General features: G+C 42.0%; 2 protein-coding genes across 6 annotated transcripts; both read right to left on the reverse strand.

The window, feature by feature from the left end:
* Window positions 1-2,581: 2,581 nt before the first annotated feature.
* GPR155 (G protein-coupled receptor 155) lies at window positions 2,582-32,350 on the reverse strand. Of its 3 annotated transcripts, none has more exons than XM_064451630.1 (16): window positions 32,006-32,350; window positions 25,557-26,062; window positions 21,289-21,688; window positions 19,725-19,890; window positions 18,317-18,472; window positions 17,244-17,327; window positions 15,804-15,924; window positions 14,449-14,533; window positions 14,277-14,367; window positions 12,942-13,191; window positions 12,182-12,283; window positions 10,349-10,482; window positions 8,707-8,802; window positions 7,647-7,711; window positions 6,816-6,953; window positions 2,582-4,602 (listed from the first exon to the last, which is right to left on the reverse strand). In XM_064451630.1, exons 2-16 carry the CDS (start codon window positions 26,014-26,016, stop codon window positions 4,380-4,382), a joined length of 2,571 nt encoding a protein of 856 aa, XP_064307700.1. In that variant the 5' UTR covers window positions 26,017-26,062; window positions 32,006-32,350; the 3' UTR covers window positions 2,582-4,379. The 3 variants fall into 3 exon arrangements, with proteins under 3 accessions (XP_064307700.1, XP_064307702.1, XP_064307699.1); XM_064451632.1 differs by having other exon boundaries at window positions 21,289-21,472; window positions 32,002-32,349; XM_064451629.1 differs by having other exon boundaries at window positions 32,002-32,349.
* A 12,404-nt stretch (window positions 32,351-44,754) lies between these two features.
* Window positions 44,755-105,209, reverse strand: WIPF1 (WAS/WASL interacting protein family member 1). Of its 3 annotated transcripts, XM_064451639.1 has the most exons (10): window positions 104,946-105,209; window positions 81,105-81,213; window positions 79,181-79,217; window positions 61,829-61,917; window positions 60,176-60,305; window positions 57,757-57,918; window positions 55,805-56,578; window positions 52,790-53,002; window positions 50,975-51,088; window positions 44,755-49,469 (listed from the first exon to the last, which is right to left on the reverse strand). In XM_064451639.1, the coding sequence occupies exons 4-10, from the start codon at window positions 61,877-61,879 to the stop codon at window positions 49,414-49,416; spliced, it is 1,500 nt and encodes a 499-aa protein (XP_064307709.1). In that variant the 5' UTR covers window positions 61,880-61,917; window positions 79,181-79,217; window positions 81,105-81,213; window positions 104,946-105,209; the 3' UTR covers window positions 44,755-49,413. The 3 variants fall into 3 exon arrangements, with proteins under 3 accessions (XP_064307709.1, XP_064307707.1, XP_064307708.1); XM_064451637.1 differs by lacking the exon at window positions 79,181-79,217 and having other exon boundaries at window positions 104,946-105,208; XM_064451638.1 differs by lacking the exons at window positions 79,181-79,217; window positions 104,946-105,209 and adding an exon at window positions 84,551-84,884.
* Window positions 105,210-105,620: the final 411 nt, after the last annotated feature.

A 105,620-nucleotide genomic window follows, 5' to 3' on the forward strand; every position in this document is an offset into this window, starting at 1 on the left:
TGACTTGTCTTGCCAAAATTACTAGACTATGGAGTTGATTTAATCAAACTTTTTGCCCTGCCAGGAACTCTTCCTCCCTGATACTGTTTAAAGGTAATGATCAGTGCGACACTATTGTCATCTGTGGCAAGGGACGAACTGAGCAAACAACTAAGAAAGAAAATTCTGACTTTACTACATGATCAAGCAGGATAAAAATTATGACTGGAAGGAAAAAAAAGACGCAGCACTTCTGCAAACCTTCAGAAGAGAACACGTAACATGAAATGGAGCATTAGAGCTGCAGCAGTGGTATATGATGTGACACAGTATCCACACAGAAAGACACAGCAGACCACAGAAAGACCATTCTTTGGTGATTTTCCTATATTTAGTCAGTTTTAGAATCGCCTCAGACACTAAAGATGGGGCTACACACATGCAGTTTTCTCATTTTGCAAATTATTCTATCCCCCCCACTTGGAAAAAAAGTAAGTGTAGACAAACAAATACATACACAATGAAGTTTGCAGAATGAGTAAGAAAATTAAGAGCTTAGCAGAATTCGTTCTTCCTGATCATACGATGAAAGTAGAAGTTAATTTGGCATGCCATGTTCAGATCCACAGCGAGAAACTAACAGGTGAGGAAAGGTTCTTGAAGTTCCTAGTTCTAGTGATCCTATGTGTACCAAGTGGCAGCAGCAAGTAAGATTGAGTAGCAGGTAAGACTGAAAGTAAGCTTGAGTTGACTGTGAACCTTTTGTGTCTGCGTTGCCAACAAAACTTCTTAGAAGTTCAACAGGATGGTGGATGTTCGTGAACTGGAAGGTATATTTAATAAAATTTTGCTGTATTTACCCATTTCCCTCATGTGGGACAATCGTGGGTATCTTTATCCTATTTTGGATCATCAGCTGTTCCACGCTAGCTCTTTATTAACTTCAAAGCAGCAATAAATGCCAGGTAAAACTGTGCTGGAAACCAAGGGATGAGTGAAGTTTACAGGTAGCATAGCAAAACAAGAGAAACAGTTTTATGCTACAATGCAAACATGGTGAAGTTACACAGTAATGAAAGCAGTGAACGTGGTGGAGCAGGCCTTTAAGGATCCTCTTGGCCACTTAATCGTGGGTGGCAATTAACCAGGTTAAGTGTATCGGTCTGGTTGTAATATCGGCAGATACCGTCCAACTGTTCTAGTTTCTGTGCTACAGGATACAAAGTAAAAACAATGTGATGTGTGGAGATAGGTCAATGGATGGCCAGAGTACAGGATATTTTGGTACCTTTTTTCCTGGGATTTAATCCTCCTAGAACACATGCAGTGTAAAAACAGAAAATGAAGATGAGGTCAGGAGGAACAAATAACCCCCCCTCCCACAACCATCCATTAAAAAAAAATCAGAATGGCCTCTAGAGGGCAATCTTTGCATGTATTTCAGGTAGGAATACATCGTACAGCTTATTTTAAAAGGCCTAGGGCTCCATGAAGGATCATTTAAAAAAAAAAAAGTACTAAAATTGCTACCTAGAAAACAAAGTTTGATATCCACCCTGTCCATTATCACAATTGTTTGTAGATTAGTGCTACAGAAAGGATCTGGTGTTTCACTGGAGACTCCTCTGGACTTTCTTGTTCAGTGGATGTTTTCATGGAACTATAACTTCCAAATTAACTGAGATTTATCCCAAACTAATCCACCTTCAAAATAAAAGAACTCACTGCACCACTGACCACACCTTTAAAGCAAAGCTACTTCTAACCACCAAAAATTCACATATCAGTAGATCAACTACTGACATAGATCAAATTGTCAACTATTTTGAGACTTGCTTCCACCAAGGAGCACTGGCAAGTATTTGTCATATAAAACAGTTATTTAACTTTCTAAAGCGATTCCAATTCTATTCTTAGCTTCTAGAAGTAACCAGTGACTTGGAAATAGATTATCATAGCCCATATTTAATTCATAGTTTCTTTAGTCTATTTATTAACCATCATAGACTATCATTGGACTAATGGGTATGATATCAGCAGTCACAATGTTGCAACAGTTAATCTAACAGAATTTGGCATCAGTTGTCAATTAAAGGTGTTATCTTCATTAAATTTGTAACAAGGAGCCTTCCCTGAGCAGAAATTTGGAGCAATTTCTTACTTAAAGCGGACATTTGTTCAAATCTAGGGAATAGCAGAGCCATTATAACAAGGGAGGCAAGGACAGGACTTAATTATGAAAATGAGAAAGACAAGAGTGCAAGAACAATGACTATGCATGGAACTGTGAAACTGAACTAAGATTAACTTCTTGAACATTTGAAGAAATAAAAAAAATGCGTTTGGCAAGTAGATGATAATGTGAAACGTTCCTAAAGATCTGCTTAGCTGTTAGATGAAGACTGGCATCTTTTTGTGAACACCCATTAACAAGTGCTCTGCCTACTTAAAAAGCATCAACGGTGGATTTAAGAGAGACCAAATTTGAAACGCAGGAGCCACTTTAACAAATCTCTCAGAAAAATGCATTTCTCATAAACCTTGACTGGCACACATAACCCCTCCCACACCTCACATCACATCACAGCTCAGAACTCTGAAATCAAGTAAACGATTTATTGACAAGTTGCAGTATTTAGAAGCCAGACATACTCACAGCTTCTGCTCTTAAGTCACATGTATCTAATTATTCCAAAATATTTGATGTAGCCGTCTTCAGCAGTTGTAATGGAAATACACTATTGTTTTCCTTTGTGGCCACAGCCTGATACAAATGTCAACTATTTTGTTGCTGGAAAACGTTAAAATATGTCAGTTTGTACAGCATACATATGTAGTAGGATGCAGTTAGGTTTCTGTGCACGCTGCAGATGTGCAATAAGACTGACAGTAAAAGGAATTATTTTTTCAATATAAGTCTTACATGGAGTTATAGCTACCATAAAACAACTGTTTCTTGAACAGTAGTTTATGCTGCTAAGATCACTTTTAATTCTTAATACAAAGTAGATGCATAAGTAGCCATGATAAAAATCTGTATACTAAAAAAGAGAAAAGGGAAAGACTTTTTTAAAAAAAGGATGACAAGAGTTTCATATGCTTGAGCAAATAATTATTTTTTTATACCTAGGTTCCTTTCCCTCACTATATAAAATTTTTATATAGACGTAAGTGCTGTTCCTGCAGTTTTAAGAGGCCAGCATAATGGCTATCATATTACAGTTTGTCTTTAATCTTTTCAAAACAGTGCAGAAGACACACAGATTCTCAGATTCTGCCTTCAGTGCACAGGAATCTGAATGACACTACAGTAACTATTTAAAAATCATAGGGGGATACCTGAGGCTTATTAGGAACCTGTGTTAGGCAAGCAACACTAAAATTTTAGTATCTTTAGCTACTCTAAACCCTAACGTGGATGTTCAGTTAGGTTTCTTTGTATAATAGGTTTAAAAGTTATTGTATTTCATTTAAAAGGTTTTCTGATTTGATAAAATTTTTTTTGTCTTGACTTGCACAGGTATCCAAGGCTTCCATAACATCTTTATTTAAGGCTGGCACTTCTGAATGAAACTGGAAAAGCTAACTTCAGGAGGTAAAAAAAATCTACTCTTGACCAACATAAGGCAAAACTTCAGAACCAATGGTTTATATGAAATTCCACTATATCATTTTCTAATTTGAGGGAGCGGAGGGTATTTTTATGTTTTTAAGATTTGGTAAGTTTGTACAAAATCATTATTTATTCCACTCAATATTTCCTCAGCTTTAATCCTCTGACATTGGAACCATCTTCACAACAATTCTACTCTTACAAATGGAGGATTTTATCTCTAAGGGAGAAACAAACCACCTGATCTGAGGTGTAAACAGCTGGAAAAAATTCCTAGTGTTAGACAAGAGTAGTAAAAACTGGGGTGTGATAAAAGAAATCCTACTTCTGTGAAGTCAGGGGGAAGCCTGACCATAAACATGAATCAATATTTCATCAGACTAAAATACAGAAAACATACAGCAACACGAAAAACACCTCTCATTCTCTTTTTTTTCCTTCCTCCATTGTGGCACCAGTCACTAAAGCTGCTGTTATAATTCCTCTACAATATGACAGTGACACACATCATTTTACTACTTGTTTTGCTTAAAATGGAAAAAATACTCTAAATTCAGAGCATCTTGTTTTGTTCTAATTGCATTCTGGTTGGAACACTCACTAAATGTCAGTCGCTACCATCTCCTTCAGAATACACACAAGTAGAACCACATCTCTTAACTTTACAAAAGAGAATAATACAAGTGTGTGAGAGCCCTGAGAAAGAAATTCTTCCAATTCCAGTGGTAAAGGCAGAGGAGATGGTCACATTCACCCCTAACTGCCTGTCCGCTGCCTTGTGCTCAGGTCAATGGCTCTCAACTGCAACTGATCTCTTAGGAATAAAGCGGTAATACAAATATTCATCCCGAAATTCAAATTCATTTGTAATATGCTGGACGACGCCTCCTTTCATCAGTCTGTCTCCATACATCACAGCTTCACCACAGTCAGAGGCAAGGCCAACTTGCATGAGCCAGTTCACCAGGTCACAGCCAAAGAAGATGCCAGTGGAGATCTTTGCACCACACCTGTATGTCAAAGGAATGATTCACCCACATGTTCTGTAAATCTGGTATCACCACTGCACGATGGGGAAAGGCAAGGAAAAATAGCAGGAAACAAGGAAAGACATCATGATAGTTAAGAGCATGTTAGAAGAGAATTTGCAAGTTTTGTATATTAGGGGCATGCCAATATTCCCTACCTTTTCCTACAGACACATTAACGAGAAGCAAAATGTACGCACAAAGTTATTTTAGGCTTCCGCAAATAAACTTCAGAGAACATAAGTAGCAATTTTCCTAAACACACACACACAATGTAAGTCTATTTCTTGGGTACTTACTTCCCATGTACTCATTAGCATGGCCATTTCTGCAACAAAATATCTGATTTGAGTGCCGCATGCCCACAGCAACAGGATCTCAATCTGCACTTTAATTCCATGTTATAATTTCTCTCAGCTTTAAACAGACACTAAATGCTTACATATATTGTAAACAAAAAACATTTAACTTGCATATCTGGTTAAATATTTACCGCACAGGCAGTACTAAGAAAAAACAAATGCTTTACAACAAGACTAAACTAATTTTATTTTACATATTTATGAGGCAATGCCACTAATATCTACCTAGTTGTAGTAAAAATACCACTCAGAAATTTACCTGCAGCAATGAGTGTTTCTGATTGTCTAAAATCTGTTCTATTGAACCCAAGCACAGGGTTTTCTGAAGATGATTAACAGCTACACAGGAAAAAACAAACTTCTTTCTCTATTTTTCTCTTTTCTCTATTTTTTTAAGTTAAAAGCAGCAGTAGCAGAAAGCAACTGTTAACATCTATTAGCAGAGAAGCAAAAATTAAAATAAATAAAAATGCATGATTACAAGGTCTCAGTTACAGTGTTTAAATCAAAGATAGGATCAAGTTAGAGGAATAAAATGAAAAGATAAATGCTTTCTTTTAACTCACAAGGAGAAATAAGACACAAAACTAGTTCTGCACTAACATAATATTGAAACAATGAAGCAATAAATGTCAGATTTTGATGTAGTCTCAGGTGATATATGATTAAAGAACCAACAAAACCCAACCAAATGAGCAGCCAAAGCCCAGGAAACCACAATAGCAGCAGAGGCACAGGAAACACAGCCGTAAAAACTTTCAAAAAAAACGTTTTCTGAAATCTTTTCCGTCTGGCATGAAAGAAGCAAGTCCTTGAACTGCCATAGTTCATTTTTTTTCTAAATGGATAATTTTATTACTTTATTTCTTATGGAACATTACTATTATCTGAGGAGACTGAACAAAATCATGATGCTGTCAAAACCAGTTCTAGAATGTGGTGTTGGACTACCTGACCATTAAAAGACCAGTCCATCCCACCAAACTAGACCTAGTAAAAAGCTCATATAAGAAGAAAAATAGAAGTTTTTCGTTAGAACAATTCTTCATGTCTCCATTTGATACAGTACATATTTAAATAAAGGCAGAATTTTCCCTTTGTTCCTGCTGTTTCTGTCTGCATTTCTCTTCTCATCCACCTACACATACCTGAATACATAATCCTTGATTTTGGTATCATGATTTGCATCTGAAAGCTTTGCTGATCTCACAAATTGAGGATTAGGCCTCACAAGAGGAATGAGCAAAAGAAATTGTACTAACTCAGAAGGTGTAAAGATCCTAAAAACACTATAATCTCATGTATTGAGTGGCCTCTAGTACGCACTGACATCAGTTGCAATAGTTTCGCCTCCTGTAAAAGCGATTTATTAGTAAACATTCAGTCGTATAAATACTTATACCTTCTTAATCTCAAAACAAACCAAATGAAGGGTCTCAAGTTTGACAAAACTCACACACACTCTATTACAGGCATTACCATATACATTTCTTCAGAAAGATTTTCTCTCCTGAACTCCAGCTAAATGCAAAAACTGGGGCTGTGCTTTAATGATACAAAACGTTTTATAATTTATATAAACCCTATATAATAGATAGGTTTTATAGGATATATAGGATTATATAGGATAATGTGATAACTTGCACCTCAGCGTTTCAGTTTGAGACCAGAAACATTTCTCTGTTACTGCTAAATTCTTAATCCTCACCTTCAGGCTTGCATAAATATGCTACAACAGGAACTGCCCACAGACAGATTAAACTGCATTTCATTATTTCCAAAAGGTGAGCAATGACCTTTGTAACAAGTTTTATGTACAGGCAGAAACCTTACCTTCTGCCTCTGACAATGCTTTTGACACAGTGATCTCTGTGATAACGAACAAACTGTTGACAGGTCATCCTGATCTCCTCAGGTACAGACGAATCTGTATGCCCTGCTGCTTCTCTTCCTCCCCAGAGAAATTCAAGTCTTAAAAAAGAAAAAGAAAAACTGCAAATCAACCAGAGGCATTTTTAAGGAAATTGGAAATAATAGGACAGAACCATAGGAAGCTTATCACAACTGTTTTACTGGGTTTGTGCCCAATACTTTACAATCTTCCTAATAAACTTGTATGGCCTTTGAACACTGAGAGGGTTTATTCTAGGCTCAGGCAGAAGTTGGGAAGAGAGCAGCTGGGAGCCAGCCCCAGCTGCTGGATTCACACCGCAGCCAGCTAGGTCTAAGACAGCTTTGTACAACTCATGCCTCCACAGTGAGGGCAATCGAAGTGTCCATCCACACAAAGCACCTGCATGAGGTTATGAGTACAGGACTTTAAAACAGTGATGATAGATGCGAATGCTGAACCAGATTATAATGTTTTAATTTATTAGCTGAAATTCTTTCTGAAGATCCATCATCTCACTGATCCAATTGCATACTTCAGCATCATTTGCCAAAGATTTTGCCTATAGGCAGCCTGTGGGATTTTTGTCTTTGGGAGTGTCATTCAGACAGCAGTAAAAACTTCTGCACAGTGAACCGCAATTATCTCTCCACAACTGGGAGAGAAAAGAAATTCGGAAGATCGAACAAACAGGCAATGGAATGCAATGGCACTGAACACTCAATATCCTTTAATAATTAGATTTATAGGTGTAATGTAAAGATTCTATTTACCTCCGCTTGAATGGTAGAATGATTAAATGCTTATCTAAGCCAAAAATACCAAAGGAAATGAAGCCCTGCAGGAAAAGATATAGAAAAAGCAACATTAAGATAAAACTTTGGTTTCTAAAGAACAGACAAAATGTTAAAAACTCATTGCCAAAACACACGTGAGAAGTATCCCTCTTCTCTAGAGGTCATTCAAAACGCATTTTGTTTTTGCTTTGATTTTTCATTTGGGCCTTAAAAAGACAGATTAATACTTAACAGTCCATCAAAGAAACTGTTCAAGTACCAGTTCAGTAAACCGAATGCTGGATACCACCTGACACTTAAAACATCAGTATCCTTACAGACCCAGTTACTTAAATCCATCTTTGTTAATGTCAAGGACTGAGTTACTGTGATTTGAATGCTAGAATGCGCACTCACTTTTCTGTTCCGCTTCTGTATCAAAACTACTATCGTTACTTGATACTGCAGTGCATCTTGTAGGCACACCTGTCATTGGATCTCTAAACATTCCTTCAGTATGTGTATTAACACTGCCTTGCTTTCACCTTCATGGATAATAAAGCTATCTTGTGTCAGTTTGCACTGAAAAAAGCTATGTGCAGCTGGAACAATTACACATCTAATTGCCAGCTCTTAGTTAATGGTGCTGTAACTGAAACTGAAGAGATGATATCCTAAAGCCTTACAGTGAAAAGTATCCATGTAGCCATGTTGCACATATGTAGTTACACTGGTGCAGTTCCTCAGAGTAGACACCAATGAAACTTTCTGGTACAAATAAAGCTAAAATCCTACTCAGTTTCCATAGGCATTTGGCACTCAGTTGTCATTTGTACCTTTGAAAGAGTTCATGCACATAGAACACGCTCAGCACATAAGACATGCATTATGATAAGAAAGCTAATAAAGCAAAAGAAAAAGCTTCAGAAAAAAGTGTAAAACAATGTAAGGAGCTGGTGACTTCCGCATTGTTTGAGGACTTCAATTTACAGTGCTTGTAACATGTGCTGCAACACCCACTAACAAAATAATTTTCAGAATAAACATTGATAAGTACCTGACCAAAATTAAACACAGCACAGAAGAACTGCAATTCCACATATAGCCTTCCAGGCTCTTGGTTGAACAGCCACCACAAACAACTGGAAAGATTCTGTTAAGAAAAAAACAAAACAACAAAAACCACAAACATAACCTGAGTGTTAAAAATCACAAGCACTTTCTCACTCTTCACATGCTAACAGATTCTTGCACAATTTTCACTGTCTTTATTTAACAAATGATTCAGATAAAGACAAATAAGAGGGAACAAACACCTTAAACCATCATTTTAGTCAGGCTTAATAGTGGGGGGGGGTATGGGGAGCTTGTTTGTTTTTAAACAGAATAATGCAAAACATACCAGTGTCGAGGTCCTGCCCCTTTATATGCTTACATAAGGAACTTGCCTTAAGCATACTTAGGTATTCAACCTAACACAGACAATATTAGCCCAGACAGACTTGCAGTATTTGTCTTTAGGCCTGTTTAGCTGAGACCAGTGCTTTCTACGTATTTTTTGCATAGTTAAGATTGCGTTAAGCTGAAGCACATACCACTTCAGCTATTTTAGATGCCTGACAGAAGGAAAAAAAAAAAACCTACAAAGTTAACCCCTTTGGGTGTAAAGGCCAATTCTTTAATGTAACTGGCCTCATTTCATAGTATCTATGTAGTAATTCAGATACTGCTAAAACAGAGGCAAACATTTGGGACAGCTCTTAAATACAGAGGATGTAAAAATATATTAGCATGGAATATTTGATACAGGAAGTTTGAGGGGGAAAAAAATCCATTTTGTAATTTAAGGGGACCTGAAAAGCAGCAGTAGTAACTGTTATACTACAGAGTTGTGTCATGCTGTCCTGCTTTGCAGTATTACGTATTTGTGCCATAGCATTCTCCATTTCAAATAAAAATACTTCCCCCTAATTGTCATCCACAAGAAGCTCAACTTTGAGCATGACATTCAAACGGAGAGAGTTGTTTCTCATATTTGTCACAGTTAACAACTCAGATTATATCCCTAATGCATTACATTCTGCTGTTTCACACTTTTACACAGGAGCAGTCACCTTCACAGCTGGGATCTAGTCTGTAACAATGCTTGGCAATACCAGCTTAGCTACGTTGCCTCCAAACCACCACTAAAAGCAACAAAACTGCATTTTGCCATTTCAAATAGTCTTACATTATTCTTAATTACTAAAGCACCTTGAAGAAATCCAAGTTCCAAATATATGCACGATCAGATGGAAACAATTTTTGTACAGTCTCCTTCAGAAGTAGAATTCACTTTGTATTTTTAATTGATTGTTGCCTTGGAAATAAGACTAGCTTTTAAGAAAAATGGGAAGAAGGGTGGTAGTGATGAATTAATTATCAAATTATGTAATTATATTTTTTTTTCCCTTTAGGGTTCTCCAGAATGCCTTGCTCACTAACAACAATCTCAACTTGCCTTTAATTTATGATGTGGCACAGAAAAATTAATTTAATGTTATCCTTCCTTCCAGTAAGAGAACAAAATAAAGCCTCTAAATTACTTAATGAATTGTTGCATCAGGAATTGGAAGATATTTACTGGACTGTCTACATAGCTTTCCTAAAAATCATTCCATCTCAAAGAGTTAAACAACATGAGGAAAAAAAATATTTACAGCAAACAGGCCAACAACAAGAAGTAAGCACAGCAGCACATGTCTGGCCAGCTGTTTGTCCCCGGTCTGTAGCAGCTGTTCTTCCTGAGCCAATACGCAGGTTTGAGTATTGCAATGACTCACACACTGATCAGCTGAAAAACAAACCAGAATTTTTCATTAGGCTTCTAACTTACGAACTCCATGGGCAAACTTGTTAATGTAACTTGCAGTTACATTACCTTGTAAGTATCTGTACTGAAGTCACACTCACAAAATTTAATATTAACTTTGACAATAACCTGTCCAGACATCTAGTCTCAAATGAAACAGTAGTTTACACGTCCTCCTAAAATGAAGGAACTTTTTGCAGTAGAACTCTTATTTCAAAGGTTTAATGCAAACTTAAGTTAGGCTAACATTTAGAAAACACTACTAGAAATAATGAAAAAGTAGCATTTTCTCAGAACAGTTTTTAAACTTAGAATAAATTTCTGTAATAAGGATTTAAAATATACCATCAGCTCTAAAGTTTTTGCTCTGTATCTCAGCGTTGTTGAGCTCTAGATCAGACAATCAACTGTATTTATTTCAGTTCTGTGACTGTATTTTTAACGTGCTATATCAGAACACTGTCATAATTCTATCAGTCAAAAGAGCCAAACACACAGAGAATGGATGCTAATCTTCCAGCTACAGAGTTCTAAGGAATTCTGAAAATCTTCCTCTAGATGGCAGTGAAAAACTTCCTGGCAAGGACAGACCTAAGTATTTGCACCAGATACCTGTCACAGCAGTTCAATGGGATGGTAGAATGATTAGTAACTATTGCGGGCAAAGTTACAATAGTGTATCCATTACAATTTGCTTTTACTGATTTATAATTTTGAAGTGATCACTCAGTAGGTGGAAAAGATTTCTACTCGATCATAAGATGTTTTCTACCTTATCTTTTAAGATAAGGAAGTTAAAGCAGCCTTCCTGCATGATTGGAAGACATTCTTATGATGTTTGTCTGAATTACTTGATAGATAAAATAGTTGGCAATAGGTGGAAAGCTAGCATTTTATGAGAGGAGACATAACTAAGTACATTTCAGTGTGAAATATTTAGATTTGTTGAAAGTCATGCTGCATCTAAACAAAGGATGCAAAAAAAAAAGGAAAAGAAAATAGGAAAAAAAAAAGGCTACACTGCAGCTAGGTTTGATTTTTGAAAGGGATGTATGATGAGAATGGGCTGAGCATGCATTCTTCCATCAGGTGCTGAACAGTCACTTTGATCCATTTTTTCCTATTTCAGTGACTCCTAAAGCCCCCTTAGTCAATTTTCTCCATCTCTCTCCCCTAGACATGGATAATACAGCAGCATGGATAGTTGATCTAATCTGCAGTAAGTGCTTGCTCATCTAGATCAAAAGTTTCTCAACCAAAACATGTGCATGATTACAACAAAGGTTTCAAAGGCCTTTTCAGAAGATGCAAGATGTGAATACGAGAACGTAAAAAAGCATGTTGAAGTTGAAAACTTGAGGCAAAGTAGGGTTATGCATTCAACTTCCCAGTGTCCAAACAAGGCAATGATGGAAAGTCAGAAGGATGTGTTACAGTAGCTTAGTGGTAAAAAAAAAAAAGCCTGAAAACAACTATCTTGAGAACTGAAAGATTACTAATAACTATCAGGCAGAAGAGTACACACACTTAACATATTCCTAATACTTGAACTTAACATGAAATAAGTTATCCAGGTAGAGTTGAGAGGACAACAGCCTGAACAGTTTCTTTGCAAGAACACCCCACATAAATGTTGTGGAAGAGTTTGTAGTATTAGAACAAGGAGACACTACTGCTTTACCTGTTTCAATTGGAGGAACCTTGCTTCCAACAGCATTTGACACTTCTTTGCTCTCTCCGGCACAGGATAATTCACCATTCTTTGTTTGACAAGAACAGCAACCTATTAAGCATGTACAGTGACAGGATAGTTGGCTTCCTTCACTAACATATTCTGTTTTCCAAGTATATCAATATATGCTACACAGCTTTAACTATTATACTCAAAAATAACCCCAAAAGGGAAGGCAGACTTAAATTTTCCCATTTGCTGAGAGGGTAAATGGGTAACACTACTAATATATAGAAATATTTAATATAATACTACCATCATGGAAGCAACACAAGCACTTTTAGCTAGAGGGAAAACATATGGAAGTGATCAAAAAGGCTATGTACAAAGAAGGAGGACTAGGAACACATTTAGTAGCAATGCCGTGGGCATATAATTCATTCTCAGAGAGATGGTTTAGTGAGTAAACAATCTAAGACACCTAGTGGACTGCATTTTTCATATCTTTATCGAGATACCACTGCTTACGTAAAAAACCCATACATACGCTTTTTCTCCTGTCCACTTCCCCTACCCTTACACTGATAACCATCAAACTTTCCTTAGAAACATAAACCTAAATCCTTGGGCAGTTATATCTAGATTTTCTTCTGCCTAGTGTAACACTTGAAGGTGTAAACAACTGTTCTTCTCAGGCCAGAATTAGATTTGGAACATTATTTTATTGTATCCTGAGACATTTATTCTTTTACAAATCTACTTTCCCTACCTCTTTCTGCAGATGGCTGTGCAGAAGATCCTTGAGAAGGTGGTGTAGAAGATATTGCAGAAGGCTGAAGCACAGTGGCTGAAACTTGACTCCCCTCACTCCCTTCCACTTCAGCCTGCTCCACTTGGATACATGGTGAATAAGGGTTCAGTACCTCATAGCTTGACTCTTGCCTATTTCTGTTCATGCACATAAGTGAGATACCCGACATCAATATACTGATGAACAGGATCACTGCTGTGGTAATTATCTGTTAAGAGAGCAAAGAAAATATACTTAAATACAAAATAAAGGAAAATAGTTGCATATATCAGTCTTTCTAACTTCTGTACTTTCCTAACTATGCTAACAAATATTTACTGCTCTTGCATCTTGTGGCATTGGAGGAGTGATCAGTACACAAGACTAATTTTCCTTGCCCGAGTACCTCAGCGCTCTCTCTCCCCCCCTTTTTAAGTGGCGACCCCTACTTCCCATGCAATCCGAAAACATCCCTGATGATCATCATCATCTTTCCCCTCAGGATCATTAGTGCTCCAGTTTAAGTTCTGTTCAGGTACCTTTTAATTCCAAAGAGGAATGTGCTCTTGTCACCCTCTGGCACAGCTCTGATTTCCACACTTTCTCCAGTGGGGAGCATCCCATTAATTAACCTTTCCTTCTAATCATCTGCCACTGATACCTAGAGTCCACTGTGAGGCTATTTTAGTACTTGTGAAAGTGCCACATGAATAACCCTGAGAGACTCATAGCCTCTCTATCCATAAGGCAGGCAGAGGGAAAACATGACAACTATCCATGCTAGTGTACTTCACATCCTCTGATAACAGGAACTATTTCTTGGTAAAAAATGTAGTTCAGGCTCAGGGACTTTCAACTCATGATTGTGCAGAGAAGTCTCCCATAGTGCAAGCAGTTACTGCTACACATGTAATGTAGATCCTATCTATTCCAGACCAAAAGCCATCAATTAGCTATTGGATGGTAACAATTTTAGATAATTATCAAGTGAGACTACAAATTAGTCACCAGGAAAAGGGCTCTGCAATTCATTACCACTCCTAAACCTTTTCTTTGGGAAGCCTACTCCCTCTTTTTCTTAGTCATAGCTGCCTAAAGGTGAAGGTCCTCGTTCAAACAGGTTTTCCTGATGGTTCATTACAGAAATACATTTTTGTATCAATCTATAAGCATTCCATAATGATCCTGTTATTATGGTAGCCTGTACTTTGACTGAAAGCTACTTACATAAGAAGCAAACAGAGAATGCAATTTCTCAATAATGTATTGGACACAACAGAAGTCTGAAGTGATGAGGACAGAACATGTCCATACCTGACATTTTCCATAGAAAAAGGCAGAGTCAATACTAGTGTTGTTACGTTCACCAACAATTAGTAAGATTCCCACCAGAAGTGTTGGGACTCTGAAAGAGCAAAACGCAAACAAAGTAACATATTTAGCATGGTCCCACTGATTCTACAGGGAAACATCTGAATTAACTTACCCCCATCCAGCTATAATAATAAATCCAATGGGAATCTTCACTGTTTCTCTCTTTCTCAACAGAAACAAAGAGAAAGATAGAAAACCTACAAAAAACAGCAAATGCCTTGTTTATTATTATAAAGGGAACTGATAGTCTAGAAATTCAATGTGATCTGCTCAATAACTAAGATATTCTTCTCAGACATTCAAATAGTCCAAAATTGTTTTTCTAGTTGTATTCTGAGAAAGTAAAATGGAAACACCTATTATCTTTTTAAAAATCATATTAATAAAGAAAAACTGAAGAAATTCCAGGACATTTATATTAGACATCTACTTCTAAATGCGCAGAAGGGTTCACAAGCACATAAAAGATGTCATAAAAACATTTAAGACATTTAAGAATTAACTAACTTCTTAAGGTATCAACAGCAGTTGTTCTAGACTGACAAACTGAAGTAACCAACAAATAACGCTGTATTCTGTTACAACATTTCTTTAAAAACTTTTTTGTTAAAGTTTTACGTATTTTTAGATATATAACTATATATTGGAGTCTCTTCTGGAACTGCCTATTCTATTCACAACTCAAAAGCTCAGCACCATTTCCCATGCTGAAGCAAAACTAGTATTTGTTAGGCTATACTAATCATTAGCTACCTATTTCAGCTAAACTAACAAATACAACTTACTCCACAAAAACACCACAAGAATTAAACCCTTATACTTCTGGACTCAAGAGCAGTATAAAAAGTCTCCTGAATACCCAAAGTCTCTTTCTGAATCATACATGTAAGGTTCTCCAAGCTTCTTGATGCATCTTTCAGTTCTGCCTATTTCAAGTAATCCCTTCATTAATCACTTACACCTGCAGAACACACATTGTTTTTAGGAATTACAATTGCCAGAGGAAAGAAATGTTAAAGCTACTTTGGTATTTCCCTTCATTCTGTATTTCCTACTTTTCTGAGGCACAAAGTTTTAAAATCTACTTAATACTGAATAATTAAAATCTTAAACTCTGCATTAATTAAAAATCACCAATAAGTTTTTAACTAGCTGAAGGGCAACCCACCCCATTCACTCTATTTGTAATTGCTTCTGCTTTGAGAGCAGGTTCTTGTCTTTTGTTACAAGCTAGCAAGGCTGCTGTGTCTAGCAAAGACAAAAAAGACCTGCCTCAGGATAAGCTTCCAATAGCAGAACCAGTGAGTCCAGCACTGCTAGTGTTGCAGCTTGGCACAGCTTACAAGATTGTGTATTTGTAGAACATGAACAAGTGAAAGGAACAACTACTCTGAAGAATATAATAAAATTATTTCAGTATAGTAATATTTTATTACAGTACCTAAGTTCTACCTAGAAAAATCATACCTGTCCACAGGTAGGTGCTATAAAGTGAGCTGTAGAGGAATATAAATACTAGGACCTGCACGGTGACGTCCTTCTCTTTAACAATGAAATTCCATACCACCATTCCAATGCAAGCAATAAACTGGAAGAAAGGTAAGATGTCATCATTTAAATTGGGAAAGGATGACAAGAAAAACTGAACACAGCATAATATAGCTATATTAAGCGTCAAAACTCCACCCCCAGATTTACTGGAGTGTGATTTTTATGAATTGCATAGTTCTCACAGCCATAAGGCAGTGCAGCAGTAAACTCAGTATTACATTTATGTTACTGACTATGGTACCCTATTTTCAGGAGGGATTTTTTTGGACAGCAATTATATAGCTCAGATAAACTGGGAGTAAGGTAAGTCCAAAAAAATATATAATCTTTATACATCTCATAATAAGTAAAACGTAAAGCTTCTGTTAAGTACAAACCATTTGTCTGAAATTATTTGGACACGAAGCTGAGGTCAACAGATGTTTGTTCAGCCAAGAATTATACAAGTTTTCACCCAGTAATACTGCATATACGACAGTTTTAGTACTGAAGGAATCTGGAAAGATAGGCTGAAATGTTATGGAAACAGTAATACAGTAGTTCAAGTTTTTTTTTTAAGATGAAAGCTAACTTTGCTGTTATAGACAAGAAGCACCTGCAACTCTCACGCATGACTTTTTTTTCAAATGTGACTCAATGATTAGACCTCAGAGAGTTTACTGTATTTTTCTGAACTACAGACCACTTCAGAAAGCATTACTGCACAGATATATTGCAAGCACAGGCTGCTCTCTCTGAATTTAACAGCAGTTGTGCAATTAGCTTCAAGGGAAGAAGGAACACGTACTCTATAGTTTTGTCTCAGTTTAAATAACAATTAAAACTATTCCAGAACTATTTGGCTCTGCCCTTCCCTAGCCACTAGCCATGCATTCCCACACCCCTTCCTTGCATCAGTACTGGTACCTCTCTGATCCTTCAGTGAGACACTTCAGGGAGCTACACCAGCATGGGGATTAGTTTTCTACTTAGCTCCTTGAATCAGGTCACCGTAGTGTCAAACACACGCTGCTGATGATCCTGGCATTGCTGACTTCAGATTGGCATAAACTGACACAGAAGCACACTCAACAGTATTGGGCAGTAACTTATAATACTAAGAATATATTTCAGAAGCCACTCTCCATTCTGATAGGTTAGAGTTCTGTTTGAAAACCATACTACCAGCAAGAACTATCATTTGCTTCAAGGCTGTATTTTAAGGCACAGAAATTGGACAAGTCACACATCAGATTCCCCTGCCCTCTACAGACGGCTACAAAGATACCATTGTAGAAACCAAACTTGTAAAAATGTTAAAAGTAAGACTAAAAAAAAAACCAAAACTCAGGCAACAGTGCTGTTCTTACTACTGACCTGAGCAACAAGTAGATTTGTTGTAATCATATGAGGAAGCTGTTTGTATTTCTTACTCAGAAGAACAACAATAAGAGACCAGATCTGTAACACACAAGAATAAATTGAATTTAAGAGTAAAACAAAACCCAAAAGAACAAGATGAGTATTCTGGTGCACTATGGTGAAATTAAATATACAACAAATCGTCCTGAAAAGTTTCTTAGCGACCTGACTACTGTAGTCAGCTCCAGACCATCTGCTACCAGACCCTACGCCTCAGCAACTACAGCCAGAAAAAGCAATGTATTTTTGTGTTCTTATGATGGTGAAATATTTGCAGGAAGCATCAAGAGCTTGCCTCTAGTGCACAGACGCCTGGTTGTTCCTCAGGACATAAGTAACCACAGAGAAGCCTGACAACTCAGAATTTAAAATTCCACCCCCTCCCCTGAATCTCCCAAAGTGACCATGACAGCAAGAGGCAATGTTCACTTGTGGCTTCCCTTGATGCACAGTTTCAAGACAAGAGGACTTCAGTAAAAGAACAACTTACGAAAATTCCAACTTCCTCCAACATGGATGTTTTTATTTAAACAAACAAACAAAACAAAGACACTATCCATAGTGCCTATAAAGCCAAAAAACAATTCACCTTGGACTTCTGAATTATCAACCCACTTTTTAAGAACTGTGCAACCAGAATTTCTAGAAAATGGATTTGATAAAGCTAAGTGAAAACTTCCAAGTTAAATGTTTTCATTAATATGCATTAATACTTCATTAAATAAATACTCACTGATGTTTCTGGAGCTGAACAAGACAAAACCAACACAACAAACCCAAAGCCCAAAAAGAACAAACTTTTAAGCCCTGCACTAGTGCTCTAATTCACTTACTCGTCTTTCTCTTCAGTGCAGCTTTCCAGCTCACCCACTGTTAAAGCAAGAAGATTTTTAACTCCTTCCTCATCCTTCTGCAACAGGATACAATGGGGAAATGAGAGTCATCTTATCATGACTCGATTTGCTGCTCATGTACTAATGCTACCCTGACACGAGAGTGCTTTTGTATTTCACTTCATCAACACCTACCAGAGAAATGAGGCTGACAATACTTATGTCAAAGCTAACATTCTGGAGTGCAGATGCCAGTGGGTTGGGGTCCATAGATGGAATGGTCAACAGCCACGCAGAAACATACATAATAGGTGCAGACACAAAAGTGCTTATCACCATGCCTGAGGTAATCTGCAAAAAGAGTCAAACAGAAACAAGAACAGAGTTAATCAGATCTCAAGCTAAATAATCTACTTTCAGGAATACAACCACTGGCAAAATTGTACCTTTGAATTAAACATACATAGACCTTTAACAAATCACTGAGCTGTTTCTGTAACAAACCACTTGGAATTTGAGCCAGAAAGTATCCATTTTATACATACAGTTAGACTGAAAATTTTAACAAGCTTCTGAAACAGTAGGAACAGAGTTCCCTACTGCAAATTCTTACAGAGCTTTTTCATGGGTGTCAATGACTAGTCTAGGCATGGATTTACAATGTCACAATTTACTTTTGGCTGCAAAGATTCATTCTGTAAATAAATAAGAAAATATGTAGTTATGCAAATACTAATACGCACCAATTAATGAGAAGACGCCACATATATTTACATTTAAATGATTTCTGTTTTGGCTTCTCATTGTCTTTCTGCTCTCTAGAATTTGCACAGTGACGGAAGTGTGAATTGTTACTGATACTACAGATACTACAGATCTCTGTTTTAAAGTGGTTTCCTGAGTTTGTTGGGCACAAAATTCTATCTTGTAAGGTTTACTTTCAGTGGCTTTTTTTCTCCTCCTTTTCTTTAAAAACAAAACAAAATCTAAACAAACAAAAAACAGGTAACATTAAAAACAAACGGAATCAACAGGAATGTTTTAATGTCAGTTCAAGTGGAAGAAAGGAAACAGTTACAAAAATTTGTATTTTAAGTTGAAGAGATAATTGATACCATCTACTATAAAAAAAAAGGTAAAACACATTTCTATCACAAGATTTAACTGAAGGGCAACACAACAGAATCAGTTAATGCACAAGTTCTGTAAGTTCTCAGCATTAAGCTAACACTGCTCCTACTGAAGTCAGTAACATAATTTCTGTTTTTCCTACAAAAACAGTAGCTCAAAGATAAGGTCTTTGGTGGGGGAAAAAAAGAAAATAAAAACCCAACAAACCCATAAAGATACAAGTTCTTTGTATTTAAAGTTATCCTAGTTCTTCCCACTAGAGTCACAAATAAGAAAAATATGAGGACTTTTTGATGAACATGTAATATCAAGACACTTGAGACATCAGGAAAAAGTACTTTGCTTAATTAATAATCTGAAATCTAATTTATATTTGAGACCTAGGGAGTACAAATAAATCCAAGAAGTCTATACTATAGAAAAGCAAATTCATCAAAAGTTAGTACATGTTTGGGAAAAGCTAACTACATACAATTCCTACTTCCATATTAAATTGACTTGCAAATATTGCGACACCAGGTGCTGCTGGAAAGACTCCATAAAGAAATGCATAGTTTGATAAACTGGTGTGGTTGACTACGCTGTCACTCTTGTCCAAGAGTTCCACCATTTCTCTACAGAGAAATGGCATCATAAGTCTGAAAAGAGAGGGGGGAAAAAAGTAGTTAAAAAAAAATATTACTCAAGCTATAGCAACAGACTTTCCTTTACTCAGAAAATGAACCAAACGGAAATTTAACACTCGTTTGAATACTATTTATGAAAAGCAAAATACTGACATCACTTTGAATGACTGCCTTGCCTTTGGCAAGGATAACCTTGCCAATGTTACCATGACATTTATCAGGTGCTTAAAAATTTTGTGCCACAAGTTAGACAAAAAAAAACCCCATACACACACACAAAGAAAAGGTAAATTTGACAACAAAGTCTGGGATATAAGCACATTCTCTGATTGTGCAGACACATTCTTTGTATAAACCTCAGATTTAGAAAGGTAAAATATAAAAACCCCCTAATTTTTCAACTGTTAATAGTAGCTAAAGCAGTCAGCAGCTTTGAAACTTAGACCACCTTTCTGCACGCTGTCTGAAATATAACAAGGGCTCCAGCTTAAGTATCCCATTCTGAAAGTTTTGGCCAGCAAAAAGATCCCTGCATCACTGCTATTCTGTTCACCTTTAGCAATAACCCAGATCTCACACAGACTCGCTCTGTAAGCCTTACACAAGCAAATTACATAAAGTCACCAGTAAAGCAAAGTGGTAACATTAAAAATATTTTTTTCTCATGCTCTTACAAAATTTGTCATTGAGCTGGTTTACAGACTAGGTCTTTAAGCCTGGCTAGTTAGTTGTATTGATACTCAAACGCATCTTCAAATTTTACAGGATAAACTTAGCTACCAAACAATTGTTCCATTATGTTAATTGTAGCTCTGTAGCAAATAAAGTATTTAGTTCACCAGTAACTGAGATATATTCAGGGGAAGATAATGATGGCATAAGTTCTAAATACAAGTTGTCTTTTATTCATGCTTAAAAGAAAGTCAGTTTAAGAGTGTAAAGCAACCATTTTTAAGCTTTTCCAACACAGCAGTTTCAATGATTTATAGACAAAGCAAGGAAAACCAACTAATTTAGAGATGCTGTGTGTAATCCAAAGAAAATACAAATACTAATCAAATAATACTTAAATTCACTCTTGTCTAACTATTTAACTAGTAAATTTTAATTGAAGCTACTAATTCCCCAAACACCCAATTCATGACAGATGGCCTCCGGGCAGTCCATGAAGCCACAGCACCCCCAAACTTTTTTCTCTGCAGGGCCTAAAAACAGGTTTGTGACATACAAAATTTCTTTTAAAAGTTAAGTGTTGAATGCTGCCAGAGTTTGGGAAGCACTCACCCAAAATCCTGGAAGTGAAACATACTATCACTATAACGATTTTGAGAGAAAAGTCATCTGACCAGTATATTCAGAGCTTAAAACATCTAGAGAACAAAATTATAAAAGTACATAAATCAGACTTACAGTTTAGCTGTGATGAGAAGGATCAGTGCAACAAACATACCCTTTGTCAGTTTTTTTGTTTGTCCCACCATGGTTAGTCCAAGGTAAAAAAGTGCAGAGCCAGAAAACGAACTGCCCAGTCCATCAAGGAAGTTTTCAAGGTATTCGGGAATTTTCTGGCCCAGAATAAAGTTTGAGGCAATTCCTATGAAGACCATGAATACAATTGGGTTCTGCAAAACTCGAAGGAGTGCTAGGCCCACTATTTTGATTTTGCTGTGTGACACAGTGCGATTATCCCTCCACTTCTGGATTTCACAGAAGATAAACCCAAGAGGGTTTAGCATCATAAGAGATATTGGAGCCACTAGGTAAATGTACTGGAGATATTCTGGGTAAGTGGTTTGATATAAAGCTTCAACTAGAAGACAGGAAATGAAAAGCGATGAGTGATAACATTTCAGCACAAAAATACATTAATATTGAAATTACGTTTTGTTGTCTGAAAACTAGAGAAAAATTATTTCATTATCCTTCAGAAGTAAATGCATTTACAGTCGGTATAAGATGATGTAGTAAGAGAAGTATGCCCAATCACCATTAGGTCACAGTCATCTAATGAACACATTAAAGATCAAAGATTAACTATCCAACACTATTTAATGATTCTATGAATATGGAACTTTTACAAGAAAAAAAAAACAAACAACAATCCCACACGCCCTTTGAGTCATCCCAGATGCTGGAAAAAAATGTGTTTTTTCTGAATTGCTTTTCCTCCCCAGAAACATGACAGCCGTGGAGAATTAGATGTGCCTTTGCAGGTCACAAGTTGCTTCTCATCTTAGGGGAGTCTCACATATCTGGAACTTAACCAGTTTTTCAGTGGATAAATCAGGTGTCATCTTTCTACACTGATGCCATACAACACAGCAAAGCAACAACCAAATAAAAAAATACACTAGCACATAATTATTAATTAATCTTCTGGGACTACTCAGGACCAGAGTTATCACCGTAGTTCTGGTCCCTCAAGGAACTTCAAATCATGAGCATTTGTTTCATTGCTACCACATAATTGTGAGTCAATGTAGAACTGCTTCTTACTTCAAGCTTGTACTAGCAGCACTTCCAAAGTCATGAAAAGACTCTTGAAAGATACACAAGATTCTATCCCAGGGTGAATTAAAAGAAATTATTTTTTTAAAGTAGGATTTTGTTTTCTTTCAATTACAATACCCTACATTAAGGGCAGGAGTCACTTGTAAAGCTGCAAGGTCTTGAATCCTGCCAAATGCAGATGGTTTTGGTCTCCCTATCATAATTTCAAGACTTTGTATTGAAAAATAGAAAAGGAAAAGGAGAAACAATGCATATGAAGCACTTTCTCACATAAGCGGTAAAATAACATTTAAATTGCCATCACTGCTTCGTGTTTGCATTTTAAATGCATTTTATAAACAAAGAGTTCAAATGAAATTATTTTTAAACTACTAGGTCTATACTGTTTTATTTCCTATATGTGTACTAAACAATTAATTCAATCTACCAGAATTGCTGTTTTTCTTGTTAACAACACAGAGCTTAGCTGTGTAAGAATGCCACATTAATTTTCCAGACTTCTTTGGAAAGATAATATTCACCTTTCACCTGCCTTATAGTGTTATTATTTCCAATACTTTTCAGAAATATGCAAAGTGATGCTTCCATTTTAGTTTTTCCTACCCAAGTTAGAAACACATTCTGTCGTAAAATCCTTGATAAACTGCTGAACAGAACTACCAAGTTTGTGGTTAGTTACTGCATTTAACAAGCCAGTTTTAAACACTGAATATATTCTGATAAATAAAACCACAACATGCGGGACACTTTTTATGTAAGTCAAATTTTCTAAAACCCCAAACATTAGAGTGATGCTTTTATGCTGCTTTATACAGAATGCCCATTTAAATCAAATGCAACTCAACAGAAGTCACACGTAAATAATGTCTGAGTGAAAAATGTAATAAATCATTATTTTTTGGCAAAGTGAAACTGTATACTTAATACATTATATTAAGCACTGTAAGTAATTTAACTGATGTATGAAGTCAATGCATTTTCCAGGGTAGCATAAGGTAGCAGTGTAGACTGCTAAGTCAGTGGGGGGGAGTGGGGGGGTGCTAATTAAGGAATCATTCTTAAGGAATCATTAAGACAGTGAAAATAATCCACGACTTCTATCTCTGATGAAAAATTTTCTTTTTATTTTAATCAAGGCACCTGCTTGCTGATCATAACAAAAACCTGAAATTAAAAGATATTTTAATACTTTTTTTAAAAAATCAATTTTCCACATCCCAGCTGCTCAAAATTACATATAAATCACACACTAGTTGTTCATGCTTAATACAGTTAGCACCATTAAAGTCATGGTAAGTGAGCCATCATCCACATAACACTTCTGCTACACCTATGCTTTAACAATACAGCACCAGAATGTAGATGAAGCTGTTTTGTCAGTTATATCATCTCACCTAGTAATAAAAACCAAACAGACAAAGCTTTCTATCATAGTAATTCTATTTATATTGGGGGTCTGCTAGCAAATCTCTGTACCAGTTGTTTTTCATTCCGAACCAACATCAGTTTGCAGTGTAGAACTGTGATTAGAAAAAAACCAGAGAGGTCATCTTTGAAAATTTAGTCTGTATTTTAATTTTCCTACATGCAAATCTTTGCTCAACAGCCAAAACCAGCATAGTGATTATTAAAGAAAAAAAATTACATGGGATGAAAACTCAGGACATTATTTAAGAGTTCAAACTGCCTTTTTAAATAGTGTTATTATAATACACAGATTTGTCAATACTGATTTTTTTCCTTTACAAATTTCAGCTGAAGCAGCCTTTAAAATATATTTCCATTAAAAGATCAGGTTTTGCTCAAAATATTACCTATTATCATACGTAAAAAGAAATAAGTGAGGCATTCTTTGTTGCCTAGTCCTACAAACCCTTCAGAGAAGCCATCACCAGTAAAACATCTGCACACCTGGCAGTATGAACCAAACACTAGTGAAAGTTTGGAGGTGGGAGAAGGGAAAGGACAGGAAAGGAAATAAACAGCTCTGAGAAATTAACAACCTTTAAGTGCCTACAACATTACTGTTGCGTTAAGTATTCCAGTAAAGCTCTTAGTGAACTAAATGTTGTGAATCTGGCTAGACTGTACATAGAAGATATATGAATCATATTTTAGAAATCATTAAATACTTGAAGAAAAATGCAATTTGGCAAGAAAGTCACTCAAAGTAGAAAGAAGGTTTTAACTAGAAGGATACAATGGAAATACGCTCAGACAACCTCAAAATAGGAAAAAACAAAACACCCTAATTGGCATTTTAATCCAATACCAAGAAAAAGAGACATGATCCTCACAGCCTTATTTGTGATACGCTTCTGATTTCTCTCAAGAGGAATAAATCTCAGGAGATGCAACTGAGGGAAACATGGTATTTTCATCCAGGGAAAAAAAAGCTTGCAATCACATTTGTCTATATTTTACACATATCCAGCAAATTTGAAGCAAGTACAGAAGATTCAAGATTCTCCTCAGTATACTGCCCTGGAGTAGGGAGAATAAAACTGCCAACTCCTCAAGTAATCTAAAATATGGAGCTGCCTGTTGCTACATATAATCTGGAATGGCATTTTTAAGCTTCCTTTTTGTAACTGTATTTTTTCAGTTCGGTAATCAAATATCTTGCTTTTTGCTTCACTAGAACAAACTTGTTTTCTTTTTTTCCTTAACCTTGTGATCTGAAGAGAATTTGAGAGGCACAGAATATTTTCTCTTCAGGGAGCAGCAAACAAATAAAACATAGTCCAGGCATCCTTTCCAAATGCCTTCCACTTGAGGTGTATTTTGAAGATTCTGATACCTGCAGTGTGTATTCCCACACCAGCCACACAGGTCAGCGTGGCAGAGGCAGCACTGAAAGCTAGACTGGCACAGAACCACCTCCAAAGGCTGGTAAAGAAGTGCTGCAGTTTTCATCTGATTTACTTTAACATAACAAGATCACATAGACAACAGTAGTTGGATTGTTTTAAATTCTGCCTCATTCATACCAGCTGACAGTTTTCTTCCCTTACATGATCGGAGGTCAAGAAACATGACTTGAGAAATGGCTTAGATAGCTCCTAACTTCAGTTCAGAAGTAAATTTCAAATTATGGAAAAAAACCACAAACATGCCTAGAACACTAGAGAATAGTTTTAAAGAAGAAAGCATAAGGAAATACTTACCTATTGGATATCCCAGTGCAAAGTCATTGCTTTGTGTAGCAAAAATAGGAAACAAACCTGCTTTGCTAAATCTGTTCTCGGGACTGGCTACCAACAATGTTAAAACGCAGACTAAGAAAAACACAGCAGCTTTGGCAACCAAAATACTGTACAGGAAGGACCAATTCACATTAGAAAAGTTAAGTACCACCATGTTTTTGAACAGTAGAGCTGGGAGTGCAAAACGGGACACAAAATTTCCCAGTCCTTTGGCCTGAGTTGTTGTGATAATGTTGGCTCTTCCAGCTATGTAGCCACAAAGAATTATTCCAAAGCATTCTAACAGGGCTGGGAAAAGCCTGCTTATTGACATAGAAGGAGTACCACCAGTGGTATTGAGTCCAACTTGTCCAGGCAAAGAAATAGACATATTAGCTGAAGATGAGAGGTTCTTTGTGTTGAAATCTGAATAGCTATCCATTTCCTTTGACCACCTCTTCCAAAAGAAGAGCTTGAAATGATCTCATCTGTAAAAGAAAAAAAGATATTTATTAACTTCCAAAACTGTGTTTGTGAATATTTATGGTATCAGGCTCGCTGACAGAAGAGTTTACACTTACAATTGCATTACAAATAATAAGACAAATAAGTAGCTACAGAGAAACAACTCTGAGAAAGAAGAATGCTGAAAAATCATTCCATACAGACATCATCTCAACACATATCTTCTTCTCACAAGTCCACACAATTCGACAATTGATAGAGGCTAAAAATTCCCAAAGAAATTTGAGGGTAACACTGAAATACTAAAACTAAATGTAGATTGGGCATTCAGAAAGCAAAAAAACCCATCAGAAGGAAAGGAGATATAACAAGGATTTTTTTTTGTTATTTTTCTATGATCTAAACATCATTTAGAATAAATTACAGCCCTTCAGAACTTTCCAGTCATTGTTTCAGAAAACAGTAATAGCTAAACTCCCAGTGTACATTCCTTGTTTTCGTGGACTACCATGACAAGCCTAATTAACTCTCTAACAGGAAAGCATGAGACTCTTTACACACTTGTTAGCGGCTTGTATCCTTCTTACCTCCTCTGCTCACTGTCAAGTCCCAAGTGCAATTCTCACATACTCTTTGCTTTGGACTATCCAACTGTTAGGTTTATTTTCTAACTCCTTTTGTTTGCCCCAGGACATCTTATCTCAGGTCCTCCCTAAACCATGTCCTACTTGGTTCTTTTTCCTTCACAGTAAAGATACACTTTAAACTCCCAACATTGAAATCCCATCCTTGACCTCCCTTAACTACCTATGTTCACCTCTGCTTCATGCATGGCTGGGAGTCACAAAATCCTGAGAGGTCCCAGAATTGGTATTCCATTTTCATCCTTTGTGACCATCATACACTTTTATCATAATCATCGTCATCTTGAAATTTTGTCCTTCCTGTACCTTTTGTAATTACAGCTCCTCCTAATTCTCCTATCTCTACTTGTTCCTATAACATTTCCTTGGGAGGTTCCCTCTAAACTTCTGTGGGTGCTTATTGGGCTCCTTTCTTGTTCCTCTTTTGTCTCCCTACATCCTCTGCCTGTGTACTTTCATAAGCATTTACTCAATTATAAATAGATGAGTCACAGATCTTTCTAAATTAGACCTATCTTCTTCCCTCAAAACTATCATTTCAGCCTGTCTCCAAGATCTCTTTTGTGAATATCCTGCTGTCAGTTCAAGTCCAATGACCCTGAAGCTGTTCTCCTATTCTCCCAAAAACGTCCCTCAGTTACTCTGTGCCATATATCTATTTTCCTAGAGGTGAGTGACAAAGATTTAAAAAATCCCCTCATTTGAGGGAAATGCAAATTACTGAACTCATTCATCTATAACTCTGTTGCAAGAAAAAAATCTTCATAGCTTATCAGTACCAGGTCTTTTCTTGGATATCCTTCTACAGGCCCATTCTCCACACACCAAAAAACCCCTGCTTTCATATTCTTTTACAGTCTAAGATTATGCCTCTTAATCTATCATGGAATAAGAAGAGGAATAACCCTTAAAAGAACATAGGCACCATGCAAGGAAGATAAATTTGACCAAGAATTGTAGCTTCTCCATCCTGGCATAAAAACACTTGGCAAGGTCCTCTCCACCTTCAAGAAAGACTGAGAGATCAAATCATCATCACCCTTCAAGCTTGTAGCTTGCTTTGCACAACTTTGACCTCTCCCAATGTTTCAATACCATGTGCTAATGATGCACTTTCCAGTTAACAAGGGATCCACACATGACATGGTGGCCAATGATCTAATTCATCATGCTATTGCTTACCCATACTCCTACACACAATTCTTTAGGCCTGTAACATTGACATTTAAGTATGCATTAAATCAAGTATTTATGTACAACTGATATGTCTTGTGACTCCTGATCTTCACTTGTTACCAGCAACCCCCTTTGAAATGCCCGACTATAACACAGCAGGTTCTATATGCGAGTAGACATGTAAAGCCTACAAATCAGATGGAGAGAGAAGACATCAAACACCAATATTCAGTGGTCAATAGCAAGGTCTTGCCAGAAACAGATACGGCTTTGGTGATACAGCTCTGAAACATGTGCAGTCCATCAGCTAACTCTACATATAAAATTTTGACAGAACTATGTCCTAAAGTACTCTGGAAAGGAAGTCAAGATAATTTACCCCATTTTGTAGAGATAGAAACTAAGGCTAAGGCAGACTGATTTGCCATAAGCCATTTAACATACTTGGCAATGCTGAGATTCCCAGTTCCCAAACCAGTGCTTTGTACAGCATGACGGCTAGATCTGTGCAAATTAATTCCCAGCCTCTTTGTATCCTATCCTCGGGGAATAGAGAACTCCTAACAGCCAGGTAAATAAGCAAGTAAATCAAGTCAGAGCAAAGGTGAGATCTTGTATGCTCTATTTCACACACTGGTATCCAGCATACAGGTATTCACATATAGCATAAACTTTTTGACTCATTACTTTTATTTATGCCTGAGGCATTTAGTAAGCAATCCTACAATGCTGTTGTAATTTATCTGGACTGAGCAGCTACACTATCCAAATCTGTCCAGTAGCCTTGACTACCTCTTCTCTCAAGGCAAATGAGTCTCACTCCAAGTAGGGCCTATTTTAAAGTTAGTCTTTTTCTTACATTGTAAATTATATATTTGCCTAGATGTATTCGGCCTAGGAGCCCAAAGCACCATCTGCCACAGAACGATGGAAAAAAACTTGCCGTAAATAAAGCACACAACAAACCATTTCTTCTACCAGCAAAACTGAAGGAAGTTGTTGGGATTTGCAACATGTCCAAAGAGGATCAGAGACAGATTTCCAACACTGAATTTTTGAAAGAAGCCAGGCACATGCTGCACTACCTGCAAGGTGAAAAGCAGGTTTTTGGCACAGCCCCACCTCAAATTCTTCAAGGTTGCAGCCCTGCATAGAGGGAAGGCTCCCAGCAAAGCAACAGGTTCAGCCTACTCCCTGCTCTGTTGAGGTATTTTTTCAGCAATAAGATAAACATGAAGCTTTTTTTGACCAAACGCAACATTTGATCTGTAGTAGAAGCGTACTTTGGCTGTATTTATCCTTAAATTCTGCCATTCCTTCTCATCCCCCATGCCTTCCTACTCAAGACTATCTTTTACCACCATATAAATACTAATGACAAAATAAATTTATTTTCTGATATTCTTACTCACAAAAGCCACAGTCTGCATACAGCAGTATAGACTTTAACCACTATAACATCTCCCTCCTCTCTTTCTCTCCTGAAAAGGGGTTTGAGCTATCCAGGCTTTTTGCTTGCACAGACTAAGCCTTCACAGGCAAGTCTATCAATACAGCTACACAAGCCCATACTTCTAAACCAAAATTGTGCCTAAATTAAACCCGTCTCTTCCGTCTGTATTAAAATCATTATTTCTCCTTATAAAATCACTACAAAATATAGAAGTACTCTTGTCCCCAAAATAAATATGCAGAAGACTGACTCTCTAGTTCTATCAGTCAGTAGCACATGCTTCTTCACTAGATCAAAACTGACATGGATATACACCTACACATCCTACAACCATCTTTTGTACAGTGCCACAAATACTCCTGCAGCCTTCCTTCAGGCTATCTTCACCTTGATCTTCATTACAAGAGGGCTTGTAAAGTCAGTTAGCCCAATTTTTGGTGAACCACATCAGTTTCAAAGACAGAAACTGCATCACAGTAAAGCTGCTACTGGCGCTCCTCAGAGGGCTTTGAGTGTGAATCATCTCTTCAGCTCAAGAGATGCACACATCCCAAAACATTCACATTTAACGCAGATTATTTACTGCAGAGCTGTGGGTATTTTCCGCAAATGCAAGCTCTTGCATAGCATGCTGCTTAACACAGCAAATACATCTCTTGGACCCTTTTGCTCTAGAGGATACATGCATTTACATAACTGTTGTGAGATTATGTAATGACTAATTGCAGATTTAGCATACAGCCTTATCACACCTGGGGCTTAACTCAAACTAGCATCTCACATGAGTGAAAATGTCTTCAATTCACAGTTCTTAATGAAATCAAAGATATAGATCTGATGCAAAACCAAAACTTTATATATTCTGCACAGAAATTCATCTGTTCTTACAGCAGATGTAACAAATTAACTGGTCAAATGACACTAAAATAAGAAAATATAACAGTCCAAGAGGAAAGCACTTAGCTTGGACTCCACAGGACACATGATTTGTGGTTACCCCTTCAGGGTCTGAGGGTTGATTTGAATCCTTGAAAACTCAGGCACAGCTGCATTGTTGGGAACAACAGGCCAATGAAGAACAGAAGCTTTTAGGAATAATGCTGCCTTGTCTGTTGCCAACTGTGTCAAGCGTAGCTGCTTGCAGCCAGACTGTCAGCTTGCGTTCGTAAGGAAGGACAGTGCAGCCAGCATGAGAGGAAGCCTGGTATGAAGACCAATGATAGACAGAGAGCAAGGAACAAGTGCAGTTTACAACTCCCTTGAAACAAACTGGAGTACTGATATTTGCCCAATTCTCTAAGAGGTTGTCAATATTTGCAAAGTGTTAAAATTCACCAGACCAGAAACTGAATTCCCCAACAGCTGTGAGTTAAGCAACATCAGGTTCCTCTCTGAGTACTGAAATAGAGAAGTCATCTCCTTTTCCAGTGAAAATGAAAATCCCTTTCATCTTCTTTTTAAATGAAAGCCAAAGACAGGATGAGAAAATAGAAGAGATACCTCTACGTACATCATCTTCTCTCGGGTCTCTCACTCTCAAGCTTTCAGCTTGATAATCACTCTCAGGATAATTCTGGTGACACCGGCAAGGCTGTGCATGTTGTTCATAAATTATATCCCACAATGTGACCTCATTTCCTACTTTAATGCAATGCAGAAACATCCCAAGGATGACACATTATTTTATTCAGGAGGCTGAAAGTGGAATCGGGGCAGGAAGATCTGCCATTTATGGCAGCTCTCACACCTCATCCTCAACTCAGATAAGAATGTCACCACATGCATGTTCGCACTAAAGTTTCTACAGTAAATCAAAGAGGAAGCAACTTCAGAGAGTTATAATGCTAAAAGTGAGAAGTGATTTCTGCAGTACCTATTGCTGCAAATAAACCGCAATTTTTACTTCTCTCTCTACAGTGCTAAGAAAGCAGATACAGGATAATATTGTAACAGCAATTAATTCCAGAAGTGGGCCACCACTAGCTTGAAATTCAGACAATGTGACAAGAAACATCAGACCTTAACTGCATCTGAGCAGGTGTTCTTGAAGATAACATTTCCTTTTTTTCTTTTTCTTTTCTAAGCTATCATTACAAGAAAGCAGCAGGACAGCAGAGAAGCCACATGCACAGGAAGCCCAGCAAAGCCAAGGCCTGCCCTGAGCACACAACTGGAAGAGTTCACAATAGCAACACTTAAAACTACACTAAAATTTGTCAGTGTGGGTGTTCAGACAAGACCAAATGAAGCAACTGTTGCCAACAGTACTAAATACTATGCCAGAAAAATGAATTAAAACATACCTTCCTTTAATTTTCAGTTAGGCTCATCTTTGGAGTTGTCAAAAGATAGGTATGTATTTTTGAAGCAAATGGTAAAACATTTTTCAAAATACTGGCTACATTTTCTTGCCAGTAGCCCTTAAGAAGTGCCTCACTTACTCACTTGCCAAATAGGGACGCAAAATCCTTTGACTTACAGCGTGGAAGCCACAACAAAACAAATGCCTCCCGCCCGGCCCCGTCCTTGCCCATCGCTGTTCTCCTTTCCACAGTCACCCCAGCTACGAGCACACAGCGTTTTCACTCAGAAACACCCGAGAGTTAAAAAAACAACAGCACCGTCCTGTGTGACAACTGTCTCATTAGAAAGTAAAGCTAGAAGTCGGGGGAAGGAGCGGACAGCTTACCTACTTGGCTTTCGGCAGGCCGCTCCGCACAAGGGTACGTGTAGAGGATTTGCACCCTGCCAAGGTGAGAACCTCTCCGAGGCCGAGGCCGCCGGTACCGAGGCCGAGGAGGGGAGGGCTGGCCCGGCTCGCCCCGCCAGCAGCAGCCCGGCACTCGCAGCCGGCTCAGCACCCACCGGCCCCAGCCCCGGGGCCTCCGCCCCGGGGGGAGCGCCGCCGCCGCGCACCGCCCCCCGCCGCCACTCGCCCAGTGCGCCGGAGGCCAGGCAGGGCTGGCCGTCTGGCGGGCAGGGGCGCTGGGCTGCGCGGCGGCCGCCGGCAGGTGGGAGGGATCAGCCGCAAGATGGCGGCGGCGCGCAGAGGGGCCTCTCCGCCGCCGGGCGAAGACCTTCGCGGCGGCGGGCGGGAAGGCGGTCGGACCTCGACGCGTCCTGTACACCCAGGGCTTCACCCGCTCTTGGGAGCCGCCTCCCCGGGCGAGAGCGGAACAAGTTCCTGCCGCCTCCGGCTTCTACCTGGGGCAGACCGGGCTGTCCGCCGCCACCTGCCCTCAGCCGGGCCCAGGCCCGGCCTGCGGCGAGGCGCTGCCTCCCCGCCGGGCTGAAGAGGCTCGGGGCAGAGCCTCCGCTCACAGATGTGAGGCAAAACACAGTCCCCGGCTTCGGCAGAGGCCACCGTGGGGCTCACCGACACCTATGTGCCCGAGCCAGGGCTTCTCAGCTCAGCATGGGCCGATAGCGGGGCTGGCTCCCCACCTTCTGCTGGTGCGAGGGCAGCCCCGATCCCTGAACTTACTACACTAATCTCCACTTATTTAGCAGTTAGAGTGCTTAGAAACAGAAATAAAGTGCCATGGTTTTCATATGGTGTCAGTTCCTCAAGCCTGGTAAGACAGCAAATGATTTCCCCAGTAAAAACTAATAGCTGGCAATAGCCAAGTATTTTGCTGAAAAAGAGGATCCAGTTTTCTCATGGCTTCCTGTTTTTAATGCAATTGAGGAGGCAGTGGTTCAAGCTGCCCATTTTCTAAGAACTAAGCCAGATATCGCTACCTCAAAAAGAGCAAGTGTGAGATTCTGTCTGTTGTATACTTCCGCAGTTTATTTGACCCAAACCAGCTTATTTTGTGCCAGGCATATGGCAATAGGAGTCCTACCAGGAGGAAGTGAGCTTTCCTGGCAGATGCGATGCCATCCAGAGTCTGTGTGCTCAGGAGCTTTCCCTTCCATCCAAACTGGCAACTTTAAGCAAAGAAAGAGCCGTTCCTTTTCCCCTTCTGTGTAACATCCAGAGGAGACCAAAACAGAGGGGAAGGGAGAACTTTCTCAGCCAAAAAAGGTGTACGTGATTGGCAATTTATGAAGTGCTGTCTCAGCTATGATCTAATAAATTTGCCCATAGTTGGTTCAGTTTACAGGGTCTACTGTCAAAATACTTACAGGAGCCTTACCAGAAACAAATCAGATCTTGTATATTAAGAGCAGCAATCTCAGTAGTAACAAGAAAAATAACACTCAAGGGAACTAAATGAGAGGAAAGAGTTAAGAAAATCCCATGAGGAATTCAGACAGGGATAGAAACTTGGAATAAAAATGACTGTTGGGAACTTTGAGAAGGTACTATATTGTTGATACTGTATGTCTGCTTTCATTTTCATTTAAAGGTACTGATGCTTAATTGGTTAATTTTTGTGTTGCTGCATTAAAAATTTATACACTTAATACAGACCCCAGCTGACGTTTAGCAACAATGCTGACGCAGAAGTCGGCACCTACCTCCTCTCTGCCTCTCATGCCTGCCCCATCCTCTCTCCATTGGGCCAACATGGCCCAACTGAAACATCAGTGAGGGCCTGTACCAAAGCTGTGCCAACAAATGTATGTTTGTCACTTGAAGGTGGTACAGCCTGTTAGGTAACACTCATGTGTTGTAACATTAGGGTGAGACTTTTTTTGGTGCAAACACTAATAAAGAAGGCTCTTTTGTTAATTTATTCAATGTTAAAGTTTTTCTGTTTATCATCTGACAAAGGCCACTTTGAAACTGATTTGGACTAGTTTTCAGAAGTACAGTATAACGGGATCTTTCAGGGTTTTTTTTCTTTCTGCCTTGCACTCTTCACTGTAGAAATGACATGCCTTAGAGGGACAAGCTCTGGGGAGTAGCAAGGGAGGAGTACCAGACTGTGCTAAGAAATCTTGGTAAGAATTTATGTCTTCCCTTCTCTTGAACTCATTTCTTCCTCTTAAAAAGATCACTAGTGATTCAGCATTTAATAAAGAGTTCTAAAATATTATCATCCCTCAGTGCATTATTTTACAAGAGCATACATTTGGCTGGATAGGCTGCTCATTGATCGCTACTGATACCCACCAGCCAACAGCATGTTTTTCCAGGGGATGAGCAGTTACAGGAGCCTCTCTCCTGTATATTTCCATCTCAGCTCTAGCACGCATGTGCTCCTGGATCAGGAAAGTGCACTTGACCTGGGTCTTGTGTTTTCTTTCGGGGAACACCAAGGAACAGAAATACTCAAAAGTATGAAACTGTAGTACCAAAGGCACATGATGGTGTGAAAAATACAGTAAAATTCAATTTGGAATTTAGATTAATTATTTAAATAAAGCTGTGTGAAATATAGCTGCTCTCTAAGAAAAGATAATGGAAAACTATACGCAAGGAAGTAAATAATTAGGACTTAATATAGCATATTTCCTCTGATTAAATTTTTTTAACATATTATAAGCAGCCTAGGAAATATCTGTCATTGACATGCAGCCATTTCTGAGATGAACAAAGAAGAGCACCAGGGTTTGACCCCACAACCTGTTAAGAAACAGGAAATCTTTGTTAACCAGACTGCACCACCAGAACAGCACCATGAGTAACTAAACTACTGGATTACACAACCAGTTCTCCACTTAGTTGGAAACTGTTAGGAACACAGTTTGTTAGCATGTTTTGAACCTGGATAGTTAGCAATGATAACTTCGTTGGAGCCAAGAATTCCTTCTAAAGCAGTACTGAATACACAGGATACTCCTGCGTAATCCCAGAAGTCTGTACAAAGTCCTTCTTCCCAGAACAGCAAAGGACAGTATCTTCTCACTGTTCGACATCTTACCAACTCACCTGATACTTAAGCAAAGCTCTGTAGACTTTTTCCTTTGAGCCATATGTTCTTCTCTGGCCTTGAATGTATCTTTGTTTTGGGTGGAGCCTCTTTGTGTTCCAGCACCTTGAGTTTATAAGAGTTTACTTTCCTTTTAAGTTGTTTGTAAACTAAGGGTGACAGTCATGGACACCAGCTCTCATGGAATTTCACCCAACCCATAGAAATATCAAAACTCCTTCCTGCATTAATGAAAAAAACCCAACATTTGGACTAGTGATGACCATAGCTATAATAGTGTGACTAATGTACAGGAGAGGCAAGATTTTTGTCTACAAACTGCTGATCACAACTACCCTCCACCACTGGCCACTCAACTTCAGCAGTTTAACTGTAGATCACAGAAAGCACCTTCACTGGTGTTGCAAAGCCAAGCTTTCCAATAGCTACTAAATAAATATAAAACTGAAAGTTGTCCTCAAAATCTTAATTTGTTCCTCTTGAGCATTCCCGTCATGTAATAAAAAACTGCTTTCCCCCTTGATTTCTGTTCTATTTTCATTCAAATAGGATGTTTCCATCCATTTACATGCCACTAAATTTGTCAGCCGAGTGTATGGGAGACAGTTCATGCTTTCTGAGCTGGGCAACAGCTCAACCAGTGGAAAGCAGCTGGAGCAACTATTACATGAGTCGTTGTGCTGACTTGTGGCTTTCATCATACTCATTTACCTGTGACAATTACATGTATACAGGCTGGCCCCACACAGGAGCTGCAAGATGCTTAACCCTCTCAATCAGAACAGGCTTCAGAGAGTTTAACTTCTAAGATCTAGAAGTGACCATACACAAACATATTTTTCAAAGGCATACAACTGAGCCAATTTGGACAGATTTTCAGGGGATCACAAATGTATCTTTGTACTTGATGTGAAGGCTACTTTACTGGTAAACTGCAACCACTTGTTACAGAGCCTGAAACGCTGGAGTGTTCTGAAGAAAAGCCCTCAAGAATTTACTGTAACCAACTACATTTTTCCATTTTGTTTCTGAAAATACTGAAAGTAGTGGTGTGGTTTTTTTTTTTCTAGAAAGAGTCAGAGAGCTAGCGTGGAAGTTGTAGCCAAATTGTTAGGGTACAGTGATAACTGAAAGACAGCACTGCCTTATAATAGAAGCGGGGGTAATTGAAAATGTAGCACCAACATCTCTCTAAATAACCTCTCAGTAGCATATTACAAAAAAGTGACTTTTCCAAGAATGGGGGGAAATAAGAATACAGAGATGAGCAGGCAGCAAGAATGTTGGCAAATGCATCAGGAAGAAATCTGTCTGGAAATCTACAGGTATAATCTCAGTGCGATTTCCAGACAGCTATGCACCTAGTTTTCAACAGCATGAAAAAATTCTAAATATCTTACTAACACAATAATTACAACAATGGGTGGGGAGACTAGCACTTCTTAGGTAATCTCCTTAGATTCAATTACAGGAAAAATACTTACTCAATGCTCCTTTGCTATTGACAACAGGCCAAATTTTATATGAAAATTGGAATTATGCCTACAAACAACATGCCATAGCGACTCTAGTACTGGAAGAAGTTCTGTTATCATGCTGCTCACTGCTTACCAGGTAAATGGATGATATAATGCACAAGGTAAGGACCTGTGCTCAACCTCTGTTAAATTTTCTTAGCTGACTCCATCTTAAAACATGTCCAACTTTGATTATCTAAAAATGTAGTTCAGGATTCAGATAGTTTGTTGTCTTCTTATGCCTGTTCTCTTGCAGCTGTGCGTAGGATGTTCAGGAAGAACCTGAAGTGCTTAACACTATCTAGATGTGTCTGATCACTTACATTGACTCACATGGTTACTGGAAAATAAACTATGGCTTACAATACACCTATGTTTGAGGAGGCAGTTAAGCAACAAGGGAAACCTGAGGGAAATTAATCTGTAGACAGGCAGCAGACCCCTGGATTTCTTCTCTGAAGGGGGGTGTCAAAGGGAATGCACCTAACAGTCCCATGAAAAAATTTCCCAAACTTTTGAGGCTTAAATGCCATAAAAATCCAGCATCTGTGTCTCAGAGTAATCTAACCCAGAGGCCGGGAGAATGTCCGGGAGAGGCCAGATGCTGTTTTCTATAAGCTTTAAGCTTGCTAACACAGAAATGATGAAGGATGCACTAGATGTTTACATTCGCTTTGATTACCTTAGAACACTTTTGTAAAACATTTTCCTTCTCAAGAAATCTGCTTATCTGCTCATCTACAGTTTCGCAGTAGTACCCCTCCTTATCTACGTTGGTTATGAGAACTTAATTGGTATTTTTGGTATAGTATCTTTTGTAAGACAATGTGTACGTTCAAGCTGGTTTTGCAAAGTCCATGTTTACTGTACCATACTCACTCACTTCCACTTCGTTCTGTGGCTGAGACAAGGGCGTGTGTTATTGGTACATCACACAGCTCTAGGTGCAATTACAGTCTTCAAAATATTGTATCTGCCAAAAGAAAACGCGTGAAGCTAATATGGTCAGCTTGGAGAAGGTAAATGTAAACCTTCAGCAATAATTAAGTATGTTCAGGTCTGTTGAAATGGACTGCTCTTGTGAGTAAGAGTAGTAAATGTTGTGCATGCAAAATTCACTTCTCTAAAGAAAAAGGTAAAGAAAAAAAGTTCAAACTAGATTGCACTGAATTCAGTAAAGTTCAGAATAGCCCCATGTGATTTCAACAGTGTGAGATTTTTGTGGAAATTGTTTTCAGGGAAGACAAAACAATGTTGCAAATACCTCCTAAGTGTCTAAATTCCGTCACTCAGGCTAGGCTACCAACATGTTACTTGGCTCAGCAAGAAGGTAAGTCTGCTGAAGTCAAATACAAGCATTCAAAGATGGGCTAAGTTACCCAGTCTGACTGGGGGAGCTGGGGGGAACCCAGAAGTATGCAAAAGTCATGCAAATAAATCACTGTTTTAATGTAGCGGTTTCAAATGCTTTATCCGGAAAATGATTATCAGGTCTTGTCCATTTGCCTCATATTATGATTAGAGCTGAATCTTCTGTATGTAGACACTTAAATTTTTTTTTTTTTCACATTTTCACATACCCATGTGACTAACAGTATGTGGTGAAATTATTAAGAACAGGACATAAGAGTTACAGTTCTTTCTTGACCTAAGAAAACCCATTTATTCATTTTGACATAGGCAGCTTGTTACTTTCATGTCCTCAATGCTCTTACTGCTCAGTCACCGTAAGACTACTCAAACGCAGCCTAACTCCTCCAAAACAAAAATGGAAGAGTTCTTAGTATTGCATGGAAGTTCATAAATGCTGTTTTGCTCAGGAAAACTGTGTTAAAGCAAGCTGCACTGATTAACTAAGCTGTCTCTGATGTGTGATCTGTTGCTTATTCAGCAAGCAAATGGTTAGTAAAGAAACCCAAATAAACAACCTCCCCAAACAAACAAATAAACCACAAAAACAATTTTGGCATCACAAATTAAAAGCTTTGGAAATATTTTCAGAATATGACCCAAATCTCTGCAAACTCTCTCCACTTACTAAGTTTTCCATTTGTGATCACATCATATCCCACCATTTTACAAGCCACTATTTACTACTTACACAAACACATGTATTGACTGCAGCATATTGTCTCCTTTGGCAGAAATCCAGTAGATTTTTTTTGATGTATTTCTTCTTTGTTTCACCACTGCTATAGCATTCAGTCCTTTCTGTTACTTTGTCACAGGAGAGTATTAATATCCCATCTTCTTCCTGCATTCTTCTGCATAAAGCTACTGTACCTCTACTTTTTTCATACTTCCCCCTCTGTAACCTACAGATTCTTCCCTGTCATTGTTTCTTCCTCATACCTTTTCCTGATTATGTTCAGCAATTTGGCATTTCATTTAAATTCGTTTTAATCTCATATGGCTTGCCAGACTGATTGTGTTTTCTATTTCTTTGACTCACAATATGAAGGAATTTCTTTGCTCTGTTAAATATTTGAGTAAATATTTGGTTTAAGACTGCAATATTGTCAGAGTGGCTTTCTTACAACTGTCTGTAACTTCCACTTGACATTGTCAATAAAAAAAATATTCTGGTTTAATTCGTACCTTTTTCTCCAGCTGCAAGTAAACTTTATTTGTTATTTCATTTGTTTACATCTAATAGCACACTGCTTTTAGTTGAACTGAGAGTAGCCTCAGATGTGTTATTCTGTTGCATCAGTTTTATGCCAATACCGGAATTTCACTTGCCTGAGTTGTGCAACTGTGTGGACGATCAGGCCGAACACCTCTGGAGTGAGCACGCTGCTGTACCAACAGTGAGACAGCGTGTAGCGTTCCCAAACCGACAAACTATAAATGGCCACATGCTCATCACCAAAACCATACAACCAAAAACATTGGTAGTTAAACACTAGGACCACGGCTTATGAATTGCTTATGACACAAGCAATGAAATAGTAGTGAAACATTTCTAATTGACATAGTCTCTTAAGTTTTGACCTTTAGCATCAAAGACACTCTCCTGGCTGGGAAGCGCAGAATTGAGCAAAGCAGCCAAAAGTGCCACCTAGCGCCCTCCTTGAAACGTGCCAGCCTTGCCGGCCAAGCTGGGGCGCAGCGGCGGCGCCGAGAAAGTCATGCAACGGCCGAAGGAGGCAGAGACTCAAAGCGAGTGGGAAGAGGAAGACGAGGCGATTACCCGGCAGGCGGCTGCCTCACCGAGCTCGCCTTCCCGCTGCCGAGGGGCCGGTGGAGTGAGCAAAGGTGGTTTGGGAATGAGCGTCTGCAGCTGAGTCAGCCTTGCAGCCCTGTGCCCGCACCCGCCGGCTTCATCCCGCTGCAGTCAGTGAGCGGGAAGCCCTCGCTTCACCCACCTGCTTCAGCAGGGCTTGGCAGACTGTGCCATTTGGACTCATAGTTGGCATCTGCTGCGGAAACTAGGGCCTTTCATAAAAATAAATAATTTCCTGCATGAAAATCGGGGGGGGGGGAGGGAAATAGAAGCTAGTTAAAAAAAAGATAATAAAACAAGAGAGCCCTAGAACTAAGTGTTTAAAATAAAATTCCCTGGTGATGGTTGCAGGGAATGTTCTTGCTGTTAATGGACTGTCTAACATGCTCGTCTATAATGTATCGAGCCTCTGATTGCTTAGAATGCAAAGTTCAGACAACTTACAGGACACAAAGCTTCTCTTGCATCAGAGGCAGAGTATTTCTCAGCAGAAAGAGACATTCCTAGGCTGGAGGTGCATCACACCTATTCCTGCCTGCGTAGTTAAAACCAAACACAAACATACAGAGTTTCTCATTTTATGATGCACGCTTGTACTTGGACTTATATTAGCAACGTTTGCAGCTAAAAAATGGATTTACAGTCTCCCCCTCTGCTACACAAGTGGCCAGTATGTATATGAGAGGGAGGAACGAAGGGCCTGGCATGGAGGATATGTGCTGATTCGCTTAAAGCACACAGCAGGATTTTTGGTTTTACATCAACAATACTCTGGAGCAAACGCGCCAACCGAGAGTTGATAGGCGTTTGGATGAAGGCACAGCAGCAGTCCTGCAGGCACTGTTGAGAAGAATAAACTATATATTTAGAGGAAACAAACAGGATATCTATGTTTTCAAACAAAGGTCCCAGAGTTTCACAAGTACCCCGAGCTACTGGCCAAATAACAGAAGTGAAAGTTGCTATTTGAAAAGGGGACACAAAAAAAAGGTGGATTGGAGCAGTCTGCAGCAAGGGCTGGCGTTCAGGCAGCACAGAAAGTACTAATGGGCTCTGCAGTCTTCGACAAGCAGTGCAATGGACATTATTTATGAGGTCCACTAGTTCCAGTATCAACATACATATGACAGAGGCTGGGTTTTAAGCCTAGACTTTAACCCATAGCCTCTACCTTGCTCTCGTCACAAGTGCGCTGAGTGCTTCAGCTGCCTTTTGCTCTCACAGCTTGGGCGTGCTTGCCCTTCAGCTGCGTGGGCTACCCCGTGCCCTCCGCTGCTCAACAGGGCACGTGAGGGCTCACCACTAACTCTGAGTTTCCTAAAATTTCTGCTAGAATGGAGGACTGGAAATGGTAATTTTCACATGTTTACTTTAAGTCAGGTAGGATGTGAGATAAAGAACTACCTGAACGCCCATCTCTGCGTGAACACAAAAATATTTTCAGAAGGGAATTGGTTATGCACCTTATCGGGTACGGTGGTCCCACAAGCTTAGAGCCAAACAATTGTGCACAGAAGTAAATGCAAAATGTAGCCAAAGCAGTCCCCTTTGGGAAAAGAACGGTTTTGAAAAGGGAGTTACACAGTAATAAAGCCCTGACCTGGCTGCAGGGAGGGATAAGCGGTTCCTGTTTGGGTGAGAGGAAGGATCAACAGCAACCAACAGCCCCTCCGCCTGCTTTTACCTTAGAAGTGTTTAGGCAAAGATTTCTGCTGTATTCTAGCAAAAAATTAAATAACAAGAACAGTCCCATATTCAACATGATAAAGGTATTTCTGTAGGCTAAACCCTAGCATTCTTGAAGAAATAACTTATTTGAGGAAGAAAAAACAAATGGTAAAAATGGAGAGGGAAAATTATGAAAATTTAAAAAGTGCCCTCCTGTAGTGCAGCAGAAAGTTTGACAATAACATATGGACAGCATTCATGATAGATTTCTATTTTACATTTTGCATGTAGCTTCTGCAGAAGCTGTATCTTAAGCCATAAATACATGTTTTAAGATTGAATTAGTGATTAGCTGAACTGATGTTTTTGTTCAGTACACAGGCTGATGTTGGGCACAGGTAGCATTAGCAGCAGCCACCCAATTTATTCTCTGTCTTTTGGTCAAAGTATTTTTGTGTCAGTTATCCTTTCCTAAGGATTATTTCCGTACCTGGACTGCTATTGAAATTTTTAGGCAGGTTAAGAGCCTGATTGCCGATGCAGGAAATAAGAAAACTGTGCAGGCTTATAACTGTTTCAAACGACTGTGTCCTAATTCTGTTGAAATGAAGATCCTTGTTATCAAAATTTTAACATATAAGTAGCTGTTTCCATTGCCTATGAAAGAACAGAATAAACCAGTAGGTTTTTTTCTTTTAACAATTGAAAAATCCACTCCAGAAGGAATCCATTATGCAGTCTTGCACCATTGAGACTGAAAATTTAACACAACTGAGACATTGCCTTTTCCATTAAGCTGCCACCTTACAGTCTTTGGGTGCTGTAAGGTAGACAACGAGCGGTTCTGCCTAATTTTGGGGAGTGATAGCAGGGCTGCTTACCATAGGTCTGCTATGTAAGAAGAGTGCGCTTACATTGCTAGGATGCAAATGAATGGACTAACAAAGCTTATACTGGGCGATTTCCTTGGCACAAGAAAGGCAATGGGAGGGAGTTGTTAGATGAGCATCTTCTGAGACTTATGGCAGCATTAATTAATTCTTAGAGGAATGCTTTTAGGAGTTACAGGAAAGACAAGTTATTATTGATGAAGTCAAGTACATAATCCTACAATGTGAAACAATCATTCTGTTCAGAGGTGTCTTTGTAAGACCTGTACATTAGTCAGCAGATGTAATCCCTGTGTTCAGAAGCTTTTACTAGCTCACATTAGAAACAGAAATTATTTGGGCTGCTTTTTATTCCCAGCACTGCTGCAGTATCTGCAGTGTGGAGATGAAGTGCCATCTTGTTTACTTTTATGCTTCACCAAATTTTTTTGTTAGCAGTCTGTATTTGTGTAAACACACATAGACCAAGCAGCACAGATATCCCGGGGCAAAACAACCAGCAGGATACAGAGCCCTCATGTGCTCTGCAAAATTTTTATTGTGATATAAATGAAAGGGGGAGCGGAGCCCAGGCACAGCTCTGTTTGTAGATAGAAGTTAATGTGTATGGGGAGAAACATTTTTGCTTATGAAAAAAAAAATTCATTTTTAAAGTTGGTATGCCACTCTATGCACCAGACCCTCACTGCTTGGATGGGTAAGTATGAATATTTTAGGAGGATTACAGCGACTCCTATTCAACAAGTGAAGATGATGAGCTCTTTTAAAAGTGTAAACCACACAGTTTCATTATGTATAAAATAAAATTTGTAGGACCTCAAAGAGTGTAACAGAAAATGAAACTTGGAATCAAGCTTACGTCACGTTCCATATTTGGGTAATTCTCAGAGAACCGTAAGATAGCAGAAACAGCTGTTAAGAATTGCTCATTATCCTTGCTGTTAGCCAGAGAAAAACATATCCTGAAGGCTCTTGATCTATTTCATTAGTTAACCTAAATAATACGTTAATTGTACAGACATGTATGGGCCAATATTTAGCCCCCAAACTGGTAACTGGCTAGGACAAATATACTCTTTCTCATGTGAAATGGAGTCAGACTAGGTGAGAGGGCGGAAGGGAGCAGACTGTGCATACAAGGCAGGAAGGTCATTGGAAATTGTTGAACCATGATCAAAGGAGTTGGATATTTTTGTGTGTGCTGCGTGCAACACGTGAGCCTTCCTGCAACTGCAGGGAGCAGTCAAAACCGTTTTACAGTCTAGTCTGTGGGTTTATTTTAAAGCAACAGCATTTTTTGTGTTAAATGGAGGAAGGACTATGTTGTGGTTATGACTAGGTCACAGCACGCTCAGTTCAGTTCCCTCTTCCCAAAGTCAAGCAAGTCATTTAATTTGTTGAAAACCAGAAAAAAAACAGGATTCCTTTGGTAAAACATGAGATAGACAGTCCTACTAGCTGATCGTTAGATTCACACCTCAGGTTCTTGTTCAAGTCTACTGCCACTAAGATCTGCAAACAAAGGTCTCTCAGCCTGCTCAGCCAGCTCCTTTACAGCTCACAAACTCCCAGTCTCTGCCCTCCATCGTGGCTCCTCTATTTATATAGTCCAGGCACTGGGTTCGGTGGCCTTCTGGGCGACAAGCCATCTGAGCCATGAGTCTCTGTGGCCTTTTAAGGAAGCTGAGGCCTCTCAGGCCAGTCAGTCTGTAAAATGAAAGCATCAACAAGCAGGAGAAGCTGGAAGTGCAGCCTGAATTTGAGCCTCCTTTGGACTTTTGTCAAAGGGCCTTTCTGTGAGGGACCTGCACCAAATTAACTGCAAAGGTTAACGACTGAGATCAAGAACAGAGCTCCAAAGTCAAAAGGAGGGTTTCATTTATTTTATATATTCTGGCAGCTTTCTGTCTAGAGAGTGGAGATATGAGAAACAAAAACCTGTGCTTAACTAGAGTGATTTCCCATACCATCTCCCTCCTCCGGCAAGTACCTAGGTTGCCTTGCCAAGAGCCAATGCCCATAGCTCACACAACAGCCATCTACAACTACAGCGTCACTGACCACAGATTTTCTATCATTCTTTACCCTAAACTAAACTCATTAGTTCTCCTTATCTGCAGGTGCCTAATCTTCGCTGTATGGAGGCCCAAAGTCCTCTGAGCATTACCGCTGTGCTGCTGCGCAATGGCAGGCAGGAGAGGAGGAGAGGAACCCGCCCCAGCTCCTGACAGGCTCACTGTTATGCTCCTCCTAAAGCCGACACGCTTCTGTCAGGAAAGCAACCCTTGTTGTTCTCAGTGTAACAGTCTGCACCACCAATTAAATAAAAGTAAAATTTATTTGGCATAGGACAGAAAAATAAGGAGAACAAAATCACATACAAAATGTTAAGCAAAAAAAATTCACAGAACTAGATTAATATTTTATAAAAAGCTCAAACTTTAAGCATCTGATAAAAATATGTTACTTTCCGCTCAGCCTATGTTTTAAGTTATGTTTCTCTCTCTTTTACAGTCTTGTGTGTCTTTGGAAGTCAAATTTAGAGGTCTTCCTTTGCATGCATTAGTTTACTCTAAAGAACATTTATCACAGACAAACTGTGTATTTCAAAATGGCAATGTACTGAAGGGTTACTCCTTTTTTTAAGACATGTGGTTTTCATTTTTTTCTTTCAGTCTGCCTACCTACCTGCCGCATACTCACTCACTGAGAACATATATGTGTGCCCTGCTTCTGCTGAGTAACTCCAACACTCCTCTGTTTGCCAATGGTCCAGGTTTACATTTTAACTGAATGGTCCAGACACTTCCACCCTACAGGCTCAAAGATCCTCGTTTTCTCCTAATGTACATGAAGAACCACTCCATGAACTAGCTACACTTAATGTGTTACCAGATATCTTAGGTAAGAGATTCTCCTTATTTTCTGGTGAATACCATTTGAAAGAGTAAAATTCCTACAATATATGTTATACAGAGTCAACGTACCGCCATAAGAGGTTGTTCGCACCTGACTGTGAGGCAACAGTGTTTGCACCACTGCAATGTGGTGTTACATACACACATATTTTATATCGTGATTTATACTGTAGTACTGATAGCAACATTCAGCCAATTGGTTTGTACTTCCTTGAGCGCTCTTCTCCTTTCCAGCGTCCTGTGGCTGAGAGGCCCTCTCTAGGTCTCTTGACATTTGACATTCTGCTTGAAATAATCCCAGTTTGATCATTCAACTCCATTCTTTGCTTCCAAGGCGAAAAGTACCCTTTCTATTTGCATACTTTTGCACAGAAAATTGTTGTGTTAAAATGTATGAGCAAGACAGCAGTTTAGTTCTCTCATCCTCTGCTCCAACAGAGACCTACTTCTACAAGTGACATGTAAGCAGTTGTTGCTGCAAGGAGAAACTACCGTCCAGTTTTTTACATGACAATTCAAGGAACTTCTTTAATAGTTCAGTACTGCAGAAAAAAAAAAATTGTTCTTATGATTCTTTTAGTGTTGGGAAGTGCTGGCTTCTACACAAGAACTTTGCAACCTTATTTAAGATGTAGTTCATTTACAGAAATACATGGTCCCTGAATCACAAGCTGCGTTTCCAATTCTGAATGTTAATCACTGACCTCTTCTCCCAAAGGCTGATGCAGAAGGTCATAACAGACATAATGTGCTTTTCTTCCAAAAACATTGACCAGAAATTATTGCCCATAGTACAGTTATTCCTATTTACTGACTTGAATTAAACAAAAATGAACATCTGTGGCTGTTGTCTCACAATGAGAGTCTTAGTGATGACATAAAAAGATGGTTTGAGGTGTGAAGATTTGTAATACAATGCCATAGAAACAAACCCACTAAATCTTAATAGGCAAGCAATGAATCAGATTTAGTCCTCTAATAACCTATGCAGCCATGCTGAAGTCAGCTGGGCTGTATGGACAGCAGAGTGAGACACTGGTTTTGGGAAAGGGTTAAATCTCCAGAGCAATACCAACAACTGAGCGTGAGGTTAACCACCTACATCTCACCTAAAGACTGTTCCAATAGTCTCCCCATACACTGAGCTCAATCTGAAGTTAGCAGACTGAGCACATTACAACAGCAGGACTTGGCTCGAACACTGCACACATAATGCTACTGTTGGCATTGTACATTAGGACTTCGAGCAACACCTATTAACGTTTCTACTGAGACACAGAAAAGTTGACTAAAAAAGTCATAAGGCACCACTGATTCAATATGTTTTGCATTCTTCTTTTTTAACTCTTCATAGTGAAATAAATACTTTAATACTGATCATACGCTAATTAGCTACTGCTATATGAAACAATATATTGAATGATAAAATGCTGCATTGTTCTGGAATATATCTAGGGACTTTTATAGCAAAAGATATAAATAGTAAAGTTGTTGTTAGGTGAAAAAAATACCTCTTTCTGCATTATTAAGCTATTTTACATATATGCCAAACATCCATTCTGAAGAGGTCTCTATAGTACAAAGAAGTGCTAAAACTGAAGCAGCTTGTTTGCTGAGGGCCTTTTACACAGCATGTTTTAAAACGAGACAAAGCTAGTTCGCCTGGTAGTGGTCCAGAATTTCTGAGAAGAAAACCTTGCTCAAAAGATCAAATATAGGATATTTTGAATGATGCAGAGAATTGGCAGAACAACGTGCAGCATTTTCATTAAGTAAAACAGTCATGCTGGAAGCAGGTAAGTTACAAAAAAGGTATAGTTTCTGGAGGGTTGTTTTTGGTTTTGGTTTTTTTTTTTTTTGGCTGCATAGCTGTTTGGATATTAATAAGGATTTAGCTATTCAAGGTACTGAAAATATTGTATTCTTAAATTCATATGTTGTTTCTTAGAAAGTTATAAGTGCTTCAGTTTATAAACATGGATACAATAATTTATCCTTTAAGTTATTATCCTAAAAATTTTATTTGGACTTCTATTCACATAATAATATCCCAAAGAGACAGGCACTTTGTTTAAGTGGCATCCATAAAATATATATACTAATTCAGTATTGCGCTATTTTTGATCCCAAGGTGCACCTGTCACGTGGAGGTCCTGCTAATATCTGTTTAAGAAACTCTTACAGCCACGATCCTGCAATTAGATGTAGATACATCTCTGCGCCTGCGCATTAATTGCAGGTTCAAGACCATAAATAGTCACTTAAAATAGGTACTTAGATATAAAAATGTAAAAACCAGGTACATAGTCAAATGCTATCACAGCTAACAAGATTTTGTAAACAAAAACTGAAAAGGCCAAATAAAATTTGATCTGGCCAAACCCAGCTCTGTCTTATCCCCTTCACTGGGACTGTCCAGGCTGTTGGGCAGAAAGGGGATCTGCCCGTTCACACCCACTGTCCGAGCAAAAAGTCCTACATACAAACACTTCAGTGGGGTCCAGACTCTCTTCGGCTAAAGGCCCTAGATTTTCAAGGACTGACCTCATTCTAGCCACAGAGCTTACTTAGGATCATGTCTCCCATGCTAGAACAACATTTTCTTAATGTACATGACTGTTTTTTGGGGGTTTTTGGGGTTATTTTTTTGAGCAACACCCTGTGAAGCACGGCTGCTGATACAGGCTTGGTAGGGATCCCAAGGAGTAATGTAAAATGCACTCATACAATGAACTCTTTTCTCACATACAAAATTCAGAAGTCATTAAAGATATTAACCAACTGTCACAATGTTAGAATACTTTGTCTTCTATTAACGTAAGCCTTGCAGCTCTCTGTGGAGACTCCTTTTAGCAAAGTTTGAAAGGACGGTAAACTCTGAAGGCCAAATCTTCTCATTTCTCTTGAACCAGTGCAGACAGCAAATTCTGGAGCTGATGCTCCCACTCGAACACACAAACCTCAGACGTCCTTCACTACATCAAAGAGCTTTCACTTACGCATGTTTTTGACCTCAGCTGCTCTAGTGTAACACAAGTCAAACACAATCTCTCTGAGACTTGTGACGTAAGCCTCAGGAAGCTTTTTAAGTCAAAACTCATTATTTAATTGTACCAGCGAAACAACTGGAAAGCATTCTGTGGGGCACTGCTATTAGTGATGCTTTACAGAAGGAGCCTGCAACTATAATAATTGCTGCATTTGCATCAAGGCTGCTTTCTGAGGTCTCTTCGCATGTAGTCTCAGGTAGAGGGCATTACAATAATCCAGGGCACGGATGACTGTGGGTTGGTCCACATCAGAGTAGGAAACAATTAGCTGACTAAAAGCGTAACACTATTAAAAAACAAGGAAGGAGGGATTTAAAAAAAGAGATATTTTTATGCTGAATTCCTCACTTGTGCTTTTCTTTGGAAGATTCTCTGCAGACAAAAACAAGGCCAGACACACTCCATCCTTGGGGCAGGACGTGCTGTCTATTGTTTAAAATAAGATTTGCTTGTCTAAGCTGAAGTGAAAAGGTATAGGATGAACTCTTGGTCACCATGTAGTAGATCTATGGCTTGCAGAAGGAGATGGGCCAAGTTAGACATGCAAAGAAGGATCCAGGGGGTTCTTGGCTACATGATTTTCCCCAGCAACTGTTTTTTTAAAACAGAAAATAGATTGTACTTCATCATTCAAATAATACGGCCACTGTACCCAAAGTGAATGAAACGGCTTTGTTCCAGCTCTCATTAAATTCAAAGCCAGACCTCCTGTGGAGCTCTCAGAGGGGACAGTGCTGGACACAGTAAGCATGATGCACATATTTTGTGTATGGTCCACAGAATGCCTTTCATGACAGGCTGCAGTATAAGCAAATGAAATTTATAGCTTTGAGCAACTATAGTTCATAAGCTGCATCTATTACTTCCGTAATAGACTGAAGTTTGTTCCAGCTGACAAGCCAAAAGTGGAAATAAAGCAAAACAGACAGCTTTCCAATGATGTAGACAGGAGAGCTGACTCGAAGGAAACTTGAAAACAGACATTGCCCAAAGATGGGCCGGAACCCATTTCACCTCGGTATAGGCGGAAGCGGAGGGGCACCTCTTTCTTTTCGGCCAGAGCCACCTAAAAGAGAAAAAATTTTTTGTGTTACTCCTCCTGGTTTCTTTTAAAGTGGAAGTTTAGGTCCCAGCCGTTAATTCAGTAACTGGTGAAGATCATCTCATTTTCTTGCCTAGCCATTTTACAAAAAAAACTTTGTAGAGTTTTTGGTAAGTTTATTAAACTACATCAGAACTTCAAACACTGTAAAAGAAAGTTTTTCACTAACGCTGTCCCCAGATGTCTGGAAAGCGTATGTATTTTAGTCCTTTGTTCCTTCTCAAAACAGATTGATAGCTCTTGTTAGCCTTATTTTTTTACGCGAACACATACCTTCTCAGTGCTACACACGCAAATTTCAATGAAAGTAGCAAGCTCTAAACACACTAACATTCCAAAGCTCTTCATGTTTTTCCCTACATGAAGATTTTCATTGCAAGCTCATGAAAGGAGACATTAAAAATTGCATATATTACTTTGCCTTTCTTCATAGAATCATAGAATCATTAAGGTTGGAAAAGACCTCCAGGATCACCAAGTCCAACCATCAACCCAACACTACCACGTCTCCTAAACCATGCCCTGAAGTGCCACATCTACATGTCTTTTAAATACCTCCAGGGATGGCGACTCCACCACCTCTCTGGGCAGCCTGTTCCAATGCCTGACCAAAATTATTCTTGGAGTAATACAAATGGGATGAAAGCTAACAGGCAAAGTGACGGGTCAGAGACTAACAGGAATTTCTGCTCCAGCCCAAAACCTCATCTTTGGAAACAGGAGAGGGAGAGAAACATCTGAGTGTACAGATGATTACAGGATAACTATGAGCCACCAATATCACTGGTTGTGAAAGAAGTAAATTGATCCTTGGGTGTATCAGGCAAAATACCACTAATGAAGATAGGATACATTTATGCTGCTGCAGAAGACATGGTTGAGATCTGAACTGGACCAGCATGGAACACTGATTGCAAAAGACAAAATCAAACCGAAATGTATACAGAAGCAACCCTGATGATGAGAGAACACAGCTTGGAAGCAGTGTGTAGTACATCCAGATTTAATCAGCCCATCAAAACAAAAGCTGAGAGGAGAATATATATTACTGTTGTCTTAAAAAAAATATTAGGGATTTAACACACCAAGGAGGGAGGATAACTAAACTCAAGGATAATGTTGGCACAATAATAAATGAGTTGTGCATGGACTTAGATGGGAAATGAGGAGGAAGTCCTAGGGGATTTTGTGGTTCTGGCTGCCTGTAGCAAAAGGGCTGACTATAACGGCAGAGGTGGTCTCTTAGAATACAAATTCCAACTTAAACACCAAACAATTCCCCCTCAAATAAAAGTTTAAGAGGGCTTGTGCCTGTGAATGTGTGTTTAGCTTTTTCCTGTGTGGTGAGGAAGGGTGACCAGACTGTTAGTCTGAAAAATTTGAAACCTCAGCATCCAGTCTCTTCCCCATCCACATTGTTTGTAGGATGATACACTGAAATTCCAACAGCAGAGATGGAACAAACTTACCTCTACTTTCATTTCTTGCTAGTTTACTGGGATAACTCCTGTTCACGGGTACATATGGCTCCGGAGGTGGCAAATCAGATATAGGATGAAAAGAAAATCTGCTTTCCCATTCATCTGAAAAAAATCCCACACAACTTACTCGTTAGTTTTGTGACACAGCTTCAGGAAAGTAAATTGACACCAACATCATGTCTAATACATGTTTTATATTGCAAAATGGTTACATAGATGAGTGTTGAACCAGCATCCTATTGGGAAGTCAGGGAAGAAGATGCTTTAGGTTAGTTTGAGAATGAAAATTCTTATTAACTATAACCGATCACTTAGCCAATTCAACGCAAAATCACAGATCAGGAAAGTGGCCATAGTTCCACTGAAATGAGTGCTATATTCTCTTCCATGTATAACAGATACGGTTTTTTAACAAACACGCATACACATATACGTGTTACTGGAAATGCATAGTGTCTCCTACTTCAGAACAGTATTTTGTTCCTGGGTATAGAATTTTCTGATATTCATACTTTGTTGATATACAGAGCTCAAAAGCATCATTAAAGGCACACTGACCTGTAAGCAGTGTTTTTTCTTTTGTAATTCTTATACGAGAAAAAGGAAATTTCGAGCCGTTATAAAATGTGTGATGTCTGAGAAACTTGTATGTAACTAGTGTCAAAAATGGAAAAATATGTCAGTTGAAACTACATCTCTTGAGAGTACAGGGGCCCTATTGATGTATTTATTGAGTCTGCAGGATTCTAAAGAATAAAGCAAGCTGATCAGTTTCTTCACTGAAATAATAGGAAATGTTTATGCAGCTCTGTTCTGCGCTTGAATTTGGAAGCTCAAGGAAGAAAGTGTGGGCTATCTTAAACTTCGTCATATCTTCATTTGGTTGCTTCAGGACTTTGCAACCATAACTTTCTTGCAATATTGTTATATTTTGTAATAATGTAATGAACAGCTGAGTAAGTTTTGCCTGGTGGTTGTGCATGTGGTTATTTGCCAGGATCCAGTTTTTCTGTGTTTACTCCTAATGGTTGCAACTAGAAACCAGTACGTAAAGGAGCTGCAGCTTATGAACCCTGCAAATGACTCGTGTAGGAAAAAATGTGTCTGTGACCCACCTGCCTTATCTGATGTGTGAAGATGCTTCAAAAGCATGAGTTACAGTTTTATTTTCTGCTTACTTTTTCTAACCTTATAAATACCAGAAATACCAATTTCGGCCTCCCATAATTAGCTGAAAGATTTATCTGTCCTTTGCAAATAGAAACCAATTAAAAAGAAAAGCATGATGAATCCTTAAAACACAGCAATCTTGGACCTCACCTTTTCAATAAACACTAGCAAAAAGAGAGACGCTCGACATTTTCAGCAGCGTTCTGACAATCTCTTCCCTCATCCGCCTTTCAGCTTTCAGCTTTTGATTCATCATCTAACTTGTTCTGACTTTAAAAAAGTCTTAGTGTAGCTACGGTTTGAATTCATAACAGAGTCAGAACTACCCCATTAGGCCTCATTTCTGTAGTGTAGCAAAGCCAAGCACGGTGAATATGTTTATTTTTTCAGGCTATTTTTCCAAGGTTTGTTTTGGAGACTGTATTGATGACTGCAGTTCTGCTCTACGTATAGCATATTTACTCCATTCTTACTTGGCAGGGTTAGTCAAGACCCACATGGCACCTCTGTTGGTCAGAAATCAAAGGTCCCCACTAGAAACAAAGCCTCTGTCCTGCACCTTTTTTTATGTATTAAGGCCAAAAGGCGCCATGTGGTCTCTGTCAAAGGCAAACAACTGGGAGGATGGCTTACCATCACCTGGATCCTGGAAGCCATTTCTGACAGCTGATGAAGGTGGTGGTGGTGGTGGCGGCGCTACTGAGCCTGGCCGGTCGGGGGGAAGCGGCGGTCGTGGTCCACCTCTCTGGTTGTCCAGCCCTGCCCGGGAGGGCAGCTGGGGAGCTGCGGGCAAAGCCCTTGAAGTGCTTCCATTCCTGCTTATGGGAGGAGGTGGTGGGAGGGGGCCTGGAGCAAGACAAGAGTCAAGCACACAAATGTCGTTTGCACCAGGGGTTATTCTGCGGGTGGTAAGCTGACGCCTGCATCCCACAGTCTCCCGCTAACAAACCAGTGAGGGTGGGCTGGCTTGGGACCCTCGGCCCCAAGGGGGAATAGCCCTGTGCTCCCACTTCCCTGCTCTTCAGGGGTCTCTAGGGAGTTGGTGCTGATTTGAAGAGTAGAGATCAGGGGAGCAGGGTATATCTAAACATAAATACACATCAGTGCCCACATTCCTATTTCCCTCAGCTACAGAGGCCTCTGTAGAGGTCCTGGTCCTTGAAGCCACTTTTAAACCACCCTAAATTACATTGGCCACAACGAGCAGAAGTTACAGCTGGAATTCAGAGTACTGTGGACATCTGAACCATAGCCCATTTCCTTTCCATGTTACATTGCAAGGGAAGAGGAAGAGCTTTGCTACCCTCAGAGGCTCTTTGTCCATCGGGGAGGTCTCCTGTGGGCGTCACAGCCAGGGTCTGCAGTGGCACAGAGGGGAACGCAGCCCAGGAGTAGCAGCACTAAGCAGCATGGCATCAACTCACTCATTTATAAACATATGTGCTACATGCCAGGTTTTTTGGTAGCTGGAGCATATCCATCTCCCACTACACTGGAAATAGACCTCACACGTAGACTGGCATTCCCATCTCAGTAACTGGCGTGGTGACATGACAGGTCAAATATGAAGGCACAGCCCATGTAACACAGGACCAGGGCTGTCCTGAGGGCAGGGGAAGGGCGCTTCTGTGAGAGGAGCCAGTAAATAAGGGCAAGAAAGCTGCTGCTGCCAGGGAGAGGGGTACCCATCGTTAGGACACAAGGAGACGAAGCAGAGGGTGTGGAGGGCTAAGCATGTTCAAAGGTCTTGCTACCTCTGTTTGGCACAGTTGGGCAACTGATAATTATGTTCATTTTCATGAAATGCTTCCTTGTCCTGATGAAATCTAGCCACAGATGTGCATTTTGAAAAACAAAGCAGCAGATACTGTGTCTCCAGCAACAACCACTGAAACATGCTTCAAGAAACATGCTGTCCTTTGTGGGTGTTTTTTTTCTTCTTCCCTCTCCCCCCCTTCTTTTTTTACAAGTTACTAAAATTTGCCTTCAGGGAATGGCTTCTAAGAATGAAAAGCATTTAGCAACTTTCAGAATAGTTTTGCTTGCTCTCTCTCTAAACCTACCTAAATCCCATCATGTATATTGAACCACTGCAGAATAGGAGTATTTACATTTAGAATTTATTGCTACAACTTCCTTCTACTTACTAAGCCAGCAGAAAGGTAGTGCAGATTTGCTCGAACCTCACAAAAGAGCCAACCACGAAAGCACTGGTGGAAGCAGAGGCCATCATGGAAGAGGCTCTTGAAAGTATATTAATAATTGCAGATGCTCTCTGCAACTTTGATCCTTGCTCCCAGTCAAATGTGACAAGATCTCTCTGATTTATTTACTGCAGGCTGTGCTGGCCCTGTGCCATCCTTTGGGCTGACAACCAGCTCCACAAAAGCATGGTTTCGGGGCCAGTATTTTCTGTAGCTGCACAGGTGCTGCAGGTGCTATGCTATAGGAGATCCAGGCTGGTTCAAGGAGCTGGAAAGAAAACACGGATAGCTGTTGCCTGTGGGAGCTCCCATGACATTCATCTCTATTGTCCAGGACTGGGCAAGTTTGAGATGATTCCAGATTTTTATTCCAAAGGATGAAATGAAAGGCAACTCTATGGAGCTTCCCTGCATTGCCTTCTGTGCAACACTTCTCCCTTCCCGACATTATGGGGTCTGGCTGCTTGTGCCTAAATTCTCTCATCTCCAAAGGGAGAACCATTGGGTACTAAGAGACCTAAGTTATGATGTGCAGTTCCTAAGTTATGAACCATAGTTGCCACAGAGGACAAAGTATAATATGAAATAACTTAAAGGAGAAAATTCTATTTTTAGTCTCATTTGAAATATGCATATGGTAAGTAACAACAGTTAGTAATGCTGTAACAACTGCCATTATATTTAACAACTGTTGGCTAGGTCTTTTATTAAAATAATTTGTATTTGGCCGTTCGTGTCTCACAACACGTAGAAGGTCGGGTTCTGCAAACCTCCATTCACAAGAACGCCACCATTAAGTTACGCTGGTTGAGTCAGGAAGGCAAATGCTGTCACCTATCATAAGCTAGATAAAACAGCTCCTTTGCATCAAAGAACGTAATGGGGAAACCCCGCTTGCAACCCTTTTTAATTACAGTAATTATAACGAAAGTTGCTGAGATCTGCACAAGTACCCGTGAGCAGGCTGGTGATGCACGGTGACGTTCCTTAAGCCGCCTTGATGCCCGTAAGCACTCATTTCCCGCTGCAGAATCCCTTGCGCCTAACAGCACCATTTGCTGCCCACGCAGAGCATGATGCGCATGGCAGCGGCTCGCTGGGGAAGATGCTCCCCACGCCCCATCGCGCCCCTCCACCAGCGCTTCTGGGCACTGCACGTGGCGAGAAAGCGATGCCCCAGCCAAAGCTGTCTGATGCTGCACCTTCTGGGTGACAGCAGGTGAAGCACCTGCAGGGCTGTATCAGGGCAGGGCGGCTGAAGATTTTGGGTTACGCTCCAAGGGGCAACTCCAACACCACCGTTGGGACAACCGAAAACGTCCCCTTTCCATAAGGAACTGCCACTTCATCCCACCGCGCCCACCTGTTCCCATCTGTCCATCCCACTGCGCCCCCCTGTTCAAGCGCCGCCAGGCTCAGGACTCGCGGCCCCCCGGCTCCCTACCTGACCGGCTGGGGGGCTCTCTGACGGGCGGCGGGGGCCTCTCGGTGGGCGGGGGAGGCAGGGGTCCGGAGCGGCCGCCCCCGACGCCGGGCGCCGAGGAGGACCCCAGCGAGATGTTCCTCTGGGGCAGCCGCGGCATCTCGTCGCTGCCGCCGGGGCCGGGCGGGACGGGGGGCGGCCCCGGCCTGCTGGGGGGCGGCGGCGGGGGCGCCGGGGCGCCGAGGGCGGGCCGGGGGGCGGAGGGCACGGGCGGCTTGCTGTTCTGCGGCGGCGGCGGGGGCAGGGCCGCCTCCCGGGCGGCGGGCGGCCGGTGCCCGGCGGGGGGCGGCGGCGGCGGCGGCGGCTTGTCCTCCGCCGGGCGGCCCGGGGTGGGCGGCAGCGGCGGCCGGCCGGAGAAGGGGGGCGGCGGGCTGGGGCCCGGCTGCCGGAGGGACCCGGCCGACCCCGCGCCCCGACTGCCCGGGAACGGCGGGGGTGACGGCCCCAGGCTGGGCTGGCGGCTCACGGCCGGCGGCGGCTGCGACCCCCTGTTGTGCAGGCTGGAGGCGACGGGCCGCGGGGTGCTGGGCACCGGGGGCGGCGCGGCCTCGGGCTTGGAGACGGCGTCGGGCCTCGGCGGCGGCGGCATGCGGCTCCTCTGCGGCTCGGGAGCGGCGGTCCGCGGCCCCGACGGCGGCCCCGGGAAGCGCGGCGGGCCGCTCGGCGGGGCGAAGGGCTTGGCGGCGGCGGAGCGGCCTCCGGGCGGCAGGGCGGGCGGGCGGCCTCCCCCGGCCTCTGCGGAGACAGGAGAGGGCATCAGCGGCCACCGGGCAGCGGCTGGGCCCGCGGCTCCCGTAACGGGCTGCGTCCCGAGGCGCTGCACAGGCTAAGGGGGTCACAGCCCCGGCGTGGGGCACACAAGTCTCAAGCTTGGTACCCGGCACCAGCAATTCTGATAGCACTGGGGAACTGCTCCAGTGAAGCAGGTTACATCCTCATAACCCTTAGGAGGGGTGACTTGCGAGAGTGTAAAGCGGCTGCAATGTAACACAACTAATGCAGCAGCCATTGCACAGCGAGCAATAACATGGGGAGGGTAGCAATGGTGAATAACAAGTATCTGATACTGTCAACCTGAAAGGAAAGAAATCTTGGCTTTTAAATGATATTTAACAACAACAGTCTGGCATCAGGCTCCTCTCGGTCCTGTCTAGTAGCTGTTACCTAAGGATGTACTTGTGCATGTCAGGAAGAAGGCAGTTAGCCTTGCAGTTGAAGTAGTACTCTTCCGTGATGCCAGGAGCTTTTGTATTAATACAAATTCCCAAAATAGACTGTGTCACAATAGAAAATACCAGCTCCAAGACACTGTTCTGTACACGTGCTGAAAAACTTAGTCTATCAAATACCTACGGTTCACAAGACCCTACAACCCCCATTGTCCAGTCCTCCTCCCTCAATCCTACATCCTTAACCTTAGAAAACTCACTGGCCCCAGATCTCCTTCGTTTCAAGGGGCACAAGGCTTCAGGCAGCTGTTTTGCCAGCCAGAAGAATACAGCAGACGCCCCCAACAAGCCTCCAGCTGCAGTGTGCGTACCAGCCAGCAGGGATGCCTCATGTACTCCCTTAAGTGGTAAATCACGCTGTTGTGGAGCTGATGCAGATGTACTTTCTGTTTGGAACGTCGATCTTTCTTCCTGGTGCACAAGGGAGAATTAACCTGAAATCCTTTTATGCTCCCCTCCAGTCCCGCACACCCACAGCTAAGGCAGGACCTAGACTGCCTGACTCTACTTTGTAGGTAGCAATTCAACATTGCTGAGATCTTTAGTTTTCATCAGTAACTAGGAGGGTGTGTGGAAAGAGGGGTCTCACTTCTCCCTCATAAAACCTAGTATTAAGAATAAAACAAGATCCAAGCTGAAAATTACATTTACTTTTTCACACTAGAACTGCAAGGTCTTTCTTACCAGCATCTCGACTCGCAGCAGATCTGAGCTTTGGCATTCCTGCTTGAAACAGGCCTCCAAGGCCAGGTGGTCCACCACCACCGCCACCACCAAAACCCCCACCGCTGCCACCGCCACCTCCTCCAAAGCCTCCGCCGCCACCTCCACCAGGTCCTTTGGGTTCTGTTGGGAAAAATATCCCCCCACGTTAGGCAGAGAAGTGGGACTGACCCTGCAAAATCATCTCTTTCATTAGAGCAATGCTTGTAGCTGGGGAAAAATGGACAAGCTCTCAAAACACACAAGTCCTTGTTCAGGCTGGATCATCACAGCTACCATCACCACTACTATTGCGCCATGGAAGAGGTGGTGCAATAAACATAGCCACTATGTTTTATTAAGCCAGCACTTTCCTTTAGTCTGCTCTGGACTGGAAAGCAGAGAAACAGTCACTATGGAGAATTTAGAACTGAGCATGGATGGGACCTCTGGAAATATCATGTTGTCTTTGTTAGCATCTTTGTAGCTGCTTCCCATTTCTTCATACCTTTGCTCTCATACTCCCCCACTGCTTCTCCATAAGCAAACTGAGAGACTGGGCAGTCTCATGGGAAATGAGGAAGGAGGGAGGAAGACAGAGGTGTTCTTCCTCTTAGAGGTATCTCTGGTGATCACTTCTGGGAATGCACAGAACTCTGTCACTATTGATGATGTTGCAATATATCTACTTATTTAAAGCCTGGTGGGGAAAGATTTATTTTCTGATCACTTTCCTGTAGGTCCAGAAATGCAGTCCAATAGGCAGGAATTATTTTATCAGCCCCCTGCCTTCATCTCCCATTTCTGCAATGTCGATATTTCTGCTGTGACAACACAGAGATGCTGAAAGTAAAATGAAAGTGTATCCACAACTACAAATACAGGGAATAGCCCTATTCAGAGCTTCACTGCATAATGAGCAGGCCCACAGGCTGGGATATCTGCGGAGATCAGTTCTCAGATGACAGGCTATATGGCTGAGGATCAGTTGCTTAATTTCTTGGCATCTCAATTTCCACAGCTTTGGGTGGGCAAAAATTTCACTGACTTTAAAGTAATTAAAACCTGTGGATGAAAAGCACTTCTTATAATCCCACCCAGAAAAAAGGAGGAAGAATGTATTAATGGAGGAATGTTTCACATCACCCTTCTCTTTTTTAAAGCATGTTAGCTAAGTTCAGCTCTGACTCACATAGGGTGTGAACAAATGCTTCTACTATGGTTTAGTCTTTCATCATGATTTGTTAATTCATGTAAACAAGATAATAGGCCGCATCATTTTAGTCTTACTGTTTACCTCTCCTTTAACCCCCTTAATGCTTTTCTCCAGCCCATTACAATAGCTGGAACACATAACTTTGCTTTCAGAGATAATACTCAAGCGTTTAAAAACTAAGTACCTGTCTGACTGCAGGACTGTGTCCATTTTTTGTTATTGCTCTTATTTGGTCACACTCCTTTGGGCATTTCCTTCTTTCCTCATCACCTTCCTATCACAGTCCAGCCTTTAATTGCATGGCCAGACCTGGACTGAGTTGTATCACATTTGCTGATCAGTCTGTAGAAATGTCCTCTCTCCCTAGGCAATAAACACTGTTCCCTCTTACGTAGCAGGCTTGCTCCTGCTCCTTGCTCTTCTCCTGTTTCTGTTCTGTCTTCCCAATTCTTTTGCTACACAGGCTTTTCCAGCCTCCTCTCAGCACCTGCCAAGATGTACAGTGACACACAGCAGCAGCACAGCTGGATGGAGACCCTGTCTCCATTCAGGTAAGTGGAGCTGCTGCCTTGTGCCAGAGGACTGCCAGGCAGTCTCTCAGACAGCAAGGCTCAGCCAAAAAGGTAACACCCTGAGTCACTCCAGGAGTGGCAAAACTGCGTGCAGCGGAGTGACACACAGGTGGGGCTGTGGCTCCTGGCTCTGGCTCCTGGCTCTGGTTTTGCTTTAAGTGGTACTAGGGCCATTAACAAGTCAATGGTGTCATGCCAGAGGTGCCTTATTTTTATACTGTTTATGCAGAAGTAGAGACTAAAATTCCACTTTATTCTCTGTGCTCTCCTCAGTCCTGATGGCGGTTTTGTTTGCCTGATCTGCTGCAGCTCCTCAGCAGAGCTCCTAGTAGGGTTTGCATAGTTTTCCGATGTAAGCAAATGAGAAAATGAACTGCTTTATGAAAGTAAGCAAACAAATTAACAGTCCCATTTCATAAGCAGTACTTGATTTCTCAGCTGACTTAATCCCTGATGAACAGAATTTAGTTTTATGCATACCAACTTCTGGCATTTTATTTTACCTGCTTCTCTCATGGCAGTTCATTAGATGATATATAAAATAATTTTCAGCATTTAGATATGTAGAACCGTTCACGCATCCAGAAACTCAAACATGCAGAATCATACTTACTGTCTAGAATCGGAGCACTTCTGTCATTAGTAACCGTTTTCTTTAGCTTTTTTCCTTTGGTAATATCAGATAATAGAGCATTTCGCCCTGCTTGTTCTGACCTGCTTAGGGTCGGCTTTTCAGTATTTGCCTGCAAAATAAAATTAAAAATAAGGTGGCAAAATAAACCTCAACTTCTAGCTACAAAGTTCTGCTCAAATATGGCAGTTACCTGAGACCTCAATTTCTGCTTTAACAGCACTGGAGCAGGTAGTGTGCCATGTCTGGCTTTGTGAATGACCTTATAGGTAGCTGACCTTGTTACTGACTCACGGCCCCAAACGCTGCTGCTATTCTAACCCACACTATCCACTGGAAACAATGCTTTTATGTGAATTAATATTTTTTTAACTCAAGATTTAAAGTCTCTGATTTTTTTAAAGCCAAGGCACATCTGTGGCAAATTGCCATTTTTGAGACTGAACAAGAACAGACTACGCGCATAATTTGACTGCACGAAAAGGTGGACATTCTTGAAAGTAGTAGTGAAAACTCCTAATATACAAATTCTGGATAAATCAGAAGAATGATGGAGCTTTATCTACACTTTTAGCTTAGACAGAAAGACTTAAAAATGGCAGTCACAACTTCAACAATATAGACCTCTTCCAATAGACCCAATAAAACCTTTAGATGCATGAGGTTTGTCTCAATGGTCCTCTCTTTTCAGTTTATGTTTTGGTGACACAGTTTTTCAAGGAAAAACCAAAAAACCCACCCATATACATCTATGCATACACACACATATGTATACATGGTTATTTCTTCTAGGAAATGGTGGTTCCTGAAAAGCTTTCTAATTTACCAGGATCAGTGCAACGGAAATTTCCTGAAAGGGGGCGAGAGTTGCCATGGAGGGACCACGCACAGAATCTGTATCTTGCTTGTGGTGGAAAATCCGGAGGAGACTCTTAGCAGCACAGCCCAAGCTATCTGTGTAACCAGCTAGGGTTTTGCTATGAAAATATCTGAGTACTTTACAATGGCATTTCAAGAAGCCTCTTCTTTCTTGTCAGTGAGGTGACTGACTGTTGGAGGGCAAACACAGCACAAGCTGTATATTCCAGTTTAGGCTGACTTAAGTCAGGTCCGATGTAGTCTCACCCACCATGCTGTGCCAGCAGTGGATCCTGTGCTCTGATACCACAGGCTGGCTGAGGGCTAAGAACTATCCTTACCAAATTTAAACAACAGGATTGATATTTTTTTTTCGGCTTGGGTCATGTAAGTACTAGAGTAGAACAAGGGAGAAGGTGGGAGTACGTGGCCGGAGACAGGCAAAGGAAGAGCAAGGCAAGAGCAGTTCCCCTGACTTAGACAAGCTGTTCCTCTCCACCCAGGATTCCTACATCAGATCAAACCACCAGTGTGGGAGAAAGAGGAGGATGGAAAGTCAATGTGGCTAGTGACATCCATATGGGCACTGGAAGGCAGCAGATGCGATAGTCCTTCTTGGAGAATCAATCATCAACTATAAACAAAATGGTGCAGAGCTTTCATCAAATATCATGCATACCCTCATCCACACCTCAATGCCTCTGGACATCCCGTTCAATATGACAAGCAACAACAGAGGACAGTATATATGGTACATTTACCTCCTGTAAAACTTACCAAGGCCAGTGTTGGGGGCGGAGGGGGAGCTGGAGGGGGAGGCACAGGCATGGTGGAAGGCTGAGCTCCTTCAGGTCTTGCTGAGAAACCTGCACACCAAAACACAGAAACACACAAGGCCCAGAGATTAATAAATCATAATAAATAAACTTCTGCTCAGCTAAGAAACATAATTGCAGCTAACATGTTTATCTGCTACATTTTCTAAATCTAAATAATCTGCAAAAAGCACTTCATGTTTCATTGTATGGAAACCAGCTGCATCCTTAAATGCGGGCTCCCTACAGGATCCCCATTGCCATATAAACTCACAGACATACATATCCAGTTTTGCAGACATACACAACCCATGTGTTGCTATGGCAATGCGTAAAATGCAGTAACAAAATTGAACTCTGCGTAATCCAACAGTCTTGTTCCTGTGGAAGTACTCCAGGATAATCCCACACCTATAGAATCAACCCTTACTTCAGGAAGGCATCACCTCTTTAAGATCATGCTCAAAAAGAGATGCTGGCCTTTTAAAGCCCTTAAATTGCTGGAAGACTGCCCCCGCCAAAAAAAAAAAAGGAAAAATTACAGGTAGGGTGGAACAGCGGAAGTCTAGGAAAGACTCATGCTTCTTCCTTTCTCCCTGCTTGCTCTGAAGACTCCAAGCTCCATCATCACCTCTGAATGCACCTTCCTCCTCCTCAGGAGCAGCACACAGAGTCATGCTCTGTGTACTTTCCCAGAGGAGGAAGAGCAAGCAGGCAGCCCAGCCTCTCAGCCACAGGCTGCTGCAGATGGAAAAGCCTGACTGCCAAAACTCAGCCTTCCTCAAGCTTCCCTGCCGGAGACCAGGCTCCTGCTTTTTCCCACCCCAAGCAGAATTTCCAACCTAGGGCAATCCTAGGAGGGTCATGCTTGAGATGTAGAACTTCACTGCAATGAAAATATTAAACAAACAAACAAAAAAATTACAAGTATCAAGGAATTCTTTTCAAGTCACAAGGGCTTTATGTGGCATTTTGACATACTGCTTGCTGGAACCTTGCTTATCGGAGGCTCCAGGGCTTTTCTAAAGGTGCTATGGCATTTCAGCATGTGATTTGCTCTTGCCCATTCACCTGAGCCAGCTTTAGTAACAGTGATTTGCCACCTTTTATATAATATTTGCACAAGGCAGGTAAACACAGTGGGAACAGGAATAAGGGTTATTCTCCAGACAACCCCAGGCTAACAGCTGAGGTCCCCAAGGCAGTTATTTACAAGAATACACAGCGCTCACTTTCTGAAGTCACTTAATAGTTTTTGATAAAACCAAGGACAACTGTAGCAGCACAGTATCTGCCAAATCAACTTCATGCTAGGTACAGTACCCTTTACAGTTTAAATGAGCATTAGGAAAATTTTCTGAATGGAACAAAATGGCATTTGCAGTGAGGATTTGAGGTGAGTCACCACCTACGAAGTCTGTAACGGCTCTGAGATGATCCAGGATATCTGTGTGAGGAAAAAATGGTTTGAAGTACAGATTTATCTTGTGAAATGCTCATGCTTTAGAAGAACTAGGATATCGCTATAAATGCCACACCCTCACCACCCTCACCACCCCCCCCACCCCCCCCACCCCACCCCCCCCCACCCCCCCCCCCCCCGAAAAAACCAACACCAAAACCCCACGAATTGCTGAGCTACCTTCCTTAGAAGAAAGCTCTTCTTAAATAAGACTTTAATGAATTTTGTCTAAAATCTTTAGGGAGGAAAGGGCTTGGAAAGGAGTCAAACACCTCACCCCTAGCTCTGTCTGACTATCTAGAAAAAAACATAGAGTCCAAAGTGGCACTACCACAGTCTCTTGTGTTTGCAGGTTTTCTTCTCCCATACTGCAGAAACTTGTTTCTCTTTCCGGTCACTGTGAAAGAGCAAGCAGAGCAGAGGGGAAGCTGGCAGACAGACAGAGTGACTGACAAAGAGGAAACTGTGTGAAGTCAAGCCTATGCAGCACTGTGCAAACACACGTGTTCATGAAGTCCTGCAAATAGACTGGCATGCTCTTATCAGTCCTCCAGTGCGTTACTGCGCATCTTAGCATCTCCAGGGAAGCACCAGCTTCACATTCAGAGGATCTGCTTGAATTCAGTTCTATTCCTGTCTTCTGTATTTCTAGCTCTCGGTTGTTACATAAAACTCTGCACAAAGCCCTGTCCTTTCCCGATCTGCTTATCCTAAACACAATATTTGAAATTTGAAGCCTATTAAAAGCACCAAGACTAATGCTGCTTTGTTCTTCAGCTTCCTGTTTAAAAAAACAGTCAACAGGAAAATTATTTCTTACAGCAGACCACAACCATCCTGTTTCTTAACACAGTCTTTTCACAGCTGCAGTCGTCTCTAGCATAACAGTGCCATTAGGCTGTTTCACCAAGCTTTTAACTCCTTCAACTGATTAAAAAGAGAAAGAAATTCTGCTCTCTGCACTGCTTTTATAAGAGGCTAAAGCAGTCTGGATAATGCGCTGTGAGTCTCCTCGGCACTCCATGTGCCACGGGAAAGTTTTCGGAGCAGGCAGAATAAAGTTGGGTTTGCTATCAGACTTTTAAATGAATTCCTTAAGGCAGCTCAGACCTGAATGCAGCAAGTGAGCCAGCTGGTCTATGAAACGCTTTCTCTAAAAAGCAGTATTTTTGCAAATGCTATAGCTTGCCTACCTCCCTGTCAGCTGCTTCTGCATGCTTGTACTGGTCCGTTCTACTTTTTTCCCTTTTAACTGGGTTGTTTTAGATCAACTTCTTAAGGAATTGGTGGGGATGGAGCAGAAGCAAGATAATGCTCGAAGCCTTAGTTCTCTGAGGGGACACTACTACCCACGGACGCATCCAGCCTCTCCAAAACCCTCCCTGCACACATTATTTGCAAGGAGGTAAGGGGGAGAAAGGCACTGGGTACCCCCTCCTTCCCTTTCCCATCTTCCAGAGGGATGACATCTTCTGATGTACCTGTAGTCATCAGCTGCACACTACCTAGTACCTCTTCGGTACTGAAGGGTTTTCTCAACGCTACAGAAATGGAAATTAGGTACACAGCTGCATGCTGGTAAGCTTAGCATTTAGCTACTGCTGAACAAGCCCTATATCCCCCAGGGCAATTACTACAGGTGTCTGGAAATGGCATCTTGGAAGCACAGGACAAGCTTCTGTAATAGGCCAAACTCAGGCAGAACTGGCTTGAAGTTTAATGCAGAGTTGTTTACTCATGATGTTCTAGCACACACACTTCCTTTAGGAGCCATCAGAAAAGAGATCATATGGCATGACTAAGAAACCTGACTGCCCCCCCCAAGTATAATGCATACACTTACACAGCTGGTAAAAATCACCCCAGTTTGTCAAATTTTGGCTTAAAAAGTTACAACGCTGCTTCACTCTTACTTTTGTCACTCTGACTCTGCTCCTGCTGCTGGGAAAGAGAATTTCAGAAACTCAAGCTGAAACTTTGCAGCAAGAAACGGCACCTCTGCCTTTGAAGATCTAACTCACCCTTGCTTGTTAGATTTTGTACAACCTATTTCTTTGTCTTTTTGTAAGCAAAAAAAAAAGGTGCTCTCTGGATTCTTAAATTTGATCAATATAATTCTGTAGGAAGAATAATAACGTACTGACGAGACGCAGTGACCTGGGGACTTGCCCACACAGCACAGTGCGGTACTGGGGCTGATCCTTGGGATGAGCAGCACCTCTCGGGCTGCAAAAGCAAAGCAGCTGAGTCAGCACAACGCTGAACTTGAATTTTGCAGCTGCTTCATTCATCACTGATTCACAGGATCGCTGTTTTCCACAGAGCACAGAGATACCCTAAGATGTGAAGCGTAACTCTGCAATTAGAGGAAAGCTTTGGTTACTGTCCTACACTTCAGCAATGGACTCAGTTCGTTATTTGCTCTTTGTCAGTGGGAAAGAGCTAGATTCAAGAAATGGACATTATGTTCAACTGCTAACAGCTGACACTATAAAATACCTGAAATAGTAACCGATCCACCCAGTAATAAATTTTACCTACCAAATCTGTCAACAACCAAGTTGCTTATAACACTTGGTGCTGCAGGGTTGAAAAGGAACCAATTCCGAAAGACCAAGGCTGAAGGCGTATCAGTACTTTGAAACCCAGGATGCATGTCCTTGCATATTTTCTAGGCAGTAGTGTAAATTTTCACAGCATTTAAGAAGCTACACGGAAATGTTGTATCTAGATGAGCATTAGTGGTGCAGCAGAAAGGACTACGGTAACTAACCTGCACACATACACCACAGCGTCGGCCCCTGAGCCCCAAACACAACGGTCTGTATTGTCAGCAAGAAAGAAGGATTTCCACAGCTGGCAGCGGCAGCTGTTCTCCCACTGCGAGGCGGGCGCCAGCAGCGCCATGCACACCGCCATTTCCTCTGGAGGTCCAGCCCCAGTCAGGGCTGCCATCGCCACGAGCAGGCACCCCACCACAGCCCTCACACTCGCTCTGCACCACCTCTGCTACAACGCCAGTGCCAGGGCAGTCTCCCTGCAGACCACAGGCAACCTTCTCAAGATGGGCGTGCACACAGCCTGCATCTCTGCCTTTTAAGAAAGCCACCCCAGCCATTAGCAAATGGGATGCCCCAGAGCTGTCCACCCAATCCCAGGGAACTCATACAATCAGAGCTGCATAAGGAAGTTCTGATTTTTGCAAGCTACCAGGCATGCCCAGCAGTCACTCTCAGAAATGATATTAAAATATTCTGATATGCAACACATCATGATAAAAACTAATTTAATTTAAAAACCAAAACAGAGGAAAGTGTATGTTGCGTTCTGCAAAGAGCCGCTTGCTCTACGAAGTAATCCAACAAAAGGGCAAGAAGCAAAAGTGGCACTAAACTAACTTCAGTGAAATACAAATTCTGGCCATTTCAGATTTAATTCGGTACTTCAGAAATAATTTCAGGAGCAATACAAATGCTAAAAAGAAATGTGACATTTAACATGAGATGGAGAGTGAGAACAACTGGACTGCAAGTGCACTGTTTGGATCTAGTCAGCCATTTTGAGCTGCTTCGCGGCACCCCCTCTTAAACATATTGAGTCAGAGGCAGACAGTCAGCTCACTGTGGTTAATCATTTCCTGCATGATTAATTTCCAAGCAAAAAAAGAGGAAGGAACAAACAACTGTAGAAATAAAATATAATTCATAGAACTTAAAGGGAAAAAAAACTGAAGTCACCAATTAAAATGGTGATTGGCCCTCTATGCAAAAGGCCCTAACTTCTAAACCAGTATTGATTTGGTTTTTTCAAATGCATTACTTCCTGCTACGGAAAGAAGGGAAAATTGTTAAAAAACTGAATTTGAGGAAATTGGGCTAGGTTACCAAGTACTTTAGTAAGGTAGCTCTCAAACCAAACAGGACAACTAACTGTAAACATATTACAAAGTAGTTGGAAAATTTAAAATCAGTTTCATATAGACCACAATATTTTTTTCAGGAGCTGTTTTTTAACAGAGGAAAGAACTATTAAACTGTTTTGATAAAAAAAATGTTACTGTTATGTCATGAAATTTGTTCGAGTCCCCCCGCTCCCTCTTTCCTCGGTGGACCCAAGTCATTAGTAAGTCTACATGTCCCACATTCCACCACCGTATCCTCCAAAGGCCAGAAGGGCTGTCTGCATTAAGAGAGTAGGTGCACGAGTGCAGCAAGGTGTGAATGAGAGCTTTAGAAGATACTCCTCCCACACAACGCCATGCTAGTAAATCCCACCTGAAAAAAATTGGGTATTTTTCTTCTCCTTTTATTAAACTTTCTAAATATGTAGAAACCTATAAATATACATATAGGTAGTTTTAAGCCCCTAAAGAATTCAACAAGGGCACTAAACCAAACTCAGTACAGCATGAAGCTACTTGAATGTACTGAAGAGGAATTCCCCTACAGGGTGACGAAAGACTGTTTAGGAGACTTTCTGGCCTCAGTCACTGACACATAGAGGGGTGAAAAGCCTGACAGGAGCTAAAGTTACCTGATACACGTTTTAACTGGACACAGGGGGGCTGCTGTATAAACACCCTATACTCAGCAGGAGAGCCTGGATTCTCCTCCTCCTAACTGGGATAAACCTTTCGAAGCTGATGAGCTCCAGATGAATAAAGTGACACCTAAAATGCTACTCTTAGTGTTTTGGGCCCTTCAACATCAGTGACTGGTCTTCTAAGGATGGTTTCTGGCTGAAACTATACTCCTTTTGGTGCAGGGATTACAAGACTTTGTGGACTGAGAAAGGACATTACAAGGGTGTGAGAATACAAACTGTCCTATCCTGTCTGGAGGAAGCTATGGTAGCAAAACGAGGCACTAACATTTCACCCTTAAAACCACTTGCAGAGAACCAGACAGCCAAAAGAGAGACCGGCAGAGGAGAAGTTACTTTGGATGCATGAGACCCAGGGAAATTCTGGGGAGCTGCCGCTGCCGGAGAGAGGAAGCCAACTTTATTTGGGACTTCTCGCATTTCAAAGAAACCCTCCACAGTACCTGAAATGAGTGGTATGACTTTCCACCCAGACTGAAAAATGCCACCCCCTACGCAAAATGCCAGAGCAAAGTGGCCAGTATCAGTGATGCTGGAGAGGTCTTGCCCAGACCCCAAGTCAGAGTTTCCTTTTTCTTTCCACAAACAGCCCTTGGAGGGGTGACAGACGATAGGCTTCATTCACAGGTGCATGCGCAAAGTGGATGAGGTCTATGTGGCACCAAAATAGGACTCAGCCCAACCTGAATGACACAGAGGAGCAGGCAATAACAGGAAGATCTACCATGGGGAACCACACCTTTACAAACTTGGCAGTGACCAACTTGAGGGATGCAATGCCATCCCGCTGCAGTCAAGGGCCAAAAAGGAGAGAAGAAGAAAGCAAGAGCCTGGAAGTCTCTGGCAGGAGTACACAGGGCAGTTCTTGGGGAAGAAACACATGTCAAGCCAGTATCACAGTGTGCATTTTTTCAGCCCTACTTAGGCTGCAGAGAGATTATATATTTGTTTTGTTTTAGACATACCATTTTCAATAAATTGCAGAGTTCTAGTCTTCTACCTCTTACAACAGCGTAACTAAGCTACGTGAAAGGTGCAGGTGCTGGGGGGCTAGTGAGGAGCAATAAGATAAATAACCACACTAGCAAACAAAGCACAAGACCAGTTAGATAAAACAATGAGAGGATGCTGTGAGGTGCTTTCACATCTCTGTGCAGGTTAGCCCAGGCACTCACACCCTGCCAACCCTGTAGCACCTCTATCTTCCTCTACCCCTCATGCTCACCTCCTCATCACTGAGCACCCAGCCAAGCACAGTGACCCTGCAGGCAGCACTGGCTAAAGCTCACACCGGGCAATTCCCAGGAGCCTTAAAACCACCTAAACACTTTCAACCTGCTTCTTACCCTCACAGGAAAACAGTAACAAAGCAGGTTACTGGGGGGTGTCAGTGACAGGTGAACTATCAGACCACTGAGCCAGCAAATGAGTGCGGGGTGCCAAAAGCAGTAACAGCCAGATACACTGATGGTCCATGTCAAGTTGCATCCAGCAAACCTCATCTGTCAAAGGCAACTGGGAGTTATATGGCAAAAATCCATCAGTGCTGCATCCATGGAAAATTACAGCTAAGAAATAGGCCACTATGGTGTCAGAATGTTGTTTTAATCCAAGTATTTTAAGAAGTTTTTTTCTTCTCGGTGACATATTTTTCGAGATATGTAGGAGATCATAGGCAATGGCTAGCTTTGGAGAACTGCCCCCAGTCACCAATGGAGTCACTATTTGGAAGCAGCAGCAAAGCTTTTGGTCAGTTTAAGTGTTTGGATGTTGACTTTAAAAAAGCTGATAATGTAAAGGCAAATATGCCATAGCAGAAAGTATCTTTCTGACTCACTGAAAACAGAAATTGCTTCCATCCAATCCATGCTCCTATAATTTCTTTCAGTCAGTGCCTTTAGCGGAGATGTACAGAAACATTTCTGTTTGCTCAGACTCTGAGAGTCGGCTCACACCCGCCACCACAGTGACCCTGCCCTGGGGAGCAGGACCTCAGCCCTGCAAATGGCGCCTGGAGAAAAGCCCCTGCACTGGGCACCACAGGAGGGAGTCTCGCCAGTGTTTTAATACAAGCACGTGTGTGTCATTCCTCAGCAGGAGGTTGGGGCAAATGCAGCCAAAAAATCTACAGTTACTGGGCTGTATCGCAGCCCCTGGGGCAGGAGGACACAACTTGAGACACTGCAACCTCCTACGGCTCCCTCCCCACTCCTGCCTCCCTGCCAAAAAATGAAAAGCCCAACCCCTCCACAAAGAAAAGCCCTACAGCAAACAGCTTCACTCTCTCTCCCAGGCAGAATTGATGGCTAAGGACTGAGCTGCTTGTGCCTGAGCTCGTACTTCATCTGTCCAGAGCACAGCTACCTGCAATATTCAATCACCTACCATCCAAGGCAGCCTTTAGTCAACCCGAATGTTTGAAACAACGCACAAGGCAGTGTTATCCTAGGCATGCTGCCCAACGCAGCAACGAGGGATTCACCCAGGCTGGAGGCGACCTCAGCGCGCAGCCCTAAAGAAAGGGACCCTTGTTACAGTGCTCTGGAGAGGCGTAGGGGCAACCTCTCCACATTGGGACCTCATACCCAGAGCAACAAGGACCTGATGCCTCTCTCCATCTTGTTGCCTCGCCTGTTCCTCCTTGTGAACATTTTATGTTCCCAAAGTACTGTTCCTAATAGATAGCCCAAGAGCTTCTCTCCGATGGGGCTGCTTTTTCCAGTGTCTCATTACTGCAGAGGTGATCACTCTGTCATGTGGCTGTTTCACCGGCATGCCGTTCGCTGCACAGCTTTCTCCCCAAAACTGGAGACGTCTTAAGCTCTAGGAGCTGTTGGTAGGGTGAACAGGCTAGTTCAGAAATTAAGGATTTCTGAGTATTGCCTCCAGCTTATCCAGTTCTAAATCAGAACAAAAAGCATTGCATTAAATTGGAGGAAGTCGTGAAGAACAGGACTTTTTCCACCAGCTTATCCTCCAACACAGCACCGCTCAGCTCTCTGACGGGACAGGGTCACTCATGGCCTATTGGTGGCAGGCAGCGTGCACAGAGAAGCAGGCAGAAGGCAGGAAGGGATGTTTCCTGCACCCCACACCTGGTGACCCAGAGGCAGAAAAGCATGGGCTGGCCCTCAGAGCCCCCAGCTTGCTGCCATGGGAAAATAACTTCTCACATTAGCGTCCCTGCCTTTTGCCTTTCCACTTATTGCTCCAAAATTTTTTTCTAGGATGCTACAGGTCTGACCACTTGTTTGCTTTGTGTATCATGAGAGCAGTTCTACCACTTGAATCAAATTGACAGAAGCCTGGAGGATTTTTTTTGTTTCCCTTCTCTCCACTGTTTTAAGGCGTAACAGGCCAAAATGTATCAGAAATTAGTCTGAATGGTTTTTTTGGACACTTGAGCTGTTGCAACTTTCACCCAGCATGGAAAGAAGTCATAGGAACCAGATTTGGTGAGTGAGGCGTGGGACTTTGCAAGTGGACTTCTGCTGACCATAGTTGCCCACTGGCATGCTGTTGGTGCCCCTTCACAGCAGTGGTTACAAGGAGAGAAGTTTCTCTCTGCAAATCCTGAGGCTGGGATGAAAAGAGCCTTTTTGGAGCCACAGGTTGCTTCATGGGAGCTCTGGGACACCCCACACGACATGCTCTCCATGCCCAGGCACTAAATAAACAACGTTGTGGCCTGCGTAATGCCACTGCTGAAGCTGCCTTCATTCACCTCTCTTCTGACCAAAAGGACAACACGAACCTCCAGTCGTAAGCATTTACTATAATGAAGGCATACAGAAAAGGACCAGAGATCTCACATGCTGTCAGATTATTTTATTTCTCGGTAGGCATAGGTTTAGAATTCAGTTGGCTTCAGCATTCAAATAGGCTTTTTTAACATGAAGCGTTTTCTTTGTCACAATCAACTAAATCTTACTAAACCCACAGTGAACTGTGACTTGTCTACTAAAGCCAGCATCTATAAAATAATATTAAAATAGCGACTACCTCTAAAGGGGAAATCTGAGGCATATGAGGGCCAGACATGTGGAACAAATTTAAAACACTGTTTTCCAATCCCTCTCTTGTAAATATTGCAATATTCCTGTAAGAATGTTGAAAAACTACAGTGCACAGAGATTAGTTCAGATTTCACATCAAAAGCCCAAGCAAAAAGTTAAGTGGTGCGGGAAGTCAGCGGGGAAAGAGCAACTACACAAGCAAGAGTGCATTAGAGTTTTTACAGCCCAGGTGTCGATATGAATTAGAGAGTAACTTGAATACCTGTCATTAGAGGAGCAATCAAAGACTGATCTGCCCGGAGTGTGGGAAAAACAAAACAAAACCCAGCCCCAGATCTGCATAATGTAAGGCAGCCTGCTTCACCAAAGACAGTTCAGAAAAACAAATACCACCTCAGAGCCAGGTTACTGTCAATAAAAGCCTCAGTTCAGCATGGAAAGCCCCATAAATCAGTTTTGTGAGAAACAGGCAACCAGGTCTGGTAGAGATCTTAATTATAAAAGAAAAAAATATCTTATTTTCCATTCCAAAAGTTAATTTTGGATTATTTGAGGCCGCAAAGTGCTGAGACACTAAACCTCCACTAAAATGGGTGGAGATGGAGAGTCTGATTTTACTCTCATTAGAGCTCATGGAAAGCCTCAGGCCAGTTTTCAGAGGGGACTGGATGAGTCCCATTGTACATTATGGCTTTACGGAAAGTGTTTGAATTATTTGGGATGTTCAGACTTAAAGATTAAGAGGGATGCATCCCACGAAGTCCCTTGATGTTCGCTGCTGTGCAGGGATTTGCACTGTAGCTCAGGGTTAGTCATTAAACTAGATCATTTGGGAGGCACTGAATCATATTTGCACATAAGTAATGAATTTGAGGAGTGTCACAGTTAGCAGTCAAGGTTGGTGTTGGCTCCTACAACACCATCTTTTGGATGCAGAAGGCTGGTGGAGCAAGGACCACAGCCAGAGTCTGCACAGAGATGCCATCACTTGTGTTCAGCTCTGATGGCATCTTGCTTCATAAACCTGGGGAGAGCAACCAGCAAGATATACTGTCTTCTGTCTCGAAGGACCACGACCTATTGAAAAACTCCCTGTAACTTTCCCTCCGTGGCCCACTGAGACACCACAAACTGAACAGAAACTCATGCCAGACCTTACAAACTGACTAGATACTAAAATGAGGACTCATTCTGCATATGACTTGTATCCCCTGTGTTCGCAAACCTTCTCTGACCTCTGATGCAAAAAGCTATAAAATAGCATTTGATCTGCCATTTAAATGCTAATTTCAGTAACATGGCCAGGGAAAGTTCTTTGCAGACTCTGCTGGGCTGTTACAAAACAATTACTTTTTTATAATTCACATTCTCAAAGAAATTACTGCAAGTTTGCAAATAAAGCAGTGGAAAATTTTCAGCTTACTGAGGTATAAATGAATATACACAAAATATACCATCACTTTGCATATTTGAGAGGTTTTAGTATTTACTATGATTGGTATTTTATCATAGACCCTCCTCTGAGAATAGCGACAAAATTAAACTCTCGTACATAATTTATATAATAACTAGCTTACAGTAATTAAAAATGAGTATTGCTTTCAAAGTCCCAAAACCCTGATGTATGTGAAGCTGGGCAACGTATGCTGGGTATCTGCACATGCAGGGAGTTGGATGACAAAGTGTCCATTTGCACAAGCAATCAAAGCAACTTGCGGCATCCGTTCTTTCTTGCTTGGAAGAGGGCCTCTGCCCTCTGAGGTTTGGCCTGCTGTGGAGTTCATACTGTGTCTCAGAAAGCTTTCAGATGGGCTGCTATGGTTTCAGTAATTATTTTTTAAGGTTCTCAGCAATATAAAAAACAAAACTGTGGAAGAGATTTTAAGATCAGGATGGAAATAATAAAGGGGAGGGAAGAGAGGAGGCAAAAAGTAACCTGAAACAGAGGGTCTGCTTCAACAGACAACCCCTCCCTCACCAAACTCCAGGATGTCCATCGCCCCTTCTTCATGTTGGGGCCAGCCTTACCAAGTCCCAAGCTACTCAGATACTGTGGCCAAAAGGTGATCATCTTTTCAAAAGGGTCTACAAAACTTTAGAAACTGGGTCCAAAGCAACAAAAAAAACCCAACCCCAAAACCCAAGGTGAACTGAGGATAAGAGATTCATTTTAATCTTGAACATCCTACCATACATATTTTGGTTTGAAATGGATTCATTTTAAAACAACAAAGAAAAGCAACAGTGTTACTGAAAACACATTATTTCACAAGCAAATTTACACAATCACCTAATATCCTGGCAGCACTGGCAAATGATGTCTTATTCTAATCCATATTAAAAACAAGTCCAAAATGTTATGTTCCTGTACCACCAGATTATTTGCCTGGTTGGAATCTAGCAAGAAACTTCTCCTGCAACTTACTTCAGAGATCTACATAGAGAAAGAAATACATTATTGCTATTAAAAATTGCCCAATAAGACAACACAAAAACTATCTTTAGATGGCTTGTACAAAACTAACAGACCAGATAACTGTTAAGTAGATTAAAGGTTGCCGTTATCTCTACATTGTTTGGTTCTTTGCATCATATATAAAAATCTACTAAGTCTGACCATTTTTTTCCCCTCTATTTTAAAATACAAAGATTTTTGTAACTGTGTTGATCCACCAGCTTTATCACTATATCAAGAAAAGCTTATTTTTGAAAGTTAATTTTTTAATAAAAGTAAAAAAATGTATCAGTTGTCCTTAGCTGATAGAAAGTGCTCTGGTTTCACTGCAGACCTAGAAGTCTTCTACCAGAGGAAGATACGGTCCAAAAGCAGTAATGCAAATCTATATAATAAATGATGAGGGCTGCCAGTTGAAGCTCTAGGGCTAAAGCAGACTACCAGCAGGAGAGATGAGGGATTGTCTTCTCCTCTTGTGATACTGAACTATTGAATCCATCACATGCCTTATTCTGAGCTTCCCCACCTCCAAGACCAGACGAAACAAACTGCTACCTAATAGAAATACATATAGAAACCCTGCAGAGGATCTCCTGCTCTGGACTGGCTTCTTGGGAAGAGCAGCCCCAGAACAAATCAGTGACTGCCCTGCAGAAGGTCACCTCCAAGCCAGGGACCAACTGGAGGGATGGATGAAGGGGCAAAGGCAGGAGGGAGCTTGGCAACAACCTCACTCTTTGTCCAGCCTAGAGATGAGCTCTAGACCAGCCCTGTGAATTGAAACCAAGTGAGGGAGGTGGAACTGGTGGACTGGTGTTTAGAGAGATACCCAGGCAAGGAGCCTGATGTCCTAGGGGCTGCTGTCTCAGGGCAGTGGAAGGACAGACCTGAAATTCTGCTTCCTCTGGCTTTAGTTTGGCTCTTTGTGAAGCAGTAAAAGTCTAATCCACAGTGAATTGAATACTTCTCCATGCGTATTAGGAGAGACCTTAGCCTTCAGCGTCTGAGTTTGCATGGATGCAGGTCACCCGCAGTGCTCATGCACTGTTCCCTATCACCAACAATTTCCATTTGGTCCAATCTGGAAAACATCCTGAGTAATACAAGGATGAATTTTTCTGTTAAGTATTTCCAACGCTGCCTTTTGGCAAGAAAAAATGTCAAAAGCCACTTGGAATAGTGAAGAGTTTTTTCAATTATTTCATTAAAAAGCTGCCAAGATGCAAAGAGTAAAATCCAGGCAATGATAATATTCTTCATATTTATACCATTATAAGCTAAGCAGAGATCAGAGTATTGACCAACCACAATTACATTTTGTTTCATTTACTAGAGTAAAGCTACAAGAAAAACTTAGCTCAAAATATCTTTATAAAGCCATTTTTACATACATCTTGGAATTTTGCCTACTTTTGCAGCAGGACTTGATATTTATGAAACATAAATATTTATGAAATATAGGTGAGATAACATTGAAACAGAGGGTTCAGATTTTACATCTGGCACTTTAACTGAAGACTCAGTCTTGATATTGGGATCATGAAATTTGCACATATGCATCTAAGTACACAGTATACATCTGCAGTGGAGGATGCCAATTGAAACACAGCTATAAGGGCACACAGTTAAGCTGTCCGTACTTGATCTAATGTTTCCATTGTCCATTTGAAAGCCCTGTAATTAAAGATATTTTCTAAAGATTTCATTTATGAAATATCTTTCTCAGCTTAGCTCAGCAATTATCTAATATATGGTAAGGTACAAGTTCTGTTTTGAATCAGTCTATGGTTCTTTCAGACTCAAAGGAATTCTAATGTTATATTAAAGACTAACTCAGTTCTGGGAATTAGATTCCCTGTTCTACTTGGAGAGGCACTAAAGTCTGCATATGTTGGTATACTACAGGACTTAATAATGTGGGTTTGGGATTAAAAAAAAAATAGAGAGAAGTGGGAAACTAATTTTATGACCTGTCAAAGTTTGAGACATGAAGAGATTTCTATTTCAATCAATATTTAAAAAAAAATCCGATTTAACAAATTTGAAATTTTACTTTTTTTGATCTTAGGGGTGCAAATTTCAGCAGAGCCTACATTTGCTTTAGGTATTTTACATTTCTTTTAAAAGACAATTTTAGAACTTTATAATTTCTGAAATTTAAATTTGGTACTGAATTCACCTTCAATCTCAGGGGGGAAAAAAGGCTTTGATAAACTGCTGGTTTTAATTAGAAAAGCTTTTGAATGAAAACATCCTGAAGAACTATAACTGTGATCATTAACTTTGATATCCAAACAGAAATTTTCCAATGTACGCATTGAAATCCTATTGACAGAGGCTTATGTCTTCCTAGCTTTGCTACTGAATTGACATAGTGCTGCTGACCCAGCACAGCTCTCTTACTGACTCCTGACTGCCTTGATCATCACCGGTACCAGGATGGACATGGGGTGAGTCGGTGCCATTAGAGCTAACACTGGGAGGACACTGATGTGGACAAGCAAGGAGGTCCAAAGTCCTCTATGGGGGATAGTTTAAAGCATGCCACAAATCGAACCAAAAGCAACCAAGGACAACAAAGTGAAAACGCCCTTCTGCTTTCCTCCATGTCTCCGATTACAGAAGTCTTTGCTCCAATTTATTTCTCTTTGGAAACAACTTTTTACAGCTGCACATGGCAAGTACTTAGCTAGCGAATGAAGAAGAGAAGCTGGAAAGAATGATTGTCAATGGGCTCTGCCAAAAAAATAGGCAGGGCAAAGTCTTTCATGGCTTAGCACAAGAACGAGTCAATCTTCCCCTGTGAAAGAGGAGGCATGTCCTGTGTTGCCTTCCTGAGAAAAAATAAAGTGCAACTGCGTTGCCTTCTGCAGCAACCCAGGCTGGACCCCATGGAAACTTGCAGCACCCCCCACTTTCTACTTGTGAAGGTGGTTGAGTCCACGCATGTTAAAAGAGAGCATTTGCCCAAGTAATTTTTAATAAGAATGAGATTCCATTCAGCTATCTGCATTTTATTTTAAATATCTCCAACCATTTTCCATGACCTTCAACAGCCAAGTGTTTCCATGCAGCAAGTGTAGTCAAAGGCAATGTGCCATGTTGGTGTCTGCCCTGGTTTACCAGGGGGCTCAGGGGACTGTAGTGACATCACACGAGGTCATATCTAGCTGACTGCACAGGTCAGTCACACCCAGGTTGACATGCTAGGCAGGTGAATGCACTAGATGGACAGATCCACATCTTGCTGGAACTTGGTGGGAGCTGCAGGCCATTGCTCAAGGAGAGACAAGGTACCCCAGCCAGCTGCTCTGGGGCTGGCAGCAGCTCCTGGTTCCTGCCAGGTTTTTGGAAGCAGTGCCCAGCCAGCATCACACTTCTGTTTTAGCTGGCAGGTCTGAGACAGCAGGCTGCGCAGGCCGTGCAGGAGCTCATTGGGAGCCCAGGGAGCAGCTGGTTTTGGAGGTTATTTGCCTCCATGCAAGACAGCAGGCCTAGCTGAGCTCCTGCTGTTATTCTGAATGCAGCTTTTTGCATAAAAAGTATGTATGGCATACCACTGCCATGAAAAAACATACCCACAAAATCAAAAGTAGCCACATGCCATCATTCAACACTTGCATTTCCTCTTTAGAACATTCATCATTAAGTCCTCTTACTCCACAGGACTGCTCAAATTTGTCCTTGCTCATGCCAATCTACCAGAAACTCAGAGGAGAAAAGAAATCGGTCACTGCAGGCTGGAGTGCTCAGTGCAGGTGCCCTGAAACAGCAGGTATTGGAGGGTGGCAGCCAATTTCCCCTTTAATTTCTTTGTAATGAGTGGTTGTCACAGTTGTTAAACCCTAGCTAAAGTTAGCATCGCATCTGCTGAATCCTGTAAATACGGCTGAAACCTTGATCAAACTGGCTGAACGGTTTGGCTAGCTTGCATGGGTTTATTTTAAGTAAGTTTGAAGACTAAGTTTAGCATATGGCAGACTGAAATATGACTCCTAACATCTCTGCTTTCAAAACCAGAATTGGTAATTAAATGGAGGGTTAAGAACCACTTCCAATCGGAGGCCACAAGCTTCCAGATAAAAAGAAAACTCCTTCCAAACTCAGAAAGCCGTGGTACCTGGATCAAATGCACAGCTGAAGGGCCACTTTGCATTGGTTTTATCGGGTCATAAGACATTATTACTTTCATGAAGTCTGCTTTCTCCCTTAAACTGCAGTCCTGATGACTGGCAGTCCTCAACAGATGATCGCGCAGGATCTCTGTTTTCTTCTGTATCTGCCAAGGCCCTTCTAAGCAGGATGGCTCCCAAAGGGCTGGGTTACAGGTGGTGCTGGTCCAGACACCACCACACAGCAAAAAAGCCCTACTTCTGTGCAGAAGGGGTACGGCAGTACCAGGGCTGCTGTGTGAACAAAGCCTGAACTCTGCAGCCAAACGCTGCTTCAGGCAATCCCTGATCCATCAAAACTTGCTATTAGGAAATGCTGTTCAGTGCAGACCAAACTGGTTTTGCATGGCCATTGTGAATATGAAGTTTGCCATTAGCACCAGAGTTTTGAGATCCATTACAAAAATGAGCAGTTTTCTGTCTTCCCACAACTGTTCACCTGAGAAAGCAGCACAGCCTGCCTTTTCAGGACTCCCTGTTACACTGGGAACTGATCTGGTAGTTACCTTGTCAGCTGTTAATGATAACAACTCAATACTTTCCCACAGTGCACAGTATAATGGACTCATTTTATCTGTTAACTCCCAAATTAGAAGAGCAAAATCACCTCAAGAAACTCAGGAACAGCATGTCACCTTCAATCCCTGCAAAGTGGAGTACAGGATATACTGTACCATACATATGGAAGTATTTATTGCCTTTAAAATAATTATTCAGCTTTCATCAATAACCAGAAAAAATTAAACTCACTATCAACAAGGAGACTGAAATACAGAATGATGGGCAACTACCCTTCCCCTTTCCCTGAGTCACTATCAATTATATTACTCCTGGCAGTTATTTATCTCTTCTGTCTGTAAAAATCTCCAGTGATGGAAATTCTGCAATATGCCTCAGTCATCTACTTTGTTAGCCTTACAACTAATTAAGGTTTTCCAAGTACCTAATCTAAATCTCCTTTGGTATTTCTCATCCTATTTACAACTGATGTGCAGAATAATTTATTCCTTTCCTCTTTGTGGCTATTTGAAAACACTTTACATGTCTCATTGATCTTCTCTTCTTTAGGCTAAGCAATCATATTTCCTCCAGTCTTTCCTGAGAGCTGTATTTGCTCTGTCTCTCATCATTACTGCTGTTCCTAGGAGGTTCCATAATCCCACATCATATTTGAAATGGGTGAGGGTGACACAATTCACCATCTTTATCTCAGTATTGCATTGAATGTTCTTTTGCAGCATCCAATTTACTAATCTGAAATAAAATATAATTGTCAATTTAAAAATACTCACATCTTCCCTATAAGCACGTCTCCCTCCTGCAAACAGGCCAACCTTTCTAACCTGCAGTGTCCAAACAGGTGTGTTTGGCTACTGATCACACAGTAGTACCATCTTTTTTGGTCCTCTAATGTGAACTACCTCTCCAAATATTAGGCTTTGCACCAGTCTTCATCCTGGCAGCAGGTCATCATGCTTGGTATGAGTTGTAGAGCCACAAATGAAGAAAGACGTTTGTCTGCTCCTAGGGCTAACTCTTCCCTCTCACATTTCCCAAGCCCAGCACCCAGATTTCTCCAGACTATGGCTTCCAAAGCAAGCACACTGCTGAAACCACGCCAAAGCATCAACCCACATGGACCAGCAATAGACCTTATCAAGAAGAAGCCCAGAATGGTTTTGTGCTCACATCTACAGAGAACCAAAACCCCAAGCGCCTCTGGGACCCTCCTAGCATCAGTTTCTACCTAGCCCACTAATCACAAAGAAGCCACAGTCAGGGCTTACAACACAGTGCATTTGGGTAGGAAGTAATATTTGATCTGCGGGACTGCACCCGCTCTAGGTCAGCATGTTGCAGCCTATCTACAGCACATGCTTTCTGCTTGAGCCTCTGCTGCAATGAAAAAAAATATTAAAAGTAAACTCACTGTTATTTCTTTCTTTCTGATTCATTATGTGTCTCGGTGGACCTTTTCGTACTATTTCTGTTCATTAGCACCAAACTGAACATTGTAGCCTGCACCGTGCAGTTTTCAAGTGTAACATCATTTGCTCTAAGTCAGGACAACTACAGATTCACAGTGCTTGCTCAAATCATATCTTGGATCTCCTGACCTACTTGTGAAGTCTTAAATCTGTCTGCTGTTAGCCCTGTGCTACTGAAATGAAAAAAAAACAACAAAACAGACAAACAAACCAACCACCAAACTAAAACCCGTTGCACATGTTAAAAGCTTGTGGATTTGGCAGAAAATTTGACATAACCTAAGGCACCTAAATCTGACATTAAGAAAGGCATGCCACATCAGAGAATATCAGTAAACTGGCATTGCCATTAACCCTGCCGTGGAGAAGAATGACTCCTTTATTGTCACACTGCAAATCAAGACAGGAGATGGCTCTATGCCTTCTGACTGATACAGGCCAGGGATGACACATGCTGGAGATGTGTTTCCCATGCCATGGCTCACACAGTGACTCCTCCCCACTCCCATCCCTCTCCCACTGCAAACCCCACAGGCTCTGTACCTCGTCACCAGCAGGAGAGATGCTTGCACAGGAGGCCTGGCAAATTCAGTCCAGAATACGCTTGCTGAAGTTAATTAGACCACAGTAACATCCCCCAGGTTGCACATTCCTGCAAAGGGAAAAAAAAAAACACAACTGTTAATTGTGAAACTGAAATGTTGGGGACCACAGAGCCTGCGCACATATCTATTATGCATCTCCCTGAGTAAGCAGAAATTCTGCATGAGAAACTGGCAGCATGTAAAGGGGAGCCCGCCTCCAACTAAAGAGGAATCAGAACAGGAAAATACAGTGACTGTGCTCTCCATATCAGTCCCTGAGGCCAAAGGGCCAATTTGTTCTCAAACTAATTTAAGATAATTCCCCCAAGTTCAGCATAGCATAGCAAAAACCAATACAAATGGTAGAATAAAGCAGAAAAGTCTAAAAACATGTGTGGATGGATGTGGTAGTAAGACTGAGTGGAGTTACCCACTGCTACAGTTGCTCCTCTTGAAAAAGCCATGGTTCACCAACCAGCTTTGTAGTAACGAGATTTCTATAGTTTAGGCTAGAGAAAAATGCACACACAAGCTGAAACAAAACAACTAAACCAAAGTAAAACCAACCTCCTTCAACCTCTAGATGCTTTTTAACAGCTAATTACAGAAATGATTTGCAGAACTTGCATTCAAGTGGGGGGGGAGGGGAAGGGGGAGGGAAAGGCCAGCAAGAAGTGACAAGAGACATGTGGCAAATAACGTCCCAGCAAAAGATACACGTGTCCATTTGATGTATTTAATACTAAAATAACAAAATGTTTTTAACAATCAAGTCAATTTAAAATAAAATATAAGAACAGTAACCATTCAGCATTTTATGGATTTACTTGTATTTAGAGATCAAAGTCTCAGGACTCCAATCCCACCCTCGTATGAAACCTCTGCATACACTATGTGCTGAAATGAAACCTGCAAGGGGATCCTGCTCTAAACTTTGAAGCTGGCCTATGCAGTTCCGGTTTGCGTTAGTTGGTGTCGCACATCTTAACTTCTATTTTTTCCCTTGCAGGGAGTAGGACAACGCTGTGCTGTGGATCCAAGTACACAGCAGACACAAAGTCAACAGAGCAGTGCAGCTGAGTAGCTTTTGGGGAGCAAAACTGGCCAGTGACTGAAGTGGCATTCTGAGTGGTTTATTCTGTCTATTTGTAGAATTAAGGATACTTTAGAGCTGCTTTCATCTAACTTTGAAGCTCTCTCAAACTTACAAGCTTTTAGACTAATACTGCCCAAGGGAAAGAAACCAAAATAAAGGTTTTTCTAAAAATCCTAGAGAAAAATGGATTTTTCTTCCATAGATGCTATGAATATGTGCAAACACTTAACACACATTCTCCCTCCTTTCTGAAGTTCAGTAAAAGAGGAGGGTTTTTTCCTGAGCACAGAATTTGTCCACATCTGGTTCCATTTTTTACTCGTTTCTTTTTTTGGTTTCCTTCTCTCTCATTCCAATCCATATTTATTTCCTTTTGTTTAGTCTGTACTCTCTATTCCCTTTCCTCTTTTTGCAGATTTCCTTTTCAAATTGTTAGGGAAAGAAACATTCTTTCCCTGGTTTTCATAATGCAAGCTGGTGGAATGGTCCCATTCAGAAATTTCCCCTCTCCCTCCTCTTACAGTCCTGGTTTTGCTCACTCCTGGTAGCAAAGTGTTAGGCTTTCTTAGGAAAGCGTATCAGTTTATTTTTTAATCCAGCTTCAAATACCTGGTGCAAATCACTGCATGGAGGCTCAAATATATTATTTATCAGCCATTATATTTATCTTCAAACAACTCCTAATCTATTTGAGATGAACCTCTGTAAGGCAGGATTAGGCTGAAATGAAAACGTCTGCAGTGGGATTTTACTAAATTGCTTTTAAATCACATTCTTAGTTAAACAGAATTGAGTTTCACAGTGTTCTGGTAAAGGCTATAAACCCTAATAAAGCAGAAAGGCTGATTTTGGGCAGAACTCTGGCTCTCTTTGCAAAACTTGCTAGTTTTACAGAAGCAGAGAAGCCCAGCTAAGGCCAGAGCCTTCTGCATGTGAAACTCCAAAGCTCAAAACCCGAGAGCAAGCTTTACAAGGCTGCAGATAATGAGAGCTGCAGAGCTGTAAACTGCCAAAACGAAGGCCCTGGTATTTCCAAATTGCTGAGACCCTCAGCGCCCCATGGCGGAGGTAGACCTAGCATCCACCTCCCCAGGCAGGAGGAGGTAAGGACTTCCCTGCTCACGCAGCCTAGTCCTTCCTGAGCCGCCGCATTCATTTTACGTAGATGTTTTTATACCGAGATCAGGATGAATGCACTAGGTGATGTGAGGAGGCTAAACCAGCAGTGCAACTCAGTCTGTTTTCTACAGATGCAGGAAAGTATTTTTTTCAAGATTTGAGAAGTACAGACAGTCTTAGGAATACTTGCCTGGCACACAAATCTCTGGTATGCCCTTAGTATCCCCAACAGCTGCATTTCGCGATAGATCACGACCACTTCCACTGCCCAAGCCCCTCTGCCTGCCAAGCTGTGACCTTGCCTAGTGAGCCAAGGAGTCGCTGCATGGAGCAACCACCTTTGCCTTTGACTGCCACTGCCAGCACAGGCTGTGTGACCATCACCCCCTCTTCCCTCCATGCTCTCCCAGCACCACGTGTGCCCCATGCTGGGATTCAGTTTTAGTTCAGATTCTGTGAAGCACTACTACTATATTCTACATTTTATCATCCTGAAGTTTATATTCTTTTTAACTTTCACTCTGACTTTACATTCAAAATTCTTAGTTAATCACAATTGTCTGGTAATATTTAAAAATAATGAATTTTTTTTTGTGTAGGACTACATTAAACAGCCTCTCTCTGAGAACACCGAACTGGTGCCGTTTCATTCCTGATATGGCGCATTCCCAAGCCAAAACCCTCCAGCACAGAAAAGCTGGGATGGAATTCCTCAATAGAAACCACCAGGAATGAGAGAAAACCTTAACAAGAGACTACACCAATAAAATCAAACAGAGCAGCTATATACCCAGTTCAGCCAAAACAAAGTGAAGCTCTCACTATGGTCAACAGCTTTAACCTGTGCTTGGAAAAGCACTTTCTGGTATTTATTAACACTATTAAAAATCCAGACTTTTTGCTCATTATAAGAAAGTCATAACAAGATGGAGATTTCATTCACACTGCTAACGTGATTCAGGTCCACACTGCTGTTGTACAGCAAGGCTGGCTCCAAGCTTCTCACAAACAGGGCTAACTCAGAGAAGAGCTTCCTATTTTTGCCCCAAAGGTCCTGTTCTGAAAACCGACATCACTCGCTACCTGCTAACATACGGACCACTTCTTATCCACCTCCATCAAAAATATGTAAAAATACACATGGAGAAACGCTGTAGGATGGTTAAAGAGACATTTATAAGAGGACTAACCTGTGCTATTTGAATCCGTTGGAGGTCACCCAGTTCTGAACTTCCCCAACAGCTTCAATCTTGTTTCCTGTAGAGCAGCATGTGACACCACGCTTCCTCACCGCACCTTGCTAGGCACGCTTTGCTTACTTTTTAAAACCAGATGAAGAAACTAACTGTCCCTTACAGCATGTTTAAGAGCTTTCTGCTTTCATGTTGAGCCACTGACATTTCTGCATAGCCAAAGAGCCCTCCTCTATCGCCTTCTGAGTCACTCCATGAGTCAATGGACCTTTTTGTACTATTTCTTTGTATTAATACCAAATGCTGAATGTGATTCTGTTACAGTATGCTCAGTACCCCCCCCCTTCTTTTAAAGAGGAAACAAATACAACAGTGGAGAATGCAATTATGCTGCAGGCGTGGGAAATTTCAGTTCAAGGATATTACAAATATCAAATTTTATAGATTTTTTTAAGATTACAGATTTTTATAGATATTACACATATCAAATTTTATAGATTCAAAGTTTACAAAATTTTCAGAGTGATAATGAATGGATGTATTCAAATAGATGCAGTTATCTGCAATTTTCAGAAATATTTTTCAATTGAACATGGCAAACAGCTTTCACAGGAACTTGAGTCCTATGAAAAATACTTTATGACTTCAGAAGAGTAGAGCTTGTCTTCTCAGCTGTATCAGCGTGCATCCATATTGTTCCATCACTAGATGACAATAACAAGTCTGAACATGTCACAAAAGGAAGGATAGTCAAAACCTGCATTAGAAGAATGTGTTTACAGGATTAGTCAATACGTGGTGCTTTAGCAGAATTTTTTTTTTCATTTTGGAAAGGCAATCTACTCCTAAGTGGTACCAACATCAGAAATGCTGACACAGCCTGGAGGAGAGGCAGAATGGTCTTACCAGGGTCAGCATGAAGATACTGCTCTGCTGGAAGATGCTCCTTGTGGAGCACAATAAAAACCCTTCAATTAGGCTAAGGGGGCAGAGATCAATTAAATGCCCCTTTATTTAGTGAGAGCTGAAATAACAACAGGCAATGCCTGGGGCACTGATCAGCCTGGCAAGGAGCAGTGAAGGCAAATGGGTTACACAGCCAGAGGGGTTCCCTTGGAGACTGATTGCAAACATATGTGCTGGGGCACTGACTGAACTTAGCTGTACCTAAGTGTGGGTGTGAAGAACCTGAAAGCAGGAAGACAGTGATGCTGCACATTTGGGATGCAAAGCTTTCAGCAGCAACACTCGTTTATGGCTGTCCTTCCACTGCCATTCATTTCTCCCACAGTGCCCCGCAGCTCTCTCAGGTGTGTTGGCTCAGTGTTTCCACAGCCTGTGCCAAGGACCGTATTGAGGAACTGATCTAGTGTTCAGAAGGTGATTAGGTTTTTTTCTTTCCCCCACCCCTCACTCCCAGGCAGCAGGGGACCACTGCTAGTATGAGGCTGGCTCTGCTGCTACCCAGGCTGTAACACAAAACCACAGCTTACAGTAAGAAGGCCAGAGCAACCCAGTGGGAGCTTCTGCTTTGGCCACTGGTTGATGCATTCTATGTAATTTTAATGTAAATTAAGAGGTTTCTACTAAAAATGACATCTTTTAAATTCAACTGTGCCAGATGAAGACTTCAGTCTTGTAAGGAGCCTCCTGATGACCACCAGACACAGATTACCTCCCGTCTGCTGCCTTGGAGCTTCCTACCACTGCTCACTAGTTTACTACTATCAAAAGAGCCAAATTAGCTCCAATAATTTTTATCAGTGCATTAAAGTAATCTGACTGATCCTGCTGGAAATCAAGTGGCAATGGTTTTGAGGATCCCTCCTACCCACAGAGATGCTGGAGTAGTGACCTCTGGCAAAGAGGCAGCAACCAACAGCAGGATTTCACAGAGCAGCATGCGCCCGCTGCTGGGGTTGCCAGCTGCCAAGTTCGGTGCTTATGCAAAAGTAACTGCACAAGTATAATCCTACCTCCCCTGGAAGCTGGCAGACACAGTATAAAAAGTTGCTGGATAAAGGGACGAGCTCATGAAAGGAGAGGATCCATTCAGGCTGACGAGGTGAGACCAGCACAAACCTTTCCAATTCAAGGAACTTCAGCAGCTTAGCACTGAACAAATCACACCCATCTAATAAGAGAGAAGTCTTTTAAGTGTAAACATACAGACGATACCCACACAAAAGGAAATACATGCATGACTGAAAAAAGACTGGTCCACAAAATGGATGCTTTTGCATCAGACTTTTTGGGCATACACACGCCTACTTGTGCATGTACATCCGAGCTCCTGCAGTTGTAGCAGCAGCGCACGTACAAACACATGTCCACAGATGCACCTGCTCTGCCCCTGTTTAAAGTTTTGCGCCAAATGGCCAAGGTATTATTTACACTGGAAGACACTTGAGAGCACTGTGAGATGCACGCAGCTTAAGCATTTTCCCGTTGGTAAGCACGCAGAGACATGATACGCTGGAGCCCGAGCTTCAGAGGCACCAAGGGGAAGTTGAAGAGTTCAGGAAGTAGCCATGTTTGCTCTCAGCACACTGCCTCTTTGTCCTCCCCCAGCTGCTCGCCCAGGGGCTTTCAGACAGCCTGAATCTCTCACAAGAGACGGGTTATTTCTCTCCATTTTAAGAAGGGGCTATGTTTACAAAGTCACTTTTAATGTGCCAACTGCTGTGCGAGGATCTAGCGACGTATATTGGACTGTGCCAGAGCTGTGCTTGGAGTCGCTGTCGGAGCAAGCGTACTTTTATATCCCCCCAGATACTCCAGGTTGTTCAAGACAGGAGGAATTCGTTCACCCAGGAGGTAACTTGCAGTCTTCCAGCCACTTTTAAGCTACACCCAAGAAAAACAGCCTCCCAGGGTGTTGCTTCAGCCAAGTCCAGAGTGCAGCGGCACCTTGGCATGACCTTCAGCAGGGCCACGAAGGCACTGCAGGGACAGCAAATGCAGCTGTGTGACACCGGAGGGACTTGCTGTGTCCACAGAACTCTCATCCAGCAGGGTTTGCAGAGCCACCACAGACACCAGAGGATCTGTCAGCTCTGACCACAGACCATTTAGATGTGAAGGGAAACATCTGAAGCCTGATAAATTCTGTCCCCTGTAAACAAACTGCTTATTTCTCCATCCTTGCCACGATGAGGCGTTTGTTGACTAGCACTTTCCAGGACAAAAGCCTTGGCAGGATTTTCGGCAGTAACCTTATGCAATAAGACAACTGCTTGTAACTAATGCTGTATCTCACCTTGTAAATACACAAGCCAAAACCATCTCTGTCTTCTGAGTGGTAAGCATACCTGAAGCGCTTCCTTATGTACACTTGGGTACCTAATGGAGACATGTGCTAGTAACCCTGCAGATGGCACAAGTTGTTTTAAAGATGGTAAATTGACTTCCCCTCACCTGCCATGAGATCAAACAGCATTTGATTTATGGATAAAGGACCACCCCAGCAGCAATAACAAGTTGCACAGTGGCCTGACAGATGAGCTACACAGGGATGTTAATAGACACAGCTGTAAAGCCATTTACACAAATAATTTGCAGTCATGCACTATGGGGATAAAAAGGCAATCAGGGCCTCTGAGGTTTTTGGTTTAGATTAGAAACATGCACTACCCTACATCCACACATTGGAGTATACTGGACATGGTGACCCATGCTAACGGAGCATGCTGAATTCTAGCAATCAAAACCCACACGTACCACCTGCCTTATAAAAATGGGCCCTATTTATTAATTTTATAGAAACTCACCCCCTTTACCTATATGGCTAAGACTACACACAGAGAGAATAGTGGATATGGTGGGGACTGTTTTCTATCTGGTACCTGTCACCAGCAAATATGGGCAATTAACATCTCAGTGATTGGGCAAAACAATCTGTACTGCTCCTGACCTTGAGCGGGCACAACATATGCGAGTGCAAGAGTAAGCCATCGTGTGGAGCTGCTAATACACAACTACAAAAAAAAAACCCCACCCAAATCTGTTTGCCAAATCACCAGAGTCAAGCACTAATACAGAGGTGTTCAAACTTCAAAGCAGGAGCACAGTCGCAAGAGTTTGTTGAAAGAATTACAACCAGGCATGGAAACTGGGACTTCTCAGTGGCATATAATCCCTGCTGTTTCCATTTCCTCTTGCTCATTATCAGCACAGACGGGGGCTGAAGATTAGTAAACAGTGGGTGTTTGGGGTGAATTAGAGCATGTGTGATGTAGAGCTAGGTATCCTGGTGGCATCCAAGTGACTTTGTAGAGAGATGTAAATATTTAATGTTGCCCACTACATTCCTTCAGAATGCTGAAATATTAACACGTTACTTGGGGGTGGGAGAATCATATCAGATAAAACAGGGCCTATCTCAGCCTTCATCTGGGACATGAAGAAAACCTAATGGTCAAAAGTTTTCTGGCAAATCCCCACTTTAGAGCCATGTGTGTTTTGATGAAGGGTTTTCACACTGTTCCAGTCCTGTCTGAAAGAAAAAACAACTCTGGAATGAAAACCTTTACACAGCTATGTGTGCATGAGACATTACATTTTCAGCTATCTCCCTTGGTTTTAGCCACAGGTTACCCTTTCAGAGGACAGCCATGTAAATAAAAGCCATTACTAAGAAAACATAATATGCCTTGAAACAACTACGAATTTCCTGACTTGAGTGAAAATTGCTGAACTCTCAAGCCTTGCAGTCAGAAAGTTACTTGTTATCCCTGCCCCAATAATATAGATATTAACAGACTCCTGAAAAAAAGTCCTGCACTGCATGTATATTATGAAATATGTTGTAAGATATTTTTAAAAGGAGATCTCTATCTTTGTGGAAGTCTCTTCATATCACTATAGATATTCCAAATAACCATAATTTGTTCTCAGGAACCAAAAAAACTTCTGTAAAAGGAATGTCACTGGTCATTGCTTACAATACTTAATTTCACATAAAGCCTAGTTTCTTAGTTTGCAGCCTTTTTACACAATAAACTTGAGACACAGTTTCTCTTTGACCTGATATATAAAGAATATGGGATTACTCAACAGGTCCACCAACATAAGAAACAATGTATGCTATCTTTCTGAAGAGTATTTTCAACAATTTACGCTCAGTAAAAATTGCCTAGCTGTTTTTCTAAAGCCTTGCCAGTGGCATGCCTAGTCTTCAAGTATGTTTTTCAATATAAGCATTGCTATGATAGTGATATTGAAAGATATTTATTATTGAGTAATTTGTCTTTAGCTATTAGCACGAGTCTTAAAGTTTACAAAGTTTCAGGTATAAACAGTACGATGAAGAGTTAATATATACTTGTTTATTTCAGTAGAAAGCACCAACTATTTTAAAAGATCACACTTAAATCTGAGTAATACTTTATATTCAAAATTCCCATCAGCATTTGGGTACACATATACACATACATATATGAACAAATTAAAAAAGCTAAACAAATCCGCACCTTAGAAATCATGACCTACTACAACATCCACACATTTTAAAGCCACAGAAACAAAATTCACTGACAAGAGCAATTTTTCATCTGACACAAGCCATAGAGCTTCAAGCTGTTACTTCCACTTAGTTTATTTCCTCCTTATACTCTGAATTTTCATAATGGAAGCACTGAAAACTTGCTATTAAGTAGAAAGTAGAAAGGAAGCTAGCTAGAAGCAGGATAATACAGGAGTACATATTGATATGATTTCACTGGAGTCAAAAGGGCTGCGTACCATTTTATAGTAGGAGCATCCTATCCAACACTCACACCCTTTTACTGTTTGTTTTTTTTTTTTAATGGAAAAAAAGTCCCGATCAGTGGGAACTTTAGTCCATTTCTTGCATTCTTCCCATGGGTGGTATATTCCACATCAGGAATATCTGAATGCCAAATATAGACACAGATCAGAGTCTGTGCATACTTGCTGGGTGATTATAAAACAGAAGCAGCTTCTCTGCTGTATAATGGATGATATCTTTCATTCCTTGCTTAGGTAAAAGTGCCAGCAATCCCATACTGACTGGAACAACACCCGAGTAAGGTGAGCGAGATCAGATCATGTATTTTCCTTTAATATTTACTGAAAACAATATTCTCCCAAGAATAAACAGGAGAAGGGGAGGCTCAGTGTCTGAATATGTATATCCACTGCATGCCACATTCACATTTAATTATCTATGCAATTACTACGTATTAGGAGAGTTTATTACTGTGAACTAGAAGAGCAGTAGTTAAAAAACTAACAGGGAATTGCAGGGTCCATGAAAAGCATCCAGATAACAGCCTTGGAGACTAGAGGTCTCCATTTCCTTAGACAGTGAAAAATTCAGCCCTGTTGAGAGATCCTACACCTCACTCACATCTAGAGGTAGCTACTCAGAACACATTCAAGCAAGATTGCTCACACCACACCAGTACTGGCTCTGATCTGAAAGGATCACTCACTAGCCATCAGGGAACAGTTTTGATCCTCACTCAAGATCTGACTACTTTGTGACAGCTTTCAGCATGGAAGTCATTCAATGCCATTTTGAGCAAGAACTTTAGTCTTGTAGACCTGGGATTACCAACATATTGTATTTAGACTACACTAATCCTGACAGAAAGCGATCATCAAAGAATCATAGAATGTCCTGAGTTGGAAGGGACCCACACAGATCATTGAGTCCAACTCCTGTCCCTGCATAGGACAACCCCAAAATTCACGCTATGTCTCTGAGGGCGTTTTCCAAATGCTTCTTGAATATTGTCAGGCTTGGTGCCGTGACTGCCTCCCTGGAGAGCCTGTTCCAGTGCTCCACCACCCTCTGGGTGAAGAACCTTTTCTTAATATCCAGCCTAAACCTCCCCTGGCACATCTTCCTGCCATTCACTAGAGTCTTTTCATTGGTCACCAGAGAGATCAGCACCTGCCCCTCCTTTTCCCCTCATGAGGAAGCTGTAGACTGCGATGAGGTTTCCCCTTGGTCTCCTTTTCTCCAGGCTGAATAAACAAGTGACTTTAGCTGCTCCTCATACAGCTTCCCCACTAAACCCTTCACCAACTTCATGGCCCTCCTCTGGACATTCTCTAGTAGCTTTGTATCCTTAATATACTGTGGCACCCAAAACCGCACACAGTACTCGAGGTGAGGCCACACCAGCACAGGGTAGAGCAGGACAACCACCTGCTGCAAAGCAGTGCTTGATGCACCCCAGGACATGGTTGGCCCTCTTGGCTTCCAGGGCACGCTGTTGGCTCATGTTCAAAAAGCCGTTGACCTGAACCCCCAAGTCCCTTTCCATGGCGCTGCTCTCCAATCTCTCATTCCCCAGTCTGTATGTACATCCAGGGTTGCCACAGCCCAGGTGCAAAATCCAGCGCTTGCCCTTGTTAAACTTCATATGGTTGGGGATTGCCCAGCTCTCTAATTTGTCTAGATGTCTCTGCAGGGCCTCTCTGCCCTCGAGAGTGTCACAGCTCCTTCTACTTTTGTGTCATCAGCAAACTTAATTAGTATTCCTTCAAGGCCTGCATCCAAGTAATTTATGAAGAGATTAAAGTGTACCACCCCCAAGATGGATCCCTGCAGAACCCTCCTAGTGACTGGCTGCCAGCCCGATGTACCCCCATTTATTATGACCCTTTGAGCAACCCATCAGCCAATTGCTCACCCACTGCATTACGTGTTCATCCAGCTGTATGCTGGACATTTTTTTGCAGGAGAGTACTGTGAGAGACAGTATCAAAAGCTTTACTGAAATCCAAAAAGATGACATTGACTGGCTTCCCTTGGTCAGCTAGGCAGGTAAGTTTGTAAAGCAGGACTCTACCCTTGTGAATCTGTGCTGGCTGGGACCAATCATCAAATGCCCTGAGTTAGGAGGGACCCGAAAGGATCATCAAGTCCAACTCCCGTCCCAGCACAGGACAGCCCCAAATTCACATCATGGCTCTGAGGGCCTTGTCCAAGTGCTTCTTCAATATCGCCAGGCTGGCACTGTGATGCCTCCCTGGGGAGCCTGTTCCAGGGCTCCACCACCCTCTGGGGGAAGAACCTTCTAATACCCAACCTAACCCTCCCCCAGCACATCTTCGTGCCATTCTCTCAGGTCCTGTCGTTGGTCACCAGAGAGAAGAGACCAGCGCCTGCCCCTCCTCCTCCCCTCGTGAGGAAGCTGCAGAGCACCATGAGGGCTGCCCTGGGCCTTCTCTTCTCCAGGCTGAACAAACCAAGGGACTTCAGCCGCTCCTTGCACGGTTTCCCCTCTAAACCCTTCACCAACTTCCTGGCCCTTCTCTGGACACTCTCAAGGAGCTTTATATCCTTTATATCATATACCCTGTGGCGCCCAACACTGCCCACAGTGCTCGAGGTGAGGCTGCCCCAGCGCAGAACAGAGCGGGACAATCCCCTCCCTCGCCTCTACCCTTGTGAACCCGTGCTGGCTGGGACCAATGACTGCGTTGTCTTTCAGGTGCTTTTCCAATAACTCCCAGAATAATCTTCTCCATAATTTTGCCAGGCACAGAAGTGAGACTTACAGGCCTGTAGTTACTGGGGTCACCCCTGTTGCCCTTTCTGAAGACTGGGACGTTTGCCAGCTTCCAGTCAATTGGGACCTCTCCAGATTCCCAAGAATACTGAAAAAAAAAAAAAAAAAAAAGTGATTGAGAGAGGTCTCACTACATTAGCCAGCTCTTTAAGTACCCTTGGATGAATCTCATCAGGCCTCACGGACTTGCAAGACCCACACAAGTTCGGGGTTGACTGGGAGTTTATCATTGCCACAGTCATGCTTCTCTAGCCCAGGGCTGTTAGTCACATGTTTAATCACAGCTTACCTGCTTAGAGACAAACTGCTGATCTAGAAATAAAATGCCCTATAATTGCCAATCACCAAAATCTGGTTTCCTCAACTGCTGAAATTGAGTCAGTTACCAGGAGAATGCACTCACAGGACAAAGCAACACCTCAACCTTAAAACAGGCATGGGGACATGCTGTTGTCCCCACAAGTAGCCAAATAAAAGGAGCTGGGCTTCTGATGCCTTGGCTATGCAAGTTCCCACAATGTGCGTGGGAACTGGTGATTAGGGTAAGCCCCCAAACATGCAGGTCGAGGCTGAGAGTGGAGGCAGCGTTTTGGTATTCTGGTTCAAAACAGCTTGGCACCAGAAGCTTATTAGTAGAAGCTCCACACAACAATATAACTGAACTTATGATTATCTGCCTATATCTTACTCTACATGCATTTTGTTTCTTCTTTCCTCTCCTAATAGCAAAAGGCCAGCTACTCACTAGAGTACAGAATAATTAAATTTATAGCAAAGTGTATGGCTTATAGCTCTGAGGGCGTTACCTACGCACAACAGAAAGCACCATCCCTGTGTATTTTGAAGCATGGCTGTCTGAAAAGTTGCTGCTAACGGAGCAGAAATGCCTTACCGTCCAATTTCTAGACTATTCAGCGAAGCTGGCTGGCTCCCCTGCGCCACAGCAGGGACCTAAAAGAACAGCACAGAGGAAAGTGGCAGGGGCCTCCTAAAACCCTCCTGCTCAGTCTGAAGAGTTACAGCTGCCCCAGAGTAAGTGGGGAGGGCTACAGCATGGGCCCCTTGGGGGGCGAGACAATTAGTCACGGGCATTTTGGTAGGCCCAATGCTTCCAGTTGGTCTGTGGGCCACGTCCCAGCAGAGCCAGCATGTCCTGGCATGCTCCCTCATGGAGGATGAATTGTGAGCCGATACTCCCCAGCTCTCATCAGCAATGCCTCAAAGCATCCCCACACACTGCAGGAATCTAAAGGTGTTTCTTCGCCCGCTTTCCCATTGCCACGTGCTGCCAGCGGGGGCTCACCTACAGTAGCTGTGATACAGGCTTTTTATACCTACTTGAGGTTTCATGATGCTGATAGTTTGGATTTAAGTACTTTGTGACATATTTAACTTTAGGCTTTTTGCTGCTAAATGGGACATGGACTGTTCTCTCAACTTCTAATGCCAAAGCAACCACCTCGCGCTGCTCTTGGGAATTCCAGTTTCAAAGACTTTTGATTGTCCATGAGGCTATTTCCATAATTATATCCTTAAGAACTATTTTTTAAGAATTCCTTATTTTATACTTGCCTTTATACCAGATAGGACTCCTTTGTGACAGGGTCCGAGATCCCACACTGATGCACGTTACAGAAAATGACAGTGCTACGAGGGGTCACAGGCTCCATTGGGAAATGAAGAAACCAGGACCTGAACGTGCCAGAGTTAAATACAGAGAAGTAAGACTGCAGTTTGTACCAATTTCACTGGACAGAACTGAGGTTTATTGCATCAAATATGCCTGCAGATACTCTGGGTTTTTTCCTCCCCAGTACAGTCACATCACAGCAACCCTCCAAAACTTTAGAAGAAAGATGTCAAGGGCACTGGACCTTTAGAGCAGAAGAAAGAGTGATCCTACCTTCAGGATGGTGATTTCAAAAAGTAACCAGCAGTGTCCACCAGAGAAGAGATGGAGCACTTCCAGAAGCCTAATGGAAAACAGCCCAGGGGACAGCCCCAGGAAACTCTGTCCTGATCTTGCCCAGAACAATCCTGCTCCATTGGTCTCTTCTCAGCACTGATCCCAATAGCAACCTTAAATTAAGGGCAGGATTGGACCCAGGGTTGCACCTACCAGCTCTTTTGCTAGTCCAGAGTGATTTGTGTGTATGTGTGTGTGTGTTCTCACTTCCTAGGGCTTAAAGCCAGGCCTAGCTTAGACACGGCAGTGGGACATTTCCTTATCTCTATATGAAGAGAAGAGAGTGAAAATAGATTTTTTTTTTTTTTTTACACTTTCCCTTCTTGCAGGGTTTTTCCATTCTGTTTCCATTTGCTTCTGTCCATACCTCACAGTGGATGGCCTGGAGCAAAGGCCTTGCATGCTGTAATGCTGTGGGATTATATACCGTGTGGTATCATTACCATGGGTTCTTTAATGCCTCATCAGTCTCGCTGATTAGTGAGCGGATGGTGAACAAACATTTGTGAGAAGAACAAAAGCTTTCAGTCTAAGCAAAATAGAGCAGTCATATACCACTCCTACTGTAAACAACTATAAACTCCATTATCCCTCCTAAGAGGAACGTTCTTGGGGAACTTTGAAAGTAACACAAACCAGAAGACAACAATGGCAGTTCTTTCCCTTGGAAGCACAAAAATCCCTCAGTGTTCTCATTTAAGTACTGCACATGATGACATCCAACTGGGTTTTACCCTGCAATTCACTTGCATTATCAGGGATGTTCCACTAAACAACTGGCACATTTTAGATGAATAAAGAGGGAACTTGTCCAGTCATCTCAAGCTGTTTGTCAGTTATGGAACACTTCATTTTCTAGTTCCCTATAACAGCTCAAGTTAATTTGTCTTCCTCTTGACTCCAGTCAGCATGCACACTTTTTTTAAGGATGCACAAATAAAAAAAAAAAAAGCTGTAATAAAACTTGGAGACACTGATCCAGCAGAGAGCTGCTAGGAGGAGGATAACCAATAAATGAGGAAATAAATATTTCTCTGGTTCAATTTAAGGGGACAAATAAGTATAAGTATGCAGCAACTCTCTGAAGAGTAAGATGCTTCGCTTTGAAAAGATCATCTTATTTGAAATTAAAACTAAACAAGACAAGAACATGTTCATTCACAGCCAAGGGACACTAGTCAATTCAATTAAGAATAGTCTGTTTAAAGTAAGTTGTATCATGAAACAGTTTTTCTGCCCCTCCCTAAGTCACCTATTCAGATAAAATGCAGAACTTGTATTTGAAAATACAGTAGGAAAGTCCAAGGGAGAAGGATTTCCTTGTGGTTTGTTGCTGCCTAGTATTAAAACAAAGTTTTGGAGCTGTCTGCTGCCATTTGAGAGTTTCAGGTTCTCAGATATCACCAGAACTATTGATTGGAAAAGTTGTATGTTCAAGGAATATCTTTCTCTCAGTTTCAAAGCAATATTAGTCTGGGGTGGTTTAAAAATGGAACCTGCAGACAGGAATGATGATATACTGCTAAGTGTTGCCTCTGTGGCCTCAGATGAATAGCATTCTCTCTAAAACTGAAATAGTCACCCCTTCCTTACTACCACATTGCTATAATTTGATTTTTCATTTCATCCCATTGGAATAGAAAATGTATTCTACTGGGCATTGGTTAAAAGCATTCCCTGTGTCAGAGGTCCTAAGGAAAAACAAACAAACAAAAAAAATCAACAAGATGTATGACCACATGAAGAACAAGGAGGAGCATCTGACCAAACAGAGATACATATAAAGAGATCAATACATTGAGTCATGCAAACTCCCTTATGTGCACGAGCCTGTGGTTCTTTACTTACAAAATACATAACACACAGTACCCTTTATGGTTTACATTTAATACTCCCTTCAAAAACTGTTTTCAGTAGCTTCAAGTGTGAAAGTAAAAGTGAAAAATTCTCTATTTTGCATTTCCATGCCAGAAAAAAACCCCAAACTTTTGGAAATATGTTAGGCAAAGTGGGTCAGTCAATGTTGGGTAAATCAGGACATGAGGAGAGCAGTGACTGATGTGATGGCCATGGGAGGACTGATGAGTTGGGGTAAACTGAAAAGAGGACTGTACAGCTTAGTATTGCCTAGCTGATACTGTCTGTGTTTGCCCAACCGTAATCCAAATTGATTCAAGAGTATCAAAGTAGTGTCCTTGAATTACTAGCTGAGGAACATTTCCTCAGGTAGGAGGCAAGGGGCAGAATAAGCAATCCTTCCCTTCTCCTCCCCCCACTCCCCCAAGTGTTTTTCATCACCCATGTCTTTTTATTAGAAAATGTACCTAGCTGATGCTAGTTACAAAACCAGTTACCATCCTGTTTAGGCTACTCATAAAAGGAAGGTTCCTGATTCATGCCACCTTCTTATAGCTCTGGAGTGCTACCCCAGCAGCTGGAGCTTGCAAGCTGCCTCCAAGCACCTACATCTCTCCTCTGGGACCAGGGTAATTTGAGGGCAGCTATAAGGTCGCACAATTTTCAGAGCCTATCAGTGAGGTGAGCTAATGAGGTACCATCTGTTGCTCCCAGCAGAAATAGCAGACACCCCACTGATCTAGGGCAGCAGCTCTTAAACTTAACTGTTCACATCACTGCTTTTAAAGAAAAAATGAAAGAAAAAAGGGGAGGGAGGGAAGAAGATCAGGCAAACTCCTCTTTCACTTATTGTAAAAGGAGCCAGGGCACAGCTCCAAGCCACTGGCTGCACAGACTGGTCTGGAGGGACACTGTATCTGCTAGAACTCATTTTACCTTCTTAACTCCCAAGAATATTTTAAGGATCATATTTTGCACATTTGATAACACTGCACTCACCCTTTCACAGACTTTCTGGCCTATGGAGATCTTTAAACCACCAAGAGAGAAGTAATCTGTATTTGCCAGTTAAAAAAAAAAATAAAAAATCAACAAACCTAACAACATCCAACCTAAACCTGAGCCATAAACAAAAAGTACCCGCTGTAGTTAGTTGTTTTGATAGGCCAGAGTAAGGTTGGGAACAAAAGGGAATAGTGCCTGGACACAGGGTGACATTTACTCTCTTGATAGGCAACTGATAATCATGAAGGGCCAAAAGCCTTCAGATGTGCTGCTCACATGACTGTAATAAGCCTGGAGACCCGCTCCTCGCCAGTGGACAGTACAGTTTGGGCTCTACAGACATAAACACTTGCTATAATTCCATATATTTCCTTCCTGTATTTGGATTACATTTACACTTATTAATTTAACCAGCAAAACAAAAATCTGAAAACAAAACCAGAGCCTGGATCAGAAGATTCTCTACATAGTCTATGGTTTAATATTCAGAACTACAGGAGGTTAAGTTTTATATACTCTCAAGATTCAGTGGGAAGAAATTCATGCTGCTAACTAAATCCTACAGTGTGCTGGGCCAGTGTTATAAGCCTGGGGGCAGAGTCTGGACCTGCCAGCCTTGGGCAGTCTATGCCAGCACTCTCATGTGCTCTGCAGGTATTTCCCTTGCCAAGAAATTTGAAGTTCTCAGGTCTACACGTGTCCCATCACAAAGATGTCTTTTCTAAGGTTTAAGACTGTTGTATACAGCCACATCACTGAGCATGGCTAATTTGGAATACATTCACAAGCACTCAACACTTGTCTTGCTTCCTCTGCGGCCAGGCACAGCACCCATACCTATCTTCCAAGCAAAGCTGCCCAGACAATTCAGCTTTATGTAGCTGGCAGGCTCAGCTGTTACAGGATATTACTCCAACACACAGCTCTCTTCGCAGAGCAGCAATGCATGTGTATAATTGGACAACAGGTTGTGGCAACAATGAAATAACACATTATTATATCTGATTTCTATGACTTAAAGGATTTCCCAACTTTTGGTGCCTGCTGATGCCCTCTTAGTGTTTAGATAGCCACGTCAAGTGAGTTACAAAACCATTTGTTATTGTGGTGAATAAGTGATGGACAAGTCTGCTGAATGATGCAAGGCTCCACTGACTTTTAGTTATGCTTATGTAACTCCATAGTTCCACAGCTGCTAATAATTAGCAGATGACCTGCATAAGTGCTAGACAAAAAAAGATGAGAAAGGAGAATCCTTCTTCATCACTTCAGAAACAAACTACCAAAACAAGAGTAATTTTTTTTAATCTGCCATGATTTTCTTTTTCTCCTCTCAACAGAATTCAGACAAACACAGCATAACAAATCCAGCATAACTTATAACTGAAGATCTGAATGGTGCCTTGTTCATAGCATTTGGATTTGAAACACAGATGCAGTTAACGCACAGCTTAACTCCTTCCATGGTACTCTTTAAAATGCTGATCTGTGTTCTGCTCAGCTTCCAGATTTTAAAAAGTTTTCTTCAAGTGATTTTTATTTTTTAAAACAAAGAGAGATTCAAACTTGGATTCAGTGTACAGCTTCCTCTGCTCTTTTCCTCTCTTAAGAGATTAATTGTTATGCAGCAAGCTGGGAATAACATCACTTTCTAAAAATTTCCTTTGCAGCTCTCATCTTTATTTCACCAAATTCTTTTCCAGATCTGATGTTCTCAGCATTTCCTGAAAAAGTCAATGCAATAAACTGTTCTTTAGTACTAAAAAACCCTATGAATACGACAGATAAAGAAAAAAGAGAGAATCTTTTGGAGTGTAAAAGTAGTCTCTGTTGCCAAGTGATCTGAAAGTAGTTGAGTAGGGAAAGGAGATGGTTTACGTTTAAAAGACAACATCTTTTAGTTACTAAAGCTCTAGTCTGCCAGTCAGGAGATTTATGATCCTCTCCGAGCACTATTACTGACCTGCTGCTATGCAACTTTGGGCAAAGTCACTTCCCCACACTATGCTTCTCTATGCACTCCAATTTTAAAAGTCTGAATAAAGACTTTAAGGCCATTTTTGGATGTTTTGAGACCACTTTTATTCCCAGATGTTCTGAGGACAGACAAAAGCAGCCGTGTTTATCCAGTAATGCAGAAACACAGCACAGAGCCATCTGGAAGAAACTGCTGGATCTCATCTAGTTCAGAGCAGGGCTAACCTGGCTTAAAGCAGATTGTTTAGGCCTTGTCTAGCCCAGTTTTTAGACCACCTCCAAGGACAGAGACTCTACAATCTCTCTCTACAACCAGTGGTTAGCCACCCTCACCACAGCAGACCTTACTGGCAATTTTCAAAGGAAGCAGTACAACTAGCAGAAGAATGCAATATCTTCTTAGGGCTCGCTTCTGGTCCTGTTAAGTCAGGGTTCAGGAAAACTCAGAGAAGCTTATGCCATGCTGCCTGCTCTTCATGGCAAGAAGATTTCATCACTCAAGCACAGCATTCACCAAAAATATTAACAAGAGGGAGGAAGAGGGAATCACCCCACTTCCTGAAGTTATCACAAGAGAAACATGCACAAGCTATTTTGGGCTCGCTGAAGCTGCTAAGAGCATTTAATTTAGCCTCTGTGTTACTCCCCATTAGAGAATATCCTGCAGTTTCTTCAGCAGAAGATACCCACTCAAGTTTAGCTCAAATGAGAAGGAGAGCCATCTCATGAAAACATGCACTGGAGCCGACAGGAAGGCCCTTCACATGGACTTAGTCCCACAAAGCAAATGGCAGGAGCTACACACACACACACACACTGAAGAAATTAAAGATGAGGGGTGCCACATAAACAGCATAAATCTTAGGAACTTTTGCTTCTGCAACATTAGTAGTTTAAGGCGCTACAAAATTATACATTTTAACTGCAAAGTGTACTTATGTGTAATTGGAACCAAATGTAGAAGAACACTAACAAGGTTACAGCAGAGTTAAGTGTTACAAAACAGACCCTCAAACTAGTCCTTGCGCTTCCAGTTTATCTCCTTCCAGGAATAAAGAAAAACTTTCTATTCTGAACTCCTTTGATCTCTCAGATTTAGACAAAACTGCTCCCTTGCCATTTCTGTCTCCCGCCTTAGAGACACTCTTCATTGATCTTTGTGAACTGAGTTGGATGAGGCCCAAGGACAGCTGCTCTTTCAGACCTGCATGCCTGCAAGGCTGAAGGGCAGCTGCAGTATCTTTCAGAGCCCTGGTGGTCAGGGTTATGTGCACTGAAAAAAAATAATCTTTTCACAATTCAGATTTCACTTACAACTCAGCAGCAGTGGCATAGTACTTGCTGAGAATCACAACAGAGTACTAATGTAGTAGACAGTTCGTTGATTTCCTTCCCTTTCCTCCTCTTTAGATATCTAGACATACACATAGATGTAGCTGATGCTACATGAGAGCCCTACACTGCTATCATACCTATCATACTGGTCACCACAAGCATCCAAAATATTTTAAGTAAAATCTGCTACTAAACCATCATTCTAGGTATCTTTATGAAATTTAGTTTTTAATAATCCCTTTTCTGGGCTATTTCCCAACTAACAGTTCAGCAGTTATTACTGAATAACAGACAGATTTTCATGTACATCTTTGAAGTAAGGAGCTAAACAAGTAGGCGTTAACTGAACACCCAAATGGCACACAGAACAGAGAGCTGCCTGGAGGATTTGTGGCCACCTCCATTATCCTCATCTTTGGTACTACCAAGACGTGTTCTACCAAACCAAGACTTAACTACCTCCCCACGTAATGAATGCTCTCCCACCCCTACTCAAATACAGCTATCACCATGTATTTTGGACCAAGATACTCAACAGTCCCCTTTTTATAACAGATCCAACAGACCAAGTGTTAGAGTGCACCACACGAAGAAAAGGAGAAAGTGTCCACATTAGAGCCAAGAATAATAGAAGTCAGTGGAAAGAACACAAAAGCATTTAATTAGATTTGAATTTTCATAACACTTCATTGTTGTGAAGAAGCCACAATTAAGATATGTTTACCTTGGCAAAAGCATAAACTTTAAAGAAATCCTCCCCTCTCCATTGCATCACTATAAACATCATGGTTTCTATACATAAGCCCATTATCCAGATGAAGATTCAATGCAGTTAAAAGCACAGAACATTTCTAAAGGCCGCTGCATAAAGACATTTTACTAAATTGTATATATACACCAAGAACAACTTATGTGCCTCCAAAGAAAACCTATGAATTCCTGTTCTCGTGTCACATTTGTCAGACAACACCAACGTATAGGTTTTTGGAGGGAGAAAAGAGTAGGTATAAGCAAGGCAGAAAACGAATAGCTGTTAGAACTTTATGCACTGTAGGTAATGGAGAACAATACTGCAGCATGTTCCCTTCAAAGGGATTAGCATTGCTTAGCACGACTCCTCAGTGGCCTCTCTGCTGAAGAGGGTCTGGATGTCATCGGATGTAAAGGTCCCACCTGTTGTCCCAGGTGGGAAATTGCTCCTTCTATAGCTAATACCTTTTTCTAGATGCACTCGTTCAATTTTGACTCTACTGCATGGGTAAAAGCACTGAAGCCCTGATGCAATTTTGTGATCACTCTGGGTTTCTCTTATTATTAAAAAAAGAGTCTAATAGCCTTGTGGCAATGCAGCCGCCAAAGACAGCACCCTGCCACCTGATGCAATCAGAGAGTAATGTAATGCTGTAGAAAGTTAAAAGTAGAAATACTAAGGCAGCAGCAGAAGTTAGGACACAGCTAGAGAGGTTAAACTGTTTTAATTCCCATTTGCTGGGGCGAGTGATCTCAATGCAGGAGGCAGGGGAGAGGCAACACAGGGTTGACAGGGGACTTTTGTACAGACAGAGGGAGTAGCTGCTGCTCCTCCTCCCCTTTCTCCTTTTCCAGAGATTTTTAACCCAGATTGCTGAACCTTTCATCAATTCAGTTTACAGCACAACCGCACAGATTATTGGGAGAGGCTGAACCAGCTGCAGCACAGGGAGAGGAACAAGTGAGCAGCAATAAGAGGGGGGGTGGGAGGGACAGGAATGGAGGCTGAAATCCCAAAGCTGCCAAGGGCAATGTGTAGAGAGAGCAACTGCAGCGTCCAGGGCACAGCCCCTGCCCCGAAGAGCTCACACTGCAGTCAAGGCCAGTCACAGGAACTGGCATGCCTCTTCCTTCACATTCCTCAGAACTTGCCTTACCCAAGTACAGAAATAATCATTTCATGTACAACATGAAGAACTACACATTTGACAGGCACATGCCAAAGGCAACGTCCTGCTCAGCTTGAGGTCAGAGGATGCTGAAGAGCCTAGAAGAGTGAGGCAGAGAGACACACATCATACTTGAGGAATGAAGAGCAGTGCTTTCTGAAAGAACAATAACAGGGACTCAAGAGATACAATCTCATGTTTTTAGGATATTTGGTCTTGCCCTAACTAAACAGCTCTTTAAACAACATTTGTGTACACATAAAAAGCTTTTCCTCTCCATTTGTTGCTTTCCTCTGTCCCCACTGATTCTCTCTCGTACTCTCTTCCTGAATCTCCCTTTCTGTATCTGTCCTCCCCTCACGTGCTCCCGCTGCATGGAGGGCAGAAGTACTCTGAAACAGCTGTATTTCCTCCTCACGTGCTCCTTCCCCTCGTCCACTCCAGCAGAGGGGGAAAGTACACACCAGCTCAGCTGGCCTCATGCTTCACAGTACTCTGAAAGGTGCTCTGCCAGAGCAGGTCCCTCCGCAGCAGCGCTGCCATCCTTCTTGCCTTTATTGAGGGCAAGGGCTTCCGAGCAGGGCACGCTGTGGGTAACGTGCAGAGGCCAAACAGACTCTGAGAGGACCTCTTCTTTTTCACATGGTCTCTTGGGCCTCTGCACTGTGCTCCCAAACTGGGCTTTGAGGAGCTAATGGACGGAAGAAACAAAGGGAAAAGTAGAAAGAGATTGAAAAATGGTGTGAACAAGGAGCAAAACACACTGCCCATCCTCTGGGTGTCAGGACAACAGGGAACAGCTGCTTATTACAGCCCTGTCTGAGGAGAGGCTTCAAGAATAAAAGCTCAACTTAAAAGTACCTCGGGGCAGGTTCCTGAAGAAGCACACCTTAGTGTTGGAGACAAGTGCTGTATCACTTTTGTTTTTAAAAAAAAAGAGGCCTGCACAGGGCACATGACAGGAGCTGAAGAACACCTACTCTCAGAGAACGGATATTGTCCTGCACTGCAGTAGGTGTTTATTAAAAGACGAAGCACAGCCATCAGAGTAGCAGAGGCAAACAAAGAGGAAGACAAACTGAAACTTTAAGACTGTTTACTTGAGGTTCCCAAACTTGACTCCTTCAGAAAGCCCCCAAGAGGCAGTTAGAGGGCAGAGACCCGCTTTGGTTGCCTCTACCATAAAGCCTAACTACAAAGTTCACCTCAACATTTGCTGCAGATTAAAGCACTTGAGGGAAGAAGGCTACAACACAAACACCTGTGTGAGCGAGCAACCGTAACAGCACCCTGCTTGGGTGCCACACACATGGGCAGTGGTGTGTGTCACAGCCCCAGCATGGCTCTCCCCACCCAGCCACAGTTTCACAGCCTTGGCTATGCCACAAGCCACCTCCTCGGAGGTCCAGCCAGAGGCACCTCAGAGCTGCCAAGAGGGACCAGGGGATGCGTCCCGAGGCCAACGCCATCCTCCATCCCCGGCACACACCCAACCCCACGGAAAGCGGGAAAGCGAGGGAGAAGCAGGGAGGGATCCCGGCCCCGCGAGCACGGCTTCGGAAGGCAGGAGGAGCGCGTCCCAGCCCGAGACAGAGCAGTCTGGAAGAAAAGAGAGAAAGAGAAAACAGGCACGAAGCGAGACTCGGCTCCCGGGGCAGGGGCAGCCGCTGCCCCGCCGGCCACCCCGACCGCTGTACCCGCGGGGCCTGCCCGCCCCGCACAGAACCCCCGCCCCGCCGGGAGCGGGAAGCGAAGCCCCGTCCGCCGCCGGCCCCGCGCCCCCTTACCGCGCTGCGCTCCGGGCGGGCGGGCTAGGCGGCCGGAGGGGAGGGCAGCTCCCGCCGGCGCTCCAGCCGCTGCGGCGGCCGGGACATCTTGGGCCGGGCGGCTATTTATAGCGCAGGAAGCAACGCGGCGCGGCTCTGGGGCGCCGCTCCCCCGCCGCCCGCGCCGCCGCACATGCCCCGGCCCCGCCGAGCGGGGGGCGGGCGGCCGCGGCCCTCTCGGCCGGCTCGGCCCGGCCCGTCGGGCGGGTGTCCGCCCGCCCCGTCTCCCCCTCCTCCCGGGGTCGTCGCCCCCGGTTAGCGGGCCCGGCCCGGCCGGCCGAGCGAGGCTCTCCTGTGGGGCCGTCCTTCCCAGGCGGCGGGGGGGTGTTGGGGAAGGCCGTGTCCCCCTCCCGTCCCTGCGGTCCTTCTGTCCCAGGTGCTCAGTGGAAGGTAAAACCAGTCAGAGTTAACGAGATAACCACGTTACAGGGAAAGGTTTTCAGGTTCCCAAGCGCTAACGGCCCGAACTGTGCATATCGGTGGCGGCTTTTCCAGCATTCATCCTGCTCAGCCCCTCGTCCCCTCCCTGGCTGTGCCCTCCGAAACCCCTCGGCCTCCGCACCCGCTGCAGGGAGTGCCGGAGGGAAGAGCTGCACCCTCCCGCCCGGCGCCGCCCCGGCCTGCTGGGAGGGCCGC

This window comes from Phalacrocorax carbo, chromosome 5, assembly GCF_963921805.1.
Source record: "Phalacrocorax carbo chromosome 5, bPhaCar2.1, whole genome shotgun sequence".
NCBI lineage: Eukaryota > Metazoa > Chordata > Aves > Suliformes > Phalacrocoracidae > Phalacrocorax > Phalacrocorax carbo.

Coding starts and splice junctions, on each gene's coding strand:
- GPR155 (XM_064451630.1), bottom strand. CDS start 26,016: ATGGATAGCTATTCAGATTTCAACACAAAGAACCTCTCATCTTCAGCT. Junction 15,925..17,243: donor CAAATCTACTTGTTGCTCAG/GTCAGTAGTAAG, acceptor CCTTTCTTCCAG/TTTATTGCTTGCATTGGAAT. Junction 10,483..12,181: donor GGTTCCTCCAATTGAAACAG/GTAAAGCAGTAG, acceptor TTTGTTTTTCAG/CTGATCAGTGTGTGAGTCAT.
- WIPF1 (XM_064451639.1), bottom strand. CDS start 61,879: ATGCCTGTGCCTCCCCCTCCAGCTCCCCCTCCGCCCCCAACACTGGCC. Junction 51,089..52,789: donor CTTCCAGGATCCAGGTGATG/GTAAGCCATCCT, acceptor GATTTTTTTCAG/ATGAATGGGAAAGCAGATTT. Junction 49,470..50,974: donor AGCAAGAAATGAAAGTAGAG/GTAAGTTTGTTC, acceptor TTTCTCTTTTAG/GTGGCTCTGGCCGAAAAGAA.